This window comes from Schistocerca serialis, unplaced genomic scaffold (assembly GCF_023864345.2).
Source record: "Schistocerca serialis cubense isolate TAMUIC-IGC-003099 unplaced genomic scaffold, iqSchSeri2.2 HiC_scaffold_1451, whole genome shotgun sequence".
NCBI lineage: Eukaryota > Metazoa > Arthropoda > Insecta > Orthoptera > Acrididae > Schistocerca > Schistocerca serialis.
The window spans coordinates 922,874-1,067,052 of record NW_026047682.1 but is presented as its reverse complement, the minus strand read 5'-3'; the positions used below and the strand labels follow the sequence as shown (position 1 = coordinate 1,067,052).

At 42.4% G+C, this 144,179-nt stretch overlaps 1 protein-coding gene across 3 annotated transcripts; it reads left to right on the top strand.

The window, feature by feature from the left end:
• Nucleotides 1-59,202: 59,202 nt before the first annotated feature.
• On the top strand, nucleotides 59,203-128,785 carry LOC126443330 (TD and POZ domain-containing protein 1-like). 3 transcript variants are annotated; one of them, XM_050090924.1, is made up of 4 exons: nucleotides 59,203-59,290; nucleotides 119,321-119,894; nucleotides 123,322-123,468; nucleotides 128,379-128,785. In XM_050090924.1, exons 2-4 carry the CDS (start codon nucleotides 119,332-119,334, stop codon nucleotides 128,764-128,766), a joined length of 1,098 nt encoding a protein of 365 aa, XP_049946881.1. In that variant the 5' UTR covers nucleotides 59,203-59,290; nucleotides 119,321-119,331; the 3' UTR covers nucleotides 128,767-128,785. The 3 variants fall into 3 exon arrangements, with proteins under 3 accessions (XP_049946881.1, XP_049946880.1, XP_049946879.1); XM_050090923.1 differs by lacking the exon at nucleotides 59,203-59,290 and adding an exon at nucleotides 73,456-73,586; XM_050090922.1 differs by lacking the exon at nucleotides 59,203-59,290 and having other exon boundaries at nucleotides 117,588-119,894.
• Nucleotides 128,786-144,179: the final 15,394 nt, after the last annotated feature.

Sequence of the window (144,179 nt, the reverse complement as noted above, 5' to 3'; positions counted from 1 at the left end):
CTATGCTACAGGTTAGTATGCCATCACAAACAAAACTTCAGGGCAGCATGGACAACAGACCAATAAAACACCCTGGTAACATTTCATCACTATCTACATAATGAAAAATAGGTGTATGCAGCTGCTAAAACAAGAAGACAACAGAGTTCTCAATATTCACTCACAGTGTATTTCACATTTCCTTATCATCCCTTTTAAATTCACAAAACAACAATATTTAACTGGAAGACCAGTAATTCCTATTCTGGCATTTGATCATCACTTATGTCAAAACATACAACAGTCCAGGCTCACCAAGATCCTTAGCTATGCTACAGGTTAGTATGTCATCACAAACATACTTCAGGGCATCATGGACAACAGACCAATAAAACACTCTGGTAACATTTCATCACTAACTACATAATAAGAAATAAGTGTATGCAGCTGCTAAAGCAAGAAGACAACAGAGATCTCATTATTCACTCACAGTGTATTTCACATTTCCTTATCATCCCTTTTAAATTCACAAAACAAGTATATTTAACTGGAAGACCAGTAATTCCTATTCTGGCAATTGATCATCACTTATGTTAAAACATACAACAGTCCAGGCTCGCCAAGGTCCTTAGCTATGCTACAGGTTAGTATGCCATCACAAACAAAACTTCAGGGCAGCATGAACAACAGACCAATAAAACACTCTGGTAACATTTCATTAGTAACTACATAATAAAAAATAAGTGTACGCAGCTGCTAAAACAAGAAGACAATAGAGTTTTCATTATTCACTCACAGTGTATTTCACATTTCCTTATCATCCCTTTTAAATTCACAAAACAACAATATTTAACTGGAAGACCAGTAATTCCTATTTTGGCAATTGATCATCACTTATGTTAAAACATACAACAGTACAGGCTCACCAAGATCCTTAGCTATGCTACAGGTTAGTATGTCATCACAAACATACTTCAGGGCATCATGGACAACAGACCAATAAAACACCCTGGTAACATTTCATCAGTAACTACATAATAAAAAATAGGTGTATGCGGCTGATAAAACAAGAAGACAACAGAGTTCTCATTATTCACTCACAGTGTATTCCACATTTCCTTATCATCCCTTTTAAATTCACAAAACAAGTGTATTTAACTGGAAGACCAGTAATTCCTATTCTGGCATTTGATCATCACTTATGTTAAATCATACAACAGTCCAGGCTCACCAAGATCCTTAGCTATGCTACAGGTTAGTATGTCATCACAAACAAAACTTCAGGGCAGCATGGACAGCAGACCAATAAAACACTCTACTAACATTTCATCAGTAACTACATAATAAAAAATAGGTGTATGCAGCTGCTAAAACAAGAAGACAACAGAGTTCTCATTATTCACTCACAGTGTATTTCACATTTCCTTATCATCCCTTTTAAATTCACAAAACAACAATATTTAACAGGAAGACCAGTAATTCCTATTCTGGCAATTGATCATCACTTACGTTAAAACATACAACAGTCCAGGCTCACCAAGATCCTTAGCTATGCTACAGGTTAGTATGCCATCACAAACAAAACTTCAGGGCAGCATGAACAACAGACAAATAAAACACTCTGGTAACATTTCATCAGTAACTACATAATAAAAAATAGGTGTATGCAGCTGCTAAAACAAGAAGACTTCAGAGATCTCATTATTCACTCACAATGTATTTCACATTCTCTTATCATCCCTTTTAAATTCACAAAAAAAAACAATATTTAACTGGAAGACCAGTAATTCCTATTCTGGCATTTGATCATCACTTAGGTTAAAACATACAACAGTCCACGCTCACCAAGATCCTTAGCTATGCTACAGGTTAGTATGTCATCACAAACAAAACTTCAGGGCAGCATGGACAACAGACCAATAAAACACCCTTGTAACATTTCATCACTATCTACATAATAAAAAATAGGTGTATGCAGCTGCTAAAACAAGAAGACAACAGAGTTCTCATTATTCACTCACAGTGTATTTCACATTTCCTTATCATCCCTTTTAAATTTACAAAACAACAACATTTAACTGGAAGACCAGTAATTCCTATTCTGGATATTGATCATCACTTATGTTAAAACATACAACAGTCCAGGCTCACCAAGATCCTTAGCTATGCTACAGGTTAGTATGTCATCACAAACAAAACTTCAGGGCAGCATGGACAACAGACCAATATAACACTCTGGTAACATTTCATCACTAACTACATAATAAAAAATAGGTGTATGCAGCTGCTAAAACAAGAAGACAACAGAGTTCTCATTATTCACTCACAGTGTATTTCACATTTCCTTATCATCCGTTTTAAATTCACAAAACAACAATATTTAACTGGAAGACAAGTAATTCCTATTCTGGATATTTATCATCACTTATGTTAAAACATACAACAGTCCAGGCTCACCAAGATCCTTAGCTATGCAACAGGTTAGTATGTCATCACAAACATACTTCAGGGCATCATGGACAACAGACCAAAAAAACACTCTGGTAACATTTCATCAGTAACTACATAATAAAAAATAGGTGTATGCAGCTGCTAAAACAAGAAGACAACAGAGTTCTCATTTTTCACTCACAGTGTATTTCACATTTCCTTATCATCCCTTTTAAATTCACAAAACAACAATATTTAACTGGAAGACAAGTAATTCCTATTCTGGATATTGATCATCACTTATGTTAAAACATACAACAGTCCAGGCTCACCAAGATCCTTAGCTATGCTACAGGTTAGTATGCTATCACAAACAAAACTTCAGGGCAGCATGAACAACAGACCAATAAAACACTCTGGTAACATTTCATTAGTAACTACATAATAAAAAATAGGTGTATGCAGCTGCTAAAACAAGAAGACAATAGAGTTCCCATTTTTCACTCACAATGTATTTCACATTCTCTTAGAATCCCTTTTAAATTCACAAAACAACAATTATTAACTGGAAGACCAGTAATTCCTATTCTGGCAATTGATCATCACTTATGTTAAAACATACAACAGTCCAGGCTCACCAAGATCCTTAGCTATGCTACAGGTTAGTATGTCATCACAAACATACTTCAGGGCATCATGGACAACAGACCAATAAAACACTCTGGTAACATTTCATCATTAACTACATAATAAAAAATAAGTGTATGCAGCTGCTAAAACAAGAAGGCAACAGAGTTCTCATTATTCACTCACAGTGTATTTCACATTTCCTTATCATCCCTTTTAAATTCACAAAACAAGTATATTAAACTGGAAGAGCAGTAATTCCTATTCTGGCAATTGATCATCACTTATGTTAAAACATACAACAGTCCAGGCTCACCAAGATCCTTAGCTATGCTACAGGTTAGTATGTCATCACAAACATACTTCAGGGCATCATGGACAACAGACCAATAAAACACTCTGGTAACATTTCATCAGTAACTACACAGTAAAAAATAGGTGTATGCAGCTGCTAAAACAAGAAGACAACAGAGTTCTCATTATTCACTCACAGTGTATTTCACATTTCCTTATCATCACTTTTAAATTCACAAAACAAGTATATTTAACTGTAAGACCAGTAATTCCTATTCTGGCAATTGATCATCACTTATGTTAAAACATACAACAGTCCAGGCTCACCAACTCCTCCTTAGCTATGCTTCAGGTTAGTACGTCATCACAAACAAAACTTCAGGGCAGCATGAACAACAGACCAATAAAACACCCTGGTAACAATTCATCAGTAACTACATAATAAAAAATAGGTGTATGCAGCTGCTAAAACAAGAAGACAACAGAGTTCTCATTATTCACTCACAGTGTATTTCACATTTCTTTATCATCCCTTTTAAATTCACAAAACAAGTATATTTAACTGGAAGACCAGTAATTCTTATTCTGGCAATTGATCATCACTTATGTTAAAACATACAACAGTCCAGGCTCACCAAGATCCTTAGCTATGCTACAGGTTAGTATGTCATCACAAACAAAACTTCAGGCAGCATGGACAACAGACCAATAAAACACCCTGGTAACATTTCATCAGTAACTACATAATAAAGATAGGTGTATGCAGCTGCTAAAACAAGAAGACAACAGAGTTCTCATTTTTCACTCACAATGTATTTCACATTCTCTTATCATGCCTTTTAAATTCACAAAACAACAATATTTAACTGGAAGATCAGTAATTCCTATTCTGGCAATTGATCATCACTTATGTTAAAACATACAACAGTCCAGGCTCACCAAGATCCTTAGCTATGCTTCAGGTTAGTATGTGATCACAAACATACTTCAGGGCATCATGGACAACAGACCAATAAAACACTCTGGTAACATTTCATCAGTAACTACATAATAAAATATAGGTGTATGCAGCTGCTAAAACAAGAAGACAAAAGAGTTCTCATTATTCACTCACAATGTATTTCACATTCTCTTAGCATCCCTTTTAAATTCACAAAACAACAATATTTAACTGGAAGGCCAGTAATTCCTATTCTGGCAATTGATCATCACTTATGTTAAAACATACAACAGTCCAGGCTCACCAAGATCCTTAGCTATGTTACAGGTTAGTATGTCATCATAAACAAAACTTCAGGGCAGCATGGACAACAGACCAATAAAACACCCTGGTAACATTTCATCAGTAACCACATAATATAAAAGAGGTGTATGCAGCTGATAAAACAAGAAGACAACAGAGTTCTCATTATTCACTCACAGTGTATTTCACATTTCCTTATCATCCCTTTTAAATTCACAAAACAACAATATTTGACTGGAAGACCAGTAAATCCTATTCTGGCAATTGATCATCACTTATGTTAAAACATACAACAGTCCAGGCTCACCAAGATCCTTAGCTATGCTACAGGTTATTATGCCATCACAAACAAAACTTCAAGGCAGCATGAACAACAGACCAATAAAACACTCTGGTAACATTTCATTAGTAACTACATAATAAAAAATAGGTGTACGCTGCTGCTAAAACGAGAAGACAATAGAGTTCTCATTATTCACTCACAATGTATTTCACAATCTCTTAGCATCCCTTTTAAATTCACAAAACAACAATATTCAACTGGAAGACCAGTAATTCCTATTCTGGCATTTGATCATCACTTATGTTAAAACATACAACAGTCCAGGCTCACCAAGATCCTTAGCTATGCTACAGGTTAGTATGTCATCACAAACAAAACTTCAGGGCAGCATGAACAACAGACCAATAAAACACCATGGTAACGTTTCATCAGTAACCACATAATAAAAAATAGGTGTATGCAGCTGCTAAAACAAGAAGACTATAGAGTTCTCATTATTCACTCACAGTGTATTTCACATTTCCTTATCATCCCTTTTAAATTCACAAAACAACAATATTTGACTGGAAGACCAGTAATTCCTATTCTGGCAATTGATCATCACTTATGTTAAAACATACAACAGTCCAGGCTCACCAAGATCCTTAGCTATGCTACAGGTTAGTATGCCATCACAAACAAAACTTTAGGGCAGCATGAACAACAGACCAATAAAACACTCTGGTAACATTTCATTAGTAACTACATAATAAAAAATAGGTGTACGCTGCTGCTAAAACGAGAAGACAATAGCGTTCTCATTATTCACTCACAATGTATTTCACATTCTCTTAGCATCCCTTTTAAATTCACAAAACAACAATATTCAACTGGAAGACCAGTAATTCCTATTCTGGCATTTGATCATCACTTATGTTAAAACATACAACAGTCCAGGCTCACCAAGATCCTTAGCTATGCTACGGGATAGTATGTCATCACAAACAAAACTTCAGGGCAGCATGGACAACAGACCAATAAAACAGCCTGGTTACCTTTCATCAGTAACTACATAATAAAAAATAGGTGTATGCAGCTGCTAATACAAGAAGACAACAGAGTTCTCCTTATTCACTCACAGTGTATTTCACATTTCCTTATCATCCCTTTTAAATTCAAAAAACAACAATATTTAACTGGAAGACCAGTAATTCCTATTCTGGCAATTGATCATCACTTATGTTAAAACATACAACAGTCCAGGCTCACCAAGATCCTTAGCTATGCTACAGGTTAGTATGTCATCACAAACAAAACTTCAGGGCAGCATGGACAACAGACCAATAAAGCACTCTGGTAACATTTCATCAATAACTACATAATAAAAAATAGGTGTATGCAGCTGCTAAAATAAGGAAACAACAGAGTTCTCATTATTCACTCACAGTGTATTTCACATTTCCTTATCATCCCTTTTAAATTCAAAAAACAACAATATTTAACTGGAAGACCAGTAATTCCTATTCTGGCAATTGATCATCACTTATGTTAAAACATACAACAGTCCAGGCTCACCAAGATCCTTAGCTATGCTACAGGTTAGTATGTCATCACAAACAAAACTTCAGGGCAGCATGGACAACAGACCAATAAAGCACTCTGGTAACATTTCATCAATAACTACATAATAAAAAATAGGTGTATGCAGCTGCTAAAATAAGGAAACAACAGAGTTCTCATTATTCACTCACAATAAATTTCACATTCTCTTATCATCCCATTTAAATTCACAAAACAACAATATTTAACTGGAAGACCAGTAATTCCTATTCTGGCATTTGATCATCACTTATGTTAATACATACAACAGTCCAGGATCACCAAGATCCTTAGCTATGCTACAGGTTAGAATGTCATCACAAACAAAATTTCAGGGCAGCATGGACAACAGAACAATAAAACACTCTGGTAACATTTCATCAGTAACTACAAAATAAAAAATAGGTGTATGCAGCTGCTAAACCAAGAAGACAACAGAGTTCTCATTATTCACTCACAATGTATTTCACATTCTCTTATCATCCCTTTTAAATTCACAAAACAACAATATTTAACTGGAAGACCAGTAATTCCTAATCTGGCATTTAATCAGCACTTATGTTAAAACATACAACAGTCCAGGCTCACCAAGATCCTTAGCTATGCTACAGGTTAGTATGTCATCACAATTAAAACTTCAGGACAGCATGAACAACAGACCAATAAAACACCCTGGTAACATTTCATCAGTAACTACATAATAAAAAATAGGTGTATGCAGCTGCTGAAACAAGAAGACAACAGAGTTCTCATTATTCACTCACAGTGTATTTCACATTTCGTTATCATCCCTTTTAAATTCACAAAACAACAATATTTAACTGGAAGACCAGTAATTCCTTTTCTGGCAATTGATCATCACTTATGTTAAAACATACAACAGTCCAGGCTCACCAAGATCCTTAGCTATGCTACAGGTTAGTATGTCATCACAAACAAAACTTCAGGGCAGCATGGACAACAGACCAATAAAACACCCTGGTAACATTTCATCAGTCACTGCATAATAAAGAATAGGTGTACGCAACTGCTAAAACAAGAAGACAACAGAGTTCTCATTATTCACTCACAATGTATTTCACATTCTCTTATCATCCCTTTTAAATTCACAAAACAACAATACTTAACTGGAAGACCAGTAATTCCTATTCTGGCATTTGATCATCACTTATGTTGAAACATACAACAGTCCAGGCTCACCAAGATCCTTAGCTATGCTACAAGTTAGTATGTCATCACAAACAAAACTTCAGGGCAGCATGGACAACAGACCAATAAAACACCCTGGTAACATTTCATCAGTAACTACATAATAAAAAATAGGTGTATGCAGCTGCTGAAACAAGAAGACAACAGAGTTCTCATTATTCACTCACAGTGTATTTCACATTTCCTTTTCATCCCTTTTAAATTCACAAAACAACAATATTTAACTGGAAGACCAGTAATTCCTATTGTGGCAATTGATCATCACTTATTTTAAAACATACAACAGTACAGACTCAATAAGATCCTTAGCTATGCTACAGGTTAGTATGCCATCACAAACAAAACTTCAGGGCAGCATGAACAACAGACGAATAAAACACACTGGTAACATTTCGTTAGTAACTACATAATAAAGAATAGGTCTACGCAACTGCTAAAACAAGAAGACAACAGAGTTCTCATTATTCACTCACAATGTATTTCACATTCTCTTATCATCCCTTTTAAATTCACAAAACAACAATACTTAACTGGAAGACCAGTAATTCCTATTCTGGCATTTGATCATCACTTATGTTGAAACATACAACAGTCCAGGCTCACCAAGATCCTTAGCTATGCTACAGGTTAGTATGTCATCACAAACAAAACTTCAGGGCAGCATGGACAACAGACCAATAAAACACCCTGGTAACATTTCATCAGTCACTGCATAATAAAAATAGGTGTATGCAGCTGCTAAACAAGAAGACAACAGAGTTCTCATTAATCACTCACAGTGTATTTCACATTTCCTTATCATCCCTTTTAAATTCACAAAACGTTAATATTTAACTGGAAGACCAGTAATTCCTATTCTGGCAATTGATCATCACTTATGTTAAAACATACAACAGTCCAGGCTCACCAAGATCCTTAGCTATGCTACAGGTTAGTATGACATCACAAACAATACTTCAGGGCAGCATGAACAACAGACCAATAAAACACTCTGGTAACATTTCATTAGTAACTACATAATAAAAAATAGATGTAAGCAGCTGCTAAAACAAGAAGACTATAGAGTTCTCATTATTCACTCACAATGTATTTCACTTTCTCTTAGCATTCCTTTTAAATTCACAAAACAACAATATTTAACTGGAAGACCAGTAATTCCTATTCTGGCAATTGATCATCACTTATGTTAAAACATACAACAGTCCAGGCTCACCAAGATCCTTAGCTATGCTACAGGTTAGTATGTCATCACAATCAAAACTTCAGGGCAGCATGGACAACAGACCAATAAAACACTCTGGTAACATTTCGTCAGTAACTACATAATAAAGAATAGGTGTATGCAGCTGCTAAAATAAGGAAACAACAGAGTTCTCATTATTCACTCACAATAAATTTCACATTCTCTTATCATCCCTTTTAAATTCACAAAACAACAATATTTAACTGGAAGACCAGTAATTCCTATTCTGGCAATTGATCATCACTTATGTTAAAACATACATCTATAGGTTAGTCTACCATCACACACTAAACTTCAGGGGAGCTCTGGAAGACAGACCAATAAAACACTCTGGCAACATTTTATCAGGAACTACATAATACAAAAATCTATGTATATTGCAGCTAACACAAGAAGGCAACAGAGTTCTCATTATTCACTCACAGTATATTTCACATTTCCTTAGGATCCCTTATAAATTCACAGAACCACAATATTTAACGAGAAGACCAGTAATTTCTGTTCTGGCAATTGAACATCACTTATGTTATAACATAAAACACTCCAGCCTGACCTAGATCCTTAGCTATGCTGCAGGTTAGTCTGTCATCACAATCAAAACTTCAGGGCAGCATGGACAACAGACCAATAAAACACACTGGTAACATTTCATCAATAACTACATAATAAAAAAATTAGTGCATGCCGTTGCGAATACAAGAAACATCTCATTATTCACTCACAGTGTATTTCACATTTTATTAGCATCCCTTTCAAATTCACAAGACAACAATATTTAAGTGACGGACCTGTGTTTTCTATGCTGGCAGTCGAACATCACGAATATTAAGCACAAAACATTCTATTCTGACATAGACCTTTAACTATGCTACAAGTTAGTGCCTCATCACGTCCTAATCTTCAGTGGAGCTCTGGCAGACAGACCAATTAAACACTCTGGCAACATTTCATCAGGAACTACACAAAAAAAAAAAAGACCTTTAACTATGGTACAGGTTAATCTATCAGGACGCATTAAACTTCAGGGGAGCTCCGCAGACAGACCAATAAAACACGCAGGCAACATTTTACCAGGAACTACATAATAAAAAAATCGGTGTATGATGCAGTTAACACAAGACTACAACAGAGTTCTCATTATTCACTCACAGTGTATTTCACATTTCCTTAGCGTCCCTTTTAAATTCACAAAACAACAATATTTAACAAGAAGACCAGTAATTTCTATTCTGGCAATTGAACATCACTTATGTTAAAACATACAACACTCCATCCTGTCCTTGATCCTTAGCTATGCTACAGGTTAGTCTGTCATCACAATCAAAACTTCAGGGCAGCGTTGACGACAGTCCAATAAAACACACTGGTAACATTTTATCTGTAACTACATAATAAATAAATAAGTGTATGCCGCTGTTAAAACAAGAAGACAACAGAGTTCTCATTACTCACTCACAGTGTATTTCACATTCTCGTAGCATCCCTTTTAAATTCACACAACAACAATATTTAACTGGAAGGCCAGTTATTTCTATTCTCGCAATTGAACGTCACTTATTTTAAAACATATAACAATCCAGCCTGACCTAGATCCTTAGCTATGCTACAGGTTAGTCTATCATCACAATCAAAACTTCAGGGCAGCGTGGACAACAGACCAATAAAACACTCTGGTAACATTTCATCAGTAACTACATAATAAAAAAAAAGTGTACGCTGCTGCTAAAACAAGAAGCCAACAGAGTTCTCATTATTCACTCTCTTTGTAATTCGCATTCTCTTTGCATCACTTTTAAATTCACAAAACAACAATATTTAACAGGAAGACCAGTAATTTCTTTTCTGGCAATTGAACATCACTAATACTAAACACAAAACACCCAACCTGACATAGACCTTTAACCCTTTCAGACCTGATTTTTTATTTACTTATTAAAAAAATATCTTACATCATTTTTACATTCAGGTGACCCTCCTTACAACATCTTTCTAAGAAGAAATTTCACCTGATCTCTAGTTTTCTAGATATTTAATGTATACAATTGTGTTCATCAGGTCTCAAGCTTCATGTCATACATTACTGAAGTTTACACTATGGATCAAATATGCCACTCTTTATTTCCCTTTAAAACAAAAGAAACAATAAAAATAATTCCAAATTACAGTTCTTATTTAAACAACAATGGTCAAAACACTGATTTTTAAAGTTTCGTATGAAACTGCAAAAAAAACTTCTGTCCTTTTGGAGACATAAATGTACTTTACATTTTCTGCACTGAATTCTAGAACGCCCTGTACATTTTGGAAATTTGCCGTGAATTGGAGCTACTACATCATGCAAAGGCAAATGATCAATGGAATCAAACCGTATATCTGTAGCTGCTCATAATTCTTCTCTTCTTCTTGGTATAACTCTCATGTCTGAAGCCAGTTCTTCATCAGACAGTCCATCCATTGCATGATTATATCTTCTCACTATTTCAGGTCTTTCTACTGTCACATATTTATGGTGTTTTTTGTCCCAACACTCAACTTTATCCACTGAGCCTTTACCAACAAAGTTTCAATACAATACAACTGGCCTATAGTCTAACCACTTACACATGGTAATGTCATCAGCACTAGTGATTTGTTCCCAGTAACATCTGGTTTGTTACATTATTGTTCTATCATCTGGAAAATGCAAGTTCTTTCTAGATCTGTTTTCTGCGTCAGTGAAGCTACACCTCTCCAAGACAAATGTGAAATTTTATTAATGCAAGTGAACACTCCAAATGTTAATAATTCACAGAAAGGCACAGCAGTTACGGAACAACAAACACCAGAAATAAGTGAAACAGCAGCAGCACCATCATTATCAGCAGAAGCAGCAGCAGTAGCAGAACCAACAACGACTGGAGCAGCAACACAGCAACGCTTAAGGAGGAGCCAAAGGAAAAATACATCTGTGTCATTCAGTAATAATTTTTTATGGTTTCAAGCCAAGAAGAAAATAAAAATGTGAAAAACCAGCCTGCTAACTCACAGATAAGTCACAAACATTAAGGGTCTTGAAAATAAAGTTAAAATTCTGGAGGAGTCATTGCCACAGAATAAGTATTCTTTCTTATGTCTGTCAGAACATTGGCTTAAACCAGAACAAATACAATACTATGTACCAGAAGGTTATAAATATGGAAACAGTTTTTGCAGATCTCAGTACCGTAATGGTGGTACTGTTATCTATGTTTCAAATGAAATAGAGTGTAGAGAACTAGATCTTAGTTGGGCTTGTGTAGAGAAACACTTTGAAACTACCGGGATCATATGTGATATAATGAAACTTATCATAGTATGTATCTACCATTCCCCTGACTCAGATGATAAAACTTTTTTAAATAATTTAGACAGTGTACTCTGCTACATAACGAAATGGAAACAGTATGTAACTGTAATTGGGGGAGACTTTAATTCAAGCTTTGATGTAACATGTAACAAACCCAGTGTAAATAAGTTACTGAATATGCTAAGGCAGCACAACTTCCATCATGTAAATTCAGAACCAACAAGACTACAAGCGTGCTTGGATAATGCTTTTGTCAACTGTGCATGTGATATGTACTCCACCAAGGTAAAGGAGTTTGTTTTCTCAGACCACTCCATGTTAACAGTAGAGTTAAGACATTTTTATAAAAGGGGATGAGAGCAAGGCTGCACAAAAGTTAACAAAATCTAATACCTTAATATTAACAAAACACAATCTCATAAAACTAACACACCAGCTGAGCATAACAAACTGGGACAAATTATTTCAAAACTGTGATTCCAGTGCCCAAACAGTTTATGGAACATTCCACAATTACTTAACAGGTATTTTAAAAGCCCATCTTGTTCAAAAGAAATACCATAAAACAAGAAAGGGTAAATTTTGGTACACCAAAGAACTGGAGAATCTAAAAAATAAGCTACTGCTGTTGAAGCGCCTTGCCAAAGTAAACAATTCTAATGAAATTAAGGATCTCGAAAAAATCAGTAAGAAACTGTATAAGAAAGAGTTGCAATTGGCGAAACTTAGATACAACTCAAATTTCATAAAAAATAGTAGAAACCAATGCAAAACAGCCTGGTCAGTAATTAATACTGTTAAAGGTGAAGTCAGAAACTTTGACAAGACAGTCCCAATACCAGCAGATACATTCAATAAATATTTTGTAAGCTGTGCTCATGAAATCAAAAAGCTGATCAGTAAACCCAATGTAACATGTATAGATTATCTGAGGAGAGCAAACCTAAATCATAATAGGGCCAGATCATCATTGAAACACTTCAAAGAGGTATGCCAACATGAAGTTCTTAAAATAGTCCAAGAAATGAAAAATTCATACAGTACAGATATTTTTAATATGTCAAACAATCTATTGAAAGAAATCATACATTACATTGCAGCACCATTAACATATTCCATAAACCTGTGTCTCATAGAAGGGTTTTTTCCTGTTGCTCTCAAACTATCCAAGGTAACTCCAGTCTTTAAGAAGGGTGTCAAATCAGATCCTGCAAACTACAGACCAATTTCACTAATTCCAGTATCACTTCTGCTCTCTAAACTTGAGGACTATGGAATATGCGATAAAAGTTTAAAACTCATCAAATCATACCTCAATAAAAGGAAGCAGGTGGTGAGTTCAGGAAGTCATCTGTCAAACATAATCGAGATTCATCACGGTGTGCCACAGGGATCTAAATTGGGACCACTTCTTTTCCTTGTACACATAAATGACTTACCAGGAAATATAGATGTGAAGACATATATGTATGCAGAAGACACAACTTTCCTATCTGTAAACCATGTACTTGATAACCTTGTTAGTGATATGAAATTGGCAAAAGAAAATGCAACATCATGGTTTAATGCCAATGGTCTGCTATTAAATGAGGAAAAGACCCAGAATATGTGGTTCAGTCTATCAAAGACTACAAAAATAGGAAAACAAAAGGCAAAGTTTTTATGTATCGTACTTGACAACAGTCTAACGTGGAACTCTCACGTTGATCACATAGTGGTTAGGTTGTCAAATGTTATATATTTGTTGAAGAGACTGATGTATTGTGTGACATTTGAGTATGTAAGGACAGCGTACTTTGCCTTTTTTCAATCTGTTTTAAGGTATGGGTTAATACTCTGGGGAAACAGCAGAAAAATAAATGAAATTATGGTGATCCAAAAGAAAGCAATCAGAGTAATGGATAAGGTAGATAATAGAACACATTGTAAACCATTGTTCATTAAATAGAGAATTTTAACAGTAATTAATTTATATATTCTTGACAGTGTTAACTACATACTTGCTGAACTACCTAATTTAAGTGTAACAAATGAAAGGCATGGCTACTATACAAGAACGTGTACTTCTCTGCTGTTGCCACAAAATAGATTAGCTAAAACTAACAATAGTCATAAGTATATGGCAATTGAAATATATAACAAACTGTCTAAAAATGGGTCAATCAAGCCTGCCAAATTATTTAAAGACAATGTTCATAACTTCTTGTTAACTAATCCATTCTATTCATTAGAAGAATTTTTAGAAATGCCCAATATCAACTTAAATATGTAAAAATTTATTTTATAAAATTAATAGGTTAAGTGAACTGACGAAGTCTATTGCATGTAATAATGCTGAATGACTAATAAAGAATCTGAATCTGAATCTAAATGGACAGTACCTGATGCATTGATATCTTGATACAAAAGGAAATCTTGCACTATTCCACTCTTTTCACATGAAGACTTTGATTCCCCATGGACTTGGTTTCCCTTTGACATACTGCTTTGCAGAAAACTTCCCAGTGAAAGGAATATTTCCTTCACTGACACCAACATTCTCTTCTACAGGTAGTTCACTGCAGCATTTTCGAATGACTAAGTAAATTGGCCTGACTTTGTAAAATTTATACTTATTTTCAGGTGGCTTTTCCAGATTGTTCACCAAGTGTAAATTTGTTCGTAATTCTAAAAATCTGTCTCGTGACGTGTTTTCCCAAAATACACCTATCTTCATGCTTGTATCCAAATACACTTATAATCTGGAAATTTCAATGTGCCAGTCAATATATGCAAACCAAATAGCATCTCTTATGATTGAGGAGTTGTCTGCTTGAATGAGGTTTTGCCTTGTTGTAATGCATAAATATGAGTATGTGCTGCCATGCTAGTGAACAAATCATCTGGTATATATCTTTTGAAGTATTGCATTGGAGAACACAAGAGAGACTCTTCGAAATTTGGAGCTTTGTATGTCTCTCCAATGGTACTTAGAGGCTTGTGTTTCCATTTTATGGATTCTTTAGGTGTCACCATCATGTTGTCACGCAGGTTATTCAAGTCTGGGTTGTTTTCATTGCATAAGAAGTTCATTTCATCATCCACCACCTCACCATCATCTTCATCTTCAGATTTGGTGTCTCTACGCACATCATTCACGCCCACTTTATTTGCTCCAACACGTCTTACTATTTGTAGAGCCTGCCTTTCAATAAGTGGTACACTCCTCTCAAACTAATGTCAGAAATGAGACCATTTTCAATTATGTCCATAATCAAATCCCAATCTTTCTCCACAGAAAGATATTCGTTATCCATATTTGTAAGACAAAAGCCAGCAATATAAAATAAAATCGTATGTACAGGTCAATTACTCTCCTTTCTTGCTGCTGATACTGAAGTTAATTGAAATATTTCCATACATAACTACCATAGCCATGCAAATATAGCTGACACATATTTTAGGTTATTTTCCTATTTTACACCATTAAGAACCTGTTGTACACAAATGTGTACATTAGTCTTACCTGATACATAACACAAATATGAAGTGAATTAAATTGCTGAAAATTCCACTGAAAGAATGTCTAATGTTTCCAAAAGAAGGAAATCACACAAAACATTCATAAACAAAACCCACAACAGGACTATTATAAAAATAAAGTCAATGAGTAATGGCTTCCCACAGAGAGACAACACCAGACAGTATATTTTGCTATGTGGCTCACAAGAGAGCCACAGCTGCTGAAGCATGGCTAAAAGAAACATACACAAATGTGAAAAGTGGGTTTGGATGCACCTGACACATCTTGTCAGCGAAATATTAGTGAACAAACTTTATATACACAGTTGTGACCACAAGGCCTGAAAGGGTTAACTATGCTGCAGGTTAGTCTATCATCACGCACTAAACTCTAGGGCAGCTCTGGCAGACAGACCAATAAAACACTCTGGCAACATTTTATCAGGAACTACATAATCAAAAAATCAGTGTATAATGCATCTAACACAAGAAGACAACAGAGTTCTCACTATTCACTCACAGTGAATTTCACATTTCCTTAGCATCTCTTTTAAATTCACAAAACAACAATATTTAACTGGAAGACCAGTAATTTCTATCCTGGCAATTGAACAACACTAATATTAAACACAAAACATTCCAACCTGACACAGACCTTTAACTACGCTACAGGTGAGTCCATCATCACACGTTAAACTTCAGGGGAGTTCTGAGTTCTGGCAGACAGACCAATAAAACACTTGGGCAACATTTTATCAGGAACTACATAATAGAAAAATCGGTGTATAATGCAGCTAACACAAAACAACAATATTTAACTGGAAGACCAGTAATTTCTATTCTGGCAATTGAACATCACTTATGTTAGAACATACAACACTCCAACCTGACCTAGATCCTTAGGTATGCTACAGGTTAGTCTGTCATCACAATGAAAACTTCAGGGCAGCATGTATAACAGACCAATAACACACTCTGTTAACATTTCATCAGTAACTAAATAATAAAAATATAAGTGTATGCCGCTGCTAAAACAAGAAGACAACAGAGTTTTCATTATTCACTCACAGTGTATTTCACATTTCCTTAGCATCCCTTTCAAATTCACAAAACAACAATATTTGACTGGAAGACCAGTAATTCCTATTCTGGCAATAGAACATCACTAATATTAAATACAAAACATTCCAATCTGACATAGACCTTTAACTATGCTGCAGGTTATGCTATCATCACACTCTAAACTTAAGGGTAGCTCTGGCAGACAGACCAATAAAACACTCTGGCAACATTTTATTAGGAACTACATAAAAAAAAATCGGTGTATAATGCAGCTTACACAAGAAGACAACAGAGTTCTCATTATTCAGTCACAGTGTATTTCACATTTCCTTAGTGTAGTAACACTGTTCACGTTACGTCGCACTTCACTTAGCGTATACCGGGACTGTGTCCTAGGCATGCCCGATGTTGACTGACTGCGCACGGCCTGTGCTGCCGGAGTTGTTGTTGTTATTCTTGTTGTTACGACGGCAGAGGGCGCATCCGAATTCTCGCATGCCCTCTGGTGGACGGGACTCTACTTGCGGCAACTACCGTCCATGACGCGCCATGCCAATGTGCGCCTCCCGCGATCTTTCTGGTGGCTACTACACTCCTCCTCCTTCGGGGGGTGAAGCCACTGTGATCCACTGCGTCGGAAGGTGGAGCGTCGGGCAGGAGCTATGACCTCCACATCCATTGGATGGCCGGAGTCTAGGGGATCTGCCAACCCTCGAGCCGGAACCTTCGAATACGGCTGGAAGTGACCCACACGAAGAGGCCCCCGTCGTCCCACAACCGGAGCCCGGGACAGAACGGGCGACAAGCTGTCGAACTCTGGATCCTGTTCTATCTCAGGAGGGGCAAGACACAGTGGTGGGGATGAAGGGGAAGGGACGACCACAGGGGAATTAGCCCTCTGGGAAACCGGGCCGGCTAGGGGGGCCGGCTCTCGCTGGGGCATCTCGAATGACGGCGATGCCGGTGCTGGAGCCACTGGAGGTGGGACGACCACCCCTGCTGATGGAGGCGAACTACTTGCCAGAGAACCGGGTCAGCTGCCATTTCCCTGGCGACTCGAGAACTAGTTATCGGGAAGCCATCAACCGCTTGGCGTGACGCCACATCCAAATGAAAACACATAATCTCCTCTCGATCAAATGTAGGGTCCGGGCCCACCGGAAGACGGGAAAGAGCGTCGGCGTTGGCATGCTGGCCTGTAGGGCGAAAACGAATGTCATAATGGTACTTTGAGAGGAACGAGGCCCAGCGCTGTAGTCTGTGGGCCGCCCTATCCAGAATCTGAGAGGCGGGGCCAAATAACGATATTAACGGCTTATGGTCAGTGATTAACTGAAACTTCGTGCCATACAAGAAAGGGTGAAACTTGGTAACAGCGTAGACAATGGCCAAGGCCTCTTTTTCCACCTGGGAGTAATGGGCCTGCGCGGGACTAAGCGTTTTCGACGCAAACGTCAGTGGTTGCTCGGTACCATCTGCGTTGCGATGGGCCAGGACCGCCCCCACCCCATACTGCAAAGCATCCGTAGCCAGGACCAACGGCTTATGGGGATCAAAAGTAGCCAAACAAGGGGCTGACGTGAGGAGGCCCTTCAATGAGGTGAACACTCGTTCACATGCAGGCGACCAATCAAAAGGAACACCCTTGTGCAGAAGGCAGTACAGGGGGTGGGCTATAGTGGAAGCCCTTGGAATGAACCGGTGGTAATAGGCTATCTTGCCTAAAAAAGCTTGTAACTCCTTCAGCGAAGTGGGCCGAGGAAGGTTGATGATACCTTGGACCAAACTTCCTAGTGGCTGGATGCCGTGCCGAGATATGGTGTAGCCCACATACTCAATGGACGGTTGGAAGAAGGTTGACTTATGCAGGTTGCAACGCAAGCCCACAGACCTTAATTTGAGAAAGAGGGTGCGGAGGTTGTGCAAGTGGTCTGTCGTGCTGCAGCCCGTGACAATTATGTCATCCAGGTAATTAATACAATGAGGGATTGTCGACATGACATGCTCAAGATAACGCTGGAATATCGCCGGGGCACTGGATATTCCAAAAGCCAACCACTGGTATTGGTAAAGGCCAAACGGGGTGTTGACGACTGCCAGCCGTTTGGAGTCCTCATCAAGTGGTATCTGATGATAAGCCTCTGACAGATTGATTTTCGAAAAATAGTGGCCTCCCGCCATGGCGGAGAACAATTCATCAGCACGAAGCAAAGGATAGGTGTCCATCACCAATTGGGAATTAATGGTGGCCTTAAAATCGCCACAAAGACGTAATTTTCCCGAGGGCTTCTTGACAATAACGAGGGGCGAAGCCCACTCACTGGAAGAAATGGGAAGAACGACCCCTAGGGCTGTCAGCCGGTCTAGCTCTTCCTTTACCTGAGGGCGGAGAGCCAAGGGGATCTGCCTCGCGTGTAGAAAACGTGGGCGAGCCAACGCCTTCAACGTTAAGTGAGCTGCAAAATCTGAAACACGCCCCAGGCCCGCCTCAAAAATATCTGGAAAGTCTGAGATCAAAGATTCCAATGAGTGATAGGGAACGTCTTCGGAGACCAACTGTATGGTGTCAGCGATAGAAAAACCGAAAGCTTGAAAGGCATCCAGGCCAAAAAGGTTAGCGGAGCTCGCATCACTGACAACAATAAAACTAATAGGCCGAGTGACTGATTTGTAAGTCACGTCAGTAGTGAATTGACCCAGTAGGGGAATGAACCGTTAACCATAACCGCGTAGACGCCGGTAAACTGGCGCCAACTGGGGCGATCCAAGGTCGGAATACGTTTGTGCATTCAACAACGAAACTGCCGCACCCGTATCTACTTGCAGTTGTAACCGGCGCGACCGAACCGACACCTCGATAAAGAGTTTGCGTGCCGATGCGTCGGGAGCCTGGCCCGATGAAACTTCCTGAATGTCAACGTCCACGTCCTCTGTACTTGCTTCCTTCGATTCTTTTGAGGCTGAGCGGCAAACTTTAGCAATGTGACCGTTTTTATTACATTTGCGACAAACGGCCCAACGCTGGGGGCACTTTGACCGATCGTGATGTATATAGCACGACGCACAGGACGGCAACAGGGGCCGGCGGCCGGAATTCTATTTACGCGCCGCGCGGGAGCGGCCGTAACGGCCCGATTGTACCGGTCGCACGTCGTCCACCCCGGACACAGTGGACGTCGCACCACGCTTCCAGCTGTTGACCTGCTGCGTGAGAGACTTCATACGATTGAGCAATGGACAGGACTTCTTCGAGGGAAGGGTCTTCTAACTGCAGGGCCCGTTGCCGGACTTCCCTATCAGGAGCCGAACGAACAATGACGTCGCGTACCATAACATGGGCATACGACTCCCGCGACTGCTACGTGACAAAATGACACTTGCGACTAAGACCGTGCAGGGTAGCGGCCCACGCCCGGTAAGACTGATGGGGCTGTTTCTTGCATTGATAGAACTCGACCCTAGCCGCCACAACATGCGTGCGGCGGCGATAATATGAAGACAGCAATGAACACAATGCGTCAAAAGACAAGGACGAGGGTTCCTGCAACGGCGCTAGCTGCCGCAAAACGTGATACAGCGAGGGAGATATCCAAGACAAGAAGAGAGAACGACATACCTCCGCATCGGCAACATGAAACGCCTGGAAATGCTGCAGAAGGCGATGTTCATATGCGTCTCAATCCTCCGCCGTCTCGTCATACGGGGTAAAGGGAGGAGGGAAGGCGCTGGAGCAGACGGCGTGGAGAGCAACGCCGGAAGCACTTGTTTCATGGTGGCCATGAGCTCCGTCTGCTGCGCAACCAAAACCCCCACCTAATCCTCCATGCCGTGGAGAAACTGCGAAACCGGAACAACGACGCAACACGCCAAAGAACGACCCAACTCGTCTCCAATTGTGTAGTAACACTGTTCACCTTACGTCGCACTTCAACTAGCGTATACCGGGACTGTGTCCTAGGCATGCCCGATGTTGACTGACTGCGCACGGCCTGTGCTGCCGGAGTTGTTGTTGTTCTTCTTGTTACGCCGGCAGAGGGGGCATCCGAATTCTCGGGTGCCCTCTGGTGGACGGGACTCTACTTGCGGCAACTACCGTCCATGACGCGCCGTGCCAATGTGTGCCTCCCGCGATCTTTCTGATGGCTACTACACTTAGCATCCCTTTTAAATTCACAAAACAACAATATTTAACAAGAAGACCAGTAATTTCTATGTGGCAATTGAACATTACTTACGTTAAAACGTACAACACACCAGCCTGACCTATATCCTTAGCAACGCTACACGTTAGTCTGTCATCACAATCAAAACTTCAGGGCAGAATGGGCAACAGACCAATAAAACACTCTGGTAACATTTCATCAGTAACTACATAATAAAGAAAATAACTGTATGCCGCTGCAAAAACAAGAAGAACACAGATCTCTCATTATTCACTCACTGTGTATTTAACATTCTCTTAGCATCCCTTTTAAATTCAGAAAACAACAATACTTAACTGGAAGACCTGTAATTTCTATTCTGGCAACTGGACATCGCTAATATTAAACACAAAACATTCCAATGTGACATGGACCTTTAACTATGCTGCAGGTTAGTCTATCATCACACAGTAAACTTCAGGGGAGCTCTGGCAGACAGACCAATAAAACACTCGCAATATTTTATCAGGAAGTACATAATAAAAAAAATTGGTGTGTAATGCAGCTAAGAAAAGAAGACATCAGATTTCTCATTATTCACTCACAGTGTATTTCACATTTCCTTAGCATCCCTTATAAATTCACAAAGCAACGATATTTAACTGGAAGACCAGTAATTTCTATTCTGTCAATTGAACATCACTTATGTTAAAACATCCAACACTACAGCCTGACCTAGATCCTTAGCTATGCTACAGGTTAGTCTGTCATCACAATCAAAACTTCAGGACAGCATGGACAACAAACCAATGAAACACCCTGGTAACATTTCATCAGGAACTACATAATAAACAAATAAGTGCATGCCCCTGCTAAAACAGAGTTGTCATTATTCTCTAACAGTGTATTTCACATTCCCTGAGCTTCCCTTTTAAATTCACATAACAACAATATCGAACTGGAAGACCAGTAAAATCTATTCTGGCAATTGAACACCACTTATATTAAATACAAAAATTCTAACCTGACATAGACCTTTATCTATGCTATAGGTTAGTCTATCATCACACCCTAAACTTCAGGGGAGCTATGGCAGACAGACCAATAATACACTCTGTCAACTTTTTATCAGGAACTACATAATAAAAAAATCGGTGTATAATGCAGCTAACACAAGAAGACAACTGAGTTCTCATTATACACTCACAGTGTATTTCACATTTCCTTAGCATCCCTTTTAAATTCACAAAACAACAATATTTAACTGGAAGACCAGCAATTTCTATTTATTTAATTGAACTTCACTAATATTAAACACAAAATATGCCAACCTGACATACACCTTTAACTATGCTACAGGTAAGTCTAACATCACACCCTAAACTTGAGGGGGGCTCTGGCAGACAGACCAATAAAACACACTGACAACATTACATCAGAAACTACATAATAAAAAAACTGTATATAATGCAGCTAACACAAGAAGACAACAGAGATCTCTCTATTCACTCACAGTGTATTTCACATTTCCTTAGCATCCCTTTTAAATTCACAAGACAACAATATTTAACTGGAAGCCAGTAATTTCTATTCTGGCAATTGAAAATCACTGATATTAAACTCAAAATATTCCACCCTGACATAGACCTTTAACTATGCTACAGGGTAATCTATCATCACACCCTAAACTTCAGGGGTGCTCTGGCTGACAGACCAATAAAACACTCAGCCAACATTTTATCAGGAACTACACAATAAAAAATTGGTGTATAATGCAGGTAGCACAAGAAGACAACAGAGTTCTCTTTATTCACTCACAGTGTATTTCACATTTCCTTAGCATCCCTTTTAAATTAACAAAACAACAATATTTAACTGGAAGACCAGCAATTTCTATTCTGGCATTTGAACACCACTTATGTTAAAACATACAACAGTCCAGCCTGACCTAGATCCTTAGCTATGCTACAGGTTAGTCTGTCATCACAATCAAAACTTTAGTGCAGCATGGACAACAGACCACAAAACACTCTGGTAACATTTCATCAGTAACTACATAATAAAAAAATAAGTGTATGCCGCTGCTAAAACAAGAAGACAACAGAGTTCCCATTATTCACTCACAGTGTATTTCCCATTCTCTTAGCTTCACTTTTAAATTCACAAAACAACAATATTTAACTGGAAGACCAGTAATTTCTATTCTGGCATTTGAACATCACTTATGTTAAAACATACAACACTCCAGCCTGACCTAGACCTCTAACTATGCTACAGGTTAGTCTATCATCACACCCTAAACTTCAGGGCAGTTCTGGCAGACAGACCAATAACACACTCTGGCAACATTTTATCAGGAACTACATAATAAAAAAATCAGTGTGTAATTTAGCTAACACAAGAAGACAACGGAGTTCTCATTATTCACTCACAGTGTATTTCACATTTCCTTAGCATCCCTTTTAAATTCACAAAACAACAATATGTAACTTGAAGACCAGTAATTCCTACTCTGTCAATTAAACATCACTTATGTTAAAACATACAACACTCCAGCCTGACCTAGATCCTTAGCTATGCTACAGGTTAGTTAATGGAAAAGGCCTTCCCCTTACCATTTGATACAATTGAAATTCCACACACCTCTCCTTCTGAAATTTGGAAGAAAATAAACTCTCTCAAGAATAAAAGCTCACATGGAATTTATGGCATTTCCAGTGGGATAATAAAAGCTTGTCCCCAAGAAATAAGTGAGATTCTTAGCCACATACGTAATAACTCTCTCAACAGGGTATTTTCCCAGATAGACTGACGTATGCCATTGTTAAACCACTGCATAAAAAAGGGGATACGTGTGATGTCAACAACTACTGCCCAATCTCTCTTCTGACTGCCTTATCCAAAATTCTTGAAAAAGTAATGTATTGTCGAGTAACTTCACTCCTTTGTAAAAATAAAGTTTTTTTAAAAAAATGTCAGTTTAGTTTCCAGAAGAGTTTTTCAACGGAAAATGCTATATATACTTTCACTAATGAAATATTAAATGCTCTGTGTAACCAGAAGTCAGCTGTTGGAATTTTTTGTGATCTATCAAAGGCTTTTGATTGTGTAAATCATGGAATATTTCTAGTTAAGTTTATGTACTGTGGTATGAATGGGACAGTGCTCAAATGGTTTAAATCATACCTAAATGGAAGAGCGCAGAAAGTTGAAATAAGCAGTCCACATAATATGCAAAAAACTGATGATTTCTCAAACTGGAGAACAATCAAGAATGGGGTGCTGCAAGGTTCGGTCTTGCGTCCTCTGCTGTTCTTAATATATATTAATGACTTGCCGTTCTATATTCACGAAGATGCAAAGGTGGTACTTTTTGCTGATGATACAATTATAGCTATCACGTCCAACAGACAAGAATTAACTGGTTAAATTGTAAACAATGTTTTTCAAAAGATCATTAAGTGTTTCTCTGCAAATGGGCTCTCATTAAACTTTGACAAAACACAGTATATACAGTTCCACACAGTAAATGGAATGACACCATTGATAAATATAGACTTTGATCAGAAATTGCTAGCTAAGGTAGAATATTCCAAATTTCTAGGTGTACGCATTTATGAGGTGTTGAACTGAAAAAAACAAACTGAGGATCTGCTAAAACGTTTGAGTTCACCTATTTATGCTATTGGGGTCATTGCAAATTTTGGCGATATACATATGAGTAAATTAGCTTACCACGCCTATTTTCATTCTCTGCTTTTGTATGGCATCATATTCTGGGGTAACTCATCATTGAGTAAAAGTGTGTTCATTGCACAAAAGCGTGTAATCAGTATAATTGCTGGAGCTCATCCAAGATCATCCTGCAGACACTTATTCAGAGAGCTAGAGATCCTCACTGTAGCCCCACAATATATATATTCACTTATGAAATTTGTTATTAACAATCCAAACGAATTCAAAAGTAATAGCAGTGTACATGGCTACAACACTAGGAGAAAGCATGATCTTCACTACTCAAAGTGAAATCTAACTTTGGCTCAGAAGGGAGTAAATTATGGTGCCTCGAAAGTCTTTGGTCACTTACCTAACAGCATCAAAAGTCTGACAGATAGCCATATCGCGTTTAAAAGGAAATTAAAAGAATTTCTTAATGGCAACTCCTTCTACTCATTAGACGGATTTTTGGATATACTAAGTGGATAATTTTCCCAACCCCCACAAAAAAAAGAAATTGAAAATATTGAGTGTCATTTAATATTTTGTGTAATGTAATATCTTGTATAGACACCTTTTATTAACCTGACACATTCCACATCATTATGAAGTGTTGTGTTGATGATCTATGGAACAAGTACCAACCTAATCTAATCTAATCTAAGAAAGTGGTCGAACAGATAAGAAGGATGATAGCGCCCTCTGGTGCCAGTACTGTGTACTAGCTCAGTTGGGCTCTGGACCTCGTGGTGAACACACTGGACGACTGTAGTGCCTCAAATTGTTGAGATACAGACTGGTGCATGATTTCGACAGTTGGTGATTAGCAATCACGTTTGCAGAGTCTTTTAGTGATTCACGTGTCTGTAGGCTGTGTAATATGACACCAAGCATGTCAGAGCGTGTGTTTTGTATCTGTGTAATAGATATACTCCGTCCCTAAATAAATTGTTCCAAAATAAATAAAGTACACTCCTTCCTCTCTCCACCAGCCCAGTGCAAGCTGAGGCCTTCTTCCACGAGTCCCTAGGAGAAGGTGGCAGTCGGATGACTTATGTTAATCCAAGTGTCCTTTCTTTCGCGCAATTTTCTTAGGGTAGCAGAGGTAGCCCAATTGACCTATCTTCCCGCCAAAATCCAAACTTCCCACCAGCTCCTAGGATGAGGTGACAGGTTAGTAGAGGTAACCAGAGTGATCTATCTTCCAGTGATTTTCTTAGCTTAGTAGATATAAACGTGGTGTGATGAATTATCCTGTTTTAATTTGAACTTCCCGCCATTTTGGTGAGGGAGGGAACCGTGGCACTTTCCCGCTAAATTTCAAACCTCCCGCCAGGGGTGTGTGGCAAGGGGTGTGGCACTTGCGTCATCTGGAGTCTACCTACTTTGGGGCGACGTCCTGGTCTGGGGTGAACTACTTTGGGGCGACGCCGGCCTTGGGGTGATGTCCCCCTTCGGGTGATGCCCCCTTGTCACCCTACTGGCAGGATGTTAGAAAAGGAAGTATCAGAAAAATCTGAGTCCGATCCAAGAATTCAAATTATTTTGTTATGTGAGTGCATTCTTGTGTTTAAAATGTTTATTGCAAGCCGTTTGTCACCAGTTTTCCGTTTTATTTATGAGGAAATGATGCCTGGTTTGCCTCTTCCCTATCCTTCGATAATACTGTGACTTGCCCCCCTCTCCCACCCAATTCCAGTAGTTTATATCGTGGTTACGCCCTTCGATTTCACATTCATAGGGATAAACCGTGAGGTTCTTCTCCAGAGCAGATTCTCAGAGCAAAAGAGTATTCACTGAGAAAGTTTGCAGTTTCATACGAATGAAAAATTGGAAGCGTATTCTCCGACGAGAGAGTTTCCTCCCCACTGCCTCCCCACCTCCCTGAGAAGGTTCTCTGTGTGTGTCGTCCGCCGTGTCACGCACAGAACGCACGGGTAACGCCAGACTTCATTCAGCTCGCTCAAGCAGGCTAATCATTTAATGTACAAAGATGGAACTGGGATCAGTGTGTTCTGGAAGAGTTGCACTACGATCGATTTCACTTTTACGTGGGGCAAAGAACTATTAAGACGATTAATGACAATTTAGAAAAATGCGTTTTCTGCGATCTTATCGAATTAACGATATGCGGGAACCTCTTCTGTTACTGAAGTTAGGTGAACACATTATGTGAATGAAATCTTAAATTTAAGCGATTTTTCATCTACTCCAAACCAGAACTGTGACAGAGCTTTCTAACACGAGATAATTTTGATTGAATACGACGCGGAATGATCTGCTCTCGTGTCAAGGACGCAAGCGATCGCCTGTGGGATTCGTTACGAGAAACAGGTCGCTAGGTTTGTAATCAACCAGCTGATAATTCTTCTGATTCACCTACATTTCTAACGTAACAAGATATTAGATTTATGCTGCGAGAAGACATGATTATGAATATCCGGAAATGTCAGCGGCACAGTTGTTCTGTGTATACCAAAGTCTTCTCATACATCAGTTTGAAAAAATGTTTTAATTTTCACTTCGTTTGGAAGGTCACCCCTCTCTTTTTTCATGATTTTCTCGAAGGAAATGCGCCAGGCAAGTGATGTTTTTTATTGAGAAACCCGTATAAGCTTCAATAGTTTTCCTCTCCTGTATTTCTTCGGGTTACGTATACCTTCTTACCTTCCAGGCAATATAAACTCTGCCTTTACCGCCGAAAAGTCGGTAAAAATTAACCTCTACAGAACTTACTCAGTTCGATGTATGATACAGAGATCACTTCAAAAAACAGAGAATGTTCTCGACTTGTGATAGGCTCCTCTATTTTACTGATACGAAATGCTCTTTGTTTTGAGCGACCTCCCCACACCTTTACTCAAGCTGAGGGCGTTCTCGGACGGTGTGTATTCTCCGACTCGCTTTATTTCTACGAACCTGGGAATGTTCTCCAAAATTTAGAATATAAAGTAGACTCTCCGTCGTATTCATACGACGGAAGGTCGCGATTTTGTAAGTTGCACCAAACCATGATGACGCACACTCATTGAGGTAATCCGGCTCAGAAAGTTTTCCTACTGGTTGGCAGCCAATACTGGACTTGCAACAGTCTGTTTCAGAAATTGTTACGTTATTCACTCTGAAGCTGCAAATCGAAATGTATAATTCTATCCCAAATACAGCAACACTACTTGTGACCAACGTATACCCCACAGGATGCAATGTACTTTTTTCCGAGGTTTATACCTTATACCTGTGAATTTCTGCGGGCTTTTGGCAGAATCGCGTGGCACCAAGACTTACTTAGGGTCTTTTCAATTAAAGATGCCCAACACTGGATTGTCAATCAGCAAAAACGTCGTGTTACATAGTGCTTCCGTGTTTATTTCTGTTCCTTTTCTCTTTAACCTTCAATCCTTTCACTTTGGGTTGTCGAGATCAACTTCTCTCCCATTTCCCCCACCATCGGCGTCCCTGCAACAGTGCCACTCTCACTCCAGTCTCGCGACTGGACAATTGAAGTCGATGTCTGAGCGAGATCTCTGCCACGACAGGAGTTTAGCGAGGAATACGACCGAGCAAGTTCTGCCAGCCCGAATTATGCACAACTTTTCTCCTGTTTTTTAATTTACGATTTCCCAAGAGCATTTACAATTACTTTTCAAAGTTACTACGATCCCATATCGTGATTAAAGTACTTTAAAGATTAGATTAGATTAGATTTACTTTCATTCCAATTGATCCGTAGTGAGGAGGTCCTCCAGGATGTGGAACATGTCAGAAAAACAACAATACATGACAAATATTTACAACTAAAACCAGTAAGCTAGCGGGCCGCGGTGGCCATGCGGTTCTAGGCGCTCCAGTCCAGAGCCGTGCTGCTGCTACGCTCGCAGGTTCGAATCCTGCCTTGGGCATGGATGTGTGTGATGTCCTTAGGTTAGTTAGGTTTAAGTAGTTCTACGTTCTAGGGGACCGATGACCACAGCAGTTGAGTCCCATAGTGCTCAGAGCCATTTGAACCAAGTAAGCTAATGTACCATTCCACAGGTCCCAAGTGGAATGATTGTAATTTTTTAATGAACACTAAGAGTCATTTTACAAATACTAATGCACTGAATTTAAAATAAAAAAGTTTTTTATTTATTTATAAGGTAATAAACATGTAATACTTATTTACAATGAACACATTACTGCACTGAAATGGAGCAGAAGTTAGATTATACTTACACACACACACACACACACACACACACACACACACACACACATTTTCAATGAACACATTACTGCACTGAAATTGTGCAGAAGTTATGTTGTACTTATATACAAATCAGTTGGTTTTACTAAGAAATTCATCAATGGAGTAGAAGGAGTTGGCCACCAATAAATCCTTAAGGCTTCTATTAAACTGAATTTCATTGGTTGTTCAGCTTTTTATGGCTGCTGGCAAGTTATTGAAAATGTGTGTTCCTGAATAATGCACACCTTTTTTTACAAGACTAAGTGACTTTAAATCCTTGTGAAGATTATTCTTATTTCTAGTACTGATTCCATGAATTGAGCTGTTGGTTTGAAAAAGTGATATATTTTCAATGACAAATTTCATTAAGAAATAAATATATTGGGAAGCCGTAGTTAGTATCCCTAGTTCCCTAAACAGGCTTCTGCAGGATGTTCTTGAGTTCACACCACATATAACTCTTACTGCACGTTTTTGTGCCCAGAAAACTTTAGCTTGGCTCTATGAATTACCCCAAAAAATAATCCCATATGACATTATGGAATGAAAGTAAGCATAGTATGCCAGCTTTTTCATTTTTATGTCCCCTATGTCTGACAAAATTCGCATTGCAAACAGAGATTTGTTAAGACGCTTCAGCAGTTCTGTGGTGTGCTCCTTCCAGTTGAATTTATTATCAAGCTGTAATCCCAAGACTTTAACACTCTCCACTTCTTCTATCTTCTTGTCATCATATGTTAGACATATACTCTTGGGACACCCCTTTCAAGTTCTGAAGTGCATGTAGTGTGTTTTTTCAAAGTTTAATGACAAAGAATTGGCTAGGAACCAGTGATTAATGTCCACAAATATTTTATTGGCTGATCTTTCTAAGACTACACTTGATTTGCTATTTATTGCAATGTTTGTATCATAGGCAAACAAAACAAACTTGGCATCTTGTAATGTTGTAATTTATTTGGAGTTGTGAATAATAACAAATCGAACACCACACTGCATTCGAGCACTGCAGATGGGGGGCGCCACGAACTTGTAAGTCATCTTCAGTCAGGTGTCCGAATACTTTTGACCACATAGTGTATGTGAAGGCATTGTCAAGATCTAAAATGGATGTTCCAGCATCCAGAAAGTGCAGAATTGTCTAAATCTACGACAGACAGGTAGCAAATATGTTTTCCAGTCATTAAACAATCGAACTACACAGTGAACATCAGTACAGTCGTTACATGTGTAATGAATTTGATCTGAAAATGTACTACGGAAGAAACTGGTTGACATGGCCAAAGATGAATAACATGTCTATGTTGGACAATCCATGTTCACAGGATGATCGTAGATACATAAAATCAAACATCTTTGGAAGAACTATGTTATCTGTGAATACATTTACAAATAAATACATCTCAGGAAGAACAGTGTTATCTGCGACCGCAAGGTGTAAACAGTATGTTTGCAGAACAAGAATATGGTATCATCCGGAAAAGAATACTCACGTTGTATACAGGCTTTAATGAGGAACACGTCCATATGTCATACATACCATGCTACAGAGAACTGCTAAAGTTTGCTATTAAAATATTTTGCATTGTAACCAATATGTTGCAGACCACTAGAGTGTCAGGCCTATGGCCTGAATGCCAAAGTTGATAGCGAAATGAATCAACATATTAGTAGCTCAAATTCGCGCAGTCTCTACTAATACAGTTCTAGGGAGACGAGAACCCACGATTATGGGACAGTACTGCACTGGTGTTAAGGATGCGAATTACATTGGCACAAGGACGATAAAGACACCCCATTTAATGATACATTAACAGAAAAAAATGAATAAATTCTAGTGTCTGATTTCACCCTCGGTTTTGACCACAGAGTGAGGATTCAGATGCACAGAATTTATTTTCTATTGTCGACATACATTGCCACCGCGGACATGTGATCTCGGGGTGGCGTAGGTCTCTCCATAAAACGTTCTATAAATGTTGAATGCCGCCATATCGTTAGTACAGATAGGTTCCCTTCGAATGTGTTGTGTATTTGGAACAGGTGTTTTGTAAACACCTTACCAATTTGAATTTGATACCTAGAATAAACTATTCTCACGGCTTTGATGCGCAAAATGAGCGGGCATCACGTCACAGAAGCGTCACATCAGCGTGTATTCACACTGTCTCTCACGTCATGTAACGTCAGTTCACTTAGTCCGTGTCAGAGTGTAGTATTGCAACTGAGGAACCACGGTTATTAATGGCCAGACCAAACCTCATAACGTATGTTCTTGATCAGTTTTGTTTGTTGAAATACTGAGACGTGAAACAATATTTCAAAACATCGACATTTCTGTGCTATGGAAAAGAGGGCGTCTGTTCTGTTATTGTCATACCTGAATAATTTTTCGCTTCCAGATATCTCACATTCCTTGTGTTAAAACATCCAGTGGAAATAATTCTAAACCTTTACAATTTGCCATATAACAACATACAATAATACAATAAAGATTAAGAAGATACAAAAGCACAAGCTCAACTACTATAACACGAGCGAGCGCCGCAAAATAGGTTAACTTACGATGATAGGAGACGATGATACCGTCGACAATTCCTTGCCGAGAAACCTTGGCCTGCCGTGACGTGACGTGACGGTCTGTTGATGACTTGTCTGAATGCCGCCATTTCAAATGGATTGTGGAATGTTATGACTTGACATTACAGAACATCACGGCCAAGGTGAACTGGTCTTAAAAAGAGTCATCCTGAGATCATGTGACAATTTCGGCTTAATGTTGACAACATGCGCAGCACGAAATGCACACTCCAGAGATTTTTCTACTCTGTGGCTTTGACCGACGTCATATCTGAGTCACAGACGCTGCTTAGAGGCGACATATGAAGGGAATGAGATTTATTCCTAAATCAAAGAATGTATTTCAGAAAAGAAAGATAATACACATACATACAATAACATCCCATTGCAGCTCACGCGATTAATTACATTGTCACAAGTTACATCGGAAAGAAATTGGGGTAACAAAAAAGAAAGTAACAACATAAAAAACATACAAGCATTAAATAAATTATTATCACAGTTTACACGAGCAAGTGAAAGAACCATAGCTGGCCTTCAAAGTCCACTACAATATCACTCGTAGTAAACTCGTAATCTACATCTACATGCCGGCCGCTGTGGCCGAGTGGTTCTAGGCACTTCAGTCCGGAGACGCGCTGCTTCTACAGTCGCAGGTTCGAATCCTGCCTCGGGCATGCATGTGTGTGATGTCCTTAGGTTAGTTAGGTTTAAATAGTTCTAAGTCTAGGGGACTGATGACCTCAGATGTCAAGTCCCACAGTTCTTGGAGCCCTCTACATCTACACGGGCACTTACAAATCACACTTACGTGCTTGGCGAAGGGTTCATCTACCCACCTTCGCAATAATCCTCGATTATTACAATCACGAACAGGGCGCGAAAAAACGAACACATATTTTTCCGAGCGAGTTCTGATTTCCTTATTTTATGATGATGATCGTTTCTCCCTATGGAGGATGGTGTCAAAAAAATATTTTCGCATTTGGAGGAAAAACTTGGTGATCGAAATTTCGTGAGAAGTTTCTAGAACAACGAAAAACTCCTTATTTTTAATCATGTCCGCCCGAAATTCTGCATCACGTCTGTGTCACTCGCTCCCCTATTTCTTGATAGTACAAAATGCGCTGCTCTTCTTTGAACATTCTCGATGTAGTCCGTTTATTCTCTCTGGTGGATCCCACCCCACACAGCAGCGCTCCAAAAGCGGACAGACAAGCGTAGTGTAGGCAGTCTCTGTAGTCGATCTGTTGCATTTTCAGCCAGTAAAACGCAATCTTTTTCCCGCTTTCCCCCACATCATTTCCTGTGTGTTCTCTCCATTTTATGTTGTTCGCAATTGTGATTCCTAGGTCTATCTACACTCCTGGAAATGGAAAAAAGAACACATTGACACCGGTGTGTCAGACCCACCATACTTGCTCCGGACACTGCGAGAGGGCTGTACAAGCAATGATCACACGCACGGCACAGCGGACACACCAGGAACCGCGGTGTTGGCCGTCGAATGGCGCTAGCTGCGCAGCATTTGTGCACCGCCGCCGTCAGTGTCAGCCAGTTTGCCGTGGCATACGGAGCTCCATCGCAGTCTTTAACACTGGTAGCATGCCGCGACAGCGTGGACGTGAACCGTATGTGCAGTTGACGGACTTTGAGCGAGGGCGTATAGTGGGCATGCGGGAGGCCGGGTGGACGTACCGCCGAATTGCTCAACACGTGGGGCGTGAGGTCTCCACAGTACATCGATGTTGTCGCCAGTGGTCGGCGGAAGGTGCACGTGCCCGTCGACCTGGGACCGGACCGCAGCGACGCACGGATGCACGCCAAGACCGTAGGATCCTACGCAGTGCCGTAGGGGACCGCACCGCCACTTCCCAGCAAATTAGGGACACTGTTGCTCCTGGGGTATCGGCGAGGACCATTCGCAACCGTCTCCATGAAGCTGGGCTACGGTCCCGCACACCGTTAGGCCGTCTTCCGCTCACGCCCCAACATCGTGCAGCCCGCCTCCAGTGGTGTCGCGACAGGCGTGAATGGAGGGACGAATGGAGACGTGTCGTCTTCAGCGATGAGAGTCGCTTCTGCCTTGGTGCCAATGATGGTCGTATGCGTGTTTGGCGCCGTGCAGGTGAGCGCCACAATCAGGACTGCATACGACCGAGGCACACAGGGCCAACACCCGGCATCATGGTGTGGGGAGCGATCTCCTACACTGGCCGTACACCACTGGTGATCGTCGAGGGGACACTGAATAGTGCACGGTACATCCAAACCGTCATTGAACCCATCGTTCTACCATTCCTAGACCGGCAAGGGAACTTGCTGTTCCAACAGGACAATGCACGTCCGCATGTATCCCGTGCCACCCAACGTGCTCTAAGTCAACTACCCTGGCCAGCAAGATCTCCGGATCTGTCCCCCATTGAGCATGTTTGGGACTGGATGAAGCGTCGTCTCACGCCGTCTGCACGTCCAGCACGAACGCTGGTCCAACTGAGGCGCCAGGTGGAAATGGCATGGCAAGCCGTTCCACAGGACTACATCCAGCATCTCTACGATCGTCTCCATGGGAGAATAGCAGCCTGCATTGCTGCGAAAGGTGGATATACACTGTACTAGTGCCGACATTGTGCATGCTCTGTTGCCTGTGTCTATGTGCCTGTGGTTCTGTCAGTGTGATCATGTGATGTATCTGACCCCAGGAATGTGTCAATAAAGTTTCCCCTTCCTGGGACAATGAATTCACGGTGTTCTTATTTCAATTTCCAGGAGTGTATATCTGGATCCCGCTCCAGCTACTGCTGGGTCTGACTGCTGACGAGTCCTCTCCATTTGCACGTCCAGCACGAACGCTGGTCCAACTGAGGCGCCAGGTGGAAATGGCATGGCAAGCCGTTCCACAGGACTACATCCAGCATCTCTACGATCGTCTCCATGGGAGAATAGCAGCCTGCATTGCTGCGAAAGGTGGATATACACTGTACTAGTGCCGACATTGTGCATGCTCTGTTGCCTGTGTCTATGTGCCTGTGGTTCTGTCAGTGTGATCATGTGATGTATCTGACCCCAGGAATGTGTCAATAAAGTTTCCCCTTCCTGGGACAATGAATTCACGGTGTTCTTATTTCAATTTCCAGGAGTGTATATCTGGATCCCGCTCCAGCTACTGCTGGGTCTGACTGCTGACGAGTCCTCTCCATTTGGCTTCGTCCTCCCACCACTTTTCTTCCTCCACATGCTGCCAGGTCACACCTCTCCTTTCCACAGATATTTCCACTCCCATTTTCCACCGTGTTCTTGGGCGCCCTCTAGGTCTTTTTCCATCCATCTTTAGTTCTTCCATAATTTTGGGGAGTCTCTGCCCACACACCCTCTTAACATGCTCGTGGCATCTTAATCTCTTTTTTTCAGTTTCTTCTCTCATACATTCTTGTTTAAGGTCCTTTCTGATATCTACGTTCCTTACTCTGCCCATTCTTGTTTTTCCCATAACTGCTCTGAGAAATTTCATTTCCCCTGCTTGCAGTCTGCTCCAGACCCTTCCTGTCATAGTCCATGTTACTCCTCCATAGGTAACAATAGGAAATTAATATCTCTTATACATAAGGAGTTTTGCTTTTCCTGAAACTTCCTTGTTCCAAATCAGGTGTTTTATTGTTTGGTAGAAATTGCCTCCCTTCTGTAACTTCCTATTAATTTCGTTGGTTGTTCTTCCATCATTAGATATTTCACTCCCTAAATAAGTGAAACTGTCTACCATTTTGAGGGGTTCTCCATTCAAAGTAATACATCCGTTGATCCCTCGGTCTCTTCCAAATACCATTACTTCACTCTTATCTTTATTTATTTTTAATCCATACCTTTTCATTATTTCCTTCCACACATCGAGTTGTAACTGTACATGTACCTCTTTATCATCCCATATTACCATATCATCTGCAAAAATAATCTTTTTGTCTTTTTCTTTTACTATATCTTTAACTGCCCTATTCATTTCCTCCATCACAAGTGCAGGAGATAGAATACTTCCTTGTTTAAGTCCTTGTCTTATTTCGAAGTATTCAGAGTTCCCCAATGATGTTCTAATTCTACAATAGTGTCCTTTGTACATTGTCTTCATTACATTAATTTATCCATCTTCTATATCTATTTTCTTCATTTCTTCCCAGAGTCTTTCCCTGGTAAGTGAGTCATATGCCTTTTCTATGTCGATAAAAACCATTAACACCCTTTTGTTATACTCCCAACTTTTTTCCATCAGTTGACGGATAGAAAATATGAGGTCAGTTGTGCTTCTTCCTCTCCGAAACTCATGCTGTTCTTCACTCAGCTACTTTTCTATCTTTTCACTTATTCGATTTAGTAAAATTCTTTCAAAAATCTTGGCTGTATGATTCATAAGGGTTATTCCTCTGTAGTTTTTAGAAAGCCTTTATTGCCATTTTTGAAGATGGGAACGATGTCTCCTCTTCTCAAATCGTCAGGTACTGTACTATTTCTCCATACACTTGATAGTACTCTACAAAGCCACTGCATTCCCAACAGACCTGCTGCTCTTATCATGTCGTAAGGTTCTGCGGCTTTCCCCCCATTCATCTTCTTCACAGCTATTTCCATTTCTTCCTATATAATTTGTCCTAATTCTGCTTCCCAACTTCTCTCAATTTCTCCATTATTTGCTGTTACCTCGTGTACCTGCTCCTCAGCGTTTAACAGTTTCTTAAAATGTTCTTTCCAGAGGTCTTTTATATTACCTGGATCTTCAACCACAGTAACTTCCTCTGTTTCCATCTTTACTGGTACTTCATAAGCCTTCCTTTATTTTTCATCGTTTTATAGAACATTCTCTTATTGCTCTTCACATCTTCTTCAAAATTTTTTGTAAACTCTTCCCATGCCTTTTTCTTTGCAGTTTCCACTATTTCTTTGCACTTCTTCTTTTCCTCTTCATATCTTATATGGCCCTCGTCATTTTGAGTTTTCCACCACTTTCTCCATGATCCATTTTTCCTTCTAACTGCTTGGATTGTGGTATCATCCCACCAACTTGTCTGTCCTGCTTTTTCTTTTCCAAATGTTTTACCACATACGTTTTGTGCTGCTTCGACTAAAGTGTCTTTGAATAATGGCTCTGAGCACTATGGGACTCAACATCTTAGGTCATAAGTCCCCTAGAACTTAGAACTACTTAAACCTAACTAACCTAAGGACATCACACACACCCATGCCCGAGGCAGGATTCGAACCTGCGACCATAGCAGTCCCACGGTTCTGGACTGCAGCGCCAGAACCGCTAGACCACCGCGGCCGGCTGTTTGAATAAACTTCATTCTTTTTCTACATCACAGAAAACTTCTTTTGGAAATTTTTGTGTGATTAATTCTCTATAATTGTCAGCACTTTTACTCTCCTTCAGTTTCTAATTCCATATCCTCATCACTTTCTACTGTTTTCTATTTTTCACACATTGATCCATTTTCCATTGTCCCACCAGTAATCTATGGTCTCCATCCGCACTCACACTAGGAATTATCTTCACATTTGTTACTTTCTCTCCCCATTCCCTATCTGCTAGGATATAATCAATTACACTCTTGGTTCTTCTATCCGAACTATATATGGTGATAACATGACTTTCTCTCTTCATAAGCCAGCTGTTTGCTAGTTTCATTCCATTCCTCTGGCACAAATCCAGGAGTCTTTCCCCTTCTTCATTTCTGCCCCCATACCCAAAACATCCCAACACTTGCTCAAATCTCTTTCTATCTTTGCCTACCTGTGCGTTAAAATCTCCCATCACTATATTCACACTGTCTATATGGTTCTCCAACTCATTTTCAAATACCTAGGTATTTAGTTCAATTTCGAACTTTAGATTTGAATGATTTATCGTCTAAATAAAGTTTGACAGAGTCCTTTTCGCACCCATGTGGATGAACTCACATTTATCATCATTTAGGGTCAACTGCCAACTTTTGCCCCATATAGATCAACTGCCAACTTTTGCACCATATAGATATCTTTTCTAAATCGTTCTGCAATTTTTTTGATCTTCTGATGACTTTACTAGATGGTAAATGACAGCATCATCTGCAACCAACCAAAGAGGGCTGCTCAGATTGTCTACTAACTCGTTTATATAGATAAGGAACAGCATAACCGTGGGAAACACTGGAAATGACTGCTGTTTCACTCGATAACTTTCCATTAATTAGTATGAACTGTGAACACTGTGACAGAAATCTTTGCAATAGCACTGCAACTATTGAGAAATAGTCTACTGCTAAGAAACACAACTTCTCTCTCTTGACCTTGTGTTTCTCGTGGAATATAATGTATCCATACAACTTACTAGAATGCAGCCGACATCTTTCACAATCTCGTCTATTTCCAAACGTAAACTCCCAATCTCTTTGAAGGTACAAATGCCGGAATATTGGTGGCTGTCTAGTACATCACCCAACTCTATTACCGTTTGTTGTTTGAACCAGTCCCCTACATTATCAGCTTACTGGAAACTATTTGCTGGCAGCATGTATGGTCCTATCTTAGATTGGTGTAAACTGCACCATACTCAATTTACTGACATATAAGCTGTGCAGCTAGAATGTATTTTCAGTTGTGATCTCAGACTGAATTTACTTCTGTGTCTCTGGCACACATACACTTTTTGTGTCAATTACAACATCACATTGGTAGCAGTACTTACATCACATCATGCTCACATCATCTGCAGTCATCTTACTAGTTTGTTTAAATAAAGGGAATTGAAGAAAAACCTAATACGCTTCCTTTCCCGCAAATCTGCCATGCTAGTCGTACAAAACAAACTACCATCAAAATTTTTCAAATGGCGCTGAGCACTATGGGACTTAACATCTGTGGTCATCAGTCCCCTAGAACTTAGAACTACTTAAACCTAACTAACCTAAGGACATCACACACGTCCATGCCTGAGGCAGGATTCGAACCTGCGACCATAGCAGTCGCGCCGATCTGGACTAAGCGCCTAGATCTGCTCGGCCACAACGGCTGGCGACTACGATCTCTCAGAGGATTATACGCAACTGTGCACAAGGGTAAGTCAATTATTATCCGCAATTTAGTCATAGTTTTATTTATTTTGGTACTACTGTCGTTTTACATTGATGATGCATGAGTTGTTTATTAATTGTTATATCTTTGCAATTATCAACCTGCTAGGTTAGTTTCGTTAATGCTGCTGCGCTGTTAATCATGGCTGCTCCCTTTCTATTTGCATCAAAGAAGAGCAGTATTGTGACAAAGGGAATACAGCGCCACTCTGCATTGTTGCCATATATATGCAAGATGGCGGCGATGACGTCATCCAAGATAGCAGCGTATAGACTTGGCAACAGTGCATGAAGTCATCCAAGATGTCGACAATGACATTATCCAAAATGACGGATTTTGGTGGGAAGTTGGAATTTTGGCGGAAAAGTGAAACGCCCCCCTCCCCGAGAAAAATGTCGGGAAGTTCAAATTCCAACAGGATAATGCATCACACGGCAGTCATCTCCACTAAGCTAAGAAAATCGCGCGAAGACAGCTAACTTGTACTACCTCCACTAACCAAAGTCATCCGACCGCCACTTCTTCCTATGAACTGGCGCCAAGTTTGAATTTTGGCTGTAAAGAAAGGTCACTTGGGGTTTCTCTACCAACCTAACAAAATTGCAGAAAACAAAGCTCACCTCCACTAACCTAAGTCACCTGACCGCCACCTCTTCCTAGGGATTGGTGGGAAATGGACTATGCCTGCACTGGGATGCTGGAGAGATGAAGGAGTGTACTTTATTTATTTTCGAACAATTTATTTAGGGATGGAGTATATTTGTCAAAGCTATACAGAACACATGCTCTGACATGCCACACAGCATACATACTTGCAAACTACTCCTAAATAACTCATGTATAATGATCTACACTTGCACTTGCTAATTGCAAACTGTCAAAATAACGCATTGCACAGCCCACAGACATGCAAACCACTCGTAAATAATGCAGTACATTTACGTCCTGAGAGCCAAACAACTCGTAAATTGTCAAAATAATGATCCATCTAAAATACTCTGCAAACATGCTTGCTAATCGTCAAGTATCGAAATCATGCACCAGTCTTTATTTAAACAATCACAGACAGCACCACCATCCAGTGTGTTCGCCAGGAGGTCCGCACTCCAGCTGACCTAGTACACACTACCACCACCGGAGGGTGCTGTCCAAGATGACAGCCATTACATCAGCTGATGATGCAAGTACAGTTATCCAATATGGCTTCAAACAGTGTGTTCACCACTAGGTCAGGACCTAGTACTCAGTACCACAACCAGAGGGCGCTGTCATCCTTTTCATGACATAACCCAAGATGGTGGGGGTAAATTGGGGGAAAATGACTCTGCCTGTGCGGGACATGAGTTTTTATTTTGCAAGCAGTGTCTCCGCTATGAGATCTAGACTCCAAGTGAACTGTACACATTAGTGTCACGAGAGGGTGCTGCCATCCCTCCTGTGACGTAATACGAGATGGTGCTCTGTAGGGGGAAAATGGCGCGAAAATGACTCAGCTTGCGCTGGGGAGAGTAAGGAAGGAGTGCACTCTATTTATTTTGGAATATTTTATTTAGGGATGGAGTATATTTATCACACTGACACAAAACACACGCTCTGACATGCCTGGGGTCACGCCATACAGCCCACAGATCTGTAAACTACTCCTAAACAACGCTCTCCAGACACGCAAACAACTCCTAATTTACCAAAACAATTTCAGTACAGACATGCAGACTCCTCCTAAGTAATGCAGCACAGTGATGTGTAGACATGCTCAGTACTCTTAAACTGTCCAAATAATGAACAGGGCAGCTCACAGGCTGGCTCGCAAAATAATGCAACAGACACACAATCAACGAGCAGACACTGTCCGCTACCCCTCTCCAGTAGAGTGCATAGGAGGTTAGCGGCAATCCCTGTTAAGTGATGCAGCCGTCAGCTGTCAAACTACACACAGGTTCCCTCAGGCATGATGTCGCGACATCCCTTTCATACTTGACAATAGAGAAATTCCTATCCAAGTACGTGTTCACCTAGACACAGGGGCTGACACGACTGGGTGAGAGCGCAGCCGCAATCTGGGGCCGGACACAGGTGAAAGCTGCCTCTATTTCCGAGTATACAGTCACTGTTATACCGACCTAACAGAACTCCAAGGTGCAGCCCCCATATGCGAGACATCTGTGGACAGCACTTGCCTTTACTGCTGATGACAGAATAGCACAGGCTGCTTCCCCCTAATGGAACACATTAGCTGCGTTCAGCTGTGCATACCCGCCCCAGCATGTCTGACACCTCGCCGTGAAACGTTCGCATGGCGACTCGCCATCTAAAACGTTCTCAATGTTATTCTTACATCACATGGCTTTGTAAAAAAATAATAGCCAAGTCAACCTCTCGGGAATTGGAAACGAGAGAAAATTTCTGACTGATGACCTAGGATAGAGAGAATACTAACTGCTGAGACGTTTTCATTTTCCACTGCAGTTGCTAATGAGAACTGCACTCCGTACTCGTTTGAAATTAAAACTGCATCATATTCATCTAATTTTGATTCGGTTTGTTAAAGAAAACTGCTAAAAACAAGTGAGGAGAGTTGTTCTCTGAGGAAAACCGCAGGTCTGCGGCTCTACGTCTGCATTTAAAGTGTATACGGCAGGGAACCTGACGGTGTGTGGCGGAGGGTAGTTTGTGAACCAGTGTCGCTTCCCCCTTTTCCTGTTCCAGTCATGTATGGTTCGAGGGAAGAGAGATTACCGGTAGGCCTCTACAATCTTATCCCTGTGGACTTTTCGCGAGATATACCCAGATGTGGACTCTGACCACAATCTGTTGGTTATGGACCGTAAATTACAACTGAAGAAACTGCAAAAAGGTGGGAATTTAAGGAGATGGGACCTGGATAAACTGAAAAAACCAGAGGTTGTACAGAGTTTCAGGGAGAGCATAAGGGAACAATTGACAGGAATGGGGGAGAGAAATACAGTACAAGAAGAATGGGTAGCTTTGAGGAATGAAATAGTGAAGGCAGCAGAGGATCAAGTAGGTTAAAAGACGAGGGCTAGTAGAAATCCTTGGGTAACAGAAGAGGTACTGAATTTAATTGATGAAAAGAGAAAACACAAAAATGCAGTAAGTGAAGCAGTCAAAAAGGAATACAAACGTCTCAAAAATGAGATTGACAAAATGGCTAAGCAGGAATGGCTAGGGGTAAGATAGATACTGCCTACAGGAAAATGAAAGAGACCTCTGGAGAAAAGAGAACCACTTGCATGAATATCAAGAGCTCAGATGGAAACCCAGTTCTAAGCAAACAAGGGAAAGCAGAAGGGTGGAAGGAGTATATAGAGGGTCTATACAAGGGCAATGTTCTTGAGGACAATATTATGGAAATGGAAGAGGATTTAGATGAAGATGAAATGGGAGGTAGGATACTGCATGAAGAGTTCGACAGAGCACTGAAAGACCTAAGACGAAACAAGGCCCCAGGAGTAGACAACATTCCATTAGAACTACTGACAGCCTTGGGAGAGCCAGTCCTGACAAAAGTCTACCATCTGGTGAGCAAGATGTATGAGACAGGAGAAATTCCCTCAGACTGCGTTAGAAAAAAGTGAAATAATCAACACAGAAAACAATGCTGTACTGCTTCATTTTGTTGTGTGAATGTTGAGGACTCTAATGGCTCGACACATTTACATAATAAAACGGTCATTTTGTTTGTTGCTTCGATACCTTTGGCCCCATGCTGCTATCCACCACCAGATTGATGGTGCCTGACTAAATAAATAGTTGGAATTTCATTAGTTTTGCTATAGCTTTTCACTTCTACGCTTTTATTCACACAATTGTGATTGAAATTTTATTGGACACATCGATTCTGGAATAATTAGTGCTTGAATTCTCTCCAGTGTCCAGAGTCGCCCTCTCCAGAGCAGGCGAGCCTCCAGCAGAGCTCCGTGGCCACTGGGGTGACACCCGCTGCCACCTGCCGCGATCCCCATTTTGCCGCTGAGCGCTCAGCCCTGCCAGAGGAAATCCAGGCCTGGCCGCAAAGCTACTCCATCGGGAACAGCTCTCAAGTCTAACTCTGAAACGTGTTCATAAGCCTGCGACTTATCCAGTATTCGCTTTGACTTATTGTCTCGAGAACAGATCGTTCATAAGCTTCAGGAGTTAGATCTCAACTACAACTTTCGATGTTTATATCGAAGCACTGGCCTGGACGAAACAGTCGGTCCCTAGACATGCCGTCGTCTGTCGCAGAGCAACAGCAGACCAGCAACAAAGCTACGATCATTCTTGAGAATGTCCTCCCCACATGGGGACGAAACGTCGTGCTTTAAAGTGAAATCCCTTCGACCACGGCATAATAGCCCGGAATATTTCATTAATTGTGACAATTACGGGCGTGGAAGTTTACATTTTACAATCAGATTAAAATGTTGGCCCTGAATCTTGTTAATCTTTATCTTTAGACTTACAAACGATCACTTTACCAGAACTGTTATTGTAGTTATAGAGCAAAGGAACATTAAACGTAAGACATCTGACTTTGTGTTACAACAGTTTGAAAACTCACAAGATAACAGCTGTATGAAATCATTTGCTGATTAGAAACCTCTGAAATTACATGATATTTTCACAGATACATTGCGACAGTCACTGTGCATTACAGTGGACATGAACTCTGATGGTAATTACATTTGTTGGCCTACCTGTGCGAATGGAACGTTCGTCTGCTCTGCAACATATTACTATTAAGGTAAGGATGAAACTGTCAAAAACGAAATTTTGTTTACCGTGCTTGCGAGCGACGTGCAGTACAAGAGGCTATCTTATCAGTTTTCATAAAAATGTTTCTGCAGCGAGTATGCAAGCGTGTCCATAAAAGTCAAGAATGAAAAATGAGGAACTGAAGTTAACGACCGATAAATGAGGACAAAGGCTCCAAGTACAACTACGCTTCATTAAGACTGGGAAGGGATGATTATACGCATACCAGAGGAAACACGTGGTGAGGGCCGTCGGTGCAGAGTCGGGCTGAGCACAGCACTGCAGCACGGGGGCGCCCAAGCGAACACTCTGCCCGCTCTCCATCATGTGCGGCTGGAAAGGGGAAAACTTGTGACAAGTGTTACGGTGCCAAGCACTCTCTGCCATGCTCTTCGCAGTGGTTTGTACGTCGATTCAGATGTAGATATGACGGTGAAGACTCGGTGTTACTCAATATCTCAAGTATGTCTACGTTGTGACGCCACAGTTGTCTACAGTGGTGTGAGGCGTTCAGCGATCGGCAGAACAGCCTACACAGGGCTTCTGTGGAGTACACGTCTTCCGTCTGCGCATCGTTCCAGATGCTGGTTAGACCGGCAGGAGTTGTCGGCGCCACGTACGTTGTCACTGCTGGACGACCCACGTAAACTCATTTGAAAATACGAAGTAATACTACGAGACTCGAATACGTGTAACGCAACTAAAGCATAGGGAACAGTAAAATCTCGGAATCGTCACATATTTCTAACATTTTCAGTAATTTTCTACGTGACTAAACTAATTACAACAATTCACACTACTGTCTTAGACAAAATCATTTGCAGTAGTGTTATCAACGGAATTCGGAGGCATACGTAATAAAACGGAATTACGTTTTCTGTGACCAGAGACGCCGCACAAAACAGATTCCGCAACAATATAGTTCCAGCCTGGCTGCGGCTATTGTCTTAGCGCCGACTGAGTACAGAGAAAGTCGCCGGAATTCATTAGGTCTCCGTGTGTGGGAAAAGCGTCGCAGACATCGACACCTTCCCTGGCAGTAATGCGGTCACGGAGAAAATGGCTGTGCAGTTTTTCGCCCTGATATCGATTTGTTACTCGAGCTCAACTCGGCAACGACACGGACAGCGTCTGACGCAACAATGTCGCCGCGAGCAGCTCCGTTCCCAGCTGTAACGGAATTCTCGGCCCACAGCTGTTTTCGCGGCAGCTTACAAACTCCGCGTCATTTTAATTGTTCGTTCGTCTTCTTGACTCCCGCAAGGCGTTCGATACAGTTCCCCACAGTCGTTTAATGAACAAAGTAAGAGCATACGGACTATCAGACCAATTGTGTGATTGGATTGAGGAGTTCCTAGATAACAGGACGCAGCATATCATTCTCAATGGAGAGAAGTCTTCCGAAGTAAGAGTGATTTCAGGTGTGCCGCAGGGGAGTGTCGTAGGACCATTGCTATTCACAATATACATAAATGACCTTGTGGATGACATCGGAAGTTCACTGAGGCTTTTTGCAGATGATGCTGTGGTGTATCGAGAGGTTGTAACAATGGAAATTTGTACTGAAATGCAGGAGGATCTGCAGCGAATTGACGCATGGTGCAGCGAATGGCAATTGAATCTCAATGTAGACAAGTGTAATGTGCTGCGAATACACAGAAAGATAGATCCTTTATCATTTAGCTACAAAATAGCAGGTCAGCAACTGGAAGCAGTTAATACCATAAATTATCTGGGAGTACGCATTAGGAGTGATTTAAAATGGAATGATCATATAATGTTGATCGTCGGTAAAGCAGATGCCAGACTGAGATTCATTGGAAGAATCCTAAGGAAATGCAATCCGAAAACAAAGGAAGTAGGTTACAGTACACTTGTTCGCCCACTGCTTGAATACTGCTCAGCAGTGTGGGATCCGTACCAGATAGAGTTGATAGAAGATATAGAGAAGATCCAACGGAGAGCAGCGCGTTTCGTTACAGGATCATTTAGTAATCGCGAAAGCGTTACGGAGATGATAGATATACTCCAGTGGAAGACTCTGCAGGAGAGACGCTCAGTAGCTCGGTACGGGCTTTTGTCAAAGTTTCGAGAACATACCTTCACCGAAGAGTCAAGCAGTATATTGCTCCCTCCTACGTATATCTCGCGAAGAGACCATGAGGATAAAATCAAAGAGATTAGAGCCCACACAGAGGCATACCGACAATCCTTCTCTCCACGAACAATACGAGACGGGAATAGAAGGGAGAACCGATACAGGTACTCAAGGCACCCTCCGTCACACACCGTCAGGTGGCTTGCGGAGTGTGGATGTAGATGTAGATGTAGATATCGACGAATTACAGACCAGTGAAAGATTTTTTCCTTTCTATTGTCAAATCGCAAGACTGTTCTCTCTGGATAAAGGGAGAGAAGACAACGCCGTTTCAGTCAATTCCCGAAGCACTGGAACATAGGAACAGAATATTTAAACGAGTTTGTCAAATTGCTTCATCGCTTTGTTTGTAAGGGCGACGTGGCTTGATAGCGTCCCAAATGAAGCAGTACACACAGCGGGAGCTGAATGACAAGCACAAAAATTAATGAGACGTCGTTAAATATGGTGATATCAGTCGGTTCTTTTTCTTTCTCGTCTCAATATGTAGTTACAAGAGTAACGTAATCTGTGTGGCGTCGTGATGCACGTGCGCGAGCGGTTACGCATAATCTGTCGGAACAAGCAGGTACTACCAGTTTCTTCTGACCAGAAGACAACGTAGCTTCATATGTCACCAGTCTTAACTAAACTAAAACCTGCTAAATATTGCCTCAAGACGGATATGTGGATAAGCTCGCCAAAACTTTACTAGCAGCTGGAAGTCGAAGCACCGGTCCGAACGAAACAAGAAAGTCGTAGTATGCGTCATTCACAGAACTGCTGTGAATACCAGAGACGCTTTGGCACATAAAGTCAGTATACTAAACAGATATTAAAGATTTCAGTAGTACACAGTAGTTCTAGCATAGCAATTCTGTTCGGACTAATGGCGCCAGTTCCTAGTAGTTTTCTGCTATGGACTAGTCAAGCACTTGTGAGTGCGGTCACCACATTTCATACGGTCGGTTACTAATTATACATTTCTCCTCTGCCCTCATTAAGGCTACTACGGTACGGTTTAAGTACGTGGCCGGAATGTGTAACATGTCGCAGCAGGTAAAAGTGACTGCAACGAAAATAGTTTGGCAACAGAGATTGCGCGATTCGATTGTCGAGGCTTGTCACCCGGCGTATTCCAAACGATGGATTACATGAACACCATTTACACGTTTTAAAAATGTGTTAAAGCTGTAGCAAAATAAAAAGTACGACCTTAAAATGCTTAAACTTGATAAACGTTGCGAATTGTTGTAGTGATAACAGTTTAAGGACAAGTTCTGTCGATTGTAAGGGCTTCGTACGTGTGGCGTTGCAAAGTAGGTCGTATTGAACACGACGCCTGTGTCGATGTCATGACGCCACGGGTGTGTACCATGGAACGAGGGCTGCCGCGGTGTGTACGGAATGTACGTAAATTTTCTCGAGCAGGTGTCTACACCTGCATATCGTGCGTCTGGCTTGGCGAAGCTGAGTCGGCACTGTATATGAGTGTGGACGAGAGTGCCAGCGCTACCAACACAGACGTTCAGCTGAGCGGCGACCTGCTTGACGCTGACCTTTCGTTTACCTCGAATGAGAGTCCGCACGTTCTGATGTTGCAGGAAGCACAGCTGTGCGTGGCCGCCCGGCCGCCACACGGGACAGCGGACGGGTTTGCGCAACTTCGCTGTGAAGACGACGGACGCCTCGCGCGCCGACTCTCCGTGCTTTTGTTCACTGCCAGCCCTCCCGTCAGTGGCGGCTCTGGGCTGGGAACGCGCCTCCGTTTCAGACGCCATTTTGAAGTCTGCGTATCGTACCACCACCTGTCGCAACTCCATGAAACTGTGACGGCTGAACCGGGAGTATTCCACGATTCCCCACAACATATTCTGCATTTATTTCAAGCGAAACTGGCGGAGAAAAACAAATGTGCTGCGTTACTTACTTAACGCCTCTGGTTAACCCTAAATTACAAATACTGTAATTACTCCAAAAGTACTAACTAGATTTTGAAGAGCGAAATGCTGTAGACTTGGTCTCTTTCAGAACCACGATACTAACAGCAGAAAGTACAACAGTCCTATTGCAAAAAGCGAAATTGATACCGATATCCCTGCGATTAATATAACTATGAAAAGAGACTATACGTCGTTCACTGAAGCCTTTCTCACAGTGTTTAATATGGGGGCAAATCGTATTACAGTATCTTAAACGAGTCCAGAAATGTGACTTGTGGTGCTCAGCTGTATCACTGTGTGTCTTGGGATGAATGATCAGTGTGCTACAGGTGGCTTCACTCGCTTTATGGGCGACTGTCTACAGCTCCACATGTGAGCGATCCTTCGGTGATTGAGGGCAAAGTGACTCTGGCGCCGGAAGGCTACGGCCTCTGTCATTTAACCACTAACACGTATTATGCACTTTGCTTTCAAATCCTCACGATACAAAAGACAACTAAATGACCCAAGGTCTGCGGAGTACATGACATCCCCTCAGAGTCACTAAGATGCTTGGCTACGCCAGCCAGGATAAAACATTCCCCCCTGGTGTGCAAGACATATGAGGCAAGCAACGTATCCGCAGAGTTCAAGAAGAATGTAACGATTCCTGTCCCAAGGGAGGCAGGTGGTTACAGGTGCGGAGACAGCGGAACTTCACTTACCCGACCCTCCTTGATTCAGATGTGTCGCTCATCTGAATAACTATATATCATTGGATACTGCAGAGGGAACAATCGATGTTGACAGACATTAAATTTAAATACAGCCACTGGCATACAGAGATCCAAGCGCAGTGGCAGTTAACAAGTCAACATCGAGTTGTGTAGTTTCCTCTATTGGCCCATCTGTTGCCAGTATAGAGGGACATCAAAGAGAAGGGACGTGCTTGTGTCCACAGTCAGCAAGATAGTTGTCTTGCAGAGGATGGATAAAGTAGAACTGTTGAACAAAATTGTTGTTTAATTTGTTGTTGGAGCTTCAACGATGTCAGATAGGTAGAGGAAACGGAAAGAAATTGAACACCTTTGTTTCGAAATGGTGAGTCCTTATGGTGATATTACTTCCTTTTGTTCGTCTTCAGCCAATGTAAACAATTCAGCAGGGACACCTGTGTGGTCCTGATGAGCACAAACTATGTACGAATACGTCTAAAATTAAATCCACCGGTTATTTCACTGTATAAAAGCCATTGTACTTCTTTTGTATCTTGGCAAAATTTAAGTGAAAATAACTTACAATTTGTGTGTTGCCATGAAAATAAATTTAACGTGTTTTAATGGCATTTAACCAATGTCTTCTAACTGTTTTTTTTTTTCATTTCCCGGTTACCCCTGTCCCACCTACACACACTCCTGCGTCCACACGACTGCTGTGCAGTTCACACTTTTTAAGTGCCTGGCAGAGGACTCGCCGGACCGCCTGTCTGCACTCTGTCTGCACCGTGCCCTTCTCGAACACCACGTGGATAAAACGACCACTTAAATGTGGTGTGTTGTCTCTTAGTTCAACACGGTGATCATTTCTCCCTGTGTAGGTGGGCGTCAACAAAATATTTTCGCCTATCATATCCGTGTCACTCTGGCCCTATATCGCGATAACACGAAATGAGCTGCCCCTCTCTCAAATTTTTCTGTGTCTTCCGTCAGTCCTATCTGGTAAGGGTCCTACACTGCACAGCAACACTCCAGGAGAGAACGGACGAGTTTCGTGTAGGCATTCTCTTCACAAGACCTGCTGCATCTTGTAAGTGTTCTGCCAATAAACGCCGACTTCAGTTAGCCTTCCCCGCAACATTATCTACGTGATCGTTCTAGTTTAAGTTGTTCGTAATTGTAATCTCTAGGTATTTAGCAGAATTGACGTCCTTCAGATTTGTGTGAGTTATCGTCTAACAGAAAACTACCGGATTCCTTTTAGTACCCGTGTGGATCGTGTCAACTGCCGCTTCTCGCATCAGACAGATATTTTGTACTTTGCAGCTTCGTGTGGCGAGTGTTTCAAATTGAAAACTTTTGTTTATCGTAACTTCACACAAACGGATTTTTTTCGATAGCGTGAGAGGTGTTGAATTCTTGGGCAGCATTTATACACTTGCTTTGGGCTACATGCGGCTCGTGCGCTGTGCGCTGGATACCCCTGATGTAGATTAACGACAACAGTGGGCGCTGTAACACATTCTTGGGTAACGCCAGGTAGGACACCTGTTTTAGTCGATGTCGTCTCGTCATTTACTGCGAACTGTGACCTTTCTGACAGGAAATCACGAATCCAGTCGCTCAACTTGGACGGTACTCCGTAGGCATGCAGTTTGATTACAAACATAGTGTGTGTTCCAGAATCCTATAGCAAATCGACGTCAGTGATATGGGTCCGTAATTCAGCGGATTATTGCTGTTCCCCTTCTTGTGTACTGGTGTGACATGTGCCACTTTTCGGCCTTTAGGTACAGGTCTCTCGTCGAGCAAGCGATTGTATACGATTGCTAAGTACGGGACTGTTACATCTGGAAACTAACTGGTGTACAATCTGGACCTGAGGACCTGCCCTCATTAAGTGATTTAAACTGCTTAACTCCTCTGAGGATCTGGACTTAAAAGTTTCTCATATCTGTAGCTGTCATTGACTCTAATTCTGGAATATTTACTTCATCATCTTCGCTGAATTTGGGAAACCGCTTTCAGTGACTGCCATAGGAAACATCAGAATTCCTATCGCAGAGTGCGGGTGGTGGCTGTGCCTTTGCACTGGTGTACTTTTACTACGACCTGAATCTCTCTGATTTTCTGCCAGTTTTCGAGACACACTTTCTTTGTGGGAACTATTAGATTCATCTCGCGTAGAATTCCACGCTAAATTTCCAGCTCCAGTAAGGACATCGCCAGTCACGATTTTGCGTTCTTTCTGTCTTGCTACGTCGGTACCACACTTGGTAGTTCTCAAGCACGAAAGGCGTACCTGTCAAGTGAAGATGTCCATGACCCTAGGTATTAGGAACGACAGTCAGTCCTGAGTACACATTACATTTTTACTGTTTGATCAATGTAAACCGTACCTGAATCTGATAAAGAATAGTGCCATCAAAAGGAAGTGAAGAAAGGCGGGAGAGAGGTCAGACACATTACACCAAATAGCGAAAAGGGTTGTGACTAAGATGATACCTGAAAGTAACTCGTACAAAAACTTTATGATGCAGCCATGTTAAAATCTCAAGCACTTTGGAATTGCTATAAAGGTCCCATAAAGCTTGTGAAAGCTATCTAGAATTGACTGGAAAATCCCCTACTTATCCATGTCAAAGACGATGGAATACACAACATAACCACGGGACCTGTGCGAAACACGCTCGCTGTTACAGTTTTAAATAATGTCAGTATTTGGAATAAGTTTAGTCATTGGTGTAAGGGTACTTGTGGGAATAAGAGGAAACATTTTTAAAAACTAACCGAACGATGTGAACTAATAATCGTGGATTATGTATGATACGTTCATGTTTCCAGAAATGTGTTTTGCATTCGGACTGTTTGTCCCGGTTTGTACGAGTGGCAGAGGTCAGGGACTGTCAGAGCATCCACGTAACCTGGAACTTCCTCTCGAGAGACATTTTCAGTTTCAGTGAGCACGTTACATCATGGTAGCTGCAGGTAAATCAGAATTGAAGGTGGCAATGGCAACTATGTCTGTCGTTTCAGAAGATATACTCGATTAGGAAAGTCAACTTGTACAATGGCAGATATAGCGGATAACTGCAGTGGCCACAGACATCATCTGTTACTGTGCTGTATACAAACTGTCCAGTTAATAAGTGCTTTACAACAAATAAAATTATTTTTGTAGCAAGGTGGTATGAAGATGGTGACTGTTATTCCTGTTTAATAACTTAGCTTCGTAGAATATAGGTATGATGCTCGCCATCCGCGATACCCTTTTGCGTGTGACAGTTGAAAGTCTCCTTTAAGCTCCGCAAGTAGCAAAATTTTAGTGCAATACTAATATGGAATGACAGAAGCCGGTTAAAAAACTTTCTAACGATACCTCATTTAGCCCCATACGATTAGTATGTGTTGAGAAAAAGAGATGTTGGCTTGTCTACTAGTATGAAAAATAGGCCTTAATTTGAGGAAGAAATTTCTTAGGGCTTACCTTTGGAGCACAGTTTTATATGACCGTGAGACACGGACTGTCTGAAACACAGAACAGAAGAGAATAGAAGCATGTAAGACGTGGTGCTACAGAAGAATGTTGATAATTAGGTGGACTGATGAGGTAAGGAATGAGGAGGTTCTCAGCAGAGTCGGCGAGGAAAGGAATATATGGAGAAAACAATGACAACAAGAAGGGACAGGATGGTAGGACAGCTGTAAAGACATGACGGAATGACTCGCACAGTACTAGAGGGAGCTGTAGAGGGTAGAAACTGTAGAGGAAAACAGAGACTGGAGTACAGCCAGCAAACAGTTGAGGACCTGGGTTGCCTGCGCTGCTCTGAGGTGGAGAGGTTGGCGCAGGAGACGAATTCGTGGCGGACCGCATCAGACCAGTCAGAAGAGTGATGAGTGAAAAAATAAACAAATAAACGGTACGGAGTGTGGAGTAGTGGTGAAGAGAGCGATGATGATACTCAATGACAATGACTCAGAAACGTCAAGATGTGAAGGGGACGTCAGACAAGAAGTGATAACTGATTACAATGGTTCCGGTTCGGTAATTTCGTGGTCCACTAATTGCAGTGTAGCTAGGAGTAAATTCCGTTCGACAGGAAATCTAGATGTAAAAATTTCTTTGGAGATCCTGCACAATCACTTAATAGCAAAACTTTTTTATGACAGCTTGCTACAAAGATGGCGAGCAAGACGAACAAATGTGCTGAACAGTTCATAAACGCACACCCTGGACAAATTACAACAGCGATCGTGTGTTCGCAAATGGGTAGAAAAAAGTATTGGGGAATTGTAATCTTTATTCGCTATCTTATTCCTCTCAGGGATTATTTAAAGACTGAATTTTGAAATGTACTAATTGAGGTTCCTTCATTTTACTGACAAGAGTGTTTATTCAAAATGACTCTTGTATTCCCGCTGAATTGTGTAGATACAGACCTGTCATTGATCATCTATAGAAAACATTTGAGGAGGCCTTTCACTCCCGCACATGAGTTATGCCATCATAAATCGCTGTTAATTGTGGAAAGGGCGGGACGTCTATAAATCTCGCTTTGATATTAGTTTCGCTTGTGTAAAGCAGGTAGCGGTTCTTTGTGACACTTTGTAACTTGCAGTGGAAAAGACATTGTGTTTAAGCCACAATATAGTGAATATCCTCTAGTGTCTAAAGTCTTTGCTTCACCGATGTTTTAACAATGGATATACTTTGTCTACCGACAGGTTCTATATTATTAATGAGCGGGTCGATTTTCTCGTTTCTAAAAGCAGTGGCTGCATTGGAACTGTTAGTATTAACGGGAAGGAAGTGCTGACAGCTCTGAAGGAGGCAAAACTCGAGAGAGGTAAATGTAAGACCTCTTACAGAGGGAAGCTGATGGCAGTGCGGTGGCGAGACAGCAGAGGCGTGTACACGCTTCCCTGTGTTTACAGCGGCGAGCTGCGGCAGACTGAGGAGATAAAAGTGCAGTGGAAACCTGGAGTGATACTGGAGTGCAGGGACAGAACGGCTGGCGTTGATTAGCTGACCAATACGGGACCAGTTATTCGGCCACGAGCAAACGTCTTCGAAAATATATATGCAGCGATTTGGCCATTTCATGGACGTAGCAGCTCTGAATCCGTACCTGTTGTACAACCAACGTGGTGCAAAATTCCGAAGAGTTGAGCTTCAAATGAACCTCACAGAAAGAGGCAGTATCGATGTCAGTTGATGCTCTCAGCGTGGACCCTCGCCAGGTGTCGGTGCCGACACGTCTGGTGGGACGACATCTTCCAGAATAACACACACAGTCTTTCGCGTAAAAGCAGGCGCCGACGCGAAAATGCCGTGTGTGTTGCCAGTCGGGAATAAGCGAGAAGAAAAGCACGTGTGTTTTGTGTAGAGTAAGAAGTTGGGGTTTGTGGAACACGATGCTTTGAACAGTATCATTCAAAATCTACTTTGTAATAAATTCGTTCGACAAAGCTGCACATACACTGATTCCACCAATATTATACTCCAGAATATCGAAACAAATACGAATTATATTTATTTTTATAAAAAGATCGTTATTGTGGAAAGCTGGAAACTATTTTCTAATAACAGTCGCCCAGTTTGAAAAACTCGCGCCAAAGCGCCGACCGAGGTGATTCTGTGACGTAACCTACAATTTACTCGTGAAGCAATAATTTGTATAACTGCAGCTTGCTCCTCTTAAAGGAAGAGAACGTAAACACATATTTGAAGCATGAGAAAATATATCTCGTTTGCTCTCTGTTCCTGTCATGATGGACAGTCTCTTTGACACGTAACAATTTTATATGCAGCGTAATGATTCACAGATTCTTACACTTCTATCGATGTTCTAATAGACGAATATTTCTTTCAATGTAATTGTTTTTGCTTCAAGAGCGAATCTGTTGTAATATTCTTGCCGTTCTTGGCAGAGATGTAGCAACAGTTGTGGAATTGATGTGATCCGTGTTGGAAAAGTTTCATTGTTTTTTATGTATTATTACCACATTTGTGTGTTTTTCATTTCATCAACAGTTGTGTTGGCTTATTTGGTACCTTACGTAACGCAGATACTGCATTCCATAGAAGTTTCCCATGTCTCGCGTTCATTGATCCGACTGGAGGTGTTGTGAACAAAACTTCACGTCGTCGAATGAATATACGACGTCTTTCTGCTGACGGTCAAGTCTTCCGCTGTTTACTAGCCTTTTTGATTCCCTTGTAAGAAAACGACGTCCTTCATTAAATATCTGTTACTTACAAGAGAATCGTAAGTAAAACGTCCCGAAATGTACCACTTCATACCTCCCACGGTCCTTAGGAAATTGAAAAAAAATGAGGTGTAATGTTTTAGTTACTGCAGATTTTTACAGAATTACAGACGTTCCCTGTTGAAAAACTGTGTTACAAATGAATATAAATGATGATATTCGCATTCCTCGTATATCGCATTTAGAACTATAGCTTAATGTCCGCTTGGAGCGCTGCTGTCAGGGGTGTATAGAGAGCGGGAAGGAGTGTCGGCAGTGTGTGTGTCGGACTGCGGCGACATCCACCACGAGGGGGGAGAGGCGGGGGCCGCCCCCTGCACGCGAAGGAGGCGCTTCTGTCTCCAGCTCTGTCTCTCTCCCTCCCTCCCCCCACTTTCCCCGTCTCTGTCCATCTGCCTGTCCATCTGTCTAGGTATCTGGAGGACGAAGCATGGTATCTCGGAAGGAGACTTACCAACAGGTGTGGGAGTAGCTTGAGACACGCCTCAGGGATGTGTGTTGCATGAACTGCTGTCCACGTCGTATGCTACTGACCTTGGAGGCAATGTTAACAGTCAGGCCACAGTTCGTGCAGATGATACATTCTCTATAATGAAGGAGTGTCTGAAAGAAGCTGTACAAATATTTATTCATATTTTCACATGATTTCAAAGTAAAGGAGGCTTTGAGAAATTGCTGTAAGCGGGAAGAAATGTAAAATCTTGTGATGGTGGCTAGACGAACACCCTGCCATCCACTTCAGTCTGTTTGGCAGAGAAATTACGTACAAAATTGTGCTCTTAAAAACACGCAAAAACGTCGTATTCTAAGGTTGTTGCAATATTAATGAGTCACTTTTGGAATCAGTCAACTCATGCAAAGACCTGGGTGTGGCACACTGAGGTGATATAAAATGGAAGTATCACATAGTCTGAGTTGTAGGTAAACTAGATGGCAGAGTGGACGAGACACTGGATGAATGCGGAGAGTCTACAAGGGAGACAGCTTACGGAACACTCGTGTGGTCCATCCTAGACTATCGCTCGGGTGTGTGGGATCCATTACAAAGAGAACTAACAGGGAATATTGAACGCGTACAGAGAAGGGTAGTGCGAATAGACAAAGTAGTGTTTGCCTGAAAGCCTGCTTACAGAAAATTCCAGAGCCAGCAGTGGGTGAGAAGGGCTCAGCCGGCGTGGGGACGTGTGCCCAAGTTCTGCTGGGGCTCTCCCACACCCTCCCCCCCAACCTCCCAGTCCCTCCTGCAACACAGCTCACACACCTCCGTGACGTTCAAAAGAATTCTAGCTTCCGTCATTAACGCAGTACCAGTGCATCAGCAGACTGTTACCGCAGGGGACCTACTGTCGTTGTAGGAAAATAGTTAATTGGAGAAGAAATCTTAACAGTTATGGTTATTACAAAAATGTTAATAATAAGACTGCTACGGGAATCCTTCCAATTCAATGAAATTCAAAATCAGGTAAGGTTCACAAATTTTGTTCAGGATATACGCTTCAATGTTTTCATCACTCGACTGTGCTCTGTGTTCACAAGAAATTAACTGAGTTGTAGGTTATAAACACAAAGGGGATACACAAAACATCTTTTCCTCGCTATTTGAAGAGCAAATTCATGAATAGTATCTTCAAAACTCAATTTTGGAACCACGCCATGTTCTATTGACAACATGGCCGACATGCTGCTTCGGAAATAATTCTTGACGAGATCTGGAAAGCTTGTTTCAGCAGAGGCGACAGTTCCTGGCACAGCTGGCAAAATACTGTGGGCGATGTAAATCCCGTGAAACGGGTTTGCAGAATCATTCGAGTATTTCAGTATTAACATAGGAGTTTTCACGTTAACCGACCCCATTTCTCTGAGCACATTTCTGTCAAAAGAGCTGAAGCAACAATGTCTTTCGAACATTCTCAGTTTATGTTTACACTTAGCTCTTTCTCAAGGTTTTTAGATGGCTTTTTCAATTCTTCGTCCTGTATGTATTTTAAACTGTCTAGAGAAAACAAAAAGTCAAGTACTCCGGAATACTTAGCCATTTGGCGAAACCTCTCTTTCAAACTTTTTAACACTGTCTCAACGACAGGGTAGAAAAAATCGATCCTATATGTCTCCTCTGAAGGTTGAGCTATGCAAACCAAATCGTCACCTTCATAATCAAATTGCTTCGCCTTCTTGCCAGTTCTCCTTTCTCCAAATTTTGGTCAAGTCTGCGAAGTTTCAGGTATCTCTTTCGCCATTAACTGCACATTAACGAAACCTCCTTCGCAGAAATTCCCAATAAATGTAATTAGACTTTCGAGGGATTTAGTTGCCACTTTCACGTCAACGTTTGCTGCTCGAACTGCCTTACTTGCTGCGCTAATGGCAAAGAGAAGGCCGTACTATACGACAACGCCTACAATAAACTCGAAGCTTTTCAAACCGTTCACAGCAAGCGAGTGAGCTCCGCTCTTTGTTTTCGATTCAACAGCGCCGTCGCTCACCTCAGGAAGGCCGCCCCTGACTTCTCTCGTCTGGCACTTTAACAGCTTTGACACTCTACACCATACTTTGAATCTGAAAGATTCATCGCTGTTCAAGTTGGCGCCCTGCGCAATAACATTTCCCATCTCTGAGTGGATGCACTGAAAATAACGTATATTCTTTAAATTACACCAGAAAATGTGACTGCTTTTGCAGTAGATTCCGCCGCATCTGATAACACGAGACTGTGGCTGTCACATGGCATATAAAATGCTCTTGGTTTGCACCTTAATATTCTGGCTTGAACACCAGTTCGATAACCTTTTATAATCGATAACGTTGGCTTCTGCAATCATGAATATCGAGTCCTAGTTCATCTAATTTCGACAAAACGGTTTCGGTGAAACGTTCTCCTGTTGTTGAAGTGGCGCTCAGGAAGTCGAAGAAGTGTTCTTCTACAGTCGCTGCGTCTTCTGATAAACTTACAGACCTAACAATCAGTGTCATTTGTTCATTGTGGCATGTATCAGGAGTACAATATAGCACGTCAGAAACATATTTACTTTCGTTTACAGAATTAACAATGCTGTTTTTTACTTTGTTGGCAAGCAAATTTATGAGTTCATTTTGAACGTTTTTTCCCAAGAAAATGGTCATGACTTACTTGAGCCTTTACCCACCTCTAATGTTCCTGCAAAACAGGGTCAAATTCTGCTGTCATTTCGATCAAACCAAGAAAACTACCATTATTTTCTTGATAGAGCTTGTCGCTGCCTCCCTTTAAGGCAATATTACTTTCAACTAGGTACCTGACGGTGAGTACAATTCATTTTAGAACCTGACGCTAATGTTCTTTCTCTCTTTCCAGTAGTTCAAGGTCAGTATGATCAATACCACTTTGTTGTTTCAAATTACCTCGCATTCTATCCACTTTCTTGTACTGTTTATGTTGTTAAATTTTGATAGAGCTTGTCGCTGCCTCCCTTTAAGGCAATATTACTTTCAACTAGGTACCTGACGGTGAGTACAATTCATTTTAGAACCTGACGCTAATGTTCTTTCTCTCTTTCCAGTAGTTCAAGGTCAGTATGATCAATACCACTTTGTTGTTTCAAATTACCTCGCATTCTATCCACTTTCTTGTACTGTTTATGTTGTTAAATTATTGTTCACGCTCTTGAATCCGATTTCCTAAATGAACCCAGCCACAGAGTCCATCGCCTGATATCTTGTTTGAAGGAGATCGAATATGTTAACAATAAAAACAAAGAACGTTGTCGGTAGGTTTCGAATACACAAGCCATTTACGATCATTGTCTGTCTCAATTTGGTAAACTTCTTATATTAAAAATGAGTTGAAAATTTTGTTTCATTCTCGTTTAAAGGATACTCAAAACTTACAATTTTAGTAGGGCCTTTATGTAAAATTTCATTTATCATTGTGGATGTTAACCTATTAGGCCAAGTGCCTGGGTCCAAACTCGTGATTGCTTCACAACTGCTAGTAGTAGGCCTACCCGAATGTGGGACAGCTGGGGGTCCGTGTTCCAGTGCTTGTGTTCACTTGTATCTGAAGCAGCACACGATGAGAGGCTGCTGTTAAGGACATGGCCTTTTAAGCACGCTTAAGTCTCACTGTGTGACGTTGTTGGTCGGAGAAATTTTCCGGAAGCGCCTTTTTGTGAGTTCAAAAACTGTTCAGTTGTAGCTTTTTCTTGATCTTTTAAATACATGAATCGTATCTTTTAAATCTGTCCCTTTCAGGAAAGGTTTCCCTGTTGGCGCTTTGAACTCCACAGGACAGGGAAAAACACTGTATCTTCACACACAGTGCACACACAACACGTGAAGTGGCGAAGTAGTGCAGGCATATGTATCAACTGACGACAATAAAACAATCATTCTGTGGGAACACCTTCTGACGGGTAGAATGTAATGCTTGATTGTTACCCACAGCAATGACTAGAAATGGCGCGGAGAGGCAGCGAGCAGCAATGAATCGAATCGACGCGTGGGTAGCGGCCGTGTGTTGGCAGCAGATACTGCTGCGGCGCGTCCGTCTCACAGCCGCTGGTTCCCTCGACTCCGGTGCGGGCATAATTTTCTGAGAGGTACTCCAGTGGCCACAGCAGTGTCACAGTGAGCGTAGAATTGGATTACATTAAGTGAAAAGTACTTTCACAAACATGTTACTTTATTTTTTTCAGCTTGTCCGCAATAACAAAATTAGGACGACAAGTCTTCGTATTACATTCGCACGTTCTGCGCGGGGTCCCTGGAAGCGCTGCCCCCTGTGTGAAGCCCCCGTAGCAGGCTGCAGTTGGTACCTGCCGGCCTCGCAGCCGTTGGCAGCACTGACTGCGTGCCACAGCCCTGCCGCTTCAGGCGTCTGTCGCATTTGTAGCGAGTAGTGTCCAGTGTGACGTTCTGCGTTGGGATTTCGTGCTGCTGTTGCGCCGAGAATTTCTTCTGCTACACCCAGGGTAATAAGGTAAGGACGACTGTTTTCATGCGTTCCTGTAGTGTTGAATTATTTTCTTTTGGTTTGTTTTTGCAAAGTCACGGTAGCTGTAAGGTTTCATTTACGTTCACTATGGAGACTATCGCTTATAAAGCAAACCGCGTTCGGTTATTACGCTCTCAAAATACTAACGAATTTCGTATTACAAACCTTGATATTTTAAAGTCCTACTGATTTTCCTATTAATTCTGCTGTTCTACGGACTTTAGGCATGAGTGAAAAGCATATGCTTGGACGAGATTTCTCCTCGTACTCGCGCCATTTTGTTGAATTTTTTTTCCGAAATATAGATTCGTATTTGTACACGAGTGATCCATAAAAGGATTATTCTGCGTGTTAGGAATAACAGAACAGAATGACGGAACACTGCTTCTGCAAGTAGATAAGATGCTATGGCATCTTCGACTATTGAGGAATTAAACAATTACTTTCTGTCACGATACTGCGTAGACCTTGGGACAGTCTGATCCTATTCCTAATGGTTTGAAATCAAACCAAGCTAGACGCATTTTGACAGTTCGATAGTGGAGCATTGAATCCGGTATTTCCCCAAGCAGTCAGCTCCAGGAAAACTGTCGAAATTAGTACAAATAATCTGTCAGCTTCTTTCACCCAGTCCTGCATTAGCAATCGTCAGCACGTCAAGTCACGCAAATGTGTTTTAGTACAGAACGCTGTTCCATTGAATTTTGATATTTTCACTTTTCTAGAGTAATGTTTTTGGTGAGAAGGTAGTCTGTCGGGTAGTCAGTAAGACTATATGTGTAAGTGCAGAAATTAATGAATTATTACGTTGACCTAAAATTGATCCGCTTGCTAGAAAAGTTGTCAAAATTCCCGGCGTTACAGGCTTAGTCTTCACTTCTGTTAATAATCGTGCATCTCCAGGCAGAGACTGTGCCGTACACTTACCAAAAAAGTAGTCGGTTTTCTGCTAAGGGGGTATCTGGACGAGTGAAGCAGTGCCCCACGTAAAGGACCAGCACTGAAACACTTTGGCAGTAAAACCAGCCATCCTCAGAATCTTTTCTGATAAGTGTTTGTCAGTGCTCAGAACGATATCATAATACAGAGTATCAGCTACAAATCTCGCTGCAGAACTCAACTATTATATATATTCTTGATGGAACAGTCCATAGCTGTACTTTAGGTTCATAGCGTGCCCACTGGACACTACGAACAGGCAGTTCACCTGTGGACTGTTCCATCAAAAAATAAGTTGGGAGAAACTGAAGATTCACACACATGTTCCTGTCAAACCAAACGAGTGCTGCTGAGTAATACTTTATTAGGACAAATAAAGAATTATTCAAGTGTTGCGGCTTTAAGAAGAACGCATTGTTACATCTGTAGTTGCCTAAAGTATGAAGGGTGTTGCTGTTGCGTAGAGAAAGGAATACACAGTTTATATCACAGAAAGCGGATCTCTTGTCATTAGTACGTTGGGAGTAATTTCATCGTCTTTTGTGTAAGTAAATGAAATATAGCAATGCAGGTGGTTGTAGACAAACTTCCACAAAGAAGGGCTGAGACCATAGCCACCTCTCTGAAATATGGGTTGTGTTGACAAATTGGCCTGCATCCAAAGATACATACATACATACATACATTGATCCTTGTTGCATAGCGCATTAATACATTTCGTAATGATGTGGGATGTATCACTTTAACATAAGTTTTCTTTACACAAAATAGTAAATATTTTTATATTTAATACTTCATGTCTAAAGATTCATCTATTCAGTACGAGCTGTCATTCAGGAGGGTCGACAGAAGCGTCCGATCCCACGCGTCGGCTTTGACCCGTGGTGTAAGGGTGTTGTCGTGTGTGACGTCATGACGGCGCGGAGTTTGGTTTGAGTGTGGCGCGTTTGTACATGTCGTCGTGTTGTGGTTTGTTGTGCTCTCTGGTGGTATGTTCAGGGTTTTCGTTCGTGTGGTGTAATGGGCTCAGTTTGCTTTTGCTCATTATCCAGAATTGTTAGTGTCAGCTGTGTTTGTAGTGGAATTCGTTTCAGTGAGTTAACGATTTTGTGTGAAGGTTAATTTAGTGTTCGCTATACGTCGTGTGGTAATTTTAGTAAAATTAATAGGTTGTTTTTGTTCAGGAATGGATATGACGGATAAAATTAAGTGCGCAGGTCAAGGGAAGTGTTCGATCCCGATGTGTGGCTGTGTCTGTTGGTATCAGAAGATGTTTTTGAGCTATATAGGCCAAGGGAAGTGTTTGATCCTAATTTATGGGATCGGGAGCTGCTGTTGAGCTATATAGGTCAAGGGAAGTGTCTGATTCCAAATGATATTGTTTAGTGGTATTTGGGGAGTTTTGTGATGTCGGTTTTTTCGTCTTTTTATGTGGTTTCGTATGGGGGTGGGCGTCTAAATTTGTTTATATTTAGTTTACCCACCCAAAACACCCCATTTCCCGCGCTTGTCCCGTTAGTGTCATTAGGCTTCTTGTGGAAAGTGTGTGTGCGTGTGTGTGTGTGTGTGTGTGTGTGTGTGTGTTTTTCGATGTATTTTCGTCCTCACAATGTGTACATAACGACTTTATATGCGCCATATTGGAATCGTGGTTTATGGTCGTTTCCGCCATATTTGTGACGTCATGGGTGAAAGCAGACGGGCGGGATCGGACGCTTCCGTATTACCATAATTTTCTTTTCTTTTAAATGTTGGTTAGTATCTGCCGGATTTTTAATGCTATTTGCCAAGTGACCAAATATTTTTGTGGCAACGTAATTCACACCTTTTTGTGACAAAGTGAGATTGAATCCAGAGTAGTGAAGATTTTCTTCTGGTGTTGTAGCTATGCACTTCGCTGTTACTTTTGAATTGGGGTGGGTCATTAATGACAAATTTCATAAATGAATATATGTACTGCGAAGGTACTGTGAATATCTCGAGTTCATTAAATAAACGTCCACAAGGTGATCTTCTGTGGGCTCCAGCTGTTAGCCTGATCACACCCTTATGTGCTATGAATACTTTTCCTCTTAGTGACGAATTGCCCCCAAATACGATACCATGTGTAAGCAGTGAATGAAAATAGGCATAGTAGGCTAATTTAATGATGTTCATCACCAATATTTTGCAATAACCGCAGTAGCGTAAGTAGCTCAACCTAACTATTTCAGCAGATCATCGATGTTTCTTCAAATTCAATTTCTCATCAGTGTACACATCCAGAAATTTTGAATCCCCTGCCTTAGCAAGAGACTTGTGTTCATAGCCTATATTTATCAGTGTTATGCCATTTACTGCACAGAATTATATTCACTGTTTTTTCTCAAAATTTAATAAGTGTCCACTTGCAGAGAACCACTTCGTAATTTTGTGAAAGACAGTATTTACAATTTCCTTGGGTGTGATTACTGTACTTGCATCATTAGCAAAAAGAACTAGCTTTGCATCTTCATGAATATAGAGTGGCGAGTCATTAATGTATATTGAGACCAATAAGGAAACAGACTGAACTCTGTGGGACACCGTTCTTGATACCTCCCCAGTTAAAGGACTCTGCTGGTTTTCACAGACTATTTGTACTGCTAATTTCAGCCTTCTGCTTTCTTCCAGTTAAATATGAATTAAACCATTTGTGCACTGTCCCACTCATGCCACAATACTTACGCTTGTCTAGAAGAAATTCATGATTCACACCATCAGAAGCCTTCGAGAGGTCACAAAATATTCCAATGGATGAAGTTCGGTTATTCAGTGCATTTAATATTTGATCAGTGAAAGCACATATATAGCATTTTCTGCTGAAAAGTCTTTCTGAAAACCAAATTGACATTTAATTAGTACGCCATTTTTACAAATAGGAGATTCTGCTCCTGAATACATGAGTTTTTCAAGAATTTTGGATAAAGATGTCAGAACTAAGACTGGGTGGTAGTTGTTAGCATCAGACCTATCCCCCTTTGTTATGCCGTTGTTGAACAACAGCGTATTTCAGTCTATCTGGAAAAATTCATATGTGGCTGAGAATCCTACTTATTTGTTGGAACAAGCTTTCAGTACTCCGTAGCACAGCAAGAGGTGTAGGTTGGTGTGCAATAAGCAGATACGGTTGAGAGACAGATAAGAGAACAAAAGTGAATGCGAAATAAAGGGTGGGGCTACGGGGTTCGTATGTAGCATGTACTTCATCATAAGAGCAAACCAGATGTAAACAAACGCAAGCGCGGTGACTGGTCAGCAGCCGTAGCTCTCTTACCACTGGTGGTGCTCCGCTCTTGGAAGTAGGTCCAACTTAGGTGTTCGATAGCTTATTACTACGTCAGTGCGGAAGAACCTTTCAGACATTCTGACGTATTAACAGCCATCAACGTCTATCTTAATCGTACTTTACCTACGTAACTTTTGTCTTAAAAATTGTGTACAGTCAGTGTCTCTGTAACCAGTACTTGTGCTCTGATTGTCTCGCTGTTCATACGTACCGCGAAAATGGACGACACTGCTTCCTGCTTCGTAGTGAAACACGCGCGTGGAACACCGTTAATGGCGAGAAACAGGTAGTTAGTGTTCTTCACAAGATTACAGACAAAAATCAGCTTTTGACTTTTTTTCGAGTAGGACCATGTATCAGAAATAAGGGAGGTGTTAACTACATGCGTGGCGTGATAGACAGGGTCGTAGACTGACCATCGTGTGTGCCGGCAGGCGGTGGTTCTACGCTCCACGTGGTGCGTAATTTTCTTTGTTCGGTTTGAATACCTAAAGCATATAAATATGAAACTCATCACATCTACATATACATCTATATGGTTACTCTGCAATTCACACTTAAGTGCCTGGCAGAGGGTTCATCGAACCATTTTCATACTACTCTACCATTCCGCCCTCGAATGGCGCGTTGGAAAAAGGAACATCTACATCTTTCCGTTCGGGGTCTGATTTCTCTTATTTTATTATCATGATCGTTTCTTCCTACGTAGTTGGGTGTTGACAAAATATTTAAACATTCGGGAGAGAAAGTTGGAGATTGAAATTTCGTAAATAGATCTCTCCTCAATGAAGACTGTCTTTGATTCAGTGACTCTCAGCCCAACTCGCGTCTCATATCAGTTACACTCTCAGCCCTATTTCGCGATAACACGAAATGGGCTGCCCTTCCTTGAACTTTTTCGATGTCCTCCGTCAATCCTACCTGGTAGGGATCCCGTACCGCGCAGCAATATTCCAGCAGAGGATGGACAAGTGTGATGTAGGCTGTCTCTTTAGTGTTCTGCCAACAAAGCGCAGTCTTTGTTTCGCCTTTTCCACAATATTATCTATGAGGTCATTCCAATTTAAGTTGCTCGTAATTGTGAGTCCTATGTATTTAGTCGAGTTGACAGCCCTAAGATTTGTGCGATTTATCGTATATCCAAAATTACTCGGATTTCTTTTAGTACCCATGTGGATGACCTCGCACTTTTCTTTTGCTTAGTGCCAATTGCCACTTTTCGCACCATACAGAAATTCTCCCTAGGTCATTTTGTAGTTGGAATTGATCGTCTAATGACTTTACTAGACTGTAAATTACAGCGTCATCTGCAAACAATCTAAGGGGACTGCTCAGATATCTCCTAGATCGTGTAGGTAAATCAGGAACAGCAGAGGGCCTATGACACTACCTTGCGAACGCCTTATATCACTTCTGTTCTAGTCGATGATTTACCGTCTATCGCCACGAACTGTGACCTCTCTCGAAGAGGAAATCACGAATCCAATCGCACAACTGAGACGATACTCCATATGCACGCAATTTGATTAATACTCGCTTGTGAGGAACGGTATCAAGCCTTCTGGAAATCTAGGAATGTGGAATCGATCTGACATCCCTTGTCGACAGCACTCATTACTTCATCGGAATAAAGAGCCAGCTGTGTTGCACAAGAACGATATTTTCTGAAGCCGTGTTGGTTATGTATCAATAAGTCATTTTCTTCAAGGTGATTTATAATGTTACAGTACATTGTGTGCTCCAGAATCCTCCTGCAAATTGAGGTCAGTGATATGGGTTGGTAATTAAATAGATTACTTCTATTTCATTTCTTGAGTATTGGTGTGACGTGTGCTGCTTTCCAGTCTTCAGGAACAGACCTTTCGTCAAGTGAGCAGTTGTATGTGATTGCCAAGAAAGGCGGTATTGTATCTGCATACTCTGAAAGGAACCTGATTGGTATACCATCTGGACCGGAAGAATTGCCTTTCTTAAGTGATTTGAGTTGTGTCGCAACACCTAAGATACCTACTTTTATGCCACTCATGCTAACAGCTGCTGTGGTTTTTCAGTGGCACCATCGTCGGTAACTTCTCCATCGCTATCGCGCAGTGACGGTGTTGACTGTTTTCTGCCACTGGTGTACTTTACACACGACCAGAATCTCTTTGGGTTTTCTACCATACTTTGAGACAATATTTCATTGTGGAAACTATTAAAAGCATCTCGCATAGACGTCCGCACTAAATTTCGAGCTTCCGTGAAACTTAGCCAGTTTTGGGATTTTGCGTTCTTCTGAATTTGGCATGCGTTTTTCGTCGTTTCTGCAACAGTGTCCTGATGTGTTTTGTGTACCGTGATGGATCAGTCCCTCTCTTATTAACTTGGATGGTATGAATCTAATGCTGTCGATACTGTGTTTTTGAATTTGAGCCATATCTGGTCTACACTTACATAATTAGCTTGGGAGGAATGGAGACTCTCTTAGGAAGGCATCAAGCGAATTTTTATCTGCTGTTTTAAATACATATATTTTGCGTTTATTTTTAGTGGTTTTGGTTGATATGGGTTTGAGCCATATATGGCAATTAACTTGTGCATCACCAATTTTAAGAAAAATGCACATGCCGTAGTTTACAATTACGTATCACGCGAAAATTTCTGGTGATCATTGCAAGTATACATTCTTAATTACAGATATATTATAAAAGATTGCAAAAGATGGTTGAAGATAAAACATTACGTGATTAAATTTTTTGGAGAAAAATTAAAAAGTACTGTTTGAATATGCCCATTGTTTTGTAGGACAGATGTGGTATCACATGAGCCAGAGTGATAAATGTCGCAGAAAGATGGAAGACAATTTTGATGGCGTCGAGCACGCTGTACAAATGGATTATTTTTAGAGTTGTGGTCGTAACACTGCAGTCTGAACCCGACAGAATTGATATGGAGCAGAGTTAAGGGATTTGTCGCGAGGAATAACAAGACACTACGCTGTCAAACGTACTGCAACTAATGCGCGAAGCTTTGTGACGCGCCACTGCCTAACGATGGCGAACTGCAGAACAGCACGTCACGACAGAGGAGGAGGAGGAGGAAATGTGGACATTTGCACACCACGAAACTCTGTGATACATTTTAGGGTACATAGGTATTGCGAAACGGAGACGTCCTTCGCAACTGTGCAGTCCAGGCATGCAGTAAGAGCATTGGACAGTGTCTCCAGTACTTGGAGCTGGAAGAACGGTTCTGCTCGCTTGGTCGGCTGTGTTCCTGTGAAGACAAAAAGGAAATGGCGGAAGACCAGACTTCATGTGGGCCGTCAAGACTGGTTAAAAAAAAAGAAACTTATCGCACTGTTACCCCGTGAGTTGACGACATTTGCCCGTGACCGTTATAATTGTTTATGCATCAAAAAAAGTAATCATTTGTCATTGCCGCTACTGGATATGAGGCCCTAAATTCCGTATTATGAAACAGCACCGTTTCAAGGCAACGGTATATGGAAGATTTGTAAAAACGTCACTTTCTTTCCGATGTTTTATAATCAGACGCCATGTAAGGAAGTATCGGCTGCTAAATCCTTCATTACATTCAGTTTAAGGTGCGGGGGCTGATCTTCCAGCGGTTGATTGTGAGGCAGCGATTGTAAGCGTTGAGTTACAGAGCTGAGGGTAGCTATGGAGGTGACTTCGCGTCCTACCATCTCACCTTCACATTTGTAAAGGTTCTGGGACTTCTTTATTACGTTAATTGCAGTTAGTTTTTAAATATTCGATATTGTGTACATATAGTAGTTCCCTTTCTCTGGAGGTGTGCGTATCAGTTCTGGGTTGTCATTGTCAATTTACAAATCTACGTATTAAGTGTGAAACTCGCAAATGGTAATAAATATTCACACGTTTATCATCTGGCAAAGCAAATTGCCATTCAAAATAAAAAGCATAGAACTGACTGACACATTTGCAACAGATTAAAGAGGTAGCGTAGTCTCAGCTATACATAAAATGTAGCCGTATGTGAAGTGTACAAAAGACAATTTACGGGCTAAGTTTTAGAGGCCACTTCTTTCCCAGACAAAAATCTCCCATTAAAGTACCTCTTCAACCACTTATATTACGCTTTTCTTCATTTTATTATACCAAATGCTGCAGATAGTGACGTGTTTTCGAGAGATGCTAGCTGTGTTGTTTCGAAACGGCTTTACTTACTGGACGCAAGGTGAGTGAGCTGATGGTTTACCTCACTTGTTAGAATGGCTGCCCCCCCTTTTTTTTCTGACTCCAGCTCTACACGTCAGTTTTCAGATTTTTTTTAAAAAAGTAACTTTTCTTGAGAAACGTTAATAAGCGGGTTATTGGATTCTGTGCTGGCTGGCTTAAGATTCTTTTTGCTTGTAAGTCAGTAAGTGGTCTCACTTTTGATGTTAACGAAGGCGTATTAGCAAAAGCAGTTGGCACAACTTTTTCAGTATGTTTCAGAGCTAATTCTTGCCAACGTTTTAATCCCTCACTTATCCACAGCCTGGTCCACATGAATGCAAAACTTCTGGCGTCAGAATGACGTCACGTTTTCAGAAACTCCTGAGAACTGTAGGTTGCCCTTAACACAGCTGCAAGATCACACCACATCGCTATGTCTGCGGAAGACGAAATATTAATACTAACCTCATAGTTTTTTCAGATGATCCTGTTATCTATGATGTATTGTCTGAAAGAAGCTGCATATTCACTCAGATGTTGATAAGATTTCAAAGCGGTTGAAAGACTGCAACTTGATTTAAATGTTCATAAATGTAAAACTGTGCCTCCAGAAAATTAAAAATAGTACTCTAAGACTATATCATGGAGTCACTGTTGGAATCGGCAGACACATAAAAAGTATCTGGTATGAAATGGAATTTATGGGTAAAGCAGGTGACAGACTTCAGTTTACTGGTAGAATACTGGTGGAGAGCAGTCAGCCTACAAAGGACTTTGCTTACAAATCACTCGTACCATCGGTTCTAGAGTATTGCTCAAGTGTGTGGGACCAGTACCAAATACGACTAACAAGGGATACTGAACATATACAGAGAAGGGCAGCACGAATTGTCATGGATTTGTTTGACGCGTAGGAGTGTAACGGAAGTACGCAAGGAACTGAACTTCCAGACTGTTTAAAGACACACCCAGACTATCCCGAGGAAGTCTATTAACAAAGTTTCAAGAACCGGCTTTAGATGGTGATGCTACGAATATACTTACAACCCTCTACGTACCGCTCACATAGGGATCGTGAGGATAAGATTACAATAAGTACTAAGCGTACAAACGCATTCAGTCATTCTTCCCGCGCTCCATACGTGAATGTAACAGGAACAAACCCTGACAACTGGTACTGTGGGACGTACTCTCTGCCACGGTCGTTTGCAGAGCATATAGACGTAGATGCAGATGCAAATGTAGAAGATGCTGTTTAGCATCGAATTATCACAGCGTCTTCCGTAGTTTCGGGCAATTCTCGTTGTCATTTTCTTTTTTCATCGCAGTGTATCTTAATTTTCGTTTCATCACAGGCACAGGAATTCTGCTGTAGATTTCTTCTGCACTTTCTCGACCTGGCCTATTCATCCACAGTTGTTCCTACGTGTACTTCGGTCGATTCCAAGTTGAGCTCCCATTTTCTCTTTCAAAATTACCTAATGTTGTTCTCATTTCAGCTCGCAAGTACTGTGGATTCCTATAAAATGTTAAAGATTCCAGTTTAAGTGGACTGCCTGTAGGTATTTGTTATGATTTGCCTAAGGCTTCTGTGCATGTACTGTATTTGCAACATCGAGCGTTTCCTTACCTGTACTTTCCAGTTCCAAAACTCCTGCTGTTTATTCGCTCCCAAGTGTCTCGATAATGTCCGTACTTGGCTTACATACAGGATGGCGCACGAAATGTGTTACCATTTTGTTTTTGAATATAAACTTTATTGTCAATACAATCGGAAAGGAACATATACTACAATGAGGAGCCGTCCATGGAGATTTGTTCTAAATGAGCACATGCTCAATATGTCTGCCATTGGGGGGCCAATTTTGTCCGTGATTGAAGCGAGCTGGAAACCTGAGTGAAATGATCCGCACGTCGAAATGCCCGTGTAAAAACTCCAATAGTCCAGACCTCAATCCATGTGACTCTTTTCTTTGGGGGTTCCTAAAGGAAAAAATTTCCCCGAGACGTCCACTTGATTTAATGGAGCTCAGAAGACTTATTCTTCAAGCTTGCAATGAAATTACGGAAGACATGTGCCGTAGGGTAATCACTAACTTCAGTATTCGTTTGAAGGAAGGTCGGAAACGAAATGGTGGACATATTGAGTATGCGCTGAGTTAGAACAAATCTCCATGGACGACTCTTGATTATAGTATATGTTCCTTTCAGATCGTATTGACAGTAATGTTCATATTCAAAAACAAAATGGTAACACATTTCGTGCGCCACCCTGTATGTTGCCAGTGAACATGGGCATTCGTTTTAGTAGATTAAAGAATTCCCTATGATCACCATCAGTCACATCCCCCATGCTCCTGTTCTAGCCACCTGGCAACCAGCCTTTCCCGCTCACTCTTTTCTGTTCGCCTTCTATCCCATTTAACCGGTTTCCTACCTCTCAAAGTGCCGCGAGGTTTGAGGCGCCGTGTCACGGATTGCGCGGCCCCTCCCGCCGGAGGTTCGAGTCCCCCCACGGGCTTGGGTGTGTGTGTGTGTGTGTGTGTGTGTGTGTGTGTGTTGTTCTTTGCATAAGTTAGTTTACATTAGTTTAAGTAGTGTGAAAGTCTAGAGACCGATGACCTAGTAGCTTCTTCAAATTGCGCGGTGTCGTCCTTCATTTTGATTGCTAAGTTCTGAACGTTTCTTCTATATCATCAATTTCTGAGCTCAGTGATTCTACTGTAGTCGTTAAGGTGCCATATTCGGTAACTAAATCTCAGTTTAGCTCCTCCTGTGACGCCAGCAAGTGTGCCTTCAACTCTTCGCTGTGTGCTTATTCTTTTTATCAGCGTGGCCAAATTGGCCAGTCATGTTCTGCTCAGAGCTACATGCTCTGCTGCCCTCTGTTCACTTATCGTTGCTTCAGCCTCGCTCGCACTCACACTTAGTAAATTGTGCACTCGACCTGAAACACTGCTAGCTGTGAGTGGAACAGGCTGTGCACATCTTTTAAATCTAAACATCTCCGCTGCACCACTGAAGTCTGGCTCACTCATTTGCCTCGCATCGGAGGAACCTACTGTTTCATTTTTGCACATTTTCGTCGCTAAAAGTGGGGAGAATATGTCCCTACACTTCTCTGTACCTTCGAAGTCTCTTTTCTGGGCATTTCGTCTACTCACCACCTTTTTTCTTTTCTCCTCGTACTGCTTTTGGAGCGACTACACGTAATTATTTTCGAATAACACAAATGAAAATCTTATACAGAAAAAACACTATCTGAAACAGATTCACTTAAATAACATGCTAAATTTTTACTAAGTTCATCACACTGGCTAAACAAGAGTATTCATCACAAGCAACCTAATAGAATGAACATGAGCTTCACACGCAATTCCCAGCGCAAAATTATCGTCACACGAGCATTAATTACATTTAAAAAACTCCCCAATGAAAAGGATTACGACGAAAAGCTCCCAAAGTACCATAAACACACTTCACACAAAATTCAAAACAGACATCAAAGACGACACTTTCATAAAGCAAGCAACAACGCTGATCAACCACAATGAAGTAATTGTGAGAGATCTGTAGAAAATAAAATTTACGTGTTAGTACACCCTAACAATGTCACAGCATCAACATAAGATCCCTGGGGTGACCGAAATCCTGTGCAAAAGGGTCTCGCCATTATGAAGGCTACCTGTTCTCCGCAAAATTCAGATTTAATGGCAAAGTCGGTGTTCCGAATGAAACCTGTTCCTGACTTCAAATACCAACAGACACCAGGCAAACAGAGGTTATTTTCGTTTCATTGAGCACACACCAGACACACAAACTTAGATTTGGCTGAAATTCGTTCATGTACTGGAAAAATAGCAGAGAAAACCACCACCTGTCAGGCTGTTGTATGAGCTAAGGAATGAAATATCCTCGTACTGGATACACAAGGCAACATATTACAATTTTATTGATTAATCGCTATTAAGGGAAGATAAGAACTGAAAGATTTTAGGGAGCTTGACTAGGAAGCAGAGTGGTTCTATGACGTGGTACGTAAAGAGCCACTCGACATTTATGTCTGAATTAAAACACACGAAAATATTAAATGGTGCTTAAACTTCTACATACGGTACGTGTCTCTCGAATGCAGCCTCCAAATGCGGAACCCAATCTGCTAAATATGGGGTAGGATTTACTTGATGCAGACACTGACCATCCATACATTATATAGTTTTGAAGAATGCTTGCTTGTTCTGCTTTTAAGTACACTGGGACAGAGAGCAACTACTTTCGACAGTCAACTTCTGAGGACAAAGGCCCATTGCAAGAATTCACTATAAATCCAATAATTAGACAGTAGTTACCGAATAAGAACACCTCTACTCTGTACTTGTCAAAGAATTTTATGCTCGGTGTTGGCCTCTAATATGAGACACACTAACACCTGTGGGAATGAAGTGGTTCTGGTACTACAGATTCCACCCTCCAAAGGGAACTCACAATTGAAAATATTCTTTCCATGACAATATTTGTCTGGTATAACAGGAGCAAATCTCACAAGCGTGTCTATATTTTTACATGAAATACCTGTACTTTTAAGTGTATTGAATACATCGCATAGTCTCTCATCTGTTTCCAAATTAGCTTTTTCCAATTCAAGTTTCTGGGATACAATGCTGTTCACGCATCCTCCTCGTCTGAAATGTTGCACATGAGTCTACTACCTTAAGAATTATCAGAAAATTTAGTTCAGCCCAAGAAACAGTATTTTTTTTTTGGTATTATCCAATGAAATGATTTCAGAGGTTGAAGTGGAGAACTCTACTTTCCCAAACAAGTCACAAAAGTGTCGAAGTGTCTTAGAATTGGTAAAAGGCTCGTATTTTGACCGAGTGTAAGTACCTTCCTTTTCCAAGTTAATTAAAATGGTATTGATTATTTCTTGAAGCAAGCGGAAACCGTGGTTATTTCCAACTTTTGGATTGAATTTAAAAACATTTTCAATGGGCATTGTGTGAAATGAAGCCAAAGAAGTGACTGTTGGTTTCCGAAAATTTGTTTCAGCAACGTGGGACACCTATTCTGAGATAGAAAAAAAGATTTCAAAGGTTCAATAACTTTCGTAACTCCTGGCAACAATGACAACCATCTAGTTTTAATACTACCTAGAACTTTCCCATATCCATTATCAACGAAATCACAGAATGATTTCAGTTGGTCCACACGTTGAGGGTAAATGTGTGTCGTGCTCAGTGTAACTTGTTTTAAGTTAAAGTAGTACGTGAGCCCAGGCACCGATGACCTCAGCATTGATATCCCTGTAACCTTCTTTAACGAAAACTTGTCACACTCGTCCGTCGTTTCTGGAGTAGCAAATGATCGATACGAATCGCGAAGCTCGCGCGTAAGTCACTGGCACTCAGCACGATGACGGAAGATGTTGTGTTCACACCTCTCCTCATCCCGTGACCAAAATGCAGCGTCTTTGTTCCATCTTTGCGTTCACCAAAAGCGGTACTGGGAAATCGGTTGACGAAATCCGGTTTTTGGGGCGCCAGGCGAAGGGGGTGTGTGTTGCTAGCTGTATAGCGCGGTTCAAGATAAGACTGTGGCGTGGGTGGGACGCAGGCGGTCCGGCAGTGCCGACACAGACGTAGACGCCCTGCTGCAGCCGTTCCCTCGCCTGCCGCGCGAGCTGGCAACGCCGCCCCGTGACGTCAGCGCTGGGGGGGGGGGGGGGGGCAGCCGGCTGTCTGTGCGGTCCAGTTGTGACGCAGCAGCCTGGAGGGAAGCAGCGTGCGACGTTGTCTTGCCTGCCCAGACAGAGCTCGTGTATCTTGTATCTCCACGGGAATACCTCAGAAAGGTAAGGCAGGAATTTATGGGAGCGGCGGATGTTCTGCACGCTTTTGTGTGGTTTTTGTCGCGTAACTCACTTACTGGTCTTGTCTAATACTTTGTCTTACTTTGAAAAATTACGACCGCTACGAACAAAGGGGGTGGCTAACAGTGTGTTAAATTACCGTTTTAAGTGTTCAGTGATTTATTGGTCGTTACTTATGGCCTTGCTCCAGTCTATGAAAACTTGACCGAGAATAACGTGGAACGAATGGAAAATAACGCCACATTCAGTCGGCTAGTGTTTCGATGTGGCAGTGTAGATTTCCACGGAATTCACGTACAACAGGCATTTAAAATGAAAACCTCGCGTTCTTAAGTTCGCAGGACGCAATTTTACGAAAACCATCAAACGCAGAACTTTTTGGAGTAAGCGAGTTTTAGTGCGACAAGGCGTGTAGCGGTTTGCAGGCGTGGCAGAAATTTATTTTTTAATGTTTCGCGTAATGTGGCCGAATTCAGACATCTGAAATGTTGTCAAGATGTACTCATTCAGAGGTATAATCTTAAATTGCGGTCGTCACACAGTAAGAGAAGTACCGCAGTTGGAAACATTGCGCGTCGCGAGGTAACGTGACTAAGGGCGCCGAAATACGCGAACGTTAGTCAGAAAGTATTTCAGAATGAGGGCAGTTACCGACTTCCAAGAAACTGCTCGCAAGACTACGAAAACGGGAGAGATTTTTCCGCTACCCCCCCCCCCCCTACCCCGGCCACGTTGTCGCTGTTCATGGAGTCAACTTAGACATCAGACGTATCGTTGTAGTTTGTCGGTACCTAGCTATTCGCGACGCAGTTTGCAGACAGTATCCCCACACCCCGTAGGGTATCTGCAAAAATTACATCGTCGTACGGCCCACACATCAGTAGACATGACGTGTCAAAAATTTAGACGCGCGATAGACGGGCTTTTCTTTAAAAAGGAGCGCAAATTAGCCAGATTGTATTCACCCAGTATTTCAGAATGAGCACTTGCTTCCGAACACACGTTAAGAACAATTTAAAACCGTTTGTAAACTTTCTCGCTTAGATGCTTGACGTCACATGTTACTCATCTGCAAAATAATCAGACGTAGGAAGCTGTCTCGTGCGCGGGCGTTGCGGATCCTGAAATCCATTCGCGAATCACAACTCGTGGCGTCACGCCGACACGCTTGTGGCGAGGAGACGCAGCACTCGCGTTCATTTCCGTATTTTCACAATGTTCTGGAATTAAGGTTATGGTCAACGAGCAATCTGTAGCTTTCCCCAACACCCTCATTACACAGAGGCGACCATTTGCGTAGTAGTTGGCGAATTCTTGAGAATTTATCGTAATGTTTGTGCTTCACGAAATAAACATTTCGTATTTTTTATCGCTCTGTCACGTCTCCTCGTTTGTGATTTGCTGATGAAACTTTTTTTAGCACTCTACAACGCTGCATCGCTTTGTTTGGCTGTTCTCGTGTTACTATTTGTCTGATGAGAGCCCGGTGTGTCGACAAAGCAACGCGTCAGCCATCTGTGAGGCGCGCCGTGTTTTGTGCGGCCTGCGCTTCAGTCGTGTATTATGTGAGGGAGGAATGAATGTCGGTGATTCTGACGCCGTCACTTACCAGCTTCTTTATTTGACGTTGAAATGACACGATTAAAGTGCAGTGTAGATTTCTATGTGCAGCCTGTAACGGCGGCAGAATCTAGATTTAATTTGTGCCATTTCCAGTGCAACAATTGCGAGAGTCGAGGTAGATTTGTTCTCAGTTTCCGTCAGAGGGCTGAATCACGTCAGAATTATAACATTTGTGGGGGCATTTGGTAATTATGTTTGACAGAAACCTACAGTAAACATTATTTCGTTTAGCCAGATACTGTTACAGAAGCCTTACCCGTTATTGATGGTAAGTCACAGTTTCGGAATCGTGGGTGGCCACTGACGTCGCATTTACCGACACTTGGGCATGACAAAGTACTGAAGACGACCCGTCTTGAAGAGTTCAAAAATGGCATGTGTCAGTTAGACTGCACATCGTCGTAAAACGCATATTTGAATGCCAAAACCATAAAATTGACAATTTTATCTTCGGAAACAGGTAGATCAACACGACGACTGTTCAGTGTGCTCCCCTCATCCACTGCCAGCAAAGAACGCGTGACGTCACGGAAAAGTGACTGTCGTCACACGTGAGGGACAGGATGATTTGATAAAAGTTGCGCGATTTTATGTATAATAAGTAACCCGGAATCGGTGCTCTAAATGCCCTTCACTTTCGTGACGTGGAACTATGTGTGGTGTTTTTCGTATTTATACTCGCCTATCACAAAATGTACAACGCAATTCATGCACGCCGTATTAAAGACCTGTTCAAAACGTATCGTGTGTAGCGAGATAAGATTTGCTGAATTGTAGAAAACTGTGGCGTTCACGGATGAACAGTAACGGCAGCCAAAACGGTTTCCTAAAAACGCCTCCATTTAATCGCGATTGTGTGGAATCAGCTCTTTAGGTCACACATAGATATCCAATAATAAGGGAGTAAGGTCACTCGTGACTTGGGAATGTGTACAGTGTTTCCGGGTGCTTTCAATTCATTAGGTGTTTTGTCCACGAGTAAAATGTGATAGCTGCATAAAATTTCTCACTGTGGTGTCTCACATGATACTTGGACCGGCAGTAAACGTGACTCAACGTGGAGACGGTGGCGAGGTGTCGCCCTGACACGTGGCTGAGGGTAGCCTGCGTGCAGGAGGAACCGTGCTGTACCGGTGTGCGGACATTCGCCACGATTTTAGCTGCTCCGAAGGGTTGGGTCCCTTGTCTCCCCCTCCCCCTCCTCCTCCTCACCCGCTGCGTAGTAAAGCTACTTACTGAGCCTTTCCGCTGATTTACTAAAAATAGGACCAGAATCTCTTTGGAGTTTCCGCCACATTTATGGGGTATCAGTTCCGTCTCTTATTAATTTATTTGGTACGAATCTCTAGAGTGCTGTTGATAACATTTCTTTGACCTTTAAGCCTCATTTGGTCTTCACTTACATAGTTTGGAAGGATTGGGGAGTGTCTCTTAGAAAGAAGTCTACCGAATTTTTAGCAGCTTTTATAAATAGATATATTTCGCGTTTAGTTTTGGTGAATTTCTTTTTTACGGAATTGATCCTCGCTACGACTGTGTGTTCACTAATCCCTGTATCCGTCGTGATGCTCAGAATTATTTGTGGCTAAGAGGTCAAGTGTGTTTTCGTAACCATTTGCAATGTGAGTGGTCTCGTGAACTAATTATCCAAAATAATTTAAAGAGACCATTTAGAACAATTAGAGAAGTTGTTTTGTATAGGGTCTGAAAATGAACTTTTGACAACATATGGAAGGTAGATTGAAGTCGCTACCAACTATAATTGTATGAGTAGCGTACGTATTTGTGATGAGGCTCAAGTTGTCTTTGAACTGTCCAGCAACTGTTTCATATGAGACCGGGGGTCGGCAAAAGGAGCCAGTTATTACTTTATTCAGGTTGTCGAAAATAACCGCTGCCCACCCTAAGTGACAGGAACTATCTGCTTCAATGTCACTTGTGAGTTGGAACAGGCATTACATTATTTTCCCTTACGTTGTGCTTCTTGTTTCTGTTGTAGTGCAGATCATTACAATTACGGTTTTCCCTCCAAAACGTAGCATGTTTTCTCTGTGACTCTGTAAATACCAGAGCTAAACAATGTAGAACAACGTACGTTACAAGCATAGCATTCTGTATTACCACAGTTCCGTATCTCTAACATTTTAAAAATGTACGTCGACTTTAGATGACATGTCAGTCATAGAAGTTCTTACCTCTAATTAGTAGCGTATTTTCAGTTATGTTTTGAACATTGTCCCGCTACACTTTATTAACTAATGTTTCGCCGCAAGAGATACCGGATTTTAGAGAGTAAATTAATATGGAGTATGTCGTTCTTCTTTTCAAACGTTCACATACCCATTTCTTCTTCCCTTATTGTCTTTTGGGCATGCAGTTGTAGTAATTAAAGTAGGCACATTGCAGTGACCAAAAAGAAATGATTAGCGTACATTCGCACTCTTTTACATCTTTCCGTTCTTGTTGTTCTCATGGCGATAGACTGTTTCTATCTCAATAAGTAAGCGTGAAAGGAAGCTACCGTACAGACAGAGGGATCTGTATTTATACTTGGCACGACTAATCACATACTGACTTAGTCGTCGGTATTGCTTTCGTTTCCCAAATGTTATAAATGTTTAGATTTCGGAGAAGCAGCTCTGTATTTCCCCGAGATGTCGATGAAGGAGGTCCCTTATGTACTGGTTACATCGAGTAAGATGTGAAGACGGCGGTTCGAAAGCGGACAGAAGTAGTACGAGGAATTGCGTCGCTAACCTGAGGGATCGCTACTCAAGCTGCCTGGCGAAGGGGCAAGTGTGGCAAATGTCCGGCGTGGCAAATGTCCATCATTCGCTGTACCACTGTGTGCTTGTAGTCTGAAGTTGAGCCACTCGCAGAGGTCCATCGTGGGCTGTAACTGCTGTATGGCAGCGAAACTTGGTATGCTAATGCGCCCTTGCGGAACCGATTTACACTGGAAAGAAATGTTCCCATATGTAATGGATTGGGAACGGATGTCGATATTATTAACCGCCACTTGCAGAACTTGTTCAGTATGAGCACCGGAGACTTCCGCGAGGTGTTGCACAGTGACAGATTCGCACCTGGTAACCGACATTGGAATTGATTTCCTCCGGCGCCAACTGGTTTTGCGTTAACGCATTAGCATGTCTACAGTGTTTCGCTGCCTTACCATACTCACAGACCACAGTGGACTTCGGTCAGTAGCTGCATTTTACTTACGAGCACCCGGTACTTGAATGTCTCAGACGGAGAAAAAAAAATGGTTCGTGAAAATTTCGCTGTCGCCTTGGTGGCCCATGTGGTCATAAACCACTTAGTAGTTAATCAGTTAAAAAAATCTGCAGTTTTCTCAGACTTCCGTCGTGTGTTTCACTTTTCTCAAAGCATCAAGGCTCTGCAAGTACCCGTATTTCCAGTACAGGCGGCTGCCTAAACTGGAGCAGCTCGCAGCTGCTGATAGCGGCCGTCGACATTGACCCGTGGCGTAATGGTGTGCTGCGTGACGTCACACACACACTCACGGATACAACAGAACGCGTGGCTGCTATATTATTTTTTGTAAAGTGTGTTGTGGAGAAGTGATCCGTTGCTTGGCCAGAGTTCTGGTACAGGTTGTCAGGTTACAGTATGGTTGTTAGTCAGCGGAGCCAAAGAAATGAAATGTTACAGTAACGATTTTTGTGTGGCATGTATTTCACGCATGTTAGCTTTCGAAGAGTGTTCTATGTCCGTTTTGGTGATGCACAGTTGGAATCGGCAGGTTCAGTGCTGGGCACCGCTTGTCCCCAGTGTGGAGGCAGGTGCAACTTTGCGTGTGCGAGAGACGCACGCAGCCTGTGCAGCCAGCCGGCCAGCCGCGCACGCCCCCGACACCTGAGCACGGCGCCCCGCGGCAGCCCCCACTCTCCGGACGAGTACAGATCGCGCTCTCCCGCCCGCGGTGTTTTTTTGTCTGTTTTTTGTACTGCGTCTCACTGTTACGTTCCTGTGTTTCGCGCCCTTTCAAATTTTCGCAAGCCCATTGGCCGAGTGGTCTAAAAAGATACAAAATGGCTCTGAAGATCATCGTGCATACATACCTGTGGCGCGAGTTCTCGGTAACATCCAGTATGGCCTCTATTTTGTGTAATCAGTGATCGAGTGGTCTTCTGCTAATATTTCAAGTTCATTTGAGTCAGCCACAGTGCAATGAAACCCTATTTTAATCGCTAGATTTTCGAAAATAAACATTAAGAGAAACAGGGCTGTACTAGAATTATAAACATTGACTTAAATATAGGAGACAACCGCAATTTACGACACACACAGTTTAACTACACAAACCCGTGACCAGTTCCAGATTTTCAAACATCCATTGTTAAGTGCTTTTGCAAGCTGATCAGTACTTGCGTTAACCGCCTACGGCCAATCCAGCGATGCCAAATTTCGTCGTTTAGGTAGCAACAAACATCGATGCTCCCTGAAGGAATGAGTAGTCGAAACAACCACAACTGCAACATATCGAGGTAAGATGTACCCGGCACAGTTGTCTTACAGTATTAAAACGGCCCATTCAGCTTCGCCTGTCACACTGCACAGGATACATTAACCCTCGGCGAATCGCGTTCATGCACCGAAATTTGGTGAGGATTTTCAGTTCGGCACACTCTCACATTGCGGAGATAAACTTTTTCAGAAAAGTGTTAATTGCTTTGTCGCTGAATATCAGCGTGGGGGCGAAATGTCCATCCTCAATTGATGCCTCCAATGTGGCGCAAATCTGAAGGCGCCGGCCGTAAGTCCGCTTTTAATTGTTGTAAGGGATCCAGACGGTACGGTTTGGAGTGTAACCGCCGACGCACCGTCTTCCACACACTTTGCTGCGGTGTTCAGAGTTCGTGGCTTCTGCGTGCTGTTGACTTGTGTGGACTGCGTACAAAAATCTCGTTCAGCCCCCCCCCCCCACCCCTTACACGGTTTTTTGCAGCTGCCGCATTTGGTCAAATACCTCGCATGTTCCAACACACGAAAAGTCTTCCCTTGCCTTGTCGGCATTTTGGCAAGGCGCTGAATTCGTAATGGCATGCAATCATATTCGTACATCTAATACTGCGGAAAAATTCGAATTCTGGAAACGAGTGAATCGTTGACGGTAGGCCTGTGTTCCGCCTTTTACCCGTCGTCCTTAGTTTCTGCACCAGTACGGTGCTGAGCAGCCCAACTCATGGTCTCGATCCCCTTGCTCATTTTACACAAGGCCAAGAAGTCTTTAAATTCTTAGTCAGTCCGGTTGACAACATTGCATTTACGGATTATTTCAATAACGTACGTAATATCTGTACACGTAATGTGCCTCCAGGAACACCCGCGAAATGTTAACCATCAAAGTACTTCCGTGCCCTTACAATTAATCACTGCAGCGCCTAATTTTAATTCACAGAATCTCTTACTTTTTGAACGCGCTTGGTTACACTTCACGTGCTGACTTCAATCCCAGTACATACACTGTGTACTTACTGTCGGGAATCGTTCCGTAAGCAATGAAAGATAATGTAAGTAAATGATGAGTATATGCCTACTTCTACTGAACCCATATTACTCCTCCGTGGTACACAAGTTAATTATGTACGTACATGTAAACGATGCAGTTCCGCGTGTAACTGACGTATACAAAGACGCGGGTATCGTTAATACGTCGAGTGTAAGTGTTTGAATTCTAAAATTGGATGTAGAAGTTCGTTATGTGGAGAGCCAAGTACGGAAAACCACTGCATCAATGGCTTTATTCTTCTTTCAAAATAATGCTGAGAAATTTATACACAAGTGCTTTCTAACGCGTAAGCACCTAGTGTATGGTGAGCTGTCAGTGTTCCTGTTCATTAACTTGTAATTCACGCACTACCTACCCTTAGTTCACTTACAGTATCACTGAAGCGTCGTTCCTTTCCGTACGTAAAACTGCGATTACAAGTTACGAAATGCCACAGTAGGTGAAGTAACGTCCTCTCTAAAGCACTGCAGGACCTTTGCTTGTCTCTGAGTTGCACAGCTGATACAATGAATTCTCGTTACCACTCACGAATAAGTCCGTTTATTTACGATTAAAATGCGTAATACTTGGGCAAATCTGGTGATAGCAAATGTCGTTCTGCTTACGGTTTATCAAAACATGTCCCCGACCTTCATGCCTTCTTTCTTTTGTCGTGTAAATTTTAGCCAACTCCAAGGAAACAAGACGACTGGCAAATCAGGGATTTCAGTCCCCTTATCTCTCAGTTTCAAACAGCTGTTTCTCTTTCTTTTTCTCTTACAGAAATTAGTATTGCATATTTCTTTACACTTATTGCGTGTACAAATTATTTCCTCTTTTTTACTTATTTACATAAAAATATGCGAATAATCGTTACCACCTAGATGGACATAAAACATGAAAATTATATCTATGGACGGTTAGTCTCTAAATTGGCTAAAAGAGAATTACTACCATCCTTGTATCCTCTTTTATGTAGGTGCTTCAAAAACATATTCATTACATGATGAACGGTACTGTTTTTATAAACTCACGCAAAGCTTTATTAACGTGACTTTTCTCTACCGAAATATTTCAGACGGGACTAAAGAAAACGATGGCGTCAACTCTTGACAGTTTTTGTGTGGTGATCCACAGTGCGGACCTTACTGTAGTTAGTTTCTTACTGTGCTTAGTTTGAAGCGTCAGAAATTAAACTTGGTATTTGAACCTAAAGTAAGTGCAGCTTGCGGGGATGACGTCATACAGCGATATTCTGCGCGGTTATGTTGTAAGAATTCGTACCTGTAGCTACGAGATTTAGAGGGATTTTTTCCTTGCTCTTTGTTCAATACAAAGCCACTAAATGTGGCACCAGTGCTCCGGTAGTATAAAACGGAATACGGCGACCGGTCAGTCTCTTCTGCATCAACGAATCAGAGCGCAGACAACAGCCACTTACTGGGAACTGTTGAAACTGAGCAGCGCAAATATATAAGGGTTACTGCAAAAAACAGCCGCCATAAAATAAGTTCCGGCCGGCGTACTCGGCGCAGCACAAGGGAACAGACAGGAAAAATTTAGGTTCCTCTTTTGCCCACGAATGGCGCGTGGGTAGGGTGATCCTCGGTAAGGCGTCTTTATTGGCCGCAGTTTCTCGATTTTTCTCGTCGTCGTCGTCATTTCGCTGCAAGCCTGGAAGCTTCGAGGAGACGCGCTGGCGCTGCGGAACAGCGGCTTGTGGGCAGGAAGCGGGCGTCCGCGCAGTGCAGACAACTGCGGGTCGCCAGTCCAGGGTCAGCGGGTGACGTCACGCGGCGAGGCTGGTGGAAACCGGCTGCTGTGAGCACACTGTGGGGGGCGACGGCGGCAGCAGCAACACTGACGTTACGGCGCAGCGAAGAACGGCTTCGGTGAACAAAGTACCCACCACCACATTCCGCAAAGTCGTCTCACGTTTGGATCTGTAGGTGGTTTCTTAGTTTTACTGCATGCCCCATCACGATATTAATTTTGTGGTGCTTTAGGTTTAGACTTGATTGATACACAAGTGTGTTGGAAAAGAGCACTGTAACGTATTACGGTTATGCACATGACGGTATACAGTTACATTCATGACGGTGCATTTTGTGTGCTTCATATCGTTTGAAAGCGATGTTTCACGCTGAGCCGGGAAACATTGGCGCGTAAAAAATGTGTACGCCACAGGAAGTTTTCAGGCAGAAGAACGTTTCCTTCAACTTGGCCGATCTGCTCGGCGGTGGAGATGACCCGAAGTTACGGGGGCGGCGCAAACACCGAGAGAAGGTAATTAGCGACTCGGCCGGGAATCGAACCTGGGACGCTAACCACGGACTGCGGACACTGCTGCACCGACCGTGAACACAAGTCGGTCTGGGATACGCTGTGTGGGACTCACCACCTCTCTACCCTGCTAGAAGTAGTCAGTGTTTCGAAATTCTTCCGTTCGTTACCGCCTTAACAACGTCGCGTTTTATCTCTGTGGAGGGGGGGGGGGGGGGGCGGGGGCGCCAAGGGGGGATGTGAAGATGTTGTACAAAACATAAATCTACTCGCATTTTGACCTAGAACATGCGAATTTCTTCTCAGATGGGGCTCTGATAAGAGCCGTGCTGTCTGTTCAACGGAAAGAACGATTGTGTTTTGCGGCATGGAATATCCGCTGACAAACTTCGGTGTCACGTTATTCTGTTTACACTTGTTAATAAATGAAATGGCCATGCTAGTACTCGCAATTATGTAGGAAAATTATATTACAAATCTCCTACTTTCAAAAAGAAATTCATAGCTCAGATCCTCAATAACAGAATTGTGGTTGTGGAATTGCATACAAAGAAAGATTAATTAAACGAGAAAGCTTATTTGTTGTATCTTCAAATATTGATGCACTATTCGAAGTCTTCCAATTATCAAATAGATGATTTTTGGGCACAGGCCACTGATGTCATTGCCAAACAGAAAGGCGAAATCGCTGCAAGGCATGCGAAAAAACTGTCAAATTTGTCCAAGGGTGTTATCAGAGGTAACCAACAAGGGTGTTCCAATAATACAGGTTTCACACCCACATTCTGTGAACGTGTTAGTAATAAAACTTCTATAATGTTTTCAACAGCTAAGACCCAGCTACTGTCCAAAGGGCTGAAATTCAATATCGCACCTGCGATTAAAGAACCACACGTGGTAGACAATTTCATAGTAGGCCTTAAATTAGGCTTGGAGTGTATCAAACCGCCAAAGAATGTTCAAACGCGGTTTGGCTAATAATCCTGTAAAATCTTTGAAAATGAATGATCTGTCGCTCAATCAAAGCGTTACGTTATAGACCGGTGAAAAGTATTAATCGTAAACTGGAAAATAATGGCGCCCTAATTACGAAAGCCGATAACGGGAACTCGTTAATTATAGCTTCCAAAGCGGAATACATAGATAAAACAGCCATTTTTTCGATCAAAATGGCATTACTTCCATCGAATCAGATCCTACTCAAGCGTTACGTAAAGAGATAAGAACAGGTTTGCAGAACAGTAATAAATTAATAGGAGTGTTTCTAAAGAAATGACTCCTGAATATGAACCCGAAGCCTCCCAGACTAACGAGACAATTCAAAGTTCACAAAAACTTCCATCCGATACGTCCTATCGTGGACAGTGCAAATAGTACGTACCACAAGCTGGCTGTCTGTTTACATTACAAAATTAAGGACAACTTCGCTTTCCGGAAAAATTACTTTCAGAAACTCTGTCGAATGGCAAATAAACTGAATAACGTAATCTGCCACGCCACATCCCAGCTGGCCCCCTTCGATGTTTCCAGCCTCCGCACCAACGTACCTGTAGATCGGACTTACACTTCCATAAGAGATTGTCAGATATTGAAATTGATGTGCTCATGAATCTCCTGCGCATTGTTTCGAAATACAATTACTTTTCTTTTAAAAACAAAATATACTCACAACCGTACGGGTTAGCATTGGGTAGCCCTCTAGCGGGGATTCTTTCCGATATGTTCATGGATACGATAGAATCTCAATTTTTTGTTACTAATATAGAGATGGCGGAGAAAATAAAGTTGTATGCCGAGATACGTGGATGATATTCTCTTGGTGATTGACTCATCCCAAGAAGACATAGATCAGATACTGGTACTGTTTAACGATCTCCACGAGAAAATTATTTTTACTCTTCAAAACGAGTCACCGAGTAGGACGTAGTAGATCTTAAGTTATCTATAGTCGATGACATGGAATACGACATCATCTCCAGGAAGCATAGGTTGAAAAAATGTCATATCTGCCGATTCTGCACACCCGCTGGCGCATAAAATGGCACTTTTTCGTTCTAGTATACATAGAGCGATATCCATTCCCCTATCCGCAGAAGCCTTCGAACACGAACTGGCAAACCTTGAAACAACAGCGCGAAATAACGGTTAAGACCTTGAAATGACAGGAAAGTAAATCATAATGGGACTAAAAGTATCACGTTAGGTATCATGCCAGAAGTTAGTCCCTTCATAGGTAAAGTTTCATATTAAATAGGGCGTCTTCTAAAGAACCAGGGGTTCCAGACAATTTTGCCTACTAATAATAGGCTGCAGAAGAACCTGATTCACACTTTAAAAAAAGCCTAAATTGTCATTATCTGGAGTTTACAAGATTGCATGTAGCAATTGTCCGAAATTTTACATCGGCCAAACAGGAAGAGCCTTACTAACGAGATACAAGGAGCCTATCCCTCCTAAAGTTGCGGATGGCAAGCGTGGTTCGACATTCGCTGAACACTTGGTGCAAACGCCTCACGCACTCAACCCTCCGAATAATACTCAGCTCTTGCATTGCGAAGTTCCCGTACTACATGACAAAAAATAACCTTGTTAACTACCAGCTGCAGCTGCGAAGCAGAAACTTTTTTGAAGGTGTTCAACCGTTATTCCATCCGCCATAATCGTAGGGAGTAATCAACATGTTTTAGCACTCCCGTTTTGCCGAATAGCTGGGATTATCCGTTATTTCAAACCCGTAGTTATCCCCATGCGGTCAAGTTCGATGTTTAGCTCAAATATGCTAGGTTGGCTTAAAATAGTAAACGCATTGGTCCCTTCAAAATGGTTCAAATGGCTCTGAGCACTATGGGACTTAACTACTGAGGTCATCAGTCCCCTAGAACTTAGAACTACTTAAACCTAACTAACCTAAGGACATCACACACATCCATGCCCGAGGCAGGATTCGAACCTGCGACCGTAGCGGTCACGCGGTTCCAAACTGACGCGCTTAGAACCGCACGGCCACACCGGCCTGGTCTCTTCACTTTTGACGTCCAACAAACTATTACAAATGTTCAGACAGTCGCTAATCTGTGCTCCTTACTGGACAACGTGTACGTCAATTTCGTTAGCCGCACGCGGTTATTCATAAAACTTTAAGTTCAGGAGTACTCGTTGGTACGAGTGTCAACACACTGTCGCGCATGCGCTCTCGAGGCTGTGGACAGTACCAGTACAACGTCCGTTGCTGCCGTACTGCGGTCGCGGAGTGGGGCCGTGGCTGTTTCCCGGATAAGTTATTACAACGTGGCGACGTATTTCTCTATTATAGTTTTTAGTTTCTGACGTTGCCCAGTATGGAAAAATCGTAGTTCCTTGTATTCTGAAGAAGGTTGGGTTGTCCCAGCTGAAACCTAGGTAAATCTAGGTAAACATTGCAACTGGGGCTGTTGTTAATTTCAAATTAATATTTATACAGCTGCTGACAGGACCGCGAAATGTTGAAAATGTTATAATAACCTCATCTCCTCTTCATTACTGCTCACACATAAGCAGCTTATTTTCTGGAGTTGGGCTTTATAAGCGTCGTTGGTGGCTGCTCCACACGCCGTGCAGGGCGGCGTGAGGCGCGCACAGATTGTCCCTACAGCTGAAAGCAGCGTCGTGCCGTATTCGCGGTGCGCACTAAAGGCTGCCGACACAGACTGCCGCATATCGGCGGCCATATTTGTCTGCACGACATGCAGCCCGTCTTGTTCTCTGGAGTGCGTTAGCTTTATTCACAAAAACGTGATACCTGGTTTTGGTAGTTATATGCGGACATCAGTTTGAAGACGTACGGACACAGACAAATTTCGAAATTACCGATGCCGGCTGTGTTTTACACATAAGGACGACGTCGTTTTGAGATCTCGTGATACCAGAAGACAGGAATGTGCTGCAGGAAACTCTCGTGCCGACGTCTCTCGCTACTGCAGTTCGCTGCTGAGCTCGGAATAGAAATGAAAGAAAACTACAGGTTTCATTAGAAACGTCCTTTCGTGCAAGAAATACAACTGCGTCTTTGCAAAACAAAACGGAAGCTAATCCTACCGCTGATGAAGAAGGGAGCATACTTTTAAAGTGGGCCAAGCCATAGATCCAGTCTCATGTGTACGCCGTGACAACAGTATTGTGGGAAATCGTAACCCATTAGTCTCCGTCAATGCACGATAATTCCAATTGCATATTCCAGTGTACCCAACGAGATTCTAAATCGAAATACAGTGATACGTAGTTCTGAAATAAATTCAACTCCATGTTTGCAATGTACGTGTTAATTCCATCTCCGGATCACACTTCAGCGCCCTTGAGAGGTGCAGACACTCTCTTCTCACGATTACAGCTGTGGTAAACATTACCAAATGGATTCGCATTCTACGAACCCGGATTGACGTGAGCTGTGGAAGTTTGTGCGGCATTCGGGTTAGTTCAGATCCGGCCCAAATTTTCGTGTTTCGCAAACAGCGGCGGTCAGTCCGGATTCGCGAAATTCGAATACAGTACCCAATAAATGTAAAACTGTTTCCCATCTACACGAACCTACCGTTATATGTAGGGATATGTTTGTCAAGCCCTAACAACTTGTGTATCGGAAAAAAAATCAGAATAAATGGCGATTTCGTAAGTTTCTCATTACTGTGTCAGATGTTACGCTTGCACATGTTCTGTATAAAGGAGATAACTTAAAGTGAATCGTTACCACTGCCTGGTTGCTTATACTATTGTAAAACTTGCTGACACTTCAGTTTTGTGAAGCACGATGGATGCAAAGCACATGAATCGGCAGACACGCTACAGTTCCATACTCAAGAGACCAGACCTCTACAGTCATGTTGTATGGAGGTGACCGGTTTTTGAGCACTGACTGTAATAAGTGTACCGGTACTTGTGTCCGCCATCTTGCGTATTGATACACCCTCGTTCTGTGCAACGCAAACTTGGCAATCTGACGCCAACAAAAGAATTGGTAGACAGTTCCAGTATCCCTACCTTGCGCCAATTACTGTTAGCAACCTTTTTCCATGCAAAACCCAACTTCTGTAAAAATGAGGGTTGCAACCTTGTCTGGGCGACTATTCTATGTGCTCAGTTTAATCTCAGAATGAACGAGTTTTCTCGTTGTTTCGGTGATACCACAAGGCAACTTTGACCTTTATACAGGTCATGTAGGTAGGATAGATTCAGCTTGCTATTAAGTGGCAGAACAGAAACGAGAGAGATATACGGGTTCCCTCAGAAATGCTTTTTTAGGAAACGGATGTTATTGTACGTTAAGAAGTCGAACTATGGCAGTGTTGACGATGAAATAGGTAACATAGTTTGGAGTACGTGCTGACTGAGTAAAATATCCTCGTATTTCTGGTCCTGGCCTAGAATGCAGCCGATGTAATACTGCAATAATTACCAACGGAGAGGGGACCCTGTCGGTTTCGGATAGTATCACAGCGGGCATTAGTGCCAACTAAAATACTGTTCTCGTCAAGATTTCTCTTGATATTATCTTTTCACTCCTGGGGGGGGGGGGGGGGGGGGGAAGCAGCGAGACTGACGTCAGGGCGCAGCGAAGAACGGCTTCGGTGAACAAAGTACCCACCACCACATTCCGCAAAGTCGTCTCAGGTTTGGATCTGTAGGTGGCTACTTAGTTTCACTTATGCCCCATCACGATATTAATTTTGTGGTGCTTTATGTTTACATTTGATTGATACGCGAGAAGTGTGTTGGAAAAGAGCACTATAACGTATTACGGTTATGCACGTGAGGGTAAACAGGTACAGTCATGACAGTGCATTTCCTGTGCTTCATATCGTTTGAAAGCGATGTTTCACGCTGAATCGGAAAATACTGGGGTGTAAAAAATGTGTACACCACAGGAAGTTTTCAGGCAGAAGGAGGTTTCCTTCAGCTTGTATAAATCATACAGAAGTGTACATTTGACAACAGTAATTGTATAAATTTTTCGTTCTGGCATAGATATAGTGAAAGTTGTCTGTGGACTGGCGTGGACACCCGCGCGCACACATTCGAGTGGGCCTACAAGGGTTTAGTTTTTACCGACTGAGCTGCGGAACCATGGAAACGGACTGAGGTGGCGACGTTTCGGTGTTGGCCGGGAGATTTCCACCGGGGGTTGCTCGGCCGGTAGGAGAAAGCCGTCCCGTTTCACGCGACTTGGCCGATCAGCTCGACGGTGGAGATGACCTGAAGTTACGGGGGCGGCGCAAACTCCCAGACCCCGAGAGAAGGAAATTAGCGACTCGGTCGGGAATCGAACCCGGGACGCTAACCACAGACTGCGGACACTGCTGCACAGACCGTGAACACGAGTCGCTGTAAGATGTGTTGTGTCGCATTGTGTGTGGGGCTGTCCTCGCCTCCTCCCTGCTAGACGGGGTCAGGTCAGATGAGGTGAACAACTCGGAATCTGCAGGAGGTGCGGACCTTACACTGTACGCGTCGTCTAGTAAGGTATTGCCCGAAACTTCAACCCTAAAGGGGGTGAAACGAGGATGAAGAATGTTTCGAAAAATGTCGCTATTAAGGCAGTGTTGAGGGTAGAAATGCGAAAACTGGAATCTAGTTTCTCTGTCGGAAAGTAATAAAATATGTTTCGTGTTGCTGAAAATGCAGCCCCGAAGAGTCCAATAGCGCATGAAAATCTTTTAGCAAATATTTCGGTACATTAAACAGTTGTAAAGCTAAATTTATGAAAACTGCTATTTTGCTTCCCTGTTAGATGTAAAGAAATATTTGTTAGAGGTTGAAAGTTGGTGTGGAAATATCTACACAACGCAAAAGGTGTGATTTAGAAGAACTCGGCACTCCAGCTTCCAGAATAGCTTTTTGGTCAGAAATACATTGTGAAAAGACCATGCTTACATGTGTAAGTAGGCTGTTTAGGTTTTCTTATTGGTAACGCCACATAGCGCTCTGTATGAAAATCACTGGCTGTGCTGTGTGCTAGAGTTGTGGCGATTCGTGAATGAGTCATTCATTTGAACGACTCTAAATAAAGAATCGTAAGAATCGAATCGTGATACGGACGAATTGTCGTTCAAAAGAATCGTAAGAACGATTGTGTGTTTCCGAGTCGTGACGATTCCAAGTTCCAACGATTCATCGATTCTTAGTACGCTATGCTTCGAAGGCAACTTCCCGAATCATGCCGAGTCGTGCCGAATGATTACGACCGCCAGATGGCAGTCAAGTGGAGGATGCGTGTGAACAAAGGAAGCTCGGAACGAACAAACGAAGTTCGTGGGCCGTAATATTACTCGTGAAAACCAAGCTGACACTTGGCGGTGGCTGATGGGAACGAGCGTAAAGGCATTTCCCATTTACTATCCCTGTATAGTGCACATGCGCGGATTCGTATCATCCTACGTTTTTCTGTGCTCTTTCCAATTCCACAGCACCTTATATTTCACTTTAAAGCAACTGTCAGCCCTCACACACTGCAAATTTATCTTAACTTTTGTTTCGTCGAAATACAAAGCATAGGTATTTTGCTTTCAATTTGTCTGAGAACTTGTTTCTGCCACTACTATTTATGTGAGAAGACGATATACTTCTAAAGTGTAGGATACAATCGTATACAGCGACATTACTACACTGCTAATTTGCTAATTCTGTTAGTTCCACCAGTCCCGCCACTAAATGGCTGTCGCACTAGACCAATATTACAGAGCCTATATAGAGAGAATGTAGGCACTTTAACCAATACCTTTCTAGGCGGATCGCTGTGTAATACCGTCTTTAAACAAAAGCTTTTTAATTAATAATTTCCAGTTCGAGTTTTCGAATGTTATCCTGTTCAGATTCATATTAAATTTAAGTGAAGTAATGTCGACGTATACGACTGAATCCTGTTGTTTAGAAGTATGTCGTCTTCTCACGTAAATAGTAGTCACAGTGGCAAGTTCTCAGACAAATTAAAAGCCAAATACCTATGCTTTGTATTTAGAAGAAATGAAAGTTAAGCTAAATTTGCTGTGTGGGAGGGCTTTCAGCTGCGTTATGATTTACAAGGGTGATGTGGACTTGGAAAGACATCTTAGCACAGAAAAACTTAGAATGATATGAGCCAAACCACGCCTGCCTCACTGCTAGATTTTATTATAAAACAGACGTCTGTAGTTAGGTGTACTGAAATAAAACAACAGATGCAATCAAATCAAACGTGACCTTTCAACAATTAAGGCATTACACGTATAAATCGAGAATCGCACTTGTAACGTCATTGCATGTTTACTCATAAATAAACTATCTTATCAATTCGATTCTAACCCCATTGACAATTTTAGACCTGTCCTGCCATCTGTGAGTAAGATGTAGAACTTTTTGCATTCCGTAAGAATCGTGCCATCGCAGACTAGAATGAATCGTGAAAGAATCGTGAACGAATCGTAGGAATCGATTCGCAATGTGAGATTGAATCGTAGAAATCGAATCGGGAAAAAGAATCGTGTTGCCCACCTCTACTGTGTGCAGTCTGTGGCTAGTTTACATTGTTGTCTGCCATTGTAGTGTTGGGCAGCTAGATGTGAACAGCGCGTAGCGTTGCGCAGTTGGAGGTGAGCCGCCAGCAGTGGTGGATGTGGGGAGAGAGATGGCGGAGTTTCGAAATTTGTAAGACTGGATGGCATTGTTTGTTCTCTATTAAAATCTTTCATTTGCTAACTATGCCTATCAGTAGTTAGTGCCTTCCGTAGTTTGAATCTTTTATTTAGCTGGCAGTAGTGGCGCTCGCTGTATTGCAGTAGTTCGAGTAATGAAGATTTTTGGTGAGGTAAGTGATTTGTGAAAGGTATAGGTTAATGTTAGTCAGGGCAATTCTTTTGTAGGGATTTTTGAAAGTCAGATTGCGTTGCGCTAAAAATATTGTCAGTTTAAGCTCAGTCCTGTACAATTTTTCTAAGGGGACGTGAAAAGCTAAGACGGTGTTTCAGTTGGTGAAGAACATGAAAATTCTATTAAATAAGAGCAAACAAGTTTCTCCAGGCCACACAGTCCGCGCGATCGAAGCGGCGGTCGCTCGGCCAGTTGTTTCTGGACTGCAGCCGCGGACCGATCATCGGACTGTAGTCGGGCGAGAACGGAGCCAGAAGCACCGATTCTGCCTCAGATATCAGAACATGATTACTGCCGCGATATAAAGTCAGTCAGAAATCCAGGGGAACAGCTCGTACTGAACACAGGCGTGTAAAAGTCAACCTTTTACAAAACGGTTGGCGCAATGAACAACTTGGCGTTACTCGCTGTAATAAGTGCTACTGATTTTAGAAATGCAAGTGTTCAGAAAGACTCGTTTTCTGTTACAGTAAGGGATCAGAAATTTAGCATTGGAGGGCAGCGTGGAGGGTAAAAATCGTAGAGGGAGACCAAGAGATGACTCAACTGAATTACGATCTGGTTGATTGTATTGACAGCGGCATTCGACTGTTTGCCGGTGATTCTGTAGTGTACAGGAAAGTGGTATCACACGAAAGTTGTGAACAAGTCAATGAGGATTTGCAGAAAATAAACGTGTGGTGTAATCAACGGCAGTTATCTCTCAATATCAGTAAGTGTAACTTACTGCGTATAACAAAGCGAAAATCCCCATTAATATAACAGTGCAAGATAAATGACCAATCTTTGGATGCTGTAACATCCTTCAAGCACCTGGGTGTGACTACTCGAAATGATCTCAAATGGATCAGATTACACAAGTAACAGGTAAGGCGAACTCTAGATTGCGGTTTATTGGTAGACTCCTAAAGCGATGCAGTCCTTCAACAAAGGAAATCGCATACAATACTTTAGTTCGTCCAGAGTAGTATTGTTGGTCTGTATGGGAGCCTTACCAGTTGGGTCTTACTGAAAAGACAGAGAAGGTCCAAAGAAGAGTGGCAAGATTCGTGACTGGTACGTTTAGCCATCCCGAGAGCGTTACAAACCCCTAGAAAGTTTGAAGCGCAACACACTTGCAGATAGACGACGCGCTAAACGGAAGGGGCTGCTCACTAAATTCCAAAATTAGATGTTCGCCGAGGATGTAGAGCATATATTATTACCCCCAACTTTCAAACCGAGCAATGATCACGACTCGAAGATACGGGAAATTAGAGCTCGCACTGAGGCGTTCAGACAGTCGTTTGGTGTGCGGACATTGCCACGCCGGCCATTTGCCGCCATTTTACGTGTTCCACAGGGTTGGCTCCCTTGTCTCCCCCTCCCCCTCCTCACCCGCCGCCGACCCGCAGTAAAGGTACTTACTGACCCTTCCGCTGGTTTTCTTAAGCCAGCCGTTGTGGCCGAGCGGTTCTAGGCGCTTCAGTCTGGAACTGCGCGATCGCTACGGTCGCAGGTTCGACTCCTGCCTGGGGCATGGATGTATGTGATGTCCTTAGGTTAGTTAGGTTTAAGTAGTTCTAAGCTCTAGGGGACTGATGACCTCAGATGTTAAGTCCCATAGTGCTCAGAGCCATTTGAACCACTTTTTTCTTAACATAGGACCAGAATCTCTATGGATTTTTCGCCACATTTCTAGAGTGTTTTGTTGTGGAAACTATTAAATGCATCTCGCATTTATATCCGCACCAAATTTCGAGCCACAGTAAAAATTGGCCCATCTTGGAGATTTTGCGCTCGTCTGAATTATGGGTTCCTTTTCGGTGATCGTGCAGCAGCTTTGTCGTGTTTTGTGTACCTTGGGGAATCAGTTCCGTCTGTTATTAATTTGTTATGAATCTCTTGAGTGCTGTTGATACTATTTCTTTGAACTCAAGCCACATATGGTCTTCACTTACATAGTTTGGAAGGATTGGAGACTGTCTCTTAGAAAGACGTCAACCGAATTAGTAGTTGCTTTTTTTTTAATTTACACATTTCATGTTTAGTTTTGGTGAATTTCTTTGTTACGGAATTTAGCCTTGCTACGACTGTGTGTTCACTAATTCCTGTATCCGTCGTGATGCTCAGGATTATTTGTGGCTAAGAGGTCAAGTGTGTTTTCGTAACCATTTACAATTTGAATGGCCTCGTGAACTAATTGTTCAAAATAATTTTATAAAAAGCCATTAGAACAATTACGGAAGTTGATTTCTTTCTACAGTAGTGTCTGAAAATATATTTTTGTCAACATACGGAAAGTAGATTGAAGTCACTGCCAACTATAATTGCATGAGTAGGGAACCTATTTGCGATGATACTAGAGTTTTCTTTGAAATGTTCAGCAACTGTTTCATCTGAGACCGGGGGACGGTGAAAGGAGCCAGTTATTAATCTATTCCGGTTGTCGAATATAACCTTTGTCCATACTAAGTCACAGGAACTATCTGCTTCAATATCGCTTGTGAGCTGGAACACACATTACATTTTTCCTTAAGTTGTGCTTCTTGTTTCTGTTGTTGTGGAGATCATTACAATTACTGCTTCTCCCTCCAAAACCTAGGATGCTTTCTCTTTGACCCTGTAAATACCAGAGCTAAACAATGTAGAACAACATACGTTACAAGCATACCATTCTGTAATTACTAAATTTCCTTATTTCTAACATTTTAAAACTGTACGTCAACTTTAGATGACGTGTCAATCACAGACGCTCTTATTTCTGCTTATGAACGTACTTCGTCATGTTTTGAACATTGTCCCACTACACTTCATTAACTAATATTTCGCCGAAAGGGATATCGGATTTTAGAGAGTGAATTAATATCTAGTATGTCGTTCTTCTTATCAAACATTCACATATCCATTTCTTCTTTCCTTATTGTCTCTTGGGCATCCAGCTGTAGTTATTAAAGTAGGCACAAATGCAGCGATCAAAAAGATATCATTAGCGTACATTCGCATTCTTTTTACAGCATCCTTTCTTGTTGCTCCCATGGCGATGGACTGTTTCTATCTCAATAATTAAGCGTGAAAGGAAGCTACCGTACAGACATAGTATCTGTATTTATACTTGGCAGAACTAATTACATACTGGCATAATCGCCGGAATTGCTTTCGTTCCCCAAAAGTTATAAATATTTAGATTTCGGAAAAGAAGCTCTGTATTTTGCCAAGATGTCGAAGTAGTAGTTCCCTTAAGTACTGGTTGTATCCAATAAGATGTGGAGACGGCGGTTTGAAAGCGGACAGAAGTAGTATGAGGAAGCGCGTCCCTTACCTGATGGATCGCTAGTCAAGCTACCTGGCGAAGGGGCAAGTGTGGCAAATGTCCGGCATTCCAGTCCCACGTTTTTCCCACGTGCTATCCGCGAGTGGAACAGAGCTCGTGGGGGGGGGGGGGGCGAAGGAATATGACTGGTGATGCGAATAGTGCCCTCCGCTATGCACGGCGATAAAACCCACATCCAGGCAGTGCCTGTGAAATACCATCCCTACATCGTGTAAGGATCATCAGTTCGAATGCCACTGTGGCCTCATCTGGTCTAGTTATTGCTTAACTCGCTCCCTCCGTTTATTCCTATATACAGGGTGGCCCATTTTAATCCATAATGTGGAATAAGTCGGGATGTTGTTGTTGATGTTGTTGTAGTCTTCAGTCCTGAGACTGGTTTGATGCAGCTCTCCATGCTACTCTATCCTGTGCAAGCTTCTTCATCTCCCAGTACCTACTGCAGCCTACATCCTTCTGAATCTGCTTAGTGTATTCATCTCTTGGTCTCCCTCTACGATTTTTACCCTCCACGCTGCCCTCCAATACTAAACCGGTGATCCCTTGATGCCTCAGAACATGTCCTACCAACCGATCCCTTGTTCTAGTCAAGTTGTGCCACAAACTCCTCCCGAATTCGATTCAACACCTCCTCATTAGTTACGTGATCTACCCATCTAATCTTCAGCATTCTTCTGTAGCACCACATTTCGAAAGCTTCTATTCTCTTCTTGTCTAAATTATTTATCGTCTATATTTCACTTCCATACATGGCCACACTCCATACAAATACTTTCGGAAACGAATTCCTGACACTTAAATCTATACTCGATGTTAACGTATTTGTCTTCTTCAGAAACGCTTTCCTTGCCATTGCTAGTCCACATTTTATATCCTCTATACTTCGAACATCATCAGTTATTTTGCTACCCAAATAGCAAAACTCCTTTACTACTTTAAGTGTCTCATTTCCTAATCTGATTCCCTCAGCATCACCCGACTTAATTCGACTGCATTCCATTATACTTGTTTCGCTTTTGTTGATGTTCATCTTATACCCTCCTTTCAAGACACTGTGCATTCCGTTCAACTGCTCTTCCAAGTCCTTTGCTGTCTCTGACAGAATTACAATGTCATCGACAAACCTTAATGTTTTTAGTTTTTCTCCATGGATTTCAATGCCTACTCCGAATTTTCCTTTTGTTTCCTTAAAGTAAAAATTTGCAACTTGGAGTGGTTTTTTATGCTACTGCTGAATAGTAGTTGTTGCCCTAAGGCACTGCAGTATGCTGGAAGTTGGCAAAAGAAAATGTGTTTGTGAGATGCAGTAGCTGCTGTTAATTTTTTCCAGAGGAAATCTGTTTCTCACATGTAGAACACTCAAGCTTGCCATACTTCAGACATTTGGTGGGTGATTTGATAAATGTAATAGATACCTCTTGACTAGCTTTTTCCACTCAAGTGATTACTCATTTGACGGCTCTTCACTCACAAAGCATCTGACTTTGAGGCACGAGCAGTTTTTAAGCAGTTTAAGGACTGCATGGTTTTCGGAGGTTGGTGGTTAAGTGGGGAACCAAGTCACTTTGCCCGAGGACAGGAGAATCTCGCGTGTGTCTTTTTCAGCAGGAAGGGCGTCCTGCTTTTTAGTCGGGCGAAGTCTCTCATATGTTACTTACAATGCAATAGTGTTGCACAATCGCAGTTCCCGGACTAAGTGCATAATGAAACTCATCGTATGTGTCAGTATGGGCACTGACTCCGTTGTAATTCTGCCCATTGATCACTTCACGATGTCTGCATACAGGGAAAAAAAACCAATAGACAGCTGACCATTTATGTAGCCTCACAGTTGCATTTGTGCGCGCTGATTACGTGATGACGTTCAGACAGAGCACATGGTCGTAATAGGACTCACAAAGCCACTCATTGTAGGTTTCTTCCAGTATTTAACGACCGTTAAGTTCTGAATTTTCCTTCCAGCTCTGGAGGAAGTTTAAATACAGTAATGCAATAATTATAGATAACGCAGATGGATGATGTATTGTTCATTATTACGGACTCGTTAGGTATCACCCGAGTTGTTTACGTGTGAGAGCAGCAAGGCCCTTGTATTTACTGGAGAAACCAATCAGTTACAGTCCCTTAAGAGATCAAGTGTGATTCTTCCTCCTCCCAAACTGAGTTTCACTTATCTACACCCTTGAAACGACTGTGAAGTGCATGGCAGTGGGTACATCCATCGTATCACTTACTAGGACTTTCTCATGGTCCGTTCACGTTCAGGGGTGTGTGAAGAATCATTAAAGTGCCTCTGTGTGTGCAGTAATCAGTCTAAACTTGTCTTCGTGATCTGTGCGAGAGCCATACGAATGGAGTTACGATGTATTCGCAGAGTCAGGATTTGACGTTGGTTCTACAGACTTTCTAAATGTGGTTTTATGGAATGTTGTCTCCTCCAGAAATCACCTGCACTCAGTGCAGTCCTTAGCTCTTCGAAAAGCACGCAGAATGGCAAAATTCTGGGCTGATTTAACAATTGAGGCATTCCAATAAACCTTGAAAACAAAACTCAGTGAAATCACTCACCCAGACTCAGTATAGAAACATTCCTATAATGCATATAATGTCTCGTAATCTGCTCGAAACACGCCGCGCAGTGTTTGTGTACAAAATAAAATGTTCACATGCAAATATCTCCTAAAATAAATCACTCACAAATCTCAAGCTCTCACAAAATATTCAGTACTGTAGTCGCTCTTTGTCAACGGCAAGAGAAGCAATAAAACGCGCAAATTTCTTTACTTTGGAATAAACATAGGCGTTTACCAGAAGATGGTTCCCGAACGACTTAATAGACTCCTAGATCGGAGGCACAAAGCCGTACTCGTGCGCATGGGATATGCTTAATTCCTATTGGCTAATATGTTAAACAGCCAATCAGATCATTTCGAACACTTGCATACTTCAGGTATTTTTAGTGACAGCCAATCAGATTACTGCATGTAATTTAGACTAGAAATCACGTAATTCCAAAACTAAATAAAATTTAATGAAGACAAAATTAGATTCCATTCCGCAACATAAATTACTTACAGATTTAATACTCAGCGCCCCTTCTGGCTGCCTTTTACAAAACCAAAGTAAGTCGGGCATACGTTACAAATTCCACTATTGTACAAGAAACGTTCTCATACATAGATTTACTTAATTTCCATAAAATTTCAACGTATCTCCTCAGATCCTGCAAAACACTTACGTAACCAAAACACTTACGTAACCAAAACACTTACGTAACCAAAACACTTACGTAACCAAAACACTTACGTAACCAAAACACTTACGTAACCAAAACACTTACGTAACCAAAACACTTACGTAACCAAAACACTTACGTAACCAAAACACTTACGTAACCAAAACACTTACGTAACCAAAACACTTACGTAACCAAAACACTTACGTAACCAAAACACTTACGTAACCAAAACACTTACGTAACCAAAACACTTACGTAACCAAAACACTTACGTAACCAAAACACTTACGTAACCAAAACACTTCCGTAACCAAAACACTTCCGTAACCAAAACACTTCCGTAACCAAAACACTTACGTAACCAAAACACTTACGTAACCAAAACACTTACGTAACCAAAACACTTACGTAACCAAAACACTTACGTAACCAAAACACTTACGTAACCAAAACACTTACGTAACCAAAACACTTACGTAACCAAAACACTTACGTAACCAAAACACTTACGTAACCAAAACACTTACGTAACCAAAACACTTACGTAACCAAAACACTTACGTAACCAAAACACTTCCGTAACCAAAACACTTCCGTAACCAAAACACTTCCGTAACCAAAACACTTCCGTAACCAAAACACTTACGTAACCAAAACACTTCCGTAACCAAAACACTTCCGTAACCAAAACACTTCCGTAACCAAAACACTTCCGTAACCAAAACACTTACGTAACCAAAACACTTACGTAACCAAAACACTTACGTAACCAAAACACTTACGTAACCAAAACACTTACGTAACCAAAACACTTACGTAACCAAAACACTTACGTAACCAAAACACTTACGTAACCAAAACACTTACGTAACCAAAACACTTACGTAACCAAAACACTTACGTAACCAAAACACTTACGTAACCAAAACACTTACGTAACCAAAACACTTACGTAACCAAAACACTTACGTAACCAAAACACTTACGTAACCAAAACACTTACGTAACCAAAACACTTACGTAACCAAAACACTTACGTAACCAAAACACTTACGTAACCAAAACACTTACGTAACCAAAACACTTACGTAACCAAAACACAATGCAATAATAATTTTCCAAAGTACTTTTTATTTAGTCAGAAATCTGTGGTAATGAAATGAAAGAAAATTCCGAAAATTAGATTTTATGGACCTGTACTTCTGGTTGTAGTTTAAATTGATACTATAGATGAATCCATCACAGTCGTCCCTTAGGTAAAAATTTATATCTCCGAAAGTAGTGAAGTTATTCACTTGAAATCAGCTGTGCCAGCGTGAGAACCAAAATTCTGCTCTCCTCCCAGCTCTGTGGTAAGCTACGCTTTCGATGTAAGATGACAATTCGTAATAATTAGCTACATTACAAACCCAGAGAGTGCTTGAAAAAGTTTTCATATTTTCATATAGCTGACATGGGCAGTTTCATCTGGTTGTTTCATTTAACTGATAAAACTGACCGAGTGAGTAAACAGTTGATCAGCCACTCACGTCTTGCTGCATCAGTGACTGGCCGTCATCCGTGTACTGCTTGCCATGGAGTGAATCCTTCGTTGGACCAAACAGACGGAAGTCAGAAGGTGCGAGATGCGGGTTGTTCAGCTCTGAGTGATCCACCGGTCACCTTGAATGAGAGCACGTTCCCACATCGCAGGAGTCACAGCCGTCTGCAGCTGGCCGACACGCAGGAGGTCGACCAGATATGCACAACCTTGCTGCAACGATGGCGCTGCTAGGCCAGGCGTTGATCACCAGTAAGCCCTTCTGACGCTGACAGACACCTCGCACTACGACTCGCGGTGCTTCTGTTCACTGCCAAATCTCCTCAGACATTCTGCAAGCGGGTATGAAGATCTCTGATGCTCTGGTTTTCATCCGAGAGACACTCAGTGACAGCTCTCTGCTTGGGTCGCACCCCCTTTATGGACGCCATTTTGGAGGCTACATACGGTGCTGTCAGCTGTTGGAATTTCATGAAGCTGTAGGGGCTGAAGTGGGAATATTCCACGATGTCTCATAAATTTCACTTTTTCCAACAGAAATTGGCCAAGAAAAAAGTGTAGCGTTGCAGTTCGAATGCCCCCGTAATTTTGTAAGTAGCTCAGTTGGACGATGATTGTGCTTATGTATTTTAGTCTGGGTCCTTGATCTTGATGTGGCTAGATTCTTCACAATCCCTGTCTTCGTCTCAGCATCTGGTAGCAAGAAATGCGTGTGTTTGAGAGTAGCTCCTCCTTAGATTTCTCCGTGAGGTCACTGCAAATTTGTTTAATATCGTTCTCGGCCGAAAACACTAAAATCTTATTGTTATCTGAGCTGCACAGTGAAGTCGCTACCACAGCCAGGACAGACACACAGCCAAACCAGTTACAGAAGTACTGGCCTGCACGTCAACTTGTTCCGAAAATGACGAAGAGATTAAGGAAATGCTTTTTGAGAGAAAAGCCAAGTCAATATCAATTGCCTTCAAAGATCTGTACACAGGAACGCTGCGTCGCCAGCGACGACGCCATGCACGTTAAGAAGTTAAATGCCGATGAGTACTTGTTTATATGGGCTAAAGTTGGCAATGGAAATTGTAAAATAAAAATAACTGGTGATTGTATGTTATATTACAGACAATAAAGTTTCTCCTATCCGAATACCAGTCCTTTCTATCCCTTGATTTTTTTTTTAAAAAAAACATATTTCACATATAGCTATCTTAATTGTCCTCTCTTGGTTGTGTGCTAGGCGCGTGACCTTGAGCGGGACTTAGCGCGCTTCGCTCTTCGCTTCGCTACGCGCGTGACGCAAGTCACGTGACCGCGTGTGGCGTGTGGCCTTGAGTGTGCGAGAGAGAGCGCTTGGAGCTGCGAGCCCTAGTATTACTAGGCTAAGTCGGACGTAACGTTACATGCCCACCCACCAGCCCCGCTACAACATCCACCCTAATAAGACTTATTTAAGATACTTATTTAACTATTTTAATCACCCTGAGAAGGAGACCTCACTTACCGTGAGGCCATTTTCTAGGATGGCCTGCGGCTGTGCGTCTGAGGAGGACTTTGAGGTTTTTAATACATTGAGGTTAATTAATCACTTACCCTAATGTACTCCATGTCTTCCATGTTAAAATATTTGCATCAGGAAAAGCTTCAAGGCCACCATAATCACAATGATTGCCCCACACAACTGCAAGTGTGAGCCATGTACTCCCTCCAAATAGAGCTTGTACATCACACGTGAAATTTAGTTTAAGTCCACGAAAAACATTTGGACCTCCAATCAGTTGTTGTTTATTGAACTGACCAGCCAAGTCAATATCAATTGCCTTCAAAGATCTGTACACAGGAACGCTGCGTCGCCAGCGACGACGCCATGCACGTCGCAGAGGCATTGCTGTGGCACGTTGATACAAGTACAACAGTTATTTTTATTTTACAATTTCCATTGCCAACTTTAGCCCATATAAACAAGTACTCATCGGCATTTAACTTCTTCTTCTTTCGTGTATTCAACACAAAAGGCATGCTAGGAACCAGTGTACCATAAGGCACTTTAGATAAGAGTCCAGTTGTCTCTGCTATACTCCATGTCTTCCATGTTAAAATATTTGCATCAGGAAAAGCTTCAAGGCCACCATAATCACAATGATTGCCCCACACAACTGCAAGTGTGAGCCATGTACTCCCTCCAAATAGAGCTTGTACATCACACGTGAAATTTAGTTTAAGTCCACGAAAAACATTTGGACCTCCAATCAGTTGTTGTTTATTGAACTGACCAGCCAAGTCAATATCAATTTTATTTTACAATTTCCATTGCCAACTTTAGCCCATATAAACAAGTACTCATCGGCATTTAACTTCTTCTTTCGTGTATTCAACACAAAAGGCATGCTAGGAACCAGTGTACCATAAGGCACTTTAGATAAGAGTCCAGTTGTCTCTGCTATACTCCATGTCTTCCATGTTAAAATATTTGCATCAGGAAAAGCTTCAAGGCCACCATAATCACAATGATTGCCCCACACAACTGCAAGTGTGAGCCATGTACTCCCTCCAAATAGAGCTTGTACATCACACGTGAAATTTAGTTTAAGTCCACGAAAAACATTTGGACCTCCAATCAGTTGTTGTTTATTGAACTGACCAGCCAAGTCAATATCAATTGCCTTCAAAGATCTGTACACAGGAACGCTGCGTCGCCAGCGACGACGCCATGCACGTCGCAGAGGCATTGCGGTGGCACGTTGATACAAATAAACGTAGCAAGCCAACGCCCAGCGATACCCAGTGCTATGCTTCCGCACTCCTCGACGTTCGCAGAGCGAATGACGCTCCGTGCTGCGACGCAGCGCCAGAGCGCGCAGCTTATCGCTACGTCACTTCTGCTGATAAGTGCTCATCGGCATTTAACTTCTTCTTCTTTCGTGTATTCAACACAAAAGGCATGCTAGGAACCAGTGTACAATAAGGCACTTTAGATAAGAGTCCAGTTGTCTCTGCTATACTCCATGTCTTCCATGTTAAAATATTTGCATCAGGAAAAGCTTCAAGGCCACCATAATCACAATGATTGCCCCACACAACTGCAAGTGTGAGCCATGTACTCCCTCCAAATAGAGCTTGTACATCACACGTGAAATTTAGTTTAAGTCCACGAAAAACATTTGGACCTCCAATCAGTTGTTGTTTATTGAACTGACCAGCCAAGTCAATATCAATTGCCTTCAAAGATCTGTACACAGGAACGCTGCGTCGCCAGCGACGACGCCATGCACGTCGCAGAGGCATTGCGGTGGCACGTTGATACAAATAAACGTAGCAAGCCAACGCCCAGCGATACCCAGTGCTATGCTTCCGCACTCCTCGACGTTCGCAGAGCGAATGACGCTCCGTGCTGCGACGCAGCGCCAGAGCGCGCAGCTTATCGCTACGTCACTTCCGCTGATAAGTGCTCATCGGCATTTAACTTCTTCTTCTTTCGTGTATTCAACACAAAAGGCATGCTAGGAACCAGTGTACAATAAGGCACTTTAGATAAGAGTCCAGTTGTCTCTGCTATACTCCATGTCTTCCATGTTAAAATATTTGCATCAGGAAAAGCTTCAAGGCCACCATAATCACAATGATTGCCCCACACAACTGCAAGTGTGAGCCATGTACTCCCTCCAAATAGAGCTTGTACATCACACGTGAAATTTAGTTTAAGTCCACGAAAAACATTTGGACCTCCAATCAGTTGTTGTTTATTGAACTGACCAGCCAAGTCAATATCAATTGCCTTCAAAGATCTGTACACAGGAACGCTGCGTCGCCAGCGACGACGCCATGCACGTCGCAGAGGCATTGCTGTGGCACGTTGATACAAGTAAACAATCACCAGTTATTTTTATTTTACAATTTCCATTGCCAACTTTAGCCCATATAAACAAGTACTCATCGGCATTTAACTTCTTCTTCTTTCGTGTATTCAACACAAAAGGCATGCTAGGAACCAGTGTACCATAAGGCACTTTAGATAAGAGTCCAGTTGTCTCTGCTATACTCCATGTCTTCCATGTTAAAATATTTGCATCAGGAAAAGCTTCAAGGCCACCATAATCACAATGATTGCCCCACACAACTGCAAGTGTGAGCCATGTACTCCCTCCAAATAGAGCTTGTACATCACACGTGAAATTTAGTTTAAGTCCACGAAAAACATTTGGACCTCCAATCAGTTGTTGTTTATTGAACTGACCAGCCAAGTCAATATCAATTGCCTTCAAAGATCTGTACACAGGAACGCTGCGTCGCCAGCGACGACGCCATGCACGTCGCAGAGGCATTGCGGTGGCACGTTGATACAAATAAACGTAGCAAGCCAACGCCCAGCGATACCCAGTGCTATGCTTCCGCACTCCTCGACGTTCGCAGAGCGAATGACGCTCCGTGCTGCGACGCAGCGCCAGAGCGCGCAGCTTATCGCTACGTCACTTCCGCTGATAAGTGCTCATCGGCATTTAACTTCTTCTTCTTTCGTGTATTCAACACAAAAGGCATGCTAGGAACCAGTGTACAATAAGGCACTTTAGATAAGAGTCCAGTTGTCTCTGCTATACTCCATGTCTTCCATGTTAAAATATTTGCATCAGGAAAAGCTTCAAGGCCACCATAATCACAATGATTGCCCCACACAACTGCAAGTGTGAGCCATGTACTCCCTCCAAATAGAGCTTGTACATCACACGTGAAATTTAGTTTAAGTCCACGAAAAACATTTGGACCTCCAATCAGTTGTTGTTTATTGAACTGACCAGCCAAGTCAATATCAATTGCCTTCAAAGATCTGTACACAGGAACGCTGCGTCGCCAGCGACGACGCCATGCACGTCGCAGAGGCATTGCTGTGGCACGTTGATACAAGTAAACAATCACCAGTTATTTTTATTTTACAATTTCCATTGCCAACTTTAGCCCATATAAACAAGTACTCATCGGCATTTAACTTCTTCTTCTTTCGTGTATTCAACACAAAAGGCATGCTAGGAACCAGTGTACCATAAGGCACTTTAGATAAGAGTCCAGTTGTCTCTGCTATACTCCATGTCTTCCATGTTAAAATATTTGCATCAGGAAAAGCTTCAAGGCCACCATAATCACAATGATTGCCCCACACAACTGCAAGTGTGAGCCATGTACTCCCTCCAAATAGAGCTTGTACATCACACGTGAAATTTAGTTTAAGTCCACGAAAAACATTTGGACCTCCAATCAGTTGTTGTTTATTGAACTGACCAGCCAAGTCAATATCAATTGCCTTCAAAGATCTGTACACAGGAACGCTGCGTCGCCAGCGACGACGCCATGCACGTCGCAGAGGCATTGCGGTGGCACGTTGATACAAATAAACGTAGCAAGCCAACGCCCAGCGATACCCAGTGCTATGCTTCCGCACTCCTCGACGTTCGCAGAGCGAATGACGCTCCGTGCTGCGACGCAGCGCCAGAGCGCGCAGCTTATCGCTACGTCACTTCCGCTGATAAGTGCTCATCGGCATTTAACTTCTTCTTCTTTCGTGTATTCAACACAAAAGGCATGCTAGGAACCAGTGTACAATAAGGCACTTTAGATAAGAGTCCAGTTGTCTCTGCTATACTCCATGTCTTCCATGTTAAAATATTTGCATCAGGAAAAGCTTCAAGGCCACCATAATCACAATGATTGCCCCACACAACTGCAAGTGTGAGCCATGTACTCCCTCCAAATAGAGCTTGTACATCACACGTGAAATTTAGTTTAAGTCCACGAAAAACATTTGGACCTCCAATCAGTTGTTGTTTATTGAACTGACCAGCCAAGTCAATATCAATTGGCTTCAAAGATCTGTACACAGGAACGCTGCGTCGCCAGCGACGACGCCATGCACGTCGCAGAGGCATTGCTGTGGCGCAGCAGCGAGGGGCCTAGTATTACGAGGCCCTCGCTGCACTACATTCTTTTTTAGGGCTTTAGGACATTAGGGTAAGTGATTAATTAACCTCAATGTATTAAAAACCTCAAAGTCCTCCTCAGACGCACAGCCGCAGGCCATCCTAGAAAATGGCCTCACGGTAAGTGAGGTCTCCTTCTCAGGGTGATTAAAATAGTTAAATAAGTATCTTAAATAAGTCTTATTAGGGTGGATGTTGTAGCGGGGCTGGTGGGTGGGCATGTAACGTTACGTCCGACTTAGCCGCTGGAGCGCGTGTATATATTTTACTTAGCTCCGAGCGGGATAAAATCAAGATTGCGCAACTTCCGCCTGTGTATTTCTTACGCGAATTGCGCTGCTGATAAGATTGCTGGCATTAAAATCAAGCTGTGCTACCTAGTACAGTGCAGCAGCGAGGGGCCAACTTTATTGAAGGCCCTCGCTGCACTACATTCTTTTTTAGGGCTTTAGGACATTAGGGTAAGTGATTAATTAACCTCAATGTATTAAAAACCTCAAAGTCCTCCTCAGACGCACAGCCGCAGGCCATCCTAGAAAATGGCCTCAGATCTTTGAAGGCAATTGATATTGACTTGGCTGGTCAGTTCAATAAACAACAACTGATTGGAGGTCCAAATGTTTTTCGTGGACTTAAACTAAATTTCACGTGTGATGTACAAGCTCTATTTGGAGGGAGTACATGGCTCACACTTGCAGTTGTGTGGGGCAATCATTGTGATTATGGTGGCCTTGAAGCTTTTCCTGATGCAAATATTTTAACATGGAAGACATGGAGTATAGCAGAGACAACTGGACTCTTATCTAAAGTGCCTTATGGTACACTGGTTCCTAGCATGCCTTTTGTGTTGAATACACGAAAGAAGAAGAAGTTAAATGCCGATGAGTACTTGTTTATATGGGCTAAAGTTGGCAATGGAAATTGTAAAATAAAAATAACTGGTGATTGTATGTTATATTACAGACAATAAAGTTTCTCCTATCCGAATACCAGTCCTTTCTATCCCTAACGGACTTAGCGCGCTTCGCTCTTCGCTTCGCTACGCGCGTGACGCAAGTCACGTGACCGCGTGTGGCGTGTGGCCTTGAGTGTGCGAGAGAGAGCGCTTGGAGCTGCGAGCCCTAGTATTACTAGGCTCGCAGCGGGCAAAAATCAAGATTATCAGCGGAAGTGACGTAGCGATAAGCTGCGCGCTCTGGCGCTGCGTCGCAGCACGGAGCGTCATTCGCTCTGCGAACGTCGAGGAGTGCGGAAGCATAGCACTGGGTATCGCTGGGCGTTGGCTTGCTACGTTTACTTGTATCAACGTGCCACAGCAATGCCTCTGCGACGTGCATGGCGTCGTCGCTGGCGACGCAGCGTTCCTGTGTACAGATCTTTGAAGGCAATTGATATTGACTTGGCTGGTCAGTTCAATAAACAACAACTGATTGGAGGTCCAAATGTTTTTCGTGGACTTAAACTAAATTTCACATGTGATGTACAAGCTCTATTTGGAGGGAGTACATGGCTCACACTTGCAGTTGTGTGGGGCAATCATTGTGATTATGGTGGCCTTGAAGCTTTTCCTGATGCAAATATTTTAACATGGAAGACATGGAGTATAGCAGAGACAACTGGACTCTTATCTAAAGTGCCTTATGGTACACTGGTTCCTAGCATGCCTTTTGTGTTGAATACACGAAAGAAGAAGAGTCTTATTAGGGTGGATGTTGTAGCGGGGCTGGTGGGTGGGCATGTAACGTTACGTCCGACTTAGCCGCTGGAGCGCGTGTATATATTTTACTTAGCTCCGAGCGGGATAAAATCAAGATTGCGCAACTTCCGCCTGTGTATTTCTTGCGCGAATTGCGCTGCTGATAAGATTGCTGGCATTAAAATCAGTCCTTTCTATCCCTTGATTTTTTTTTTAATAAAAACATATTTCACATATAGCTATCTTAATTGTCCTCTCTTGGTTGTGTGCTAGGCGCGTGACCTTGAGCGGGACTTAGCGCGCTTCGCTCTTAGCTTCGCTACGCGCGTGACGCAAGTCACGTGACGGCGTGTGGCGTGTGGCCTTGAGTGTGCGAGAGAGAGCGCTTGGAGCTGCGAGCCCTAGTATTACTAGGCTCGCAGCGGGCAAAAATCAAGATTATCAGCGGAAGTGACGTAGCGATAAGTCTTATTAGGGTGGATGTTGTAGCGGGGCTGGTGGGTGGGCATGTAACGTTACGTCCGACTTAGCCGCTGGAGCGCGTGTATATATTTTACTTAGCTCCGAGCGGGATAAAATCAAGATTGCGCAACTTCCGCCTATGTATTTCTTACGCGAATTGCGCTGCTGATAAGATTGCTGGCATTAAAATCAAGCTGTGCTACCTAGTACAGTGCAGCAGCGAGGGGCCTAGTATTACGAGGCCCTCGCTGCACTACATTCTTTTTTAGGGCTTTAGGACATTAGGGTAAGTGATTAATTAACCTCAATGTATTAAAAACCTCAAAGTCCTCCTCAGACGCACAGCCGCAGGCCATCCTAGAAAATGGCCTCACGGTAAGTGAGGTCTCCTTCTCAGGGTGTAATATAACATACAATCACCAGTTATTTTTATTTTACAATTTCCATTGCCAACTTTAGCCCATATAAACAAGTACTCATCGGCATTTAACTTCTTCTTCTTTCGTGTATTCAACACAAAAGGCATGCTAGGAACCAGTGTACCATAAGGCACTTTAGATAAGAGTCCAGTTGTCTCTGCTATACTCCATGTCTTCCATGTTAAAATATTTGCATCAGGAAAAGCTTCAAGGCCACCATAATCACAATGATTGCCCCACACAACTGCAATATAACATACAATCACCAGTTATTTTTATTTTACAATTTCCATTGCCAACTTTAGCCCATATAAACAAGTACTCATCGGCATTTAACTTCTTCTTCTTTCGTGTATTCAACACAAAAGGCATGCTAGGAACCAGTGTACCATAAGGCACTTTAGATAAGAGTCCAGTTGTCTCTGCTATACTCCATGTCTTCCATGTTAAAATATTTGCATCAGGAAAAGCTTCAAGGCCACCATAATCACAATGATTGCCCCACACAACTGCAAGTGTGAGCCATGTACTCCCTCCAAATAGAGCTTGTACATCACACGTGAAATTTAGTTTAAGTCCACGAAAAACATTTGGACCTCCAATCAGTTGCTGTTTATTGAACTGACCAGCCAAGTCAATATCAATTGCCTTCAAAGATCTGTACACAGGAACGCTGCGTCGCCAGCGACGACGCCATGCACGTCGCAGAGGCATTGCTGTGGCACGTTGATACAAGTAAACGTAGCAAGCCAACGCCCAGCGATACCCAGTGCTATGCTTCCGCACTCCTCGACGTTCGCAGAGCGAATGACGCTCCGTGCTGCGACGCAGCGCCAGAGCGCGCAGCTTATCGCTACGTCACTTCCGCTGATAATCTTGATTTTTGCCCGCTGCGAGCCTAGTAATACTAGGGCTCGCAGCTCCAAGCGCTCTCTCTCGCACACTCAAGGCCACACGCCACACGCGGTCACGTGACTTGCGTCACGCGCGGACCTCCAATCAGTTGTTGTTTATTGAACTGACCAGCCAAGTCAATATCAATTGCCTTCAAAGATCTGTACACAGGAACGCTGCGTCGCCAGCGAGGACGCCATGCACGTCGCAGAGGCATTGCTGTGGCACGTTGATACAAGTAAACGTAGCAAGCCAACGCCCAGCGATACCCAGTGCTATGCTTCCGCACTCCTCGACGTTCGCAGAGCGAATGACGCTCCGTGCTGCGACGCAGCGCCAGAGCGCGCAGCTTATCGCTACGTCACTTCCGCTGATAATCTTGATTTTTGCCCGCTGCGAGCCTAGTAATACTAGGGCTCGCAGCTCCAAGCGCTCTCTCTCGCACACTCAAGGCCACACGCCACACGCGGTCACGTGACTTGCGTCACGCGCGTAGCGAAGCGCGCTAAGTCCCGCTCATGTTGTCAGTGCAAGTCACGTGACCGCGTGTGGCGTGTGGCCTTGAGTGTGCGAGAGAGAGCGCTTGGAGCTGCGAGCCCTAGTATTACTAGGCTCGCAGCGGGCAAAAATCAAGATTATCAGCGGAAGTGACGTAGCGATAAGCTGCGCGCTCTGGCGCTGCGTCGCAGCACGGAGCGTCATTCGCTCTGCGAACGTCGAGGAGTGCGGAAGCATAGCACTGGGTATCGCTGGGCGTTGGCTTGCTACGTTTACTTGTAATATAACATACAATCACCAGTTATTTTTATTTTACAATTTCCATTGCCAACTTTAGCCCATATAAACAAGTACTCATCGGCATTTAACTTCTTCTTCTTTCGTGTATTCAACACAAAAGGCATGCTAGGAACCAGTGTACCATAAGGCACTTTAGATAAGAGTCCAGTTGTCTCTGCTATACTCCATGTCTTCGATGTTAAAATATTTGCATCAGGAAAAGCTTCAAGGCCACCATAATCACAATGATTGCCCCACACAACTGCAAGTGTGAGCCATGTACTCCCTCCAAATAGAGCTTGTACATCACACGTGAAATTTAGTTTAAGTCCACGAAAAACATTTGGACCTCCAATCAGTTGTTGTTTATTGAACTGCCCAGCCAAGTCAATATCAATTGCCTTCAAAGATCGCTCTTCGCTTCGCTACGCGCGTGACGCAAGTCACGTGACCGCGTGTGGCGTGTGGCCTTGAGTGTGCGAGAGAGAGCGCTTGGAGCTGCGAGCCCTAGTATTACTAGGCTCGCAGCGGGCAAAAATCAAGATTATCAGCGGAAGTGACGTAGCGATAAGCTGCGCGCTCTGGCGCTGCGTCGCAGCACGGAGCGTCATTCGCTCTGCGAACGTCGAGGAGTGCGGAAGCATAGCACTGGGTATCGCTGGGCATGGCGTCGTCGCTGGCGACGCAGCGTTCCTGTGTACAGATCTTTGAAGGCAATTGATATTGACTTGGCTGGTCAGTTCAATAAACAACAACTGATTGGAGGTCCAAATGTTTTTCGTGGACTTAAACTAAATTTCACGTGTGATGTACAAGCTCTATTTGGAGGGAGTACATGGCTCACACTTGCAGTTGTGTGGGGCAATCATTGTGATTATGGTGGCCTTGAAGCTTTTCCTGATGCAAATATTTTAACATGGAAGACATGGAGTATAGCAGAGCCATGTACTCCCTCCAAATAGAGCTTGTACATCACACGTGAAATTTAGTTTAAGTCCACGAAAAACATTTGGACCTCCAATCAGTTGTTGTTTATTGAACTGACCAGCCAAGTCAATATCAATTGCCTTCAAAGATCTGTACACAGGAACGCTGCGTCGCCAGCGACGACGCCATGCACGTCGCAGAGGCATTGCTGTGGCACGTTGATACAAGTAAACGTAGCAAGCCAACGCCCAGCGATACCCAGTGCTATGCTTCCGCACTCCTCGACGTTCGCAGAGCGAATGACGCTCCGTGCTGCGACGCAGCGCCAGAGCGCGCAGCTTATCGCTACGTCACTTCCGCTGATAATCTTGATTTTTGCCCGCTGCGAGCCTAGTAATACTAGGGCTCGCAGCTCCAAGCGCTCTCTCTCGCACACTCAAGGCCACACGCCACACGCGGTCACGTGACTTGCGTCACGCGCGTAGCGAAGCGAAGAGCGAAGCGCGCTACGTTTACTTGTATCAACGTGCCACAGCAATGCCTCTGCGACGTGCATGGCGTCGTCGCTGGCGACGCAGCGTTCCTGTGTACAGATCTTTGAAGGCAATTGATATTGACTTTGCTGTTCAGTTCAATAAACAACAACTGATTGGAGGTCCAAATGTTTTTCGTGGACTTAAACTAAATTTCACGTGTGATGTACAAGCTCTATTTGGAGGGAGTACATGGCTCACACTTGCAGTTGTGTGGGGCAATCATTGTGATTATGGTGGCCTTGAAGCTTTTCCTGATGCAAATATTTTAACATGGAAGACATGGAGTATAGCAGAGACAACTGGACTCTTATCTAAAGTGCCTTATGGTACACTGGTTCCTAGCATGCCTTTTGTGTTGAATACACGAAAGAAGAAGAAGTTAAATGCCGATGAGCACTTGTTTAATGGGCCATTTTCTAGGATGGCCTGCGGCTGTGCGTCTGCGGAGGACTTTGAGGTTTTTAATACATTGAGGTTAATTAATCACTTACCCTAATGTCCTAAAGCCCTAAAAAAGAATGTAGTGCAGCGAGGGCCTCGTAATACTAGGCCCCTCGCTGCTGCACTGTACTAGGTAGCACAGCTTGATTTTAATGCCAGCAATCTTATCAGCAGCGCAATTCGCGTAAGAAATACACAGGCGGAAGTTGCGCAATCTTGATTTTATCCCGCTCGGAGCTAAGTAAAATATATACACGCGCTTGTATCAACGTGCCACAGCAATGCCTCTGCGACGTGCATGGCGTCGTCGCTGGCGACGCAGCGTTCCTGTGTACAGATCTTTGAAGGCAATTGATATTGACTTGGCTGGTCAGTTCAATAAACAACAACTGATTGGAGGTCCAAATGTTTTTCGTGGACTTAAACTAAATTTCACGTGTGATGTACTTGTATCAACGTGCCACAGCAATGCCTCTGCGACGTGCATGGCGTCGTCGCTGGCGACGCAGCGTTCCTGTGTACAGATCTTTGAAGGCAATTGATATTGACTTGGCTGGTCAGTTCAATAAACAACAACTGATTGGAGGTCCAAATGTTTTTCGTGGACTTAAACTAAATTTCACGTGTGATGTACTTGTATCAACGTGCCACAGCAATGCCTCTGCGACGTGCATGGCGTCGTCGCTGGCGACGCAGCGTTCCTGTGTACAGATCTTTGAAGGCAATTGATATTGACTTGGCTGGTCAGTTCAATAAACAACAACTGATTGGAGGTCCAAATGTTTTTCGTGGACTTAAACTAAATTTCACGTGTGATGTACAAGCTCTATTTGGAGGGAGTACATGGCTCACACTTGCAGTTGTGTGGGGCAATCATTGTGATTATGGTGGCCTTGAAGCTTTTCCTGATGCAAATATTTTAACATGGAAGACATGGAGTATAGCAGAGACAACTGGACTCTTATCTAAAGTGCCTTATGGTACACTGGTTCCTAGCATGCCTTTTGTGTTGAATACACGAAAGAAGAAGAAGTTAAATGCCGATGAGTACTTGTTTATATGGGCTAAAGTTGGCAATGGAAATTGTAAAATAAAAATAACTGGTGATTGTATGTTATATTACAGACAATAAAGTTTCTCCTATCCGAATACCAGTCCTTTCTATCCCTTGATTTTTTTTTAAAAAAAAACATATTTCACATATAGCTATCTTAATTGTCCTCTCTTGGTTGTGTGCTAGGCGCGTGACCTTGAGCGGGACTTAGCGCGCTTCGCTCTTCGCTTCGCTCTTCGCTTCGCTACGCGCGTGACGCAAGTCACGTGACCGCGTGTGGCGTGTGGCCTTGAGTGTGCGAGAGAGAGCGCTTGGAGCTGCGAGCGAATGACGCAGGAACCTCACGGTATTCAACACAAAAGGCATGCTAGGAACCAGTGTACCATAAGGCACTTTAGATAAGAGTCCAGTTGTCTCTGCTATACTCCATGTCTTCCATGTTAAAATATTTGCATCAGGAAAAGCTTCAAGGCCACCATAATCACAATGATTGCCCCACACAACTGCAAGTGTGAGCCATGTACTCCCTCCAAATAGAGCTTGTACATCACACGTGAAATTTAGTTTAAGTCCACGAAAAACATTTGGACCTCCAATCAGTTGTTGTTTATTGAACTGACCAGCCAAGTCAATATCAGTTGACTTCAAAGATCTGTACACAGGAACGCTGCGTCGCCAGCGACGACGCCATGCACGTCGCAGAGGCATTGCTGTGGCACGTTGATACAAGTAAACGTAGCAAGCCAACGCCCAGCGATACCCAGTGCTATGCTTCCGCACTCCTCGACGTTCGCAGAGCGAATGACGCTCCGTGCTGCGACGCAGCGCCAGAGCGCGCAGCTTATCGCTACGTCACTTCCGCTGATAATCTTGATTTTTGCCCGCTGCGAGCCTAGTAATACTAGGGCTCGCAGCTCCAAGCGCTCTCTCTCGCACACTCAAGGCCACACGCCACACGCGGTCACGTGACTTGCGTCACGCGCGTAGCGAAGCGAAGAGCGAAGCGCGCTAAGTCCCGCTTGTATCAACGTGCCACAGCAATGCCTCTGCGACGTGCATGGCGTCGTCGCTGGCGACGCAGCGTTCCTGTGTACAGATCTTTGAAGGCAATTGATATTGACTTGGCTGGTCAGTTCAATAAACAACAACTGATTGGAGGTCCAAATGTTTTTCGTGGACTTAAACTAAATTTCACGTGTGATGTACAAGCTCTATTTGGAGGGAGTACATGGCTCACACTTGCAGTTGTGTGGGGCAATCATTGTGATTATGGTGGCCTTGAAGCTTTTCCTGATGCAAATATTTTAACATGGAAGACATGGAGTATAGCAGAGACAACTGGACTCTTATCTAAAGTGCCTTATGGTACACTGGTTCCTAGCATGCCTTTTGTGTTGAATACACGAAAGAAGAAGAAGTTAAATGCCGATGAGTACTTGTTTATATGGGCTAAAGTTGTCAATGGAAATTGTAAAATAAAAATAACTGGTGATCGGCATTTAACTTCTTCTTCTTTCGTGCATTCAACACAAAAGGCATGCTAGGAACCAGTGTACCATAAGGCACTTTAGATAAGAGTCCAGTTGTCTCTGCTATACTCCATGTCTTCCATGTTAAAATATTTGCATCAGGAAAAGCTTCAAGGCCACCATAATCACAATGATTGCCCCACACAACTGCAAGTGTGAGCCATGTACTCCCTCCAAATAGAGCTTGTACATCACACGTGAAATTTAGTTTAAGTCCACGAAAAACATTTGGACCTCCAATCAGTTGTTGTTTATTGAACTGACCAGCCAAGTCAATATCAATTGCCTTCAAAGATCTGTACACAGGAACGCTGCGTCGCCAGCGACGACGCCATGCACGTCGCAGAGGCAACTTCTTCTTCTTTCGTGTATTCAACACAAAAGGCATGCTAGGAACCAGTGTACCATAAGGCACTTTAGATAAGAGTCCAGTTGTCTCTGCTATACTCCATGTCTTCCATGTTAAAATATTTGCATCAGGAAAAGCTTCAAGGCCACCATAATCACAATGATTGCTACCACACAACTGCAAGTGTGAGCCATGTACTCCCTCCAAATAGAGCTTGTACATCACACGTGAAATTTAGTTTAAGTCCACGAAAAACATTTGGACCTCCAATCAGTTGTTGTTTATTGAACTGACCAGCCAAGTCAATATCAATTGACTTCAAAGATCTGTACACACGTGACCGCGTGTGGCGTGTGGCCTTGAGTGTGCGAGAGAGAGCGCTTGGAGCTGCGAGCCCTAGTATTACTAGGCTCGCAGCGGGCCCTAGTATTACTAGGCTCGCAGCGGGCAAAAATCAAGATTATCAGCGGAAGTGACGTAGCGATAAGCTGCGCGCTCTGGCGCTGCGTCGCAGCACGGAGCGTCATTCGCTCTGCGAACGTCGAAGAGTGCGGTAGCATAGCACTGGGTATCGCTGGGCGTTGGCTTGCTACGTTTACTTGTATCAACGTGCCACAGCAATGCCTCTGCGACGTGCATGGCGTCGTCGCTGGCGACGCAGCGTTCCTGTGTACAGATCTTTGAAGGCAATTGATATTGACTTGGCTGGTCAGTTGAATAAACAACAACTGATTGGAGGTCCAAATGTTTTTCGTGGACTTAAACTAAATTTCACGTGTGATGTACAAGCTCTATTTGGAGGGAGTACATGGCTCACACTTGCAGTTGTGTGGGGCAATCATTGTGATTATGGTGGCCTTGAAGCTTTTCCTGATGCAAATATTTTAACATGGAAGACATGGAGTATAGCAGAGACAACTGGACTCTTATCTAAAGTGCCTTATGGTACACTGGTTCCTAGCATGCCTTTTGTGTTGAATACACGAAAGAAGAAGAAGTTAAACAAGATGAAAACTTGAGATGGGGCACTCGAAATCGATAGTCGGAATACGAAGCGGAAGAAAAGTTGGAGGAGAAAAGAACTGAAGTAAGGGAATGAAAGGGGAAGCTGTCCGGCAGAATTTTGCACTGAGCATAATTTAACCACTAACAGTTTGTTTGAATCATCAAAGACAATTGCGTACATGACAGGAGTCAGAATGCACCTCACTATTTGAGACATACTATATAGTCCTAATATTTACTATTACTTAACAAATGAGATTAATGTGCTCGGATCGAACCTTCTCTCATGACTCTGGAAGTTGCGAATGTCCATTCCAATCAGCTGGAAATTTGTTTCCTGAACCAGAGATTACGAGTTGCAATTTTCATGTTAATCAACGACGTGGAAGAAAAACGAAGAAAGACATTGTCATCTAACAATGTATCCAGAGTACGATATATTATCTTAGAAATATTGGATAATGGTTGGCTGTCTATTCAGAAAATACTGTCTGAAAAACTAGAGTTTCGTCGATTATTTGACTTTCTGGACCAGTTGGTTGATAAAAAGACCAGATGCCATCAGACATGTGGAATTACAGTGGAAGGCCCCATCACATCGAAAACGCCTCTGAGGGGTGGAAGAAAGTTATCTACTAATATCAAAAGCTCAGCCAAATGTTTACTCATTAATAAAAACCTTCAAGAAGGTTGATTAATTTCGAATTTGGATGGAAAAAGAATAAAGAAGACTGCAATTCATACTGATGAGGCGACTGTAAAGATTCCAAATTGATGGCACCGTGAAATCGTTTCTAACTTGTGTGACCCACACACGGAAATTACACTGTAGAAGGAAACATCACCACCATTGGAAATTATATAAATATTGAAAAGTAGTTTAATGCACATCGTACTCATTGGAAAGCTTGTAAACAACTTTAATGATGGACGAAATGAGACCACTTCCTCACGGTTTTCCTGGGAAACGACACACCGACAGCTAAATACCTGTTGCAATTTGTGGAACATTCGGTAATGAAGACCGGTAGGGCTACCTTAAAGGTCATGCCTCTTCTAGGGCACCAGCACGGCACTCCTATTGAGAGAGACTCTATGAAGAAAAACCTGTGTGGGTGGACAGCAAACGGAAAACCGGTGCAGAAGACACAAATGACAAGCAGCCACATCCACTCATTCGCCCTCTGTCTGCAGACCACTGCACGCTGTGTGGTCGAACCACTGTCCTCCCGAATGAGAGCCCAGAGTGTATCACCGCCGCTTCCTGCATACCCAGTCCACTACTTGCATTTCACGCACGTTTCTCTGCCGGTTACTTGGCGCAAACACGTACGAAGATTGTGTCTCCAAAATATGCTGAAGGTGATCGGGACCATGGCTATCTGTCTACTAATAATTCAGACACGATCCCGCTCAGTATCTTGGCAAATTTGTGATTATCTAGAAAACCGTTTGAGTGAAAGGCGCTGCGGAAGCTCAGTGTAAACTACTGTCGCATTGCGAGTGTCACAATAAAGTAGAATACTACACCACTGATCTGAGGATACATTAAAGATTTATAAGACAATGACGTCTGTTTCTTAGATGAGGAACATGTCGATGCTCGAAGACCGTATGGAAATGTAAACGGCTTTACAGTTTTTACCACTTCGTTTGACATGCAGCAGCACTTGGATGTAGGAAAATGCGGTAACAATACCTGTAAACAACAGTAAAAAGTCGTTCATTATGCGATTACAACGCCAGTGTCCAAAGTTTTGAGCCTATAACACTGAGTGCATACTTGGAATGGGGAGGGGAAAAAAACAAAAAACCACAAAGCGATATAAAACGGAAACAAATGTACAACTAAGGAGGGATGGGGAAGGAAGACTTGGGTTGGTCGGGTGGCTTCCAGAAGCCTGCAGTGTACGTGTTGGCCTGCGACCCTGCGCTGACCTCCGGCGCTATGCTCTGTACAGCACTGCCTCGGCGTCTCCATCCACGTCGGGCTGCCGTGACAGAAGCCTTGGGACGAATTCTTAGGCGCTCTCCTGGCACCGTAACGGTCCGGAAGACGTCTTTCGCTGGTGGAATGGAGATGCTCATTCGGCACGACGCCGTTCTCGCGAAACCCACTTGTCTGAATTTACGAAACCAGTTTACACTGTAGGGTGTGGAACTATTTCACTGACTCCGTCGTTTGCCCCTCATACGACCAGGAGAGTCAAGAGTGATGTCGGAGCTGTGATAGAGCTTACTTTGGTTTAACCATGACGTATCTGTCACCTAATAACTATACGAACGTTCTGTGGGGCAAAGATGCTATATAAACACGTCCACGCCAAAAGGAGATACAAATATATATTTGTGGGAAAGTTCCACAACACACGTTCTGGAAATGGAGGTAACGAGTTTAATTCCTAAACTGCTCAACCTGGAAATACCTGGGTACACCATAGCTTGCAACATTCGGATAAAATGGCGACGTGATTTATGATTGTATTATGCAGCATTCTTTACAATGTAGGTGGCCGCTGCATCTTTTTCTGAAGAAAGAAGATGCAGATATCGATCTATTCAAAGGAGAGTTAAAGATACCAATGAATTTAGACTCTTACAGTGGTTCAAAACTGTTCAAATGGCTCTGAGGACCATGGGACTTAACATCAGAGGTCATCAGTCCAATAGAACCTAGAACTACTTAAACCTAACTAAGCTAAGGACATCACACACATCGATGCCCGAGGCGGGATTCTAACCTGCGACCGTAGCATGCGCGCGGTTCCGGATGGAAGCGACTAGAACCGCTCGGCCACCATGGCCGGTCAAGTTTAATCGTGCCTACCCTGAGAAATTCACCGAGGAAACTGATTTCTGCATTACATGTACATTGCTTCTGATCAGGTGTCACGGATCTGAGGAACCTGAGATAAGGAGGAAGAAAATTTTTCTCAGAGGTGCCACGAGCTTGGATTTAAATATAAGTCTTGTAACTTTAGTGCTGAAACAAGTTTGTTGTTTTGCCATTTTTTTGCTATGACATAAATAAACCATCTTTTGACTGAGAGCGATAACATTTTTAGAAGGTGAAAGCAGTCTATCGTAGCACCGCGCTGGTAGTTAAAAACCTTAGGTGATCACGAAGCAGTACGGACCCTTGTCATTTGAAGGAAACTGGTGACGTTGCAATTGATTTAGGGTGTACAACACTTTAACAGCTGTTGTTTCATACAGGTATGCATGCGCCTCGTACAAGTGTTGAGGGTGCAGTGTGAGGGCTGCTCAGTGGTACTGTGTTTCAGGACCACCCACCATGTCGGCAGTTACAGAGGTTCAGAACACCACAACCGAGGCCCTGGCCGCCCTGGTAGACGGGGGTGAAGACGCCCTGGTGACATTAGTGGCGGGCGAGACGAGGGTGGCGGCTCACAGGGCCGTGTTGGCAGCCGCGAGCCCCGTGTTCGCAGCGATGTTCGCGCACGAGATGCTGGAGGCCAGCTGCGGCCAGGTGAGCATCAACGACGTGGAGGGGCCGGTGCTGAAGCTCCTGGTCGCCTACGCGTATACCCTGCAGGCCCCCCAGCTGCCCGACACGGCCCCCCAGCTGCTGGCGGCGGCCGAGAAGTACGGCTTGTCGGCCCTGAAGGCTGCCTGCGAGCGGCAGCTGATGTCGCAGTTGGCCGTCGAGACCGCAGCGGCGACGGCCGTCACGGCAGTGAGGCACTCGTGCCCGGACGCCACCAGGGCTGCCGTCGCCTTCATAAAGGACCACCTGCAGGTGATGGCCACGCGGGGCTGGGCGGACGCTGTGCTCGAGTACCCGCAAGAAGTCATTGAAGTCAGCAGAATGCTCGGTGAGCCACCAGCAGAAGCCAGGTAAGCACGATTCCCTTTTTGGCAGTGCTACTGTGAATTTGACGTCGTCCTTGCTTTGTTCGTCGTGGGTTTCTTTGCTGCCTACATTGCATAGCACCTTAACGTCATCTACTTACTGGTCGTCGGTCACGATGCTAAGTCTCTCATTGTTTACACTTCTTCTGCTTCTTACCAATTTCGCCTTTCTCTGATTTACTCTGATTCCATATTCTGTACTCATTCGACTGTCCGTTCCATTCAGCAAACCCTGTAATTCTTCTTCATTGTCACTGAGGGAGTCAGTCATCAGCAAATCTTATATCATTTCACCCTGAATTTTAATTCCACTCTTCAATCTTTCCATTAAATTTTCCAAAGCACTTTTAAAATCTGATTCTGATCACCATTATTTTCCATACCGACTCCTGCTTGTTCTTCTGTCACGCCATCGGACAAGTTGTTCCAATCAGCGAGGCCTTCAGTGTACTCTTTCCAACTATCCGATCTCGCCTCTGTATTTAACACTCGAATTCCCATTGTGCTCTTAATGTTACCACGCTTGCCTCTAATTTTGTGGAAGATTGCTTTGACTTTTCTATATGCTGCGTCAGTTGTCCCAAGAATCATTTCCTCTTTGATTTTTTCACATTTTTTGTGCAGCCAATTCACCTTAGCTTCTCTGCACTTCTATTCATTTCATCCTTAAGTGACATATTTCTCTATTACTGAATTTTCCTGAATATTTTTGAACTTCTTTCTTTGATTGATCAACTGAAGGATTTCTTATGTTTTCCATAGTTTCTTCGCAGTTAGCTTCTTTGTACCGACGTTTTTCCTTCCAACTTCTGTTACTGTTGTTGTTGAAGATATCTATTCCTCTTCGACTGAACTACCTATTGAGCTGCTTATTATTGCAGTATCTGTAGCCTCAGAGAACATAAATCTCATCTCTTCTTTCCTTAGTACTACTGTATTCCACTTCTTTGTCCATCGATGGCTCCTGACGAGTCTCATAAAATTCAGCCTACTCTTCATCACTGCTAAATTGTTATGACTCTATATCTACTCCTGGGTATGCTTTACAGTCCAATATCTGATTTCAAAATGTTAGACTGACAATAATATAGTGTGACTTTAAACCTCCCATATTTCGGTCCTTTTCCAAGTATACCCCCTTGTCTCAAGATTCTTGAATAGACTATACCAGCTATTACTAGAATAAATTTACTGTAGAGCTTAACTAGCCTTTCTTCTCTCCTATTCCTATTATCAAGTACATATTCTCGTGTAACCCTTTCTTCTACTCCTTCCCCTACCATTACATTTCAATCCCTCCATGACTATTACATACCTACCAAATTACCTGTTCAGTATCCTCATACTTTTTCTCTCTCTTCACCTTCAACTTGTGACGTCATCATGTATAGCTGAACTATGCATGTTGTTGGTTTGCTTTCGATTCTCACGAGAAAATATTTATACTCGCTTTCTGCCCTGCCTTTCTATTGATACTGAATCCTACTGCTATTGCTACTACCCTATTCTCATGTGACCAGAAATCCTTTCCTTCCCTTTTCTTTCCTTTCCGCGTCACTGACACCCACTACAGCTAGATACGTCCTCAGCATTTCCCTTTTCTTATTTTCTAGCTTCCCAACCACATACAAATTCCTTACTTTCCACATCACGACTCGTAGAACGTTGTCCTTTTGTTGATTACTCAACTTTTTTCCCATGGTCACCTCCCCCTTGTGCCTCCTCGCCTGGAGGTTTGAATGGGGGACTAGTCTTGCCAATGGAGAGTCTGTACAGCACAGACTTATTGAATCACATGCCTCATTAACGGACGTTATGTAACTTTATGCAATGGTTTACATTGGCTTCTGTATCCTCACGTTGTTGATCATTGCCAATTCTTCCTCATTAAGGACCAGTTTCCGACTTCAAGAGAAAGAGAGTGCCCTGAACCTCTGTCGGCCCCTCCGCCCTCTTTGGAAAGGCTGTTGGCTGAAAGAGGGTGACACCTGATGCTGGAAGTCTTCAGACACCAATGCTGATGATTCTTATTCAAAATTTAAGCGACTGTGAGGTTCAAACCCGGGACTGAGGATTTTCCTGATTACTAAAAAAGACGCTACCCCTAAGTGACTGGCCCCAAAGAGCAGGGTATGACTCCCTGAGATATCCAGTAAAGCAGGAGCTATGAGCGCTGGGGCTAGTCATGCACACTGGGGGCAAACAAGAAGAGAATAATGCAGCCAGCACAGTAACATTGTCACACTCAATGCTGTGCCTTACAATCACATTTCCTTCTCGTCTCTGTTCAGCTATCGCCCTGAATATTTTCCGTGCATTCCCTTTTACAAAACAGACAGGAAATCTCTGCCCCCCCCTGTCGTGTTTGAAGTTCCCTGTGGCGTTACCAGAGGTCGTCCACGGAATCCTATGAGTTTTCCTGCTACTGGGATACAGCAGATTATATTCGCTGTCCACCTACAGGTGTACGACATATCTCCCACAACGTCAGTATTGATGTGACGTTTTCATCCAGCTATCATTTGTTGCCTCTGTCTCTTAGATACATTTACTCGATACAAGTCTATTTATTTCCTTTTCAACTGTTTTTAAATCCATATTCAATAGACTACAGGTTACTTCACAAGTTGGAACCATTGTCCATCAGATAAAATTGCATACACGGCCTAATCCATTTTTTCTTTTAATGGTTGTCTCTACTGCAAACTGCTTAACACGAAAATTGTTGTTCAAGAAGCACATCACCACTGCTGCCTTTTCAATAAATCGAATTGTGGAGACATTACATGCATATATACAGTTCTATTTGCTTTTCTCAAATGCAGATTTTGAATATACTCTTGATAACTTTTATAGCATAGCTCTTGTAATTCTTGTCCATCTTCGTCATTCCCTCGGGCTTCACATCAAACAGCGGCTGCATATCCATGACCGTATAGTTTCAACAGTAAGTTGATAGCCCAACTTATCAGTTTGTTTTTCTCTCTCTCTCTCTCTCTCTCTCTCTCTCTCTCTCTCTCTCTCCCCTTCCAGTGATATAATTCAGCATCCATATCAGTTTTCAAATTACCTCACAACCAAAAGTAGCGGCCAGTTGACTTTAACTGCTTCTAAATTCTGTCTGATAGTTGTTCTGTCAGGGCAGCAAAATTCTTGGCCCTTATGTTTGGGATTTGGTTTGTGCTTCATTTTGAACAATTTGTTGTTTTGCATCTTAAGCTACGCCAGTGGGGAATATAGCAGAAGTAGTGCAGAAAAAGACCAGTTAATTGGTGGCACAGTCACGTTAAGTGACAGGCTGGTGTTGTTGGCACTGTGTGTTCCGTTGCCCCGGTGGACAGTCCCTCAGCTGTACCGCCTGCAATGAGCCCCTGTGTGAACGCACCCACCCACACAGTGTTTCTCTGTGCAGCTCGCCGACCGCCACAGGGGGCGGGTCCACCCCCAACTCTGACAGTCAACCCCACAGCGGCCACAGCCGGACTCCTGCTGCAGCTGCGCCTCCCACATCTGCCCGACACACCCCTCCACCCGATGACGCAGCCGTCTCTCGCTTCCGGTGAGTTGTGTTGCCACACGTGCCCAAGTCTTACCCTCACAGTACTGCTTATTTTGGCATTAACCAGCCGATATAGTAAATAAAATAAAATACAGATTCCTTCAGTTTTCGGATAGAGGTTACAGTTGCCATTAAACATTACTCCTTTCTCACTTTTTTGGCTATGATATTTTGAAGATTGAGCACATATGCAGAAGATTTCTCGTTCTCTGTATTTGCAGTGAGAATTACGTTCAGTTCAGAGTCACTCAACTGTAGTTACGTAGGAAGTGTCCCATACAAATCATACCCATTCCCAAAGATTCTTTATATATTGATGTGTTGAATCTAGATTTTGTTTTGAGTGATGTTTGTGTGTCTTACAAATTGATTCTGAATTAATTGGGTGTGGAAACGGGATTTTTCACACAATTCCAAACAAAACTTATGTGAATGGTTGTAGATATAAGTTATTGAAGACACTCAGGAAGAAATGGCGAAAATAAGGTAAACAGAAATAGAAGTAATGACAAAAAGTCATTTAGTACTGGAATGAGGATACAGCTTGTTTTGGGTATGTCTTAAAATGTAATTCGAATATTCCTTAAATGGTTCCCTGGTCAGTTACATCTGTAGTGACTATTGGAAATCTGTGCCGCACTGTAACAGGAACCCAGATTTGCTGCTTATTGCAGGCAGTCTCCTTGACCAGTAGGCTGCCTGAGCACACCTCCACTTCTGACTCAGTGTCTCATCGACACTTCCACTAGAGTTTATCCCGGGGGACTTGTGGGAAGAGTAGCAAAAGGAAATCGAATCGGTGGATGTTACCCTACTGCAGAGGATGTACATGAGAACCTCTGGTGGTAGTGTTAGCAAATCATGGGTAAAAAACATCGTCGACAATGGTAATTCCATCTACGCTAGCAAACGCACTCAGCTGGTCTAATGGTTGAGGTATCTGCTCTCGAGAAGTGAGAAATGCAGTGGGTGTGGCTGAGTGGAGATGCGTACAGCACTGTATGGCTCGTGACTCTTAAACAAACTCCTGCAACTGATGGATGATGGTCACCAGGTGTGATGAGTAGTGGATTTGATTCACCGAGGAGAAGTTTTGCCTAATTCCATGGTATAGTTAACTTTTATTTTTAGAAAAGAGCAACCGACGTGGGCAAAGATAGTTGGTCCTACTGAAAATATATATATATATACATAACCAACAGCAGAGTTTCCACAATGATGGTGCCACTACAGCGGAGTTACTAAATACAGTTTTCCTAAATTCCTTCACGAAAAAAGGCAAAGTAAATATTCAAGAATTCGAAACCAGAACAGCTGTTACCATGAGTGACATAAAAGTACATATGTTAGGTGTTGTGAAGCAACTCAAATCACTTAAGAAAGGCAAGTCTTCTGGTCCAGATGGAATACGAATTAGGTTCCTTTCAGAGTATGCAGACACAATAGTGCCTTTCTTAGCAATCATATACAACCGTTCACTTGACAGAAGGTCTGTTCCTAAAGACTGGAAAGTAGCACAGGTCACACTAATACTCAAGAAAGGAAATAGGAGTAACCTATTTAATTACAGACACATATTACTGACCTCAATTTGCAGTAGGATTTTGGAGAATATACTGAACTCGAACATTATGACTCTTCTTGAAGAAAGTGACTTATTGATACATAACCAACACGGATTCAGAAAATATCGTTATTGTGCAACACAGCTCGCTATTTATTCCCATGAAGTAATGAGTGCTCTCGACAAGGGATCTAAGATCGATTCCATATTCCTAGATTTCCAGAAGGGTTTTGATACCATTCCTAACAAGAGACTATTACATGGTGTATACGGCCGGAAGATCCGGGATAGCCCCAGGAATTTTTTCATCCGCAAGAAAACCGGGAAAAACAGGGGAATTTTCTAGAATCCCTGGAGTTTTTCATTGATTTAGTTTTCAGTTAATTTTTTGTCATTTTGACTGGTAATAACCGATACTCTAACAAAGGACATTACTGTATCCCGCTACTGCTGACTGCAGCAACAAAATATGAACGAGGGAATGAAATTTAAATTCCAAAGGAAATGCTTCATATGTAAACAAAAAACACACGGTGCTCATACAAGCGTCTGCTAATAGCAAAATGTGTGAAAGGCTGTAGGAAGACAATGCAGTGCTTCGTAACAACAAATTACCTCCAATCAGCGTGACGTCACAACTGTTTACATCAGATTCATTTAAGCAGTTACGAGCGGAATCACGGGCATGCGCAGTTGAGTCGCGTCTGAGTAGTACCTTCTCCTGCTTCTGGAAACAGGAATGTCGCTGTTGGTTCTGTACGCAGCAAACCGGACTATCTGAACCAGGCGGCAATTTCGGCGGCGAGGGGGGGGGGGGGGGGGCGCAAATTTGTAGTGTTGAGGAAAAATAACCTTGTTTCACAAAGCACCTAGCATCTAGAGCACATTGGTCTATCGATTATTCAAAAGAGTTTGAAGCTCATCCTTGTCGCTTTTTGAACATTTTTGATCACATTCTAAGTTGATTTCTGAATGAATCATAAGTTGATTTTTGAATGCGTGCATAGTGTACGTGATGTACCTGCCAGGGGACTCCTCGTCACATCTGGAAATAAACTTTCCTGTAGACAAAAGGGGACGGGGCTACACGAGCTGAGCGGAATAAAGCCTCACGGGTGATTTTCTTTATGATGCGGGAAGTGGCAATTGGCACCAAACAAAGAAAAGTGGGGGGTCATCGACATGGGTCCTAAGAGAAATGCGCTAAATTTTGGGTACACGATAAATCGCACAAATTTAAGGGCTGTCAATTCGACTAAATACCTAGGGATTACAATTACGAGCAACTTAAATTGTAATGACCACATAGATAATATTGTGGGAAAGGCGAAACAAAGACTGCGCTTTGTTGGCAGAAACTTAGAAGATGCGACAAACCTACCAAAGAGAGCCTACATTACACTTGTATGTCCTCTGGTGGAATATTGCTGCGCGGTGTGGGATCCTTACCAGGTACGATTGGCGGAGGACAGCTAAAAAGTGCAAAGAAGGGCAGTTCGTTTAGTGTTATCGCGCAATATGGGTGAGTGTGTCACTGATGTGATACGCGAGTTGGTGTGGCAGTCACTAAAACAAAGGCGGTTTTCTTTGCGGCGAGATCTGTTTACGAAATTTAAATTGCCAGTTTTCTCTTCCGATGGAAAAGATTTTGTTGACATCCACCTATGTAGGGCGAAATAATCAACATAATAAAATAAGAGAAATCAGAGCTCCAATGGAAAGATTGAGGTGTTCTTTTTCCCACGCGGCATATGACAGTGGAATGGTTGAGCAGTAGTATGAAAATGGTTCATTGAACCCTCTGCCAGGAACTTCAGTGTGGATTGCAGAGTAACCATGTAGATGTTGATTCCCTCCTGTATAGAGATTAAAGTACTTCCTGCTTTGATTGACCAAGATAATCAGCTGCAGATATCGACTCTGGAATCCATTGAACGTTTAAAACCCTCCTGCACCTCAGGCAGGCAACAGAAGCACGCCCATTTCGACTGGCAGTCATGGAAGACACAGAGATTTAGTGTTGAAATTATATCAGGAGCAGGCAACAAACAGAAATTTTTCAATTTTCGTGCATACAAGTCATGCGGGTAATAACGCGTAATTTGGCGCAGGAAGTACATACTTACAAGTAAAGAAAATTTTAAAAACGCTCAATATAAGATGACACACACCTACATGTGGTACATGCACACTGAAAACATCGATAGTGTCGAATTGTATACTTGGTATCCAGGATAATAGTATTAATTATGCAGCACATGCTGATACCAAAAGCAGTATGCTCCATAGAGAACGTGAAACAAAGGAGAAAACAATAGAACGCCAGGATGAGATGCAAGACTTGGAAAGGTAAGAAGTGGGGAAATGTTTATGATGCAAACACAACAGGTTATGTTACAACGAAAAAAGTGAGAAAGGAAGCAATGGACTAACAGCACACACAATAACAAACTAGGACAATGACAAACAAAGAATAAAGTTTTGGGGGACGAATCGGTAGCTTTCAGAGAAAGTAGGAAAAGATCAAATAGGTAAAAACAGGGCCAAATAGAAATCCTTGGTTAATGCAGGAGATACTGAGTTCAACTGTTAAAAGAAGAAACTATAAAAATTCAGCAAATAAAGCAGGCAAAAGGAAATATGAATGTTTAACAAATTATTGACAAGAAGTGGAAAATGCCTAAGGAGGACTGTGTAGGTGTGTGTGTGTGTGTGTGTGTGTGTGTGTGTGTGTGTGTGTGTGTGTGTGTGTGTGTGTCAGGGAGAGTCGACCTGGTGCCCTTGTTGTATTTTAAAGATGTCGACCAACTTATTGTGTACGAAGCAGTGACTTTTATATTTTTTGTCGGTATTTCAGAAAATTTCCGTGTTACTGGTCTGAATGACTTGGCTGTCTGGTGAGGAAATTGTATTTCAGTACTTACAGATAGATGCGTTCAGTTTCTAGTGTTTTCTTCGTAAGTGAAAGAAGGAATTGGTACGCAGAGAAGGTAGTTTTAGGGGTGTGTTTGAATGTAGATGAAGGATTGGGTAGCAACTGCATGCCGAGGTGAAAGGAGGCGGATCTGTGGAGTGAATTATGAGGAAAACCAAATGAATTTGTTAGGAGATGGAGTGCACCTATTTTTAATGGGAGATGGCTGAAGTTTTTGATTATGGGCTAGTGCTGTGGATCTGTCTACGCTGGTTAACCCGTATCGCAGAAGCGAGATTTCTAGATTTGTGACTTGTCGCTCGGAAGAAGTGTATTCCGAATTGTTGCGACAGTTTTGTGGCTGTTACAGTTTCTTTCATTTGGTGTGTGTGTCTCGATAGTAGAGAGTAAGAGTGTCGATGTTTTGTGCAGGAGCCTTTCTGGGGCAGAGCGAAGCAGGAAACTGAGAGAGGCGGCTAAGAAAGGGGCGGTGGAGGAGGTGCGGCTATTGCTGGCGGCTGGGGCGGACGTGGGGGCAAGGGACGTGGACGGAGAGACCGCCCTGCACTGGGCTGCACTGAGAGGCCACGCGGCTGTGGTGCGGCTGCTGCTCTCTGCGGCGTCCGACCCCAACGCCAGGGATCAGTGGTGGCGGACGCCGCTGCACTGGGCGGCACGGAATGGCCACGCAGAAGCGGCGGCTGCGTTGCTGCAGGCCGGAGCCGACAGGGGGAAGACGGATGAAGATGCGGACACCCCCCTGGACTACGCCAGGCAGCAAAACCAACACCATCTCGTAGAGATGCTAACACAGCGTTAATACGTACCACTAGAGGAAATGTCATCATGTACTTCATTGTACATGATATTAAAATAAAAAATTGAAAAAAGATCGCTTTCTCTATTCATTTGTACCTTTTGCAGTCCACACAATTTCACCAGTAACACCACAACTACTGCAACAGGAGATATCTGTAAACAAACGTGACAAACCTTCCTTTTGAGAATTCACTCTGTAAAACATTTCACAAGCAATTTCTGCAAAAGCTCAGTAACAATTGACAAATACTCCATCATTCATAAACTTCACTTCTCTCTCCCTCTCTGTCTTGCGTTTCTCGTCCCACATACAATATTCAAACAGCTTACAAGCATACAGCCGACGTCTCTCACAACCGCCTGTATTTCGAAACGTAAACACCCAATCTCTTCCGAGAAACAAATCCGAGAATAGCGGTTGTTGTGTAACACGTCGCCCAGCCGCAATAACGTGACTTCTTCCCACCAGTCCGCTACATTACCTAATTACTGCAAACTATTTGCTAGCAGTGTCTATGTTGCTACATTACATCACTGCGAACTGCGCCATACTCAAATTACTGCCATATAAGCTGTTCACTTAGAATGTATCTTCACTTCCCACTTAATTCAGTTCTTTGCGTGCACCGCACAAGTACTTTTCGTGTTTAACTGTAATGTCACACTGGTAGCAGTACTCACACCACATCATGCTCACACCATCTGCAGCCGTCTTGCCAGCTCACCTTCAAATAAAGACAATTGAAGATCCACCTAAAGTCATTTCTCTCCCACACACCTCACTTGCTGCTCTTACAGAACAAACTACCATCTCTCAGGGAATTATACTCAATCGCGTGAGACATGCATCCAGTAGTGGAAATATACATCACTTTCAAAAAGTACACTTTTGCGTCTCTGTAGACGCTTTCGAAGCAAGACCACATTTGGAACATTCATTCCCCTGTCTGCTGTGATACAATTAGACTTGGCATACCCGTGCGTGCATGTGTGACCAAAGTGGCAGACTGCATTCTGAACAAGAGCTTCTGTGGCCCTCATGTAGCGGCGTTACAGACGGAAGCTCCTTAACGTCAACAGAACTTACTCAGCTCGATGTTACGCTACAGAGCACACTTCAAAAAACGGTGAATGTTCTCGGTTCTGATTCGGTCCTCTACTTTTATTCATACGAAATCGGAGGATGTTGTTTGCTTTTACCGACTCCGACTCATTTACTCAAGCTCAGAAATTTCCGTCTCGCTTTATTCGTGCGAACCTGAGAATGTTCTCCACAATTTCGAGTATAAAGTACATTCTCCGCTTTATTCATACGATCGAAGGTCGCCTTTCTGTAAGTTGCACCAAACCATGATGACGCACACTTAGAGAGGTAATTCGGCTCAGAAAGTTTTCGCTCTGGTCGGCGGTAAGTACTGGGTGTCCAGCAGGTTGTTTCAGAAACTGTTACATTATTCACTCTGATGCTGCAAATAGAAATGTACAAGTGTATCCCAAACACAGCAGCACTACTTGTGACGAACGTTTACCCCCACAGGAGGCAATGTACTGTTTTTCTACGACGTTAATACCATATACCTGTCAATTTCTGCGGGCTTTCGGCAGAATCGGGTGGGGCCAAGATTTATTTCGGTCCTTTTCGATTAACAGGGTCCAACACTGGGTTGCCACTCGCCAGAAACGTTCTATTAGATAGTGTTTCCGTGTTTATTCCTGTTTCGTTTCTCTTTAATCTTCACTCCTTCCACTTTGGGATTCCGAAATCAACCCCTTTTCCTCTTAAGTTTTCCTCATCAGCGACGTCCCTGCAACAGTGCCGCTCTCACTCCAGCCTGGAGAGCTGAAGTCGGCGTCTGAACGAGATCTCTGTCAGGCTGGAGTTTAGCGTGGAATACGACTGAGTAAGTGCTGCCAAGCTTAGCCCGAATTATGCACAACTTTTCTCCTGTTTTTTAATTTACGATTTCCGAAGACCATTTGAAATTTAATTTTCAAAGTTACTGCGAACCCATGTGGTGATTAAAGTACTTTAAACACAGAGCGTGTAATCCATTTGGAGTTGTGGATGATAACAAATCGAACCTCACATTGCATTCGAGCATTGCAGATGGGGGGCGCCATGAACTTGTAAGTCATTTTCAGCCAGGTATCGCGATACTTTTGACCACACAGTGTATGTGAAGGCATCGTCAAGATCTAAAATAGATGTTCCAGCATCAAGAAAGTGCTTAATGGTCTAAGTCAACGACAGACAGGTAGCAAATATGGTTTCCAGTCATTAAACAATCGAGCCACAGAATGAACAATAGTACAGTAGTTACATGTGTAATGAATCTGATCTGAAAATATACTATGGAAGAAACTGGTTGACATGGCCAAAGATGAATAACATGTCTATGTTGGACAATCCAAGTCCACAGGAAGATCATAGGTACACAAAATCAAACATCTTTGGAAGAACTATGTTATCTGTGAATACATTTATAAATACATCTGTGGAAGGGCAGTGTGATCTGTGAGCACAAGGTGTAAAAAGTATGTTTGTACAGGGTGTATACGAACCGGGAGATCCGGGAATTTTTTCATCCGGGAGAAAACCGGAAAAAACCCGGGAATTTTTTAGAATTCCGGGAATTTTTCATTGTTTTTGTTTTCAGTTAAATTTTTGTAATTTTGACTGGTAAGAACTGATACTCTAACAAAGGATATTACTGTATCCCGCTACTACATATAATACTGCAGCAATAAGACATGAACGAGAGAAAAAACGAAAATAAAACATAAATTGCAAAGGAAATGCGCCATATACAGCAACAAAACAGTGCTCATACAAGCGTCTACCAACAGCAAAATGAGTCAAAGGCTTTAGGAAGACGATGCGATGCTTTGTAACAACAAATTGCCTCCGATGAGCGTGACGTCACAACTGTTTACATTAGATTCGTTTTAGCAGTTACGAGCGGGATCAAGCGCATGCGCAGTTGAGTAGTACCTTGTCCTGCTGCTGGCTACTGAAATGTGGCTGTTGGCTGTGTAAGCAGTCGCAGCAAGCAGCTAGATGCTACCGGGAAAAATTTTACTGGAGCGCCCAAGTTGCCAGACTCATGCATGCGCAGCAGGTCCAGATCTAGGAAGGGGAGGGGTGTGGGCAAATTCATATTCTTGAGGGGGGAAAAAACGTTGTTTCACAAAGTGACTAGCATCCAACGCACTTACGTCTATCGATTATTCATATGACTTTGAAACGCATCCCTGTTGGTTTTTCAACAATTTATAAGTTGATTTCTGAATGAATCATAAGTTGATTTGTGAATGCGTGCATAGTGTACGTGATGTACCTGCCAGGGGAATCCTCGTCGCGTGTAGAAACAAACTTTCCTACAGACAAAAGCGGCTATACCAGCTGACCGGAGGAGAGCCGGATGGCTGAATGCCAACCGCTGTCTGATTGTCTTGTTGATTGGGTTTGCGAATGATGAGCGTTGTTATAATTATTAGCGAAATCCATAGATTCAGACTACAGAAGTGGAAATAAACGAATAACAGGTGATAAAGATTACATATTCCCTTCTCGGTGTATCCAAGAAAATGAAATTTTGACGGAAAATGTTTGGCCAGATCGCTGTACTAGTAAGGGCCAGTCGCACAGTGCCCAGCTAGCAGCCGCTTTAAGTTCTACTCTGGAAGAAGTGCGGAAAACGCGTTGTACGAACATGTGACAAAGCCTAACCAGAGAATAACCGTGAATAACTAAACCGATGATTGTAGCAGAGTTAGTGAAGTTAACCTGTGAATAAGCTTTGACATTGGCAGGAATAGTTACAGAATTAGTGATAAGAAGCCTGTTTGTTAGAACGAGGAAGGAGAAGAAACGGGGACATTACACAAATTATGGAACAATTTGACGATTCCAAGTTTGTATAAAAATTCCGTACTACTACTTTTCGATCATGTTTGAGAAACTGGAGCGTATGAATGAAGTGTGAAACTATCCCCTAACGTAAAGCTTTTTGCTTGTAGTAGGCCTAATAGGCATTTGATGCTGGTACTTGGTGAAATATATTCTGTCGTTACAAAAAAGACCGTTTGTGCCAAAACAGTCTCGTCTATTTAGTGTATGTTACAATTGTTGCCGTGAGAAAATAGACGTAATTAGATCGGGAAACCACACCTGTCTTGGGCCCTATTTGTATTAACAGCTTTTTCAGTATTAGACAGCAACATTTCAATTTTTCATGTAGCAAAACGTTTGACGAACTTTCGCAGAAAGGAAAGAACGCCATATAAAGCTGTAGCAAGATTAGAGAGAGAAAAATTCTAGGGGCTAAGGATTGTACAGGGTGTCCAGAAAAGGACTCCCTGATTTCAAAATTAAATATCTCGAAAACAGATCGATAGAGGAATGCAGTAAACGGTATGTTTATTGTGAAAGCTGTAAGAAGTTTATACAGCAGTTTGAAATAATAGTTACAAAAGCTGCTAACAGATGGCGCTGTACGCTGTACAGCTCATATCAGCATACATAAGTGAAACAATCGTATAAAACAATCTTTGCAAGCAATCACATCACAATGTTTTCAAAATGTTCGCCATTGGCAATACAGAGGTGGCGCAAACAAAGAATGAAATTCCCCATCACATTTCGTAGTGTCTCAACCGAAATGGATTCACATGCCACAGAGATCGCCGATTCGAGCTCGTCCAGCGTGGCGGGATGCTTCGGGTAGACCGTGTCTTTCACTGTGCCCCACAAAAAAAAGTCACAGGGAGTCAAATCCGGCGAATATGGAGGCCAATCCATGCCTGCAGCAGTAAATTTGGGATATTCCAAAGCAATGACTCGATTCCCGAAGTATTCCTCAAGAAAGCGAAACACTTGTTCGGCCCGATGTGGTCGGGCTCCATCTTGCATAAACCATTCAGTACCTGGTCGATCCTCTAACGCTTGCTTTGTGGCGACAAATTGTTCCAAAATTGCAACGTAACGTGCACCAGTGACCGTTTCTCGAATGAAAAAAGGGCCAGTAATGCCTCTCCTGCATACTGCAGCCCACACAGTAACTTTAGGAGAATACTGGGGTTTCGCTTTTGGCTTTTCGGAATCCCAAAATCGCCAGTTCTGCTTATTCACGTATCCATTCAGGTGGAAGTGTGCTTCATCTGTAAACCAGATGCAGCCAACATCAAATCCTTCACTATCAGTCATTGTGAGCATCTGATTAGCAAAGGCAACGCTTTGTTGCACAGCTCGTACGGGTATGGCCTGGTGCGTTTGAATTTTGAATGGAAACATGTGTAGGCTCTTTCTCAGTATTTTCTGCGTGATGGAACGCTTCAAACCAGTCTCAGATGCAATTCTACGGACGGATGACATTGGATTTGGCTGAATAATTCCAGAAACTGTGGCGATATTTTCAGGCGTAACTGCGGTTTGCTTGCGGCCAACATGCCCCACTAGATCATCAGTTACGCTGCCTGTTCGTCGAAATTTCGCGAAGAGCGTACGAATGGTTTTCCCATCGGATCATTTTGGAACATTAAATCGTGCTTGAGAACTTCGCCTTGTTGCCGTAGGACTCTCTTCTAACCTGTGGTACTCTAGCACCACAAAAACGCGTTGTTCAATGGAGTACATGGTTTTAATCTCTTCCTTCGGTACGCTAACCTCCTTTCACGTTTCAATAGTGGAACATCGCTCTGGGCTTTGGATCACTATTTATACTTGGCATTACTTATGGCGATTACAGCGCCATCTGTTAGCGGCTTTTGTAACTATTATTTCAAACTGCTGTATAAACTTCTTACAGCTTTCACAATAAACATACCGTTTACTGCATTCCTCTATCGATCTTTGTTTTCGAGATATTTAATTTTGAAATCAGGGAGTCCTTTTCTGGACACCCTGTATATTGTCTTGCTTGTCTCATGTCTTTACTGGGTCTATGTGTCCTATATTTAATTTTATGTCACACAAAGCAGCAAGTTGTTAGCTGATAGGGAATAAAGAGTGCATATTTTATGAAGAATTTTTATTTTTTTTTTAGTAAAAAAGTGGGACAGGATTTCAAACCGGCTGACTGTAAGCAGGAGAGGCACCAAAGATCATTTTAATTTCCATTGTCCTGAATATGGTTTGATGGCATCCATTACAAAATACAAAATATACATGTTTCAATTCCACAGAGCGAAGTACAGTGACGTGCGATAGAAGAACTCTATGTGAGGAGGCGAGGCACTGCACTTTGGCACACTTACACCAAATAACGTTTTACATTTCCTCGAACACATATGTTTTCAGACTCTCCAGAAAGCGGAGCGCTACAAAATGAACATATTTTTGAAAATTCGCTTTTTTTTCAATTTTTGACGTCCTGTCTCAAACGCTCGGGGAGTGGCGGGGTATTGCCCCGGTTCGGAAATATTGTAGACCCGGGCCTGATGCGCAGAGCAGTCTGAGTTATAGGAGGTAAGTGGGTAGTCTCCACGTGACCCGTTTCCTGTTCCTCTTCGTTTACTGGTCTCACGTCAAATGAAAACAAATCAGATTTCTGTGTCCGGGAGCCATCAAGTGAATTAAAATACATTCACATAATTATGGAAGGCTAAAATGTGTTGTTAGTTGCAGATTTTATTTTATTTCCACCTTCCTGACAGTCAAGCAGTAATTGCCTTGCGCAACAATGAAGTTATTTTTGTCGGTTTGCTAAGGAAATTTTCTGTTATTAATTGTGTCCGCTGACGCAGACAATATATTTGAAACGAAGTGTTTAATTCCACACACTGGTTCGCTGCATTTCAAGTGCGCGTTTTCAACTTCTAGCACGTATGGCGCTATGCCATAATAAACAACCAATCATGAGATAACACAGTACTGGTACTCCAAGAAAATTTACATCCCGAAAACCACATTGATAAGCTTAATATCAGGTCGTGGCCTACTTCACTGGGAATCTGGACATACGAATGTGCACATTTTAGTATGGGTCACGAAATTCCGACGCTCTTGGAGTATCCTCTGATGTCTTGTTTCTTACATGACATAATGTAAGATCTTTTAATGTGTTACACTTACGAACATGTGGGCTTCTTACGTCACCATAGCTGCGCAAGCGCGGTGACACCTGGCATCTGGCGCTCTCTGGCAACTGCAGATACGAACCTATTTCTAACAGGTCGCGGGAAAATATTCCGAATGGTGGTTTGAAAAGCGTTACCATCAAAGCACATTTCCTTTTACGCAAGTTGAACTATGTGCGAGAATGTACGATGAATTTCCTAAATCACAGAGCGTTTGACTCTTATTTAAAGATCAACTCTTTGAGTACGAACCATTTAGATGAATTTCGAGCCCAGAAGATGAGACATTTATGTCGTTATCAAAAGTTTTACTGGCACATTTGTGTGATATATCGTAAATTCTAATACACGCCAAAAGACCAACATTATATGTGGAAGCTTAGCTTCTCTTGCAGCTTATTAATCTTATAGACCAGTATTATATGTGAAAGCTTTCTGTTTCGTGTAGCAACACTATGTATATTAATTTAAACCATTAACTTCTTCTGTTTGTGTGTTCGCGCTACTTAACAGTGCTGTTGCTATTGGTTGACAACATCACGTGTCCTAAGCTCTGAATACCCGCTGTCATCGGCTGGCGAGATCACGTGACATGAGCTATGACTGGCTTACAAAAGCGCATCGAAATCTCGATTTCAATGCTCGGAAAGTAACATGCGGTGTTTGGTGGAATTCGAATTTATACTTTCGTAATACTTGTTGCTGCACGTCAAAGATCGTTCCGAAACGTGTTTTTTCCTCATGTTTAGTTTTCTAACGCGCCGGGAAATTCTACGCCCATGTATAAAACCATAATCATTCAAAGGACTGATAGGTTATACTGTTCCGAGAGAATTTATACTGTCAGATAACAGGGAATAAGCATGTTTTCACCCGGGAGAAAGTGTATTTTTAACCGGGAAATCCGGGAGAAATCCGGGAAATTTTTTTTCCTTGTCCACGTATACACCCTGTTGTAGCACAAAAATATGACATCATGCCGAAAGAAATACCCACAACTTTACTGGTTTAAACGATAAAAATGTCCATGTTTCATACATACCATGGTACAGAAAATTGCGAAAGTTGCCATCAAAATACTTTGCGTTGTAACCGATATGTGGCAGATCACTACAGTGTAAAGCCTATGGCCTGAATGCCAAAGTTGACAGCGACATGAGTCAACATACCGGCAGCTCAAATTCGCGCAGTCTCTACTAATTTAGTTCTAGGGAGACGAGGAGCCAAGATAACATGGGAGTACTGCACTGGCGTTAAGGATGCGAATTACATTGGCACAAGGATGATAAGGACGCCTCATTTAATGATACACAAACAAAAAACAACAATGAACATATTCTAGTGCTCGATTTCACCCTCCGCTTTGACCATAGAGAGAGGATTCACATGCACAGAATTTATTTTCTGTTGTCGACACACATTGCCACATTGGTTGTGTATTCTTGGGGTGGCATAGGTTTGTGCGTAAAACGTCCTATAAATATTGAATGTCGCCAAATCGTTAGTTCAGATAGATTCCAATCGTATGTGCTGTGTATTAGGGACAGGCGTTTTGTAGACACCATAACAACTTGTATTTGATACCTGCAATAAATTGATCTCACAGTTCTGATGAGCAAAATGAGCGGACATCACGTCGCAGCACCGTCACGTCAGCGTGTATTCACTCTGTCTTTCACGTCATGTAACGTCAATTCGCTTAGTCCGCGTCAGAGTATAGTATTTCAGTTGAGGAACTAAGGTTATTAATGGCCAAAGCAAACCTCATAACTTGTGTTCTTGATCAGTCTTGTTTGCTGAAGTGCTGAGGCGTGAAGCAACACCTCAAAACATCGACATTTCTATGTTATGGGTGAGTGGCCGTCTCTTCTGTTATTGCCAAACCTAAATAATTTTTCGCTTTCAGATATCTCACATTGCTTGTGTGAGAACATCCAGTGCAAAAAACCTCCAAGTCGGCATCGAAGATTTACAATTTGCCACGAAATCAAAGCACAATAGGAAAATGGAGATTAAAAAGTTACAAAAGCACAATATCCACTACTATACAACGAGTTAACTTACGCTGATAGCAGATGATGATACAGTCGACACTTCATTCCCTGGAAACCGTTACCTGCCGTGACGTGACGTGACGTGACGGTCTGTTGATGACTTGTCTGAATGCCGCCATTTGAAATGCATTGTGGAATGTTTCCACATGACGAGACTTGACGGCATCCCGAGATCATGCGACAGTTTCAGCTTAATGTTGACAACATGCACACCACGCAATGCTCACACCAGAGATTTTTCTACTCTATGGCTTTGATCGACGTCATATCTGACTCACAGATGCTACTTAGAGGCGACATCTAAAGGCAATGAGGTTCAATCCTAAACCAAAGAATGTATCACAAAAAAGACAGATAATATACATACATACAATAAAATTCGATTGCAGCTCATGCGATTAATTACATAGTTATAAGCTATATTTCAAATAAATTGAGCTAGCAAAAAAGAAAGTAACAACATAAAAAACCATAGATGCATGAAACAAATTATCACAGTTCACGCGTGCAAGTGAAAGCACCATGCATGTCCTTTAAAGTCCACTACAATATCACTCGTAGTAAACTCGTAATTTACATCAACATGGACGGTTTCCAAATCACACTTACGTGCTTGGCAAAGTGTTCATCGAACAATTTTTCACAATAATCCTCTATTATTCCAGTATGAAACGGAATGCGGAAGAAACGAACAGATGTACCTTTCCGAGCGAGACCAGATTTCCTTATTTTATGATGATGATCGTTTCTCCCTGTGGATGGCGAAAAAAAATGCTTTCGCATTCGGAGGAGAAAGTTAGTAATCGAAATTTCGTGGTAAGGTTCTGCCGCAACGAAACATGCCCTTGTTTTAAATATCGCCGCCCCAAATTCTGTATCATGTCAGTGACACACCCTCCCCTATTTCTCGACAATACAAAACGTGCTGCTTTTCCTTGAACATTCTCGATGAAGTCCGTTAATTCTAACTGGCAATGATCCCACACTGCACAGCAGTATTCTAGAAGAAGACGGACAACCATAGTGTAGGCAGTCTCTCTAGTAGATCTGTTGCATCTTCAGCCAATAAAACGCAGTCTTTGGTTCTCCTCCCCCACAATATTTCCTATGCGTTCTTTCCAATTTATGTTGTTCGTAACGGTGATTCCTAGGTATTTAGTTCAATTTCCGGCCTTTAGATTTGACTGATTTATCGTCTAACCGATTGCGTTTAGCACTCATGTGGATGACCTCACACTTTTCATTATTTAGGATCAATTGCCAATTAATACGAATAATTGTGAACTCTGTGACAGGAAATCACGAATCAAGTCACAGGCCAGCCTGTGACGACATTCCATAACCACGCAATTTGACTACAAGCCGCTTGTGAGGTACAGTGTCAGATGTCTTCTGGAACTCTAGAAAGACGAAATCAATCGGAAATCCCTTGTCAATACCACTCAATACTTCGTGTGAATAAAACCTAGTTGTGTTGACGGTGTGTTAATAGACCGTTCTCTTCGAGATAATTCATAATATTCGAACACAATATATGTTCCAAAATCCTGCTGCAAATAGAAGTTGGTAATATGGCCCTGTAAACTGATGGATTACTCCTACTGCGTTTCTTAAGTCTTGGTGTGACCTGTGCAAGTTTCCAGTCTTTGGGTTACGAATCTTTCGTCAGGGAGTTTCAACCCTCAGTTTCGCTACGACAATCCTGTGTTCACTGATCTCAGTATATGTTTTGGTGCTCGTTATTATGGGAATGTGGGTGTTTCGAGCAGAGACAATTTAAAATCAAACACAAAAATGGCAAAATGACATAATTAGGAACATATGGGAAACGGATAGATACAGACTTCAGACAGAACAATGCAAGGAATTCTAAAAACTTTTAAAAGGAGAAATAACAGGGTACAAGCAGTTGTACTTCAAAGATTCAAAAGGCAAAATGACTACCAACAACAAACACAACCCTGTATTACTAGCAAAATGCTTCAACAACCTTCTAAAGTGCGAGGAACCAACACAAAGACAATCTTTCAGACAGCCTCTAAAGGAAATCCCGCCTTGAGAGCCATATAACTGCATTAGACTCAACAATACAGTGGCCAGCCGAAAAACAACAGGGCGCCAGGAGAAGACGGGGTATTGGCTGAGATGTGAAAACTAGGAGGGAGCGGGCAGCTGAAACCTTTTACGAGGTTACGAAATACTGCTGGGAGAAAGGAGGAGTACCGGACGACTGGAATGAAGCCACAATCCATCCGCCACATAAGAAGGGAGACAGGACGGACACACATATGTATCCAACTTAATTGTAGGACCTCTATTGGATAAGGCAGAAGACCAATCAGAACGCACAACTGGGGTGTACCAAGCGGGATTGAGGAAAAATAGTTTTTGCCCAGAGGAAATTTCTCACTTGAAAAGAATCATCAGGATCAGAACAATATAGAACCACAACACAGTCGTTACATTCACTGATTTCAAAAAATAGCCCACGGTTCTGTAAACGGTCAGACAGTGTCCTTAACAGAGGACAATTAGTCAAACAGGCACTTACAGACGCAAGTTCAAAAGTTGAATTCGTAGGAGAAGTTTTTGAAGCCTTCACAACTGACACAGGGTTGGGCAGCGCGATGGGCTCTCACCGATTCTCTTCAGTTTGACCTCAGACAGGAACATGACAGGGAGGGACAGAGAACTACAAGAGGAAAACGTCGAAGGAATCCATCTAGAACAATAAAGAGCATGATCTGACTTGAAATATCTTGTTTTTTCCGACAATGTTTCTATGATTTCTAAGGAGAAAACAGATGAAAAGAATATGATAGAAACACTGTAGAAAATTGGAGCTACAACCTGATTACAAATGTCGGAAGCGAAAACGGAATACGTTGAACATGTACACAATAGAGGAAAATAGATACAAACACAAAATGGAAACGTCAAAAGAGTTGATAAGCTTATGTGGGAGAATGGATACAATCAAATGGTTAGACAACATCACAAGTAAAGAAAGATCGAGGGAAATTGAATTAGCAAACAAACTCACCCGAAACCGATATAATAAAAAATCAGTATCATTCCAGGCAAAAATTTAACACCACGCAACAGTAATTACACCGAATGCACCATGCAGATCTAAATGCCTAACACCGAGTACAAGAGGTGAAGGAGAAGAACTGGAAATGCAGAAATACTTCAGGGCCACAAAAGAACTAAACTAATAGTTTGACAAAGAGGAGAAATTAAGAGCTATAGGGAAATATAGGAACAGTCGCAGACACAATAAGAAAGAGGAGATGAAAGTTTTACGGTCATTGTACGAATGACTACAGGGTATTGGAGAAAAATTTTAATCTCGTATTTCCAAATTAAAAAACATCACGAGGTGGCTGGAACATCCAAGAAAGGATACGACAAAACCGGACGTCACAGAAGATACCAGACAAGACAGGGAAAATTTCAGGCTACAGGTCAGTAGTGCAAAATTTCTTGTCCGACAACAAAACTCACAACCTAGGAGGCTGACGTCAAATGAACAGAGCCAGGCCGCCAGCCAATGCATAAAGAGATTCTGGGAAGAAGAAAAACGACGTACCATTGTCTTAGGTTCTAAGCTATCTATAGTTGATCAAATTCAATTATAAAAAGAGGTCATAAGCAGGAAATAAGGAGAAATAAACACAGAATTCGAAAAAGAAACACTGCAGAGGTAAGGAAAATTCACAAAAAGTGACAAATGTTCGATCCGGTCACGAGAATTGAGCTACATATTTCAGTTCAACATATCGAGTCCAAGTTTCATTATTTTCAGCGTTTTTGCAATTGGTTAGTGCTGTTCTGTGTCTGTATTTCTGTTGCTACTGGCGCATTCTGTAGTACTCCGACAAATAAGAAATTCTGGAATCCATAACTAAACTTGATCTAGACAACTCAAGTACAAATACAAGAACCAAAAAAAAAAAAAAAAAATCCTAAAATGTAATAACAGTAGATAATGAAATGTCAGTTAAAATAACGAACCGTGCAATAGAGACCTACAATTTGCCTATATAGGCCTACCTGTCCTCTTAGTCTCCTGCCTAACCTCACCCTCATAAATCGTGCAGTTTGCGGAAAAATACAGCCAAATATTCGTGGGAATCAAGATTATAAATATGCGAGCTAACCGTTCCATTCGCACCAGTTATGCTGTTCTTTCGATTCCTGCCCGACCTCACATTCGGAAATCATATCTTATTGGGAAATAAGTAGCTAAATATTTTATGAGAACCAAGTATGAAAATTACGATTGCTGCTTGATTCACTGGCATCAGTTTAAGCTGCGCGCTTAGGTTGCGGTGCTGCCTAATCATACTCTCGGAAATCGCGACATATTTACAATAAACGGCACAGTTTACTTCAGGCACTGAGACAACCACAGATAACATTCAATGACGGGACGCTTTCATCTTTCGCGTCGTAGACCGCTGATGTCACGACGTCGCTAGTCAAAGTTGACGGGTGGGATAGGACACTAGAATTGAACCAAAGTAGTACTTAATGCCGGAAATTCATATCTAGGCTGGTGGAAAATCTTGTAAAAATAAATTATGCCTTACGATAGGTCCATGGAGGACGCGTGTTTCAAGAAACCATGGCGGTGTGCTAACGTTGTCGAACATCATCCAAACGATCGAATGAAGAAAGCACTTGGCATCGTAGCTTTGTAGGAATATTTATAATCTGCAGACGTGCGATCTTCCTGTAATTAAAAGATACATAAAATTAATCTTTCTCCTACAGAGACTTCCTTAGATAGATTCGTACGAATAAACCGCTCGACTGATTTGTAAAATTATATTATTCTTAATATAAGTGCTGTGTCTAAGATCTCCATATTTATGAAACATGCACGAGTGTAGAATTAACGTTACGCATGCGCAGCAAGGTGCAGTCATTTCGGTGGCCGTGCTTTGGCAGCGACCACACTCTGGTCGGTGACTCGGCACAGACCGCTGCCGCTGCTCCGTGCTGTTGCCGCATTTCTCTGTTTCTTGAGAGACTGCTGGCAACGGGGAGAGCAACAGCCGCCTTGCTCGCCTTTCGGCTCAAACCGTTGCTGGGATACGGCGTGGGCCGATGGGGAGAGCCGTATATTGTTGACAACTGCGTCACGTCTTCATATGTCTCGCTTACTGTAATGGGGTACAGTTGACTGAAGAATCATTTTTGAAAGGGCCTTAGTCCAAATTTTGACAAAATGAGTTAAGCACGGTCACAGATCCTATACACACAGATAGATATTTTTGTAAGAAAATGGCTTTATTGCCGATACCTCAAATGTGTTACTGTGACTCAGTTACAATGGCATCATTTATGAAAGGGCTTTACTCCTGGAATAGTGCCCTTTCAATGGTGATTGTATTAGCATGCCATCTACCGAATACTTAAAGCACTTCATCTTGCCTTTCTCTTTCTGTAGTTGAACCGTTGCTATTTCTGAAGAAGTGTTCTGAAATGTAAAATGACTCCAAGTATTGTGTTGGAGAGTAGTGACAGTACCAAGAAAGAAATAAAGAAAGAAACAAAAACGTATTGTTGGAAAACATGAGCAGAACGCTATAAGAACAGCCACAGTAATTTGTCATGAGTACAGTAACCCTTTCAGCCATGTTCCTTTATACATTTTGAACACAGTAGTTACAATCAGATGTGGCTTGTAAACACACACATTCACGTCCGATTCCAAAGTTGAGGAATGTTTTAAGGCTGTCGCCCTGTTTCTGTATCTTTTTGTTTTTCGTGTTCTGTGCTGTACTCTACGTTAATTCATCATTACTTGGGCACAAATCAGGGTTGCACAGTCTCCTCAGACATGTAGATAGCGGTTGCACAGAATGTATTGTTACAGTAAGTAGAGCAATGAAGGGCCGATGGGAGTCGAATACTTAAGTCGCATACGTGACGGCGCAGCAATAAATGCGCCGTGAGTGGCAGCGTTAGGCAAGGTGAGACGCGTACAGCGCGTGTCACGTGACACGGCACTACAGCGCGACACGCACGAGTCGCGCGGGTGTCCAGAGCATACTGCGACGCGTACACCGTACTTCGCACGCGCCGGCTGGCGACGCTCTGCGCTGACAGAACCGAGGCGCGCGCAACCTGTTATCTTCCTCAAAATCGTTATGTATCAGCTTCGTGTCGAAGTGCCCATCATCTCGCTAATGACCATTCTTATTGTGATGTACACGGCCGGCCGGTGTGGCCGTGCGGTTCTAGGCGCTTCAGTTTGGAACCGCGTGACCGC

Excerpts from the sequence above, each read along its gene's own strand:
- LOC126443330 (XM_050090924.1), top strand. The coding sequence starts at position 119,332 with ATGTCGGCAGTTACAGAGGTTCAGAACACCACAACCGAGGCCCTGGCC. Across the intron at positions 119,895-123,321 it reads GAGCCACCAGCAGAAGCCAG|CTCGCCGACCGCCACAGGGG; the intron begins GTAAGCACGATT and ends TTCTCTGTGCAG. Across the intron at positions 123,469-128,378 it reads GCAGCCGTCTCTCGCTTCCG|GAGCCTTTCTGGGGCAGAGC; the intron begins GTGAGTTGTGTT and ends TGTTTTGTGCAG.